Genomic DNA, 144,179 nt, shown 5'->3' on the forward strand with positions numbered 1-144,179 from the left:
TCTGCTCTCCTGTGCTTCATCATGCTCGCCGTTGTGTTTCCAAGCGGGAACTGAATTCAGGTGATCTATCTGTTTTTGAGGTTCCACACGGTATGTTATTGTTTTCAGAGAGATAAAGTGTTGCCGCCAGGCACAGTGTGCTACTGCCACATCTCTGCCAGCGTACGTATGTCCTGTCCAGCATCATGCCGTCCTCCAAGCAAAACACAGCCTTGTCCTTCTCCTCCCCTGGAAACTTCCTGACTGATAACGGGGTGATACATTTTAGATGGACCTACAATACAAACATGCAACCATCACACACTCAAAAGCACGAAGATACGACACCAACAGAGGCACAGACATACCTTGTTGATCATACCGTTTCCCTCTGAGCCGGTCGTTTTTGTCTGTGAACCAACTCGCTCTTCCTTTGTTTAACACAAGAGCATATTTAAGCTTTTCACAGAACAATGCTGGAGCTCAGCTATTAATTATTTTCTTTCTGCCAGGAGAGCCTGGTGGAGGCGGATAAGCCAAAACAACAGTACAGGAATGTGATTGCCTGAAGACACATGGAAGGAAAAAAGAACAGGGAAAATATCCTGACACGACGGGGAAAAAAAGAAGGAGGGTGCTGGGAATGCATCTTTGCAAGTGCGTGTGTGTGTTTCGATGGAGAGCAGTTTAAAGTCATCATTAAAGAAAAGCAACTTGCACTCTATTAGATTCACAGTTTATAAGATCTCAAATAAAGCACACAAAATACAAACTTTTCCAGTGATATACAGCCAGTCAGACAAAAATAATTGATCTCAATCTGAAATATTTACACGGTTACATTCAAAAGGTTTTCTCTGCTCTAAGAACAGCTCTGTGCTGCACAAGTAGTCATGGTTTCCTCAAAGATATTATATCAATTCTGATATGACCTCAGATGTAACTATGCCCTTCATAAGTCAAAAACTATTTCCCAACTCCAAGTTTACGATGGTGAAACAGTCACATATTTTACTGATAAAAACAAAGTGAAAATGTAAACAAAGTTGTGGCTACAGAGAATATCCCATTAGACAGTTTAGATATAACTTAAGTGCTCTACATAATAATATCTCATTTTTTATTTCTTGCCAAACTCCAGAAGAAAAACCAGCTAAGTTGATTGCTACAAAATGCCATCAGATTCCCTGCTGCGTGTTACAGCCCAGCACCTCCAGGCGGAGGGCGATGTCGTTGATCCAACCCCGCGGGTGGATGCGAATGTAGCGGCCGAACAGCGGGGGGTCAAAGACGGTGATGGCTTCATCATCTGCATCGTTGTTTCCTGTAAATATCTGAGGGTGACAACAGGAGAAAAGTAAAAAAGAAGCTTTGAATGATCCTTCAAAGATTGCAGGAATGTGTTTCTACTCCATGGCAACACTCCCTGGGACCTGATCTTACTGAAATAAAATGTGTTGATTTACTTTACCTTTTCTCCTTGGGAGTCCTCCTCCAGCACACTGCTCCACGAGTGCCCGTCATGACTGAAGGTGACTGAGAACTCTGTCACCATCATTTGGGTCAGGTAGGATGTGGCTCCCTGGGTGATGATCCCTGTGATGCGTTTGATGGTTCCCAGGTCGACCTGCAGCCACTCATTGGGGTTGTTGTTCTGAGGTGGGAAGGACAGAGAAAACATTTTTAGACATCTGACAGAGAATCATCTACACAGAGAAAGTAGGGCATTTTTTTGTTTGTTTTGTGTGATAATGAAGGAAAGATGGGAGGTTATCTACAGTAAGTGCATTTTCTCAAAAACAGTCCTATGATGGAGTCAGCATTCACACAGTTTAAAGTTTGAGGAGTATGAGTATGAGGAGCCTGGAACAGATCCATGCACTAACATCTGGCTATGATCATTGATGTTGCTACGGGAAACTATAAACTCACTTGTTACATTACTTTTTTATGTTTACTGACAGAAAGCAATAATTTGCAAAAGTGAAGGCATCAAATACACAAATGTTTAATTTAATCAGATACAGAAACAGGGGGTTTTCCCTGTAATGTGAAAGTGAACCCAAAGCAGAGAACAAATAATATGGAGTTGAGTAACAGGACACCACAACACTTTCCCAAACCTATTATAACATTCTGACTAATTGTCCAATAAATGATAAAAATGCATCTGGCAGTGCAGCTTTTTCCACTGCTCTCCTCTGGCAATGACACAGCAACACTTTTATGTGGGTACTAATTTCTATTTCGATTCCTTCATTCGTCGTTCTCAGAATATGTCGAGCGTTAACTAACATTGAAAGAGGAAACGCTGGAAGAAGTAAAATTTCAGCAGAAATGAAGACTATGGTAGAGCCAAACCCCACCTTTTTTTTCTCCTTTTTACAGGCTTTAAGTTTAAAAGTCATATATCCATTTGTGTTCTGAAGCACATTTGATGATTTTGTTGTTGATTTGACTGCAATACTATTTCAGAGTTAATGGATTACGGTAATTTTGTTTTTGATAACATGCGATTTGTAATACTTTAGTGGTAACTTCCAGTTTGTTTTGATGCAAACTCAAAGAAGAAGAAGAAAGAGGAAGCTGCGGGGACACTGTCTTCAAGGAACTTGCATGTTTTTCATTGTTAACTAAAAAAATGCTGCAGAGGAAGATTTTAGATTTATATCCTTCAAGGAAACCACTGCTCTCTGATTTGTTCTGTGTTTGACTAGAAGCAGTCATTCATGTCTGAGAATCAGTTTGTTTTATCAAGAGAAGATCAATTGATAACATCTTTGATAATATAGTAAATCCTTAAATGATCTATGAACCAATTAAATAGACATTTAGGTGCTCTGACTTCCTCCCACAATCCAGGCTGATTGGTGATTCTAAATTGCTGTTTGGTTGTTTGTCTCTGTGTGTCTCTGTGATAGGCTGGAGCCTCTTGTCCTGTCCAGGGACAGGACGGAGTGATCACAAATAAGGATGGATGAATAGTTGCAGCTTCTCAAATGGGACTGAATCATGTGTTTATCTTTGTTTTGTGAAATTATAAGAACAGGTCTTCAGTGTGGTTGGAGGAGAGGCACAAACCTCATGAATTTGACTCAAAAACCGCCTGCATTTTCATTCCTGAGAGCAAACTGAAACCAGATGCTGCCATGACAGTAAAATCTGTGACTGGTTTGAATTTGTTGTCCTTTCTGCTTCCGCACGCTATGAACACAATCCAGCTGTCTGATCGCACCAGCAGGTTACGATTATTTTTAATCCATTTGATTCAAATAACTTATTGAAACTAGTTCAGACTCCGTATGTATGTTCACGTTGACAAGTATGTCTTTACAAATACACTGCAAATACTCAGATGGTGCTGAACCAAGCCAAGTCAACTCTATCTTTAAAGTACTTTGAAAACATCAACCACTTTCCAAAGTGCTGAAACCTGTCAGAAAACTGAGTGTGGTTGGCTGAATATTTCGTACAGTCAACCCAGGCTGTACACAGATCAATTGATCTGATTTCATACTCTTTCGTGACTGTTCATCTGGGGGAGCAATTTAGCTCCTCCAGATGTTCCTTTTGGGTTTGACTCATCTACTGAGTCAAGTGCCTACTGATCTTGGTTGTTTTGATGTCTGCCAGGAGCTTTCGTGTCACCCAGAAGCACGTTATTGGCCAGTTGTTGGTTAAATGTGCCCCCTTTCTGGGATCCTTGGGAAACAGTAGCATCATGCCAGGTCCTGATACTGTCCAACTCCTCATGCTTGAGACACTTGGATGGCTGCTATTGTGATAGCCACCGGTTCTTGTTCTGGGAGATTACCCCATTAGGTAGGAGGCTCAGCCTCAGCCTTAAGTGGGTTTATTGTCATCTTATTAACCTGCCACTGAGAGTGCAATTTTGATAATTCGGTGGTGAAGATCCTGTTTATTCTATTAGCCTCCACCTCCATAGTATACCTTTTCAGCAGGGTAGCCAGACCTTTGGCAGTTCAAATGCAACAAACTACAAAAAGTCTTTCCCATGAAGACGAGGGCAGTAATCTAGGAGCACAGCTAGACTGAGAATAGGCATGGGACGATATGAAAATTTCATATCACGATATTAGTGGACAAAAATATCACGATTACGATATTATCACGATATTAGCGTGTCGGAAAGGAAAAAGGAAAAACACTAACCGTGGATCCACTGGTTCCTTCAGAACATTTATTCTCAAATCATTCTCAACACAGTGACACTTGAGGTAGAGAACAAATAGTGTACTGTAAATGTTATGCATTACAAAGTGTAAACTATAGTACCGGTACTTATTTGAACTTTCTTTTTTTGTAAGAAAATACTTCCCTGAGAGTCGAAAGAAATAAGCGACAAATAGAAATAAAGTGACAAAGTAGAGCCAAATGCACACTGATTGTATTACTCTCTGAAACTTTAACAGTGGCTGGCTGCCTGCTACTTAGTACGGCTCTCTGGAAAAATAATAAAATAAAGGCACTGCTCTGTAGTATACAAAACAAAAGCTGCATGGCCAACACAAAGATTGAGTGAAAATAAAGTGCCACAGTAGTCAAATGCACACGGATTGTACTACTCTCTGAAAAAATATTAAATAAATAATAATAATAAATAATATTAATAAAATACATGAAAAAAATAACACTGGCTTCTACCTGGCTGGTAGCCTTGTGTGACCAAAAAAAAAAAAAAAAAATTTGGCGATAATTACAGTACCCCACGATAACGTTATTGCGGCCGTTTTTTATCGCGATATACGATAATATCGTATATCGCCCCATGCCTAACTGAGAAACACGAGCGACATGCCCAGTTGAAAGTGCAATGAAGGAAGAAGTTCCAGAGAAATACATGGGCACTGCTCCATGTAAAAGCTGACCTGTGGTGGTTGACCTCTGTCCACCGCTCATGAGTGTAGTGTGCAGTCTTTAATATTAGCTCAACAGTCTTTCACCTAGTCGGCTCACACCTCCAAAGTTCAGTGCTTCAGTGAAGTGTGTAAATGATAAGCTAAAGAGGAGGAAAGAAGAAATCACAGCCAAGTATGATAACAGAGCAGAAAGAGAAGAGGGAAATGTTAAATATAAACACATATGTGTGTTTGTGTGTGTATGTTGTGTTTGAAAACATATATTAATGTGTATAACCAACCGAGTCAAATGTTAAAAAATACAACTCTGTCAATAACTTAAATTTGGACCCAGCCCCTAGAGGTAATTACAGGAACTACAGTTTTCCTTATCTCTTTATTAGCATCAACATGGAAGTTGAAACACTGGCGCTTAGCTTTGACTGACGGGATTCACTCAGTTAGAGTTTAGCTGCCTAAACTTGTCATACCTCCACCAGACAAAGCTAAATACTTGATCTCTTGATCAACTCTCAAAGAAAATCACCCAAATGATCATATCTCATTTAAAAACAAGCTAACCTGCGAGTGACCCCTGAACTGCCATTTTTGTCCAGTTCTTCTTTCAAAGTATATGTTTGAAAGCTAAGAACTAGTACGAAATGAGTCGATTGGAGAGTCAATTGGACTGCCCCTGTACAAGTAAAAATGTACTTCTCGTCCATAATGTTAGCTTAACTGCATAAACAGTTTATTTTCTGTGCATAAACACAAATGAACACACCTTTGGTCTCCAGGCATTGGTGCTGCCGCTCTGGTGCAGGCGGGCGAAGTGAGGGTTCCAGCTCCGCAGCAGATTTGAATAATATGAGGAGGCGCTGAAGCTGTCGTCAGGAACCAGTCTCCGCTGGAGTCCGAGAGGCAGTGAGCAGCCTGGTCCAACATACAGACATATTTGACATTCTTCTTGACTATTGCACAAACCATTCTGCAACAGCTTGAGACACTCACTGTTGAGATCGCATCCCAGCAGCTCCAGGCGGAGAGCCGGCTTCAGCACATAGCGAAAGGGGTGAATTCTGACGTAGCGGGCCACAAAGGGAGGAGAAAAGCTGTTTTCTTTCACCTTGGAGCTGTCCAGGTTACCATGAAAGACCTACAACAGAGCCACAGAATTAGGAGGGCTTTGACTTGAAGGATCAAGCTGATTATTATGGAAAAGAACACGTTTTTAATTTATACTACATCCAATTTGATGGTCTGGAAATGCCTGCTGCCACGGACAGAGGATCAGTCTCTGCTGCAGAACCAGTTTTAACTTTGAATCAACTTAGGCACCGAATGCTATCCCTTACTGTAACAGCTCACAGACATATGGACACACCTTTGTGTTCCTGGGGCTTTTTCCTCTGTAAGTGGTCCATGTATCTTGATCCAGACTGTAAGAGACAGTGAAGAATGTGATGTAATGGTCCCTTAGCCTTGATCTCACTCCCTGTGTTTGGACACCATGCAGCAGGGTGGGCTTCTGAAGATCAACCTGTAGAGACACACACAACCTTAGGCTCACAGTCTTCTGAGAGCTTGCATTAGCAAGACACAGCATGAGGGTTAAGAAAGTGGCATGTCTAACCTGTAGCCATGAATTAGTGTTCCTGCCCATCCAAGCATTGATGTAACCAGACTGCTCCAGTCTGGCCAGCCTCGGCTCCCACTTATCTGGACACAGAAATGTAAACACGGTCACAATATTGAAGTGTTTCAATCATATACTTCAATATATTTTAAACAAATTGAGTTTTTCCAGACTATATCAAGAGTCCTTCTGGTGTGTTTTCACCAACTGTAAACAAAACCACCAACATCTTACCTTTGTGATCCGATGCTGTGATTTGGGAGTCTTCGATCCTTTCTGATTTCAATCCCAAAGGTAAGATGCATCCTGTATGTAAGTATATCAAAATGAAAAAGTGTGTCAGAGCTTAAAGTATTCACAATTAACTTTCAAAATACAGTTCTGATCACATTTTAATAATTTTCTTTTCAATGTTTTGACATATCTACAATTCATGTCACCTTAAAGGAGACCTATTATGAAAAACAGGTTTTCTCTTGCTTTAACATATATAAAGTGGTCTCCCCTCAGCCTGCCAACTCAGAGAAGGAGGAAAGCAACCAAATTCTGCAGTGTCTGTACAGCCGCCCGGATGAGCCGTCCAGTGTGATGTGGCTTCTACGAGCCGTTCAGATTCTGCTCCCGTCGTTACGTAACGACGGGAACGATCTACATAGGTTGGCCTCCGATGCGTGAAACCACGCCCACAACTAACTCCGCCGGCCGGAGCTTCAGCCATTTTTTCGTAGCGGTGTATCGCGTCATTCAGGCAGTCAATCAACACAGTGCCTCATTATCATAGCCCCGCCCACTCAGAATCCCACATAGATAATGAGGTTAGAGAATGGGAAGATAAAGACATGGCTCAGAGGCTGAATATCTAATTTATTTACCAAAAACAATCAAAAGCTTGTTTTTAAGACATTCAAGGCCTGTTTAAAATATGTATTAGATGCCATAATAGTTCCCCTTTAAATATTTTACTTAGCAGTGTGGGAATAGCTGAAAATTCAATGCAGGGTGGACACTGTTGGATTGTCGGCCATAACCGACATGGGTCATCTGTTATTACACTAGTAGCCTTCAAAAGTACTTCTTACAGTAAGGCAACTACAAACGCATGGAGTGCTGCTGGGTGTAAAAAAGAGTATACTTCAGGTGCTCTTCGGCATGGGGATCCAAAAGATTCAAAAGCAAAGACGGTCTTTGCTATCTGCCTTGAGGAAGGCCTACATGGCCGAAACATGTTGGCATTTTAACTTTTTCTAGGCATTTTAACTTTTTCTAAGCCATGATTTAATAAAGGCCTTTTATATTTTTCTAACTTCTTGAGTACTTCTTACAGTCTTCTAACAGCAAAGCTGCATAACAACACAGGGTAATTTAAACCATTTTATCCTCTAAAGACGGTCTTCTGTGCCAAATTTGTGTAGCCTATTCATATGCATTCATTTGGACGTAAGTTAAGGTTCACTGGTTGAAGCTGAAATCGGGTCAAACAGTCCCCTCAAAGGACAAGGGGCCTAAGAAACGTTTTAATAAGCCAATAAAGTATGGCATAGATTTTCTAAACAAGACCTAAGATTCACAAAGTTTTTCAAAATTCAAAAAGCCACAATCTGGGAAAACGCAAACATCTTAAAATCTGAAGATGAAGAACCAAACCAATGAGGGTAAAATAAACGTAAACACAAAATGACGAGTAAGAAATGCCAAAGAGTCACAGAGACACAAAATCATATTTGATGTGTGAAACTACAGATGTTCAAAATATACAAAGAAGAAAAAGACTGCTATAAAATACACATAACTATGTCCTCAATGACAAGAAAGATAAAATGACCAGAAAGTAAGGGGACCAAAAGGGAAAAAAGAAAAATTAAATCCAATTAAATCCAACTGAATGCAAACACAGATAAAACCACCTTTAGGACAGAGAAAAGTACAACAACTAAACGCAACATGCCAAATAAATGGTGCAGGGAAACCCTTGGCAACAAAGATACCCAAGACAATGACATTGGCTACCAGCGCAACGAGACACCAACGGGCTGATCAAACACTTAAAAAAAATATTATTATAATTCATTATATGATAAGCAATATAATGTACGGTACTAACTTGGATTATAGACCAGAAGTTTAGCCCTCATGCCAGCCAGCTGGTAGTCTCCTATGGTGCACTCCACCAGCCACGTGCCCACGGTGGGGGGTCTCATCTCGATGGTCCCGTACACACCTGGAGAGGAGGAGGAGGAAGACAAGAATAAGCAAGCAGGGAACGTATGAATGCTATTAAATAAAATGTAGTTTATATGTTTTACCAGGTTTATTAGGTTAGGTTGATTAAAATCAAATCAACGACTTATTTTATATCAAAACATGCTGTCTAAACCTGTTTATATTTTATGTGTTCACATACAGTACAGACCAAAAGTTTGGACACACCTTCTCATTTAAACAAACTTTTGGTCTGTACTGTATTCAAACAGTTTGAAAATGGTTTAAAGAAATGTTTCATGTATAACAATATGTAAACGTGTGCACGGGTCTCGGTGTGTATTTACCCGGAAACAGGTTGAAGACACCCATACGGTGTTCTTGTTGAGTGTGGACAGTGAAAGGTAAGCCATGGAAGTGCACAGCGTGGTACTCTTTGTCACTTCCGACATTCAGAAGGTGCCACCTGACTGGCTGGTGCTGAGCAACCATCAACCCAGGAAGAGTCTCCGCCACGTAGCCATTTATTGCTGAGAAAGAAAACTGGTATTACTTGAGAGAAAAAGAAGAAAAGCCAAAGACAATAGCAGCAAACCTTACTACAGCGATCAAGCCACCTGCAAACTTGTTGTTGGTGTGGTACCAGGGGTCCTCAGTGTTGACCTGACAGGGTGGTGCGCAGTGTCGCTGCAGGTTCTCCTCCAGGTACCAGCTTTTAGTTTCATCAAAGGTGTGGAAGAGCAGAGAGAACTCCTGGATGTCCGGCTGCGTGTTCTGAGGAGTCTGCAGAGTACCGGCCTTACAGATCACCAGTGGACCAATCAGACCTGAGTGAAGGTCCTTCTCCTAGAATAAACAATCCCATATGAATTTAGTGAGAATTTTAAGTTAATACTGTGTATGGAGAATGTTTTTGTGCCTTGAATATAAACTGAATATGGAATGGAGCCTGGTGCAGACCTTATCCACAGTGGAGTAGTAAGCTCCAGTCTTGCAGGCGAATTCAGGGTCAGTGGGTCCTTGTTTCCTGCTTATTCTCCAGTTATAAGTGCGGGCCTCCCCTGGAGGTACAGGCTCTCCAGGAACTCCGGGCGGGGCAAAAGAGGAACTGGTTTCTCCGAACACAGCCCCGTGGCTTCGGTCATAGACTCCATGAAGGTGAAAAGAGTAAGGTCTGTTTGCATTGTTCTTAAATATCACCTAAGTTAGGACAGGAAGGGCAGACAAAGGTTATGAAAGAACAAGATTTTTGTTTCCCACACAGGCAAACAGTTTTGATCTTAACATCACCAGATTTCACATTTATTAAAACCTGAGGTAAACTGAAGGTTATCAGAAAGGAAAGAAACACTTACAGTGAGGAGGTCATTAATCTCGGTTCTGATAATGGGCCCCACAATTCCCAAGTGTTGTTGCAGCTCTCCTCTGCCTTCAGGCTGCAGGAAATCTTTATCCATGTAAGCTCGAAACACCACCTTTTTATATTCAGGCAGGAATTTCCTCATCCCCCGACGCATCTCTCTTGATGGAGGAATTAAGTCAACACTTGGCAAACTTGGTAACAACTAACTGCAGCACAGACTCAACACCCATCTCATGCTTGGTGTCAGACTTAGTTAGGGCTGGGTGATATGGACCAAAAGTCATATCTCGATATTTTCTAGCTGAATGGCGATACTCGATATATATCTCGATATTTTTTCTGTGCCTTAATTGGGGTTTCCCCCAAAGCATTATAGCATAGCATCTCTGTTAGCTTCATTTTTTTCTGAGGCAAACCCTTAAAAAAACAGTCAGTTTTAAGTCAAAGCCTCGTGCCAAATGTCACACAGGTACATTTATTAACAGAGGTCTGCACAATATCAAAATGTATAAAACAAATGAAATAAAAATAAACTGCCTGCATATATAGAATAAAAATGCTTCTTGAATAAAATAAAACAAATATCCCTTTCTGCATAACAATTAAATTAAAATACACTGTGCAATCAATACAATGTAGACAGTAACAGGCAGACTTTTCCACTGAGGTTGACAGTTGTGCAAATAACAAAACATTTGTGCAAATCTCAAATAAAACATTCAAGTCAATGTGTCACAAAATAAGCTATATCAAAATCATTAAAAAAAAAAATGTAAAAAAAAAATAATAATATATATATTTTTTTTTAATCGATATAAACGATATTGTCTCGTACCATATCGTGTTTGAAAATATATCGATATATATTAAAATCTCGATATATCGCCCAGCCCTAGACCTAGTTTTACATTTTCAAATTCATGGGTCTCGTAAATGCAGATAAATCCTAACGTAAAGAAAACTTAATACGACCCAGAGAGATATATCTGACAAAAACAGGTGAATGACAACCAAAATAAAACACAACCTGGCCTCAATCAGACATGGATTGACTACAGTAACGTAAATAATGAGTTGTACACTCCCCCCCCCCCAAAACAAAACAAAAGAATGTGACACTAAACAAGATAAAGGGTAAGTGTGACCATGCCTATAACTTCCTAACAGCAAGCTTGATTATTCCTACCTGGGTTTCATGAGTTGGAGTGGTGTTTTGATACCGTAGTCCCAGGTGATCTCCTCTGCAGCGATGTAGTAATGACGAGGTCGGACTTCTCCAGAGCGTACGTTTATGTAATCTGGACCCAATACACCTGGCGGGCTGTGTACCTGTACGTAAGGTTGAGTATTTATTCCAAAGAAAGGGCGTGTAGCATATGGATCTCTACATGGTGAGACATTCAATACACGGACAGAACTACCTCATTACTGTAGTCATCATACTCGAAGGAGAAATCCAGCTTCGTCGCGTTGCCGTCGTCTGTGAAGTTGTATTCCAGCATATCATCTAAAAGCTCTGCGGGTTCAGTAGGAATTAGCTTTTGTGGTAGTGGGTTTTGCTCTATGGTCTTTAAGGAGATCGATTCTTGAGCTGAGCCCTGCTCTTCACTGTTTAGTGAGACGTTGTTGAACTCTTCATGCTCTTCTGTCGCCCCGTTCTTCTCACTTAGCATCTCACGCCTTTCTTCAGTCTTTACGTCTACATCAATGTCCGTCATGTCTACATCTTCTTCAACTATTTCTATTGTTGCTTCTTCCTCTCCTAAGTCTTCAAAACCTGTGGCTTCCTCTGACCAGTTTCCATTTGCGTGTCTTCTTCGTCTGCTCCCCAGTTGAGTCTGATTCTGAGGAGCTGCCCAATTCCCATTTTGGTCTATTTCTTCCAGAATATCGTCTGGGATTCCTTCATCTGAGGTGGGTTTGGCCCTTTCCAGTGATGACATGGGTACTCTCCTTAAATGACATGCTACGCCAGCACTACCCCCTGTTTTGTCCATAGTGACATTTAGCCCAGTAGTGCTGTTAGCAATGAGTTTCTTGCACACCCGAACCAGCACTGTGCCGTTTCTAGGTCCTGCACCTCTCGGCCGAAGAGCTACATCGTCCAAATAGTCTGTGATATCTTCATCCACATCATGATCAACCAGTGAAAACTCTCCGTTGTTGCAGGGACGAACGGTGTAACGGATGCTCATGCCCCGGCTCTTGAGGCTACTATCAAAGGCGCTGATCTCCCACTCACCTACAAGACGAGAAAAATAGGATTCAACAAAACATCTGTTGGTTTCTACGAAAGCCAAATGAGGAGTCTTGTTATGTAAGAGGAATCCAGATGCCTTGATCTGTCTCATACTGCCACATCCCTACCTGTTTGTCTAAAAGCTTACTAACAACATAACATCAACCCAAAGTTTAGCTTGGAACAACATCCAAATGAAACGTTTGTGCCTCTTTAGCACCTTACATCACGCTCTTTGAGAATATGATGTATACGTTAATCTCACCAATCAGTTCAGTCTCCATGGGAACGGTTACGGCAGTCATGGGGAAAAGCGTGAGGACAGACTGATAGAGGCCTTGGTACTGAAACAGGTTTCCCGTGAAATAGATAGAGAGGAAGTCACTCTGGGTTCCCACGTTGCCCACATGCCAGAAAGGCACGTCAGTCTGACACATGACAAACTGACGCCCACCGAACATGATGCCATTTATACCTAGAGGAGGGGGACAGGAATTCAGTATGTTACTATGCTGAACGGCATGTTGATTCTATTAATTAGTCAATATTAAGATGTAACTCTGAGGTAAACTCACTGTAAATGACATTGGACTCATAAAACTGAGGGTCAGATGAATTGAAGGAGCTGTGGGTGGACTTCTGCATGTTCTCTTTGAAGTACCAACTTTTGTTCTCATCAAACACAGCAAATATCAGGTCCAGCTTCTCATCAGGACCCAACTGCATGGAACAACAGATTTGATGAGAAACAAATGATCAAATAAGAAGGCATTATATTCAAAGTGATTGAAAATGTAAAGAGTTATGTGCTAAAGGACCCAAATGGGGAAGATCGGAAGGCAGGAGAAATAAACAATGCTAATAATTGACATAAATTGCTGCACAGTGCAGGAGATCCAAAACTAAAAGAAACACTTGAGGAGCTGGTAGGAGACAGGATAATCCAACAGCGTTATATAGACACATTCACACACGGATGGCAACAGAAGAACAGAAAAACAGAAAAAAGGTAGAAACTAACTTAACAGAAAACAGATCGGCTAACCTAAAATCCATACACCGTTACAATTAAGATTCACATTCATCTCACCAGTCGTCCTCTGACATCGATGGCGTTGTACTTGCAGATGAGCAAGGTGCCCACCAGTCCAGATGCCAAGTCGGCCTCCGGAGAGATGGTACTCTGATATAGTTGGGTCAGACACTGGGGGTCTCCCTCCAAAGGCCCATCTTCTGTTGTTAGGTGCCAACGGTAGCTAAATGTCCCATTTGGGGGAACGCCCAATGACCGTAAGTCATTCTCTGCAGCTGTAATTACATCAGGGTGAATGTTTGGAGTCAGTGACGATACTGTATGTGCATTAATCAGAATAATAAATTACACACAGAGGCTATTAAGAGTGATGGAAATGCGCATGATAACAAAAATACAGCACAAATCCAAACATCATTTTTTACTCATAGGTTACACTATCACTAGATTCCACGCTACATTTCTGTATTTTTTTCCATTTTTACCTTCACAAAAGATATTAAAATTATAAACTTTGAAATGTTGCACAAGAACAGCAACGTTCAAACTCAGCTAGTTAGTCCTGTTTCACTGAGGGAAGCGCAACGATGTCCGAGATGTGACGTTTACGTGAACATGACTGTTTCACATTAGATGTGCTCTGAACCAGCGATTCTCAACAGGTGGGTTGTGCACCCGTTTCCAGTGGGTTGCAGGTCTTTTTGAAGTGTGTCTTAAATGTTGCACCTTTTTTTTTCTGAGGTTTAAAATTGTCCTCCATTTTTTACTAAGGAGTGATGGTGGGTCCCGCAGCCGGACCAGCAGAGAACAGCTGGTCCAAAGCACATCTGCAAACACCATACAAACATCCCTGCAGGGAGCTGCAGCATCATTAGTTTGTGTGACTGCAGCTTAAATGTGCTGTACTTCTTTTTTTTTTTTTTAAACTTTATTTTTCAATTGGTAACAAAATCAACAGACAGATACAAGAAAAACAACAAAAACAAAAACGGGTGGGGGGGGGGGGGGGGTCACTACTGTCTTACATATTGACACCATTTTGCCCATCTTACAACATATAGCTCTGTTTTGAGTCGTAAACTGTAGGTAATCTGTTCCATTAATCGTATTTCCTCAACAATATCACGCCATTGTCTCAGGTCAGGTGGGTCCATTTTCAGCCAATTTCTTGTAATGGCTTTCTTAGCCGCAAGAAATAGAATCTTAACGATGTATATGTCTTCTTTGCTTATTACATCCCCTGGTATCAGTCCAAGGTACATAACTCGTGGATCCTTAGGGATCTTATATCCCAAAGTTTTCTCCATGGCTGTTAGGATCCCATCCCAAAATGCTTGCATTTTTATACATGCCCAGAAAATGTGAGAGTGGTTGGCACTCAATTGCCCACACTGTCTCCAACAATATTGTCGTTCACCCAATTGTTTATTTTTAATTGTTGGAGTAATAAAAAATCGAATTAAATTTTTCCAACCAAATTCCCTCCATCCTTTGGAGCTTGTTGACGTGTGTTGGGTCTTATTCATGGAGTGCCAATCATCCTCTGACAATTCAATGTTTAATTCCTTTTCCCATTTTGCCTTTACATACATTGTATTTCTCCCCTGTTGCTTCATTAAACCTCTATACAGTTTGGAAACAATTCTTGAAGGAGTTTGCTTATAAGCTCCTGTCAACACCTCAATCACATCATTCCCTTCCAATGACATTTCTGTCTTAATTTCTGTGTCATAGAAGTGTCTTAATTGCAGATATCTGTATAAATCACGATCTTCTAATCCATATTCATCTTTAAGTTGTCTAAATGATTTAAAGTGTTGTTTTTCTGTAAGTGTAAACATAGCTGTTATCCCCTTATCTCTCCACTTTTCAAAGGTCCTATCTGAAATTCCTGGACTGAATCTAGATGTGTATGAAGGCCAAATCAACCGCTTACTCTCTCCAGTCAGCTTGTATTTCTTGATCACAACATACCATGTTTCAAATGTTTCTCTCATTATTGTATTTTCGTCCTTAAAATCCATATGTTCTTTTCCACCTAATCTAGACTGTGGGGGGACCCGGCTCATATTCTTTTCGATGTCCTTCCATCTGGCTTGATAACTCGGGGAGCACCAATATACTATGTATCGTAGCTGTGCAGCGTAATAGTATTCTCTAAGACTTGGCAACGCCAATCCTCCACTTTCTTTGTCCAGTTGAAGGGTTTTAAATCTTATCCTGGGTCTGCCTCCTGCCCCTATGAATCTTGATATCAGCCTGTCCCATGCTGAAAATTGTGAATCTGGTATTTTAACTGGGAGTGATAGGAAGAGATATAGCAACCTAGGCAAGAGATTCATCTTGATCACATCAATTCGTGAACTGAAGTCTAATACTAATGTTGACCACCTTGCTACATCTCTTTGTATTTTATCATTTATATGATTATAGTTTAGCTCGTAAATTTTGTCAAATTCCTTGGTTATTTGAACTCCTAGATATTTTATTGACTTAGTGTTCCAATTTAAGTTATATTGCTTCTTGATTTCATTACTTGGTTTATAATTAAATGTCAATACCTGAGTTTTTGATATATTCAATTTGTAGCCTGACATCAATCCGTATTCTTCCATAGTCTTTACTAATTTGATAAACGTCTTATTTGGGTCCAGAAGGAAGGTAATTATGTCGTCGGCAAACAAGCCTATCCTGTGTTCTTCTTTTGCCATCGTGATTCCCGTCAATTCTTCATCTTGTCTTATTATTTGAGCGAGCGGCTCTAAGAAAATCGCAAAGAGGGCGGGGCTAGCACAACAACCTTGGCGAGTCCCTCTGTACAATTTAAAGGCGTCTGTCAGATGTCCATTTATCTTAATTCTAGCTGATGGGTCAGTATACAATGCCTTTATGCATTTAATGAATTTATCATTGAATCCCATTCTCTCTAATACTTTATACAGGAAGGCCCAGCTGACCCTATCAAAAGCTTTTTCTGCATCAAAGCTGATCAGAGCAGCGCTTATATTGTGTTTATTTATATGTTCTGTAATATGGAGGGTTCGTCTGATATTGTCCTGCGTTTGTCGTCCTTTTATAAAGCCTGTCTGATCTTCATGTATCAAGTCAGGCAGGTAGCGTTCCAGTCGTTTTGTAATGATAGATGTAAATATTTTATAATCCACGTTCAAAACTGATATTGGGCGATATGACTCACAGTACTCTTTATTTTTCCCTTCTTTAGGGATAACCGATATCAACGCATCCCTCCAGGATGGGGGAGTTATAGCTTTTTCAAGCGTCCAGTTAAAAGACTCCAATAGTACCGGGGCGATCTCTTCTTTAAATATTTTGTACCATTCATTTGGGTAACCGTCGCTCCCGGGACTCTTATTAGACTTCAGTTTACCTATGGCTTTATCCAATTCATCTCTTGTAATAGGGGCGGTCAAATATGTATTTTGCTCTGTGCCTAGTGATGGGAGATCCAGTGACGACAGGAAATGTTCTATTTCGTCAACATCAACCCCCTCAGGTTGTGTATATAGGGTCTCATAGTAATTTTTAAAAATCCTATAAATTTCTTCTGGCTCATATTTTATTGTGTTTGTTGCTGTACTTCTTTTTAATATTGCTTCACTGCTTAGTCAGAACTCGACACATCAGAAAAAAAACCCCGCCACAACAAGTCAGCCACAATCTAAATAAATCATTTCAGTTGCTTAAAAGGGAATTAAGGATTTTCATATGTTTGACTGAAACGCAGCTTCATTAGTTTGTAGTTTGATGTCTGTATTCAAGCTTACCATTGGTGGATCTGTCGCGTGGAAAGATTTTGATGAGGCCATTGGGGTAGATATTGAAAGGCCGACTTGCCAGGTTTTTGAAGATAATCTGTACAGAATTAAAACCAATGGAAGGTCAGTAGAAAGCCACATAAAGTCCACTTCTGTCTTGCAGCCGGTGACCTTTCACATAGCTTAATTCAGACATTTTACTGACTCACATGGATCTCATCGTTGACTTTTCCTTTGAGTATTGGACCCAGCAGCGACATCTCCGGGTTTTTCCTCTGAGTGAAAGAGCCATCTGTGTACTCCACATATACAACCTTTTTGTACCTGTAACCAAGGTGATGGGGAGCTGCAGGCAAATGTCTGGACTGCAAGTCACTGACGTAGAAAACACAAAAGAAAACAGCTCACAACCTCACTATTCACTCTTCTTTTTCAAATCCCATCTCCTTTATCACTACCTGTCTGTGGGTTTGAGATGCGGAGCGTAATTCCAGGTGATCTCTTCGGCGGCGATGAAATGTCTCCATTTTTGGGACTTCTGGCCGCTGCTAGATCTGGCTTGCACCTGTGGCCTCTGGGGTTGAATGTTTATGGTGTTGAACATATAATCATAATCTTCATCGCCGCCATTGTGGTTGTCTTCCCTGCTGCCGTGTTTGGCGTTCCGTGTGTCAGGTTCAGGGCATTTCTCCACTGTGAACAAAGCATTCATGCCCTCTGTGGGAGGACGTTGAAATGTGAGCACTTAAAATAACTTCTCAGCTCAAGGAAATTACATTTATGTCATAAGTTAAAGTCATTACTGCAGAACTGGGAGACTGAGTGTATATTTCTTACGATGATGATGAGCATGTATCTGACAGCTGATACTGAAACGGCCGATAGTTGTGGGTTTCATTTCGGCAGTGATGAACGTCATCGGGGTAACTTCCACAGTGATCTTACGTTGGGTCAGAACCTGAAAAAACAATGTCCATTCATTGGATTGAAAAGATGATACTTCTAAATTTTAACAGAAAAACATTTTCCCCATAAAAAAAAATCCATTTGACATTATTTAGTCAGTGAAGTATTCTTTTTTCTTTTTGGTGAGTGCTGTGATCTTTTCCTGTTGTCCCCACTCAGTATGGAGCAGAAAAGAAAAAGCAACCAATTTTTTTTTGGTATTTTTTACTGTTTGACATTGAAAAAAATCTAACATTGTTTTTATCTTATCACTAGATTTAAAATCCATGACAATTGTATGAGGGGTTATATAATATAACTATAACATATGCACAATTAGGGGTATTTTTTGAATAACAGCTCCATTGCAGTCTGGTTTCATCGCCAGCTTTAATCATATTTTTTGCAAATTTAATCTGTGATGTGATTTAAGAGTGAGGGTAGCGAAACCACTCATGCTTTACAATAAAGTACAGCTTGTTGAGGCGGTAACTGTGGTAACAGATCATCACAAACAGGTCTGGGTTGGCCTCAAAGGGTTTGGGAGGGAGACCACCAATCGGAGCCGAGGTGGCAGTAATCCGCCTTCGACCTGTGCTGGGTGAGCCACCTTCACCCTCACACCGTTCAAGATATGTTATGGCTGCCTTGCTCCGTGTGGGGGCCAGGCTTGTTCGTCACCTCCTGCCAACATGGCATCCCTTTACACAGTGGTGCATAAGAAGTTTTTTCTTTTTTTGACATTGCATTTGGATGAAGCTCTCATGGGCAGCTCGCCACTGCTTTGCCACAAAGACACAATGAAAACAAACGTCCTCCTCCAAGCCTTAGATTACCTGTAAAGAGTGATCCTGGAACCGAATGGAGTGGATTTCTGGAGCTGTGCCCATCCCAATCAAATGCCAAAACACAGGATTACGGTCCTGACACACTTTCAAACCTAGAAACATACACACAGAGGTAAAAACGGGGGAAAGTGATAGACCTGTTTCAGCTATAGCAACACTTAACGTTACGACAGGCCTTTAGAGAGCAACCTCTCAGCCAGACTGTTTCTTTACCAGGTAAAGTAGAGTTGACGTATCCATTGATAGTGTGGAATTCCTTCCTTCCGGGGATCCACCTGACCTTCTCTCTGCTTGTCCTCTCTCCCACCGCTCCATACCAGCTTTTAGACTCATCAAACACTGCAAACAAGAGGACAAACGCTGGGAACCTCCTCTGGCCATCTTCCGTGAAGGCACCTGAGCGAACACAGAGAAAATACACTGGATGAAGGATGAGAAAACATTTTGCACATAATTGCGCCACTAAATGTTTCAGTTTCAGTTTCAGTCTTTGCATTGCTTGACTGCAACAGACCATACAAACAAACCAGTTTTAAACTAATCCATTCTGTCTTTCTCTGTCCGTGGGATGATACTGCTGTCAGGATTAGAGCTTCTGTGTGAGACGCAGAGGTCTGAACAAATGCGCTCACTTCCACATGAGTGTTATATTTACATCCCTACAGATCTGAGCAGGAGATTTCACACGCAGAATTCGCAGAATTTCCCAGAAGACCAAATCCAGATCTTATGGGATGTGAGGTTTTTTTCCCCCTTTTTTGTCCTAGAGTATAATATAACTTGATGGCTCTTGTAAAATACTAGAAGAAACAAATGCTGCTATCAATAACTTTTTTTGTCCTTTTTGTTTTCTATGGATGGTTTAGTATTTTCTAATGAAGTCGGTATAAGCCAACACTAACTTAAAGCAAACTAACTGATGAGAGTTTATCATCATATCATCAAAATCATCATTATTTCAATGCAATGAGAAGATGAGACAACAAACCACTGAGAACAAAAAAAATCAAAATTCTTGTATATTTTTTCTGTGTTTGTGAGATTTAAACAATTACAAAAAAAATGCAAAAATAATTGTGCTGCAGCTCACTCACTCGGTTTACAGATGAGGATGGCACCAATGAGTCCTGAGTTCATGTCTCGAACCGTGTCCACCTGGGAAGAGTATGAGTAGGTGAGGCAATCAGGGTCGTTGGCGGTGGGGCCGTCTTTAGGGCTGATGTCCCACACATACTCGTAATATCCTCCGGGAGAGACGGCGTCATCCTCCTTCTCCTGGCCCGCTGTGGAGTCATCGTATCCAGCTCCTGGAAAGTAAAAAATGCAGAATGACTCTTATTTTCCACTTAACTGTTCGGGCAGCCAAAGTGCTTCACAGAAGGGAAAACTGTCGTCACCGTGTGTAAAACAACTTAAAGTGTTTAGTTTCCTTCAATGCTTCTGAAAAAGTGAAAACGAAGTTTAAACAATGTCCTGTTCTCTTACAGGAAATAACTAATCTGTGGCGTGACTTATCATTCAGGGTGCTGTTTAATTTTCCACGGAAAGCACAATCTCACAATAGTATGTTGAAGTGGCTTTATATCAAACCTGCGCAAATACAGGTGCACAGAAGCTTTTCTTTACTCTGTATATCACTGTGATGTGATTAGATCTGCTTCATGACAGCTCGCTTCTGGACGTGACAAGAGCAGCTTTTCAGATTATGATAAACTGAGTTGCTGGAAACTCCACTGTGGCGGGAACACACGAGCCGCGTAAGGAAGTTGCTGCTTGAGATCCATAGCAGCATGAAACTATATGCCTATATGCTCTCTGTCGGAGGGATTAACCACCAAAGGCAGCACGTGTGAGATATTGTCCTTGGGCAGGGATGAGGGGAAAAGAGCTTTGAAAAATGACTGTTTGGCTTTGGCAGACTTCTGAATATCTGCAAGTACAAGATAATGATAACTGCTGCTCTCTTGAATTTCTACAGAAAGAGGGGTGAAATCTCTTGGAGATTTCTTAACAATGGAACACGTGTTTTTTTGGGGCAAATTAAAAATATAATGTCTAAAATGAGATCAGCTAATCAGGTATTTCTGATGAGCAATACAGTCAAATGACCTTTAACATCAGTTGGAGGTAAATTCACTCTAACCATGAGTAAATCTACACGAGAGTAGTGAGGGAATACTGATGCTTTTTAGGAGCTTATTTTTTCCATGCTTTCATCCACCGTGCAACGTTAAAACAGCACCATAAAGCTGCCCATGAGTCAACAACCTGAGTCAAGTTCTTGCTCATTATTTGACCAACGAGAGCAGAATGCAGCTGAGTAATTTTGAGTAATATGGCAGGGCGGATCAGAAGAAGCATGAAAAGCTCATTTTAAGTTGCATTCAGTGTCCCTTACTGTACCTTCAGACTGTTTCCAGTATGTGATCCCCACAGGGCTGATGCTGTAGGGCTGAGACGCTAAGTTCTTGAAGTGGACCACCACCTTGTCGCCAGCCTGGGCGACGATCACTGGGCCTTGAATACCTGCAACCACAGAAGATGATGTTTCTACAGGGCTTAAACATATGAGACACTAATTAGCTGTTTTTTGTGCTTTAAAAAAACAAACAAAAATGACCAACAAAAAAAAAACAAGAAATACTGTTTTGTCTACACCATATTGTGTAATGACTTAAATTAAATTTAAGAAGAGACCTACCTGTCCAGGCTGGTCTTTGTTTGGGGACAGTGTAGGTGGAGTCTGTATATTCCCTATAAATAGCTTTGATAAATTTCTGAGGAATAGCTTTGAATCTCCCCCTGGGAAGAAAAAAAGAATACTAGGATTTGACAGGTAAATTTATTTTTTTTCCATTTTGATTTAATTGCTTACAATCACTTGTTTTTCCGCTGGATTACATGGTCCATTAGTATGGAAGATTATTAGGGCCAGGCAGGAGAAAAATAAAAATAATATTTTAGAGGAGGAAGATTTTTTTTGCATTGCGAGAAAAAAGTCGAAATGTCGAGAAAAAAGTCGAAATGTCGAGAATAATGTTGAAGTACAATTTCAAGAAAAAAGTCGAAATGTCGAGATTAATGTTGAAGTACAATTTCGAGAAAAAAGTCGAAATGTCGAGAATAATGATGAAGTACAATTTCAAGAAAAAAGTCGAAATGTTGAGATTAATGTTGAAGTACAATTTCGAGAAAAAAGTTGAAATGTCGAGAAAAAATTCAAAATTTCGTCAATAAAGTTGAAATGTTGAGAAAAAATAGGAAATTTCGACTTTATTCTTGAAATTATATTTCAACATTATTCGACATTTCGACTTTTTTTCGACATTTCGACTTTTTTCTCGACATTTCGATTTTTTCTCGATATTTCGACTTTTTTCTCGAAGTGCCCAATAAAAACAAATCTTCCCCTCACAAATATTTTTCTCCTGCATGGCCCTGATACTCTTCCGTCCATTAGAGCCTGATCCCCTGAACGCTCACCTCTGATCGGACGCCGGGTCAGCATCCTCCACATGGACGTAGTCCCAGCCGATCTCCACGGCCGCGATGTAGTACTCCCTGACGGCGGCGGAGGGCTGCGCGGCCCCGCGGAGGAGACCGAGGGCCGGCTGCAGCAGCAGCAGCAGGAGCGGCAGGATGGTCGCTGGCATGGCTCTGCGCGCACCTGTCAACTCCACTTCAGGCTTTTAGGGGCTCGACTGCGTCCAGCCAGCCGTGCTCAGACTGTGGCGCTCCTCCTTCGCTCCACAACATTTAAAGGGAGGGTGTAGTAGAGGGAGGTCAAGCAAGTGGAGGGAAGAGTGTAAACACGTGGGACGAGACAGATGACAGCAGATTACATTTACACAGGGCGGGAAAGGGAATGTATTCTGGAGAGGAAATTCTTAAAACAACACTGATGTGGGGATTCAAAATATTCAAATACACTTTACAGGTGTTACAAACCCATTTATAAACGTGAGTTTCTAAAAAAATATATTTTCAAGTGGTTTCATGGTTCACTAACTAACTTCTCTTGATACATCTGCATTTGTATCAAATCCTATGCTCGCGTGTTTTCTGGCTCAAAAAAAGAAAGAAAAAAGAGGTGTAGGTATTTTATAGTAGAACCTACTCCCAGAATTTGAAATTGCTGATAGGTTTAGAAGGATAGAGCAGAATTACCTTATAAGGTCATGGTTTCCGGAGTCCTACAGGAATTTGATCAGGGTGCAAAGCTACAGGCACCAAACATGAAAATATCATTAAAATAATAGGCTTTTTTTTTTTAAGTGTAAGGTCTCTCACCATTAATAGACCATAGTCTACATTATAACGCAGTTTATTAATACTGCACCAATTCAAAACAAAAGTAATCTGAAGACATTTCACCAAGAAATAAACAAAGTCAGCGTAGCCCAATAAAATGGAGTTCGGTTTGATTCATTTAATAAAAGAAATTCTAATTATAAAAAATACATTAATACATTTTAACCCTAATTGTTGTAATCCAAATGGTTGATTTTTAAGGCTGACAATCTGAAATATAAAGTTATCAGCACTGATTAAAAATGGGAAAACCATTGGAACAAAGGTGTAAAATTTTCAATTTTTATCAAATAAGATATTGAAATAATAAATAAAAAACTGCAACATTCAATTCAGTCATTTAATGTCAAGATGTTAGCATTTTCCTGTGGTCGCGTACATATCTATGGTAAAACCAGGGGAAACATAACTTCTTGGACTCTGCTACTGTCTTGTGCAGCAGAACGTGTTCTTCCATCAGATGTAACAAAATGTAACCTGACTCAAAACTTGTTTTTAACGTGATCTTTTATACTAAACAAATCAAACAGCTTTACTCTCATAAAATAAGAAATTATGTTGCTTTTTAGATTATTAAATTGGTTAAAAGTAAAACGCAGAAACTTCTCAAATTTCCGTTTCAAATTTCCACATTCATCTGCGGATTTATGAGACTAGTAAGTTTTTATTCTTGAGTTTTACTCCCACCTGGTGGCAGGAAAATTGTACTGCAACATGTCAACAATTCATTTTGCATTTTTGTAAATTGAGAGGCAAAGCACAATAAATGGTTTTGGAATTTTATTAAAAACCAGAGGTCCTGTTCACAAGACAAATTAACAAAAAACAGAACAAATTAAACATTACAGTAGAGCAAACGTAAAGCAAACAAAAGCAATATTTCACAGCCTGGTAGAGATGAGTAGTTTCAGACAAAAAAGACTCACATTGGTCAAGCAGACAGGCTTACAATTAGGATGACAAAAAAACTCCTACTATATTTTGTTTAACAATAACGTTCTAATAGGGCACGAATAGCACCTAAAGAAATATATAACAATACAATAAAATTTAAGTATGAGGATGGCTGAATGCTTGAAAATCACTTGAAGACTATAAATAAAATTACAGTTGCTTTATTATGTGTATGCTTTTATCTCACACTGCATAACAACATTTCTCAAAATATGCAGTATTTGGGTATACTTTATTTACCTGGCATTTATATATTGAAACCATGATGAAACAAGTAGTTATCGTCATGTAGTTTAAGTCTACACTGACCCTACTGACCAACTACCACGCAACTGCAGTAGACGTAATATACATTTTTGTCTAATATTGTTATGTAGAGTATATCCAGAAGCACCACTGATAATGGAACCATTGCATGAGAATGACACGACTTTCCATGAGAGCACAAATTTTACTGTTTATTTAGACATAGTTTCATTAGCTTAAACTCTTCATGTACATGTAAACCTATAAAGAAAACAAAAAAAGACACATCTGTGGGATTTAGATTTTCATAATTTCATAGAGTTAACCTCTATGATCTGCTGCAGGATGTTGTCTATATCCGCCGTCTCCACACTGATGCCAGTCAGGTCCAACTGGGGCAGCAGAGATGTGAGAAGAACCACCACATTACTACGGATGTCACACAGAATCTGCTGTTCTGATCTGATGGAAAAAAAACCCAAAACATTATTATTAAAGCCACAATCCTTTCATGTTTTTTTTAAGAGACTTAAACGGAGTGCAGAAAAAAAAGCAAGTTCAACTTTGCAGCAACATATTTACAGCCTGGTTCAAAAACAGTTTTGGTGTCCATAGTTATATTTCACATGTATGAACACTCTATATACAGTATCTCAAAATGTAAAAAGATATAAAGCCGCAAATCTGTGCATCGTTTGATTGACAGCAGTCTGTGGTAGTACTGGCTGTCATCACTTTAGTTTCTTATCATTAGCAATTGCAAATAATAAAACTGACATTTGAGCCATAAATCAGCAGAAGAGCATAATCACATTTATTTTAAATGCATGGCTTGTGCTGTTAATTGTACAAATAAACTTTGAGTTTCCCCCAATAGTCTGGGGGCGGAGACCATTGAGTGGGTCATGACATGCTTGTGGTCTTTGTCCTTTAGGGCATTGCTTAGCTAAGCAGCTGGAAGCTGTGCCAAAGCCGTCAGCTAATGCCTCTTGCAGTGACCTTTGTATCGTATCCTTTCAGGACCATTCCAGGTTGACTAACCAGATCACTAACAAACCTTTGCTTGGTCACCGGGGGTGCTACCCATTGCTCTGTTCCTGAGGCTGCTAGATGACCTAACCAGCTCTGGTAGTAGTGGCTTTTGATGTCACTTTGGTAGTGACAACTGAAATGAGTAAGGATGGACCGATTTGTTCAGAAAGAGGTTAACTTGTGGTAACTGAGCTAAGGTGGGCATGTTCCAGCCTCGTTTGTTCCCCAATTTTAGATTAATTGTGATTGAGCAGAGTAAGCTGCAGCCAGTGTAGAGCCATGCAAAGAACGTTTTTTGTTTCCAACGGACTTTTTGGAAAACCTATGGGTGATGTCCAGTTCTTCTTTTGCAGTCTATGGTCATGTCTGGTAAGTTCTCCTTAAACATTTGGACTGATGTTCATTTCAGCTATTTTCTCACATGTATTTGTCAGGTGCAAATATGAACTCAAACAATAAAAACGAGTATTATTACTAGGGGTGGGTATTGGGAAGGACCTCACGATACGATATGCATCACGATACTTGAGCCACTATACGATACACATTGCGATATCCCGATTATGCAATATCCCGATTATTATACTCTACATAGTTCACCGAAAAATTTAAAAATGCATTACACATCTTAAAATCCAAGTTGTATATATGTACATCAGATGATAGTGATGGATCTTAAAATCCGAGTTGCACGTTCATCAGATTATAGTGACAATTCATGGGACAAACTGTGTCAAAACAATGTTTTATTATAACTATACAAGCTAAAGTTACAACATATTTGTATATGTTTTTCATATTATTTACATCATATGAAATTAACATTAAATTTAGTATGAGGTTGCTTTAATTATGTGGCAAATGATTATAAACACAAGAAAGATGGGTACTAAAACCAAGGACAGGCACAGTGATCAGTCAGTATAGATATAAATCCATAAATAAATAAACCTCTGTTCATTATTTTTCATTTTTTAAGGACAGGCAATTGTGTTATATAAAAAATAAATTATAAAATGAAATAAAACCTGAGCTCAGTGTAGGGCCCTCCCAGGGTTGGTAGAGAGTGGCAATGCCCAGGACTGTCACTTAGGTAGGAGCACTGGGTCGGGGAAAAATCGGGGATAAAAAAAAAAAAAAAAAAATCGATATTCAAATTTTGAATATCGATATTGAATCGGCTGGAAAAGTATTGCGATATATTGCCATATCGATATTTTTGCCCACCCCTAATTATTACTGCTATTACATATAAAAATAAAATCTCAATATGAAAGTGTGTTAATTCAAATAAAATACGGGCCAATACAAAGATCCACTGATGAAAAGTATGTGTTTGGTGTGTGTACATGACTCGATGTCCGTCTCGGGTACTCACTGGCTGTTGTCACAGAGCTCACCGTCGCTCACTCTCATCCTGCTCTGACCTGCAGTCCTCTCCCTCCTGGGTTTGTTCTGTTCACTCTGATCACTCTGATCCTGGACCAGCAGCCCCTGAAGCCCCCCAGCCTGAGACGGGGCAGAGGCTGAGGCGGAGCACTGATGGAAAAAAGAAGATCACTTAAAGTTTGTTTTAAGATCTTCATTTAAGATAAATGTTTCCAATGCAGCTTAGGTAATTTTTGTTTCCATTTATGTTTTAGTCATAGGACTAAAGCCCTAACATTGACCGTTAAATGAAATTGAGATAATTGCTGCGTACTGTGCTGACCTTATCCATGTCGGCCTGGCAGCTGACCTCTCTGCTTGCAGTGGATGACGTCACTCTTTCATTACTGCTGTCAGCAGTTGTCATCGTGCCTTGAGTTCTTTTTTTGACCTCAAGACCTAGACGAGCCCGTAGCCTTGTGACTTCTTCTTCTAATGCAGCCAGCCTCTGCACTGTAGCTTCCTGGTCCCTCCCTTCCATCCTGCTCACCGGGGATACCATCCCAGTCTGGGTTTCTGGGAGCACGTGGGTCCAGTTGTGGTTGGTGGCGGTTTGCTGCAAAGCATCTTGGATGCTGCTGACTGTTTTGGATGTATTTGCTTGCTTCCCAGGATGCAACTCCTCATCAATATTTCCTGAGGCAGGCTGCTTCTCCGCCAACATGTATTGCTTTTTCATCCTGGAGTAAAGAACTGTTTCAATCTTCCTTTTGAGGCTAAAAAAAACAAAGAATAGTCAGTTAAGTCATGGTCTTAAACGTCCATGCTGATGTTTTTACCTAATTGTAAAACTGTGAAATCTTGACTTCCAACCATTTCCCCGAGGCTTCCAGAGTCTGTTTAATGTTCCAGACTCAACCAGTTAAATGTGGGGTATATAATTCTACATAGTTTCTACCCCAAAACACTTTTTTTGTGACATCCACTGAATATCTCTTCACCATAGGCAAGCTGCCCATCCCCTGAGTGCACTGTTAAAAAAAAGAAAGAGAAACTGGAAAAAAAACAGGAGCTGTATTTCTATTATTAGGAGTGTACAGTAAGCCCTCGGAGGTTGGAACTGTAACAGGGACCACCCCAGTCTGGGTCCTTTCAATTTTCATGTCTCCATTGGACCTTAGGTGGACCTAATTAGATCCACTGACTTAAGAAAGAACCATTTCATCCCCCCTAGTGCTGAAAGTGCACCATCTCAGAAACTCACCTAGGGCATGGGCATGTGTTGGGAACCTCAAACAGGTTTATAAAAATGTTCCTTGCGGGCCTGTTCCTGATAATGAATGTGCATCAAGGATTTAGGCTTTGTAAAACTACCACTTGCCCCTGCTAACCCAGCCTGAGGAGAGCAGCCTGTCCACCAAACAATAAACAGCACTCAAGCCAATCACACGCAGAGGGAGGGGTTATGCTCTTGCTTATAAAGTGTGGGACGGACTTGGAAGAGTTAACGATGCAGCAATGTTTCGTGAGCATTAGAAGGAGGGGTAACGAGGAGCAATCATTATCTGTTTTGTTCAAATATCAACAGATGGGACGTGATCCAGAAATTGCTTACCCTACCTTTAACCCTCTTTGACTGGTCTCTGGTTTCAGCCACTGCACAATCCTACTTTGGTGTTTTTACACCGTGTTTATGGAGGAGGGGGTGATTCTTTATATGCTCTTTAAGTGGATGTTACTTGATAAGGTACAAGGAATGGTACACAGTAATCAACACAACCCACCTTAAAGTGTCTATGTGCTCCTTTGCATGCGTGTCTTTTTTTCTGTCACCATTAGTGTCCTGAAAGATTTGAACATTTTCCATGACTTTCCGTACTTGTATGGCTTCTTTCTTCTCTTTAATGACCGTGTCCCTTTGAAGACAATTGTATTGTGAGGCTGACTGCATCGTTGAGTGTGGTTCTGCATCTTCATGGTGATTTGTGTTCGTGTCAGAACATGCAAGAGTGTCTTCAATATAGCAGTCCATTGGTGAGTCTGGTTGATCCGGTGTGTCCATGGACTGGGAGGTGTCCTGTTGACATTCTGATGAAGAAGGAGACGAGTCTTGATGCCTTGTCCCTTTTTTCTGAAAGTGACACATCTGAAATACAAACACACACACACTCATAACATATTCCAGAATGTTTTAGAGCGTATACTGTGACACAAAACAACATTGAATACCTCTGAGGATTTTTGTCGTGTTCTGCTTCTTGATGGCTCACTGCAAGAAAAAAGAAGGCAGAGGTAAAGATAGAGGTGCAACTTTCATGAAGAAAATATTTGACAGATTTTAGCCTCTGTTGTGAAAAATGAGAGAACAAAAATACCATTTATCATTGAAATAATGATTCTTTCCAACCCCTGATCCAAACTGTTAGTGTGTCTACATGTAAATAATTTGGGGAAAATGTATGTGACAGTCAATAATGACCAGAGGTGGACAGAGTACTCGACCTCAGTACTTGAGTAAGAGTACAAATACTACTGGTCAAAATTTACTCCGTTACAAGTAAAAGTAGCTCAGTCAAAATATTACTTGAGTAAGAGTAGAAAAGTACTTGCTTTTAAAGGTACTTAAGTATCCAAAAGTAAATGCTTTTAAATTTACTTTAAGTAAAAGTAAGAGTAAGAGTAAATTTCTTATTTTCCACATCAGTAAATTACTATATTTTTTCTAAATTAATTGTTGCGGCTCTGTCTTGACAAACGTAGGCTACTTTGGCGGTATCGTTTTGAGGAGGCTTGACGTATTTCCGCTTTACGTACATCCCAGTGGAGAGCGTGCACTGTGATAGGTCTCCTCCTCTGACAAAAACAGCTTGTATCCAATAGGATTTTAGGGAAGAAAGAAAAAAGAGCAGACCTGAAAGTAACGAGTACTTTTCAGCCTTCCTAGAAATTTACTCGAGTAAAAGTAAAAATATTTGTCTTGGAAATGTATTCAAGTAAGAGTAATAAGTACCAAAGAAATCTAATACTCAAGTAAAGTACAAATCCTGTGGATATGTACTTAAGTACAGTACTCAAGTAAATTTACTCTGTTACTGTCCACCACTGATAATGACCCACTTTTCCAGCATCAGCTTTTCAGAATAAAGCAGCAGTTACTATGACGATGTAGTTGAGGAGCTGACATATTGAGCATGATTAACGAAATGGGATATTAATATGTTTATTTTCAGGTTGACATTAGTAAAATGTGAGAGAGAGAATAAGAAAAAAATAAGAGTACTAGTGCGTAATGGAAAATTCTAGCAAGACTGTATTCAAAGAGGCTGAAGGAATGTCATAACATAAAGTAAATAGGAAGCTTTATGAAAGTCTTACTGCTGAGTATGTACAGTCTATACATCTAGACACTCTTCATTTGCTCCGGGTTCATTATTGTTTTGATTTAAAAATGTTAATGCTTGTTCATAAAGCTCTTAAAGGCCTTGCTTTATCTTCTTTATCTGAGCTTTTAAATATCCGCCGCCCCAGCAGAGCTCTCCGGCGTCCCCAGGTCCCGGTGCAGGAAGCGGGGCGATCGATCATTTGGTGTTACAGCTCCTAAACTTTGGAACTCATTGCAGCCTGATTTGTGTATTAATGATCCGTCCATGTTTTAGTCCAACCTGAAGACTCACTTGCTTGGTTTAGCTTTTGACACCTGTTCGCACTTTTAGATTGTTATTCTCTGATTTATTCTTCTTATTGTTTTCATTCAAAGCGATTGATTGATTGATTGACTGATTGAACAGCTTTTTGTGAACACTGGACCAACAAATAGATTAATTCGGTAATTCAAGCTACTAAATTAGTTATTTATCAGATATTGAGAATCTGTGGAGATCCTGTTTTCATCACCGTCTATCTGAAACAAGTTGTTTTAACGCCTGATCTTTTACGGCTCACTTTTTGCGGGGGAAAGATTGTATGAAGGGTTTTTGTGGTTTATTTTTAGAACGTTTACAATTCTTCACTGCACAATCAAATCATAGCATAGTAGTGCGAGTAGTGCGGGTTCTCGCACAGCTGTGGGGCTGAATGACAAGATTATTTATGGCCAAATGCTGGGGCCCCAAGGCCAAATAAACAGTATTATGAAAACAATCAAACTGAGAAATTAGATAAGTCTGAAGCCTGAGCTTTTGATTTAAAAATAATACTTTTATTAACATTTACTGCTGTTTGTATGAAATTTTGGCTAATTTTTGCAACAAGAAAGATCACTAATTCAGTAATTTCTTAATTAAGACGGGCCTATTGTTTTGCTTTTTAACATTAATAACAAAAAAATGAGGGCCTTTATTGGTTGGGCAAATATTGCAAAACTTAGTTTTCTCTATCAGACATGTAAGCTGTCACGTGGACAACCACCGGAAATGAGAGTATGAGACAGAGAGAGAGAAACCACAGAATGGCATGTACACACACACACACACACACACACACACACACACACACACACACACACACACACACACACACACACACACACACACACACACACATACACACACACACACACACACACAAACGCTGCGTGAAACATCTGTCCACATACAACTGTTCACAAATGCAGAAAAAAAGTAAGAGTTAAAGAGAAAATGAAAATTACAGTTTCTTGTGGGTTTTTTGGTAGCTGGGTGTTAACTGCTCCCTGCTTTCCTCTGCATCTTCTGGTGTTGAGCAGCTTCTGCAAAGCCAGGTCAGATAAAACTTAAATTCAAAGCAATAGGTGATATAAACATGTGATTACTTATCTGCTTGCTTTATTGCTTGAAGTATTTTTAAGGATAACAGAGAGATGGGAGGCAGAAGAACAACAGAGAATGCTGTTGCTATTGCCGAGTGGCTTAACCTCTACGTCAAAGTGCATCCCCAAATAACTTCTGCATCAATACAATTAAACTTTTGCCTCTCATTATTCATGAAAATACCACCAAAATATTAAAATAATAAGAAATGGGCACCTGTAACGTGGATTGGGGTTCATGCTGCAGTTCCAGCTTTCAGGAGTGACTGTGTAATGATTCGCAGGGATATTTCGCCATTTTAGACAATCTTCACACTGTAACCACATGGGACCCCTAAAAATAGAGAGCAAATGGAAAAGAAAATAATTAAAGTAGATGCGCATATTTTTTAGCCTGCTGCTTCAGTGATGTCCTAAGCCAGTAGCAGAGGTTATAATAATGCCCACTGCTTCAGAAGCTGTCTCTTAATTGTTTTGTTTCAAGCTTTGAAGAAAGTTACACTATTTTCACTTCTTGTAGCGCTGACAAGCTGCTACATGTGAAAGCTGTCAGTGTGGACTTTTGTTTCCCTTTTTCCTTTGATTCAAACTTTCAAACTTAATTTGAACCCATTGGACCCGTTACTCAAACACCTTTCCTAACTTTTATTGTGATGGCTCTTTTACCAGTTATTAACAAAATCTTCACCAAGTATCTGTGTATAGGTTGTCACCTAGGTTACAGAGATACAACACTGTATAAGTCTTAAGTATCTTATAGCCAAGTATTTTCTGTAGTGAATCATGTATCATTATCCAAAACCGTATTATTTTATGACATTTCCAAAACACATGAGCGTGATCTGCATTCAGTGTGCCACAATCTCTCCAGCAGGCTACGTTCTTGCTTAGTTGTTTGCTCTTGACCTTAGGTGTGATAAAAAAATGTACCACATTTCTCCAGAACTCCCTCCAGATCCATAAACTAGTCGATATATGATGTATTTTCCACATATTTTGCCAATCTTCATCTGAGATATTAATGTTAAGTTCTGATTCCCACTTTCCTTTTAATAATAATACATTAATAATACATTTTATTTAACCCGTCTGGCCTTTCTTGGCACTCAAGGTTGCCGTACACAACACATAAAAAAATTTAAATAAAATAAAACCAGCAGAACACATTTAGGAACATCAGAAAACATTTAAAAACGGTGGTCGTGGCCTCGGCCAGCCACGTGGTAGGAATCCAGGTAAATGCGCGTCCACAGATTTAGTTAAAAGACCATGAGATCTATCAGAGTCACTGATTCTACGAGGATAAACTGCGTAATTCTCACCAACGGTGAGGGTTTTGCTCGGTGCTGCTGAACTTTGGGACAGTCGTCTGCACAGGTCACGCATCCCATTTTTCTTTTATGTATTAGTCTGTTTTTTTTTAATTATATTTTTATGTGATTCAAATATGGTTTTGATGTGATTTAAATAACTTTTTTTTAAACCGTCAAATACACATAAAAAAATAAACCTTTATTCTCTTTAGTAGCGCTTAACATTTGTAATTTGATTTTTTAATTTCTGATACTTTCTTATCTTCAGGAAAAATGTGACAGAATACTGTGCTGGTGACCCGTAGTTTGAAGGAGTTAGAATATCTAGTAGCAGTTATTTTAGTCATGTTGGATCACCAACTGTGCAACTTAAAGACAACAACATTCAGCACATGGATATAATGTAGTTAGGAAAAAAAAGTCGGGCATGGATCGCACCTCAAGAAAATACTTTGAATCTAGGCTTAGTACTGAATTTTGTGCTTTTATTTTGCATACCTTTACTCTCAAGGTTGAGCAAGTTGCGATTAGAGACAGCTGCCTCGAGCTCAAGCTCAAGGTCAGGACTGGAAAGTTACAAAGACGGGAGAGAGAGGAGGAATAAGGTAGGCAGACTACAGGACTTTTTTTTCAGGATGTTGCTGTTAAATTAGATGAAGAGATTCCAGCCTGTGCTCCAATGAAGGGAGAGCCAAGTCTTAACCACAGCCACTCCCCAGTTTTTAAACCAATTACTGTATCTTTTGCAAATGTGTATCATGCCGATACACACCTTAGCACACGGATAACTTTTCATCCACTTCTCTGAGGCTCAACAAATCAGAACTGGTCCTTGTCGGCCCAAAAGTTTGGTTTGCAACTCTAAATAAATCTCCTTAAATGAAATAAGTTGGTTCTCCACTTTAAAGCTTTATATTTTAGTCTAAGGTATTGTGTCTCTTCTCCTGATAAATGACAGATGCCATCCAAAACTCTTCTGAAGAGTCTATTAGAAGCCTGTATTTTTTTTAGATGATGCCATAATGGCAGGAACATCCATCCAAAACTATTAATCCACAAATGTAGAAATAAATAGAACAAATCAACCGGGCAACTGCCTGGAGCATACACCTAACCACAGTCACCACAAAGTAGTTTAGTACTTTAGACTGGCTTTGCTCATGATGTTCACAAGGGTTATCTTACAATCATTTTGATTGGAACTCTCCATTCATCCTCATTTCTGATGTCACTACTGAGACACTTCAAACCAATAGTGCAGCAGTTCTGACTGAGTTCTGCTGGCTCAACTAACCGACTGTGGCCCATGGGTCCCCGGGGCTCGGTCTGAGCTTAGTTGCAGGCAGCAGTGGCTAGTCTACCGTTGGCTAGCGGTCAGGTTAACCAGTCTGGAAGGATGTGGGCCAACGAGGGCGGTTCGGCTGGAGGAGCCAAACTCTGATGATCTACACAGGGAGGGCCAATAAACCTGGTCCTCGAGAGCCGCAGTTCTGCATATTTTAGATGTTCCCTTGCATCATTACACCTGATTCTAATTAATGGTCCTCATTAGCTCGTCATCAAGGTCTGGACAACTCTGTTGGTGACACAGCTATTTGTATCACGGTGAGCTGAAGCAGGGAAACATCTAAAGCATGCAGGACTGTGGCTCTCGAGGACCAGGCTTGGCCACCCCTGATCTAGAGGCCAAGGGTCGCGTTTAGCCGTAAGCAAACGTGCTTCTGCTTAGCCAAGCTTTGTCCTTGGACCAGAGGTTCACCGAAAGTGGACAGGTTCTCGGCTGGGGGGGTAGTCAAATGTAGAACCACCACTGTGGAGATTGTGGTGGATATACACACACAGGACAATTGTTAATTTTCAGAGTTATAATTCACGGCGACCTCGCCCATGTTACAATGCCTTGTTGTTTCCTTTTACTAGGGATATTCTTTCCTTTAATTATACGTGCTACTTTAAGAGTAGAGACACACCTCAGAGGTGCTGACGTTTTTACCTGCGCAACAGTTTTCGGATTGTGGTTTTTGGTTACTCACTGTGTTAATTGAATTAAATGGAGTGCTCTCCAAAGAGGAATTAATCTCCGTCGTTTCTCTGCCTACATCAACCGCACTCCTACAAGATCCTGTTTTAACCCACTTTTGGAGGAAGCCGGTTGTGGTCATTCAAGGAACTGCATGTATCGCCTGGCGACAGTTTGGTGACTCACATGGAGCCTCTTGAGCAACACTAAAGCCTCTGTCCTCCGTATATAACAGAACAGTTAGACAAACTATTATCCAAGTGCTGAATGCAGCAAGAAGTTTAGGCATGGAGACACGGACATACTCGAGAGTTTTAAGAGGAAAAAAGGACGATTTAATAATAATACTAAAAGGACAAGGTTGACACTCACGCATCGGCCTCCTGCTGGACTTGACTGTTGTCTTTGTCTAAAGGCTGGGACTCTCTCTCTTTCGCCTTCTTCTCCACCACTTTCCAGTAGTCATTGAGTTTTAAGCCCAAAGCACCAAGAGTGAGTCTTTGCAGTGAGAAAAGAAAACAGATGTTAGTATCTTTGCTGTTTCCTGTAAATGTATGATCACAAAGGCACAGGTGAAAATATAGTAGGTAAATGACTCAGTACTCAGTATGGATCAGCAGCATTTTGGTCAAATTAATGTTACGTGTCAGATTTGTTTGATGTGTCGTTTACCTGTATTCTTTAGTGTACTCAAAATCTTGCTTGTTATGAGCAGGTTTGAGAAAGTTGCACTCGATGACGCCAATTACCCCAATCCCTGCCCTCTGACCCGAGACCTGAAGGAAATCAGAGAATGAAAATATGAGTAGATATGCTACTCTACTCGTCACGTATGAGCATGGAGCTTCTGTATAACACTTTACTTTACCTTCAACTGGCAGCCCACTTTCTCATATGCCTTAATAAGTCGATTGTTGTGGTACATCATGATGCCATAGTTGTCCTTCTTTTTAGGGTTTAGACCAAAAGTCACTTTGAACTTCTCCTTCTAGTGGACACTGGTCAAGGATAAAGGCCCTAACAAGAGGCATGTTTCCGTACATTTCTTTGTTCTTTGAAATGTTAAAAGAACAAACCAGAATGGCGTTATCTAGTAATGAAAACTTTCAGACACATTTTTTTACAGGGTATATATGACAAATGTGAAAGGGTATGTGAGAGTATGCATCTTAAGTACTGTAGATATATGAAACCCAGATGAATTGGAGCTGCATTGCTTGTTTTCATTTTCTATTGTTCATTATCAGTTGCCTTTTAGATTCAAGCTAAAAGGAAAAAAACACAACAGCATACAGTACATGCAGGTAGTGTCAGGATACACTAAACTGAGGTTTGTACACATCATGTTCAATGTGAGCCAGCGTCTTTGACACCAACTTTGCCAGAATCTTCTTCCCCCTCAATATGACCTGTGTCCTTGGCTTTAGGTACAAGATGTTGACGTAGGCCTAAGATGAACAAAAACAAAGAGAAAATATAAAATGTGAAACATTTTACATCTTCAAGTGATCATTTAGTTTTCAGGTGGCCTGGCACCATCTGAAATTACTCTCTTTCAACCTGAGCGTCCATTGGAATCAGCTTTTACAACTAACACAACAGAAACATCATCTATAGCAGTGGTTCCCAACCTTTTCCAACTCAGGGCCCACTTTTATGTCTCAAAAATGTTCGCGGCCCACCTCCAAACTTTTTAATTCCCCCTAATGCTAGCCAGCTATCCATCTTTATACTCCAGTTTCAGGTATCAGCATCAAACGTAAATAAGTCAAGTGCATTGCAGTCCGGCTGCAAAGTGGTCCGACCGATAACAACAAAAGTCCCTATCGCTCATTTGCTTGTCACAAGTCTAATACTTGAAGGAAAACAAAACAAAATAATGAAAATAATATTTAAACATTTTTAATATCATTTTAAACATAAGCGAGTTTTAACATTTAAAACATTATTCTGTATATTTTTATATAATTATATTCCCCCCCACAAAAATCATAATTTTTTTGGAAATGATTTGGCGGCCCACTTGCAATACCTTCGCGGCCCACCAGGGGGCCGCGGCCCACAGGTTGGGAATCACTGTTAACACCTTAGCATGATCCTAACAAGTAGTTTTAAAGCAGATGTACCATTTACAAAACTGCAACATACTGCTTTAAAAGAGAAACGGGGACAGTGGTACTATAAAACCACTGATGTCATCAGTGGGGAAGAGGTTTGTACTTGAACCTAGAATTCAAAGGTTAAACTCGCCCCCCACATGCAGCACTCGCAGGGCTAGCCCACGCTTTAACCACAACCACTGCAGCTACATGTGAAATCGTTTTGTTTAAAAGATTTACGATTTACTTTGTCAATAAAGTAAAAAAAGACAACTTTTGACATTAATTCAAGGACTACTGTGTACTGTCTTGCAGAGTCTGGTCCAGTTCACTCCAGCGCAAGGATGAAGAATGTTAGGAAACAAACCAGGACTGATTACCTTTTTTGGGCAGTTTACAGCAAATTACTATCAAATAAGCCATTTTATGGGTTGTTTGAGCTAAAATACTTTTTTATAGTATTAAAAAAATAAACAAAAAAGACCAGACAAACAAATGCTTAAAACAGGCTTGTTACAAGGTAGTGCCTTATAATATGTTTTTGAGAAGCCCAAAACCATTGAGATGCAAAAAGAGGAAGTAATGGTGACTGCTTCTCATCACCTTCTAACTTCTCACGTAAGATAAAAACGACAGACGCAGCAATCAGCTTACTTCCCTTAGTTGCCGGTTTTTCTTTTGCAAATCCAACGTTAATTGCAAAGGTTTAGTTGTTTTGGCAAAAAAGAGTTAAAGATATTATACCATTTAAGACTAATACTAATTTAAATACTATCCTTACAGCTTTACGACTGACAGACTGACTGTGACCAGCTGCAGCAGGTGATAGGGGGGGTTATCTTTTTGATATTTTTAACATTTAGTGCATCCCCCTAGTTCCGGGAGCGACGATGCAAACGGCTCCAAAAGACATTATGAGTGGCATTGATACATTTACTGCTGTTGTTTCCTTTGCTAGTGTGTTTGTTTTACTAAGAACTGAATTAGTTTCAACCTATGTTGCACTCGCACACGGAGATCAAAAGATATTAATTTACAGGCTTGGCCTGCAGACATCCAGATATTCATTTGTTAGGTGGATATCTTATTCCCAGTTTGGGTTTTTGGGTTATTATAGCTTTTTTATTACAGCCCTCTGCAAAATTAAGCATTGTCACACAATGTTGGTCATAAACATCACCTTCAGTAATGTTCCACTTCTCCAGAGCTGTTAAATAGGAGTTGAAACACCAAAATAAACTGATATTTATAGTGTCTATTAGTAATCTAGATACAGCAGAAAAAGTCACAAAAGCAAGCATTGAGAATGCCTGAGAAAAATAACACAAATAAGTTTGTTCCTCTTTGTCTCGTATGTGCTATGTGCTTCACTATCATGCAAGTATGACTGAAACATGATTTCCCAAAGTATTATGTAAATGTGGGACATTTTTGTTGAAAATACAGCAAAGTAATAAGGGGCAAACACATAAAGCCCCGGTTCAACCCTTGTTGTAGTTGATAGATCTGACCTAGACCTTGAAAGATGTACCTGCAAAGCATAATTCCAATTTTCCAGCGGTATGTCTAGATTTCTAAGCAACCCTTTTTAACCAGTTCCTTACAAGTGTGTTCATAGCTGCTGATTTCAGGGGCTGGTTGAGGAGCCACTCCACTCCAGTTCTCCCTCCTCCTCTGACCCTTGCAGTGCCTGTTTTTGAAACGCTGTTACAGCTTTGCATTACCCATTACCAGGGTACAGTTAATACAGCTAGATGCAGGGTAATGCTACTCTAATCTGGGTCTGTGATGTCAAGGAAGCCTGTAGATCTGAATGGTTCCCCCTAATTGACAAGATTGCTCTATTTTGAAGTTGAAGCAACTTTCAACTTGGAGTTGAAGAAGTTGAAGTCATTTCAGACACCCAAATGTCTTCCATGAAGCACAGAATTTATAATTGTTTTAATCTAACTCCTTTAAACCTACATTTGTCCTGAAAAAGCATAAATGTACAAACAAGACCAAATATCTAAATACGTCTTTATTGTTACATTTCAGGACTTGAGCCAAATGGAAGAAGTAAAAGTGACAATAATGATGCTTACTTAACATGAACTTGGGAGTGTCACGGTTTTGGGTCTAGGCCTGTGTTGAAAAAAATCGATTTCCCAATTCTAAATCGATTCTCATATTCATTCCTAAAAATCGATTCATATGTCTAAAGATAAATTTTTTTAAAAATTTTTTTTTGTTTTATTTATTTATGTTTTTTTTTTCATCATTACATTACAACTTTTGGTTATTTTTTTGTTTATCCCCAAAAAAGGAATGTTTTGTTGGACACGAGAATAACTGGTGCCATGTTTTTGCCTTTAAATATGTTTAAAGGTATGAAAACATTAAAGTGTTAGGTTATAATTGCATAAATTGTCTATACTTCATTACTTTATATACTGTCTTGGGGTTACATTTGCAAAAAATGCTAAAACCAAATGCTCAAAAATTAAAAACCAAAATAGACAGAAAATGGAACAAATAAAAACGGAATGTGGGAAAAAATAAAACCGATTTCATCCGTCTCTGTTTGCTGCCCTGGATCTGTTTGGTAATTCTGACCCACATGATGTTTCTGAAAGCAGTTCTATCAGCATTCTGGGAGCTGATTGGTCCTTACAGCATCATTAGCTGCCAATACTTGCTGTTTAATCTCAATATGATACTAGTAGTAATATTTTGCATAACTACAGTCATTTAATTCATGCAACAACTCAAAAAACTGTTTTAATAACACTAACCCAAATCAATATCGGAATCGAATCAAATCGGATCGAATCCAATCTTGATAATCGATTCTGAATCTTAAGAAGCGGAATCGAATCGATTCTTGACATTTGAATCGATCCCCAGCCCTATTTGGGTCTATGTCATGGTTTCGAGTTTTTGTCACAGTTTTTTTTATCAACATCCTGTTTTATTTGTCATGGTGTTTCAGTTATGTCTTGACTTCCCTTCTTCCCATTTGCTCTGATCGTTTGCACATGTGTCTCTTCAAGCCCTCTGTGTATATCTTGTCCTGTCGTTGCCCCCTTATGGATCCGTACTGTTCTCACTACCTCGTCATTCATGTTTTTTTGGTTTTCCTCAAGTTTAGGCTTTTTTACTGTTTGGAATCCTGCTCTGCAGCGCTTTTGTTTTAATAAATCGTGTTTTTTGGAACGCCTGCTACCTCCTTCTCCTGCATCTGGGTCCTACTCATCCGAGCCTTGATATGGAGCAAAAGGCGCTGCCGAAGTAGGATAGTTAAACAACTTCAAAATTGGCATGCAAACACAGGGACATAAGTACACAGATCAGGAACCCAGGAAGAACAACAGATGCATGAAAAACAAACTTACAAGGGAAGGAGGAAAACACAAGACCATACAGTATATGCAAACACTCACAGGCAAACTGATGAGGCACAAGTGTAAACAATCGATATAGTGGACCAAAAAGGAAATGACACTTAAAATAAAAATAAAATAAGAAATCTGATGAGAGAGCCAGAAATAGAAAAACAACCAGTAAACCAAAACCAAGAAAACTTGGCAGAACTTAATCAACATCCCAAGTCAATGACAATTATAACATTTCTTTAACTTCTTGAATTAAAATGACCGTCTCAGATTTACTGAAAACACATCAAAAAAATCTGTCACCTTAATAGAAATTAGACAATATATATAGAATAGATATATATATTTTGGAAAAGATAATTTTTAGATAAAAATTGATTTTATAAATGTGCTCATACAAATATGAACAACCTGAATTTTACAACAACTGAGTAAACTCAGTTTGTTGGAAATACTAATAATAATTAAAAGCTTGACAAAAGTTTGTGACTATGGTTGAGATTGTATTCGACTGACTGACTCACCCTGAGGCTGTAATACATATCCGGGATGTTCTGCTCAGGTCTCAAGGACCCACTGTTCCTCAGACCCTTCTTCAGCTCCTCAGTCTGAATCTCGGGCAAACGAAAGTCACTCGGATCAGTCTCAAAGTCGATCTCTGTGTTACCATCTCTGGCTCTTCAACATAACACAAAATGGAAGAGCAGTCACAATGCATTGTCTTTCCTTGCATTGAAGATACTTTAAAGAAGTAAAAATCTGTCAAACTTTTATGTAAATAACCAAATACATTTTATCAGAACCAGCATTCAATCACAAAATATCAGTACCGTGCTATCAGTACTGGATGATGTTGATGTATGTGTTAAGCCTTGTAGTGTTTGATGTAAAGAAGAAGGGAAATTACAGACTATGAGAATCTGTAACAATTTGACACATTTTTCTAAAGAAATCTACAGGAGAAATAAAAAAAGAATAAAATAATAAAAAAATACTTCTAATGTTTCAGTGTTTCTACTCTTAAAGGGATTGTGACATGAAAAACAAATTTTTCTTGATTTTTTGTGTTTTGTTGGGTGTCTTGACATCAATTACACCCAAAAAACAACGAACTTTTAACATTCAGTGTATTGTGTGCTTTCTGGGATTTTCCGCATAACTGTGCAAAAACGGCGCATGTGGTTTGGTGGCGGGCCGTTACGTAACGGCCCGCTAAATCACCGCCCCCTCCACCCAGCTCCCTGCCTCCGCTCCTCTCCAGCGCACCATAAAGGCTGATTTATGGTTCCGCGTTACACCGACGCAGAGCCTATGGCGTAGGGTTACGCTGCGACGCGCATCATACGCTGAACCCTACGGCGTAGGCTCTGCGTCGTTTTAACGCGGAACCATAAATGAGGCTTAACACGGATCTGTTTAGAGCGTCTTTTGTTCTAATCACCGGAGGAAAACTGCTAAGAAGACCCGCGGCCACTGACTGGACTTAAGATAAGGGGACAGTGCTGCTTGCATGCCTTTATTTTTATGATTGTTTGCTGTGGTTCTCCCTGCTGCTCTTCCGTGCATGCTTCGCCTGTCGCTCCGACGCCGCTGTGAGCGTATGGTTGGGCTGGAGGAGGTTGGGAGGAGGAGCGGAGCAATGATTGACAGGAAAGGGGGGAAAGGAAGCATTTTCCACGGCGCAAAAAAACACTGTAATAAAAAGCCAGGAAAAGAGTACTAAGAGTGAAGTTTTTCTTGTTACACTCTTTTAGACACATTTGAGGGATGTTGGCCAAGACTTTTAATAGTGTTAAAAGCATGTTAAAAATGATGTCACAATACCTTTAATATGATGGCAAGAGTTTGTTATTAACTGTTTTTCCGAAGCAAAGCTTCAACAAATGTGAGTCTGTTCACACCTTTTTTTTTCTGTGGCATTTGTGCACGCAGGTTCTGTCTCCTCTGTGATGTATGTTACTCACACGCAGCATAAACACTCTTAGCACTAAGTTTGAAATTACTTCAAAGTAACTGATGAATCATCTCACAGACTACTCACATGAATCATCTCACAGACTAAAAAAGAAGAAAAAATGTTTTTAACCAGACTTGAGATGTGAAACATGCTGCAATAAAAATAACGCAGATTTGCAGCAAACTAACGTGAAATATTTGATCATTTAATGCACCTACCCGGCCTAATTACAACATGAGCAAACTTGTGTCTCTGACCTGCGGATATTCCAGATTAATATCTTGGTGCCTTTTTTGCAGGGAATGGAGTCAAAGTGGGTATGTATCTGCTCTTTAGAGTTGATGATGGAGTGTTTGAGGATGGCTGCCAGGCTGGCCTCTGAGTCTTCAGTCACAACCATTGACTGTGATGCTGAATTAAGGTCAGAACATAGGGAGACATGCAAATATCTCACCTTTTGTACATATGCTGAGTACAAACGTCCTGTCATGGCCTTAAACATGATCTTCTATTTGCATTTAAGTCCCTCACACTGGACATTCAAATGATTTGCTGTTTCACTACAGCAAATCATGGTTATGGTTATGGTGTTGCTTTGTCGTAGAACTCATCACTAAGGAGTCATGAAGAAATACAAATGCTGAACAGCAAATGCACACTACAGTTGGCCAAATATTCCTCTTCATTTTTGTTCCACCCATTTCTTTTCATTTGCAAAGGATATTGGTTTGTTGGTTGAAGGGCACTATGGGGACAATGACAGCCTGGGCTTTGATGACCTGCAGGTAGCTCTGAGACAGCATTCCCACACTCTGACAGCCGCCATTCTTGGTGAAGATGAGTGCATCGCGGCCGAGGCGCATGGAGCCAGACTTGAAGCCGTTGCCATACACGCCGATGGCCGGGTGACTCGACCTCCCTGAGCCCTTTTCTGTGAAGCCAAAACTGGGCAAAAAAGGTGAAGATGACAGAGATGATATATAGGTTCAAATAATTTCACAGTAAAAGGAACTGTTATCAGTAAGCAGCAGGGCATAATGTCTTTCAAAATAAAATACCAAATAAATAATAATTATTGGACCTGGCTGCATAAATTGTGACCCTGCAATCCAATCTTCATGAGATCTTTATTCAGCAACTTAAAACTTCCATAGTCTTGGAATGTGAAAGGGTGTCATTTAATAGGCTTTTAAAATTCTTTTTAAAGTTTTTGCAAAGTTGTCTATTGCTGGTAAGTGTGTCAAAACAAATGAAAAATTCCTGAATGTGACAAATGAATGCGCGGAGGAATGTCTCCCTCTCAGTGTAGTATTGACTCTTCAGAAAGAACAAATGTGACTATATCAAATACACCCTTTTATTTATTCTATAACAAAGGAAAACACTGTAGTGGCCGTTGTCTTCATAATATTAATTCTATATTAAATATTTTTCTTTGTGATGTATAATAATATAAAAAAAATAAAAATAATAACAAAACCAAATAGGCCCCACAGCAGTATGTATGTGTGGGTGTGTTCAAGAGTGATGTACTGTATGTTGTAACTGATATGCATTCATGTAATGCCTGAAGCTGAAACTCAGACCTCACTCGGCAACAAAAACATTCTGTTTTCTGATTGTATGTTGGTAACTCCGAGAGCTGGTCTGAGCTGTGGGCTAAATTTGACTTGTTTGTAAGATGGGCTGTTGGAATTACTGTGCGGTGAAGTTAATTTCTCAGCGTGAGAAATGCCACTTGTGGCGTGGGAGCGTGCAAACTTGAAATGCGTGAGTCTCACGCTCAATGCGTGAGACTTGAGAGCCGGGCCCTGGGTAATGGTTTTACAAAATGCAAGGCCTTGATGACACATCCAGGGAATACAATCTGCAAATTATAATAAGAAACAGACTTTCCTTATTTAGTGCGTTGTGTGAAGCAAGGATTGTTGGTGTGTAAATATCAAATAATTGCACGTTCTGAGGTGATGCTAACCTTGTGCGAATGGGGCATAAGACACAAAATAGCAGAAGTGGAAAAGAATGTTGCAAATGTTAGCTGAGCCAATGAAGAACTGCGCTTGAAGAAGAAACGGCCCGTCGAGGATCAATTTTCTTGGGAGGTTCTGAACAACGTACGATGGCCTGCATGCATTGCTTTTCTCGCTCTTCTTGCTTTTCATGTCTTAGAAATTATGTTATTACATTTTAAAAGTACAAATACAAAAAATTACGAATTTTGATAGGATTTATTATGCGTTTCTTTTTAAGAAAATCCCTCAAATACAAATTACAAAACATTATACTCTGTTTAATAAGCATATTTTAAAGAAGTGTCAATAAGTGCACATCCTTGATAATCAATAACAGCTCTTAAAAATATCAGGAAAATCTGGAAAAACTGAAAAAGTTTTCCAGCATTTCTGAGTTTGTTAGAGGGCGTGTCAGCAGAATGACCGCAAATGGTTTGTTTGCAGGACTACATGTGTTTTGGATGCAGCACGCTTGGAAAGTGTTTAGTTTTCTCGTTGATGTGAACTTCCTATCAGCCTGTCCGGGACTCACCTCAGCATCTTGTGCAGTTTGTTTGGCGTCATGCCACTGCCATTATCAGTAAAAGTCAGACAGAGCTGATCACCTTCTTCTACGACGTCTATCCAGATCTGTTTCGCAGACACGCCAGGGTCGGATGCGTTGTCTAGATTGTGGTGGACAAGAAAATGTGAATTTAGAAAAGAGACACAGAGACAATTTAAAAAAAAAGTGGATAGTGTTTCCTTCATGCAACCTTGCATTTAGCAAGCTCAACGTTAATATATCTGGTGCTAACCCCGTACAGACTCTGTCAAAGAAATAAGTTATTGCAACTGTGTTGTAGAAACTATTGAAAAACCTCTGATAAACACTACAGCTAGTGTCAGACTAAATTACATGTATACGGCACCTCCATTGCTATTCTTATATTTGATATAACTAGATAACCAACATTGTTATGACAGAAAGTACATTATACAGTATATTATATATTATATATATTTTGGAGTAGTCAATGTCACATGCACACTAATGTAAAGAGGACAGTTTTCTTTCTACTGTAAATGTTTAACCACTCTAATTAAAATGTCCTGGATGATTCTTATTGGCAGCAAATTTAGTTAGGAAATATGAAACATTAAACATGTTTAAAGGTCTTTAACTAGACTTTATGATGTTTTTGTACCTTCACACCAATCAACATCATTTCTCTTTCAACCTTCAGCTGACATAATGGAAAGTACAAGTTAACACAGTTAAGTGTTGAGACACATTAATGACCAAATATCAGTGTTTAACAGGAAATTACCACCAAAGTTAATACCCAGTCTGAATTTGCCACAGGGATATTATTAAAGTCTTGTCTTACTTACATTTCCAGGTTATTATTATTTTGACAGTTACTGTTCAAGCTATTCATAATATTAAATGATGACCAATAATGTGATGATGTAGGTGTGAAGACTGCAAAATGACTTATTTTAAGTGTCTTACTTTTAAAATGAAAGTTTGAAACAGAGAAGATCCATAATTGATAAACAATTCAACTTGTTATTTACTTGTCCTCGGTTCCAATGCGATGTGACTGCATTTGTGGAGACTGTAAACAGGGGTCACCAATCCTGGTCCTCGAGGGCCGATGTCCTGAATGTTTTAGAGTTTTCTCTGCTTTAACACACCTGATTCTAATTAATCATCGTCATCAGCTTGTCATTGAGGCACAATTCTCTTAACGACACAGTCACTTTTATCACGGTGCAATGAAGCAGGGAAACATGTAAAACATGCGGGACACCGGCCCTCGAGGACCAGGATTGGTGACCCCTGCAAGTGTAAAGTATGTCTCTTTCAATCTGTGAGACCTCAGGAGCACAATTCCAAATGATTTGAAATGCTCAGCTACTCAGTGACCAAAATACTCTCTTGAAATGGGTTTGGTAGCCCTCACAGCCAGTTCTGGGGATAGGGGATATCTGCTGTCCCTTGGCCTGGCATTTGTGGGACTAAGCTGATGGGTGGGCGAAGGTTGATACCAATTCCAATACCAATTGTAGTCATTTTAGCTCTGTCAGTCATTTCAGAAGAGGCTCAAATGTCCAAGTTGAAAGTTGTTCAACAGGAGGACCCAGCTGCTGCAAGACGTAGAATCCATCAAGCTAGAAACAGCCCAGACAATAGTTCTGAACCTGAACATTTCCATGCCTATTTTGAATTTTGTACCAGCAAATCATCTAAACTGAGTTTGGACAGTTGCATATAGTTAACTAGCTATAGTTTGGAAAGCAAATTATTCCCCTAATTCTTGATTGCCAAAATGATTCTCCTGATGTTTTCTGTGTTTGATAGTTTTGGACTGCAGGCAGGTCAGTTTAGTGTCCAGAATTGTCCTAATTTGTCCTAATAATCTATGCTATTTGGTACGACGGAGTATTAGGGCCAAACTAAGACAAAAAACATTGGAAATTACGAGAATAAAGTCATAATATAATGAGAATAAAGTCGTAAAATTACGAGAATAAAGTCGTAATGTTGCGAGAATAAAGTCATAATAGAATAAAGTCGTAATAACGAGAATAAAGTCGTAAAATTACGAGAATAAAGTCGTAACATTACGAGAATAAAGTCGTAATGTTGCGAGAATAAAGTCGTAATATTATGAGAATATAATTTATGAGAACTCTAACAGGAAGAGCTTCTTCTCCCTGTGTTAAAATGAGGAATATTGAGCATCTTGTGAAGTTATATTTATATATTTATAATATATTACGACTTTATTCTCGTAATTTTACGACTTTATTTTCGTAATATTATGACTTTATTCTCGTAATTTTACGACTTTATTCTCGTAATATTATGACTTTATTCTCGTAATTTTACGACTTTATTCTCATTACATTATGACTTTATTCTCGTAATTTCCTTTTTTTGTTTTTTTGTTTGGCCCTAATACTCCGTCGTAATTTGGCACCTGCGTTATTGTAAATTAGGTGGTGTAAAATGTAACCCCTCCCTAACAAACAGCAGTGACATTCAGCACAACAGCCAACTAAAGCATGGACCAATGACAGCGCACAGAGTGGAAGAATGACACCGCAGGCACAGACTTGTCACGTGGTGATTATAGACTGATTCAAATATGGTACAAATTGTTTCAACTTTTCTCTTTAAGCACAATATAAAAATTAAGAACATTAATGTGGACATAACGTCCCCACGTTTGCAGGATAATACAGAGGAAAATGTATTAGTAACAACACATGCATATGAAGGTCACATGTCGTTACTTTGTAATTACAGCCAAACCTAGGAGCAAAGTACGCCACATGTTTCAGGCTTATGGCAGTAAAGTCGTTGGTGAAAGAGGAAGTCCTTCGGTCAATTTTAGCACCAGCAAGAAAAGTCTGTTGCAGCTCAGTGCGTGTGCGACAGCGGAAGGGCGCACGAAATGAAACCATGAAAAAAGCTGCAACAGATCAGGGCAGCAGTGCAGGTGCACTATGCAAAGTTAAAGTTTGTCCGCCTACCTATCAACTCCGCCACCGCGCTGAACGGCCAGGTGTGACTCGTGGAGTTGCTGTTCAAGAAGGAAGGACTCATCTGCAAAGAAATAAGAAACCATTGAGTGCGCTGCAGCTTAATCAATTCTTCCCCTGCAGTTTGCCATTCAGCAATGTAATTATTTTTTTTAAACTTACAGAACTCAAGCGAATCCCATGCTCACTTAACCTCGCCATGTTTTTGTCAGAGAATGTTTTGCCTCCCGTTGCGCCTGCTCTCTGTGACTGCAGGTACGTCACTTAAAGCCTCAATTATGGTTCCGCGTTAAATCGACGCAGAACCTACGCCGTAGGGTTACGGCGTAACCCTATGGCGTAGGGTCTGCGTTGGTGTAACGCAGGACCATAAATCAGCCTCTAGTCGGCAGTGGGTGCGTCCTGCGGGTCACAGCGGAGGAAGTCCGCTCTGATCCACGATGACGACACAACAAGAAATGCACGAGATCGTAAAAGCTGCTGACAAGTGAACATACTCCCCCCCAAACTCACATCTGCAATCCGCTTCACATCTGTTGTCATTGGATTAGTTTTGGATACATTTTCTCATATTTTATATATATATATATATATATATATATATATATATATATATATATATATATATATATATATATATATATATACATGTATATATATATATATATATATATATATATATATATATATATATATATATATATATATATATATATATATATATATATATATATATATATATATATATATATATATATATTCAGAATCAGAATCAGAATCAGAAAAAAGCAATATGTACGAGATAAAATGAAATGAAATGTATAAACAATAAAAAGTATAAACAGTAAAATAAAATGTAGACCGGAGATGTACAAAATTAGGTTTTAAAGTGCCGGGTGAGTCTGTACAAAAGTGACTTAGGAATTTAGGATAGGTAAAAAGTACAGACAGAAATGTACAATGAGGTTTGTAAAGTGCCGGATGAGTCTGTGCAAAAGTTACAGGATTGGAATATATATATATATATATACTGCTGTGCATTTACAGTTTACAAAAATAAATAAAATAAGAAATAAGTATATTTACATGCAAGAAAAATTGGTATTTAATGTCTGTTTCACAGCAGTGTGGCAGATGGGGGGGATGACTTAGTTGAGTCCATACCTCAACCCAACTGAACTGCTGTGGTGAGACCTTGAAAGTTTTGCATAAGCAAATGTCTAAATCTCAATGAACTGAAACAATGTTGCAAAGATGAATGGTGAGAAATTCCTCCACAACAAAATGAGTCACTGATGAAGTCATAGAGGAAGCAGCCGCCAAAGACGAGGAACGCACCTTTGCCCCAAATTTTTTTTGGCTTTATTTTTGCATAAAAAAAATAATGGCACGGTGAAACAAGTCACATGTTGTTGTCTGATGTTGTGCTGTATTTGCCTAGTACCAACAGCCACAGCAATGAATCTTTGTTATGTTTTACCAAAAGAGACCGCAAAAGAGCTGAAAAAGAGAGGTTACTACCTTTTTTTTGTTTTTACATAATTGTGGATAAAACAATAGAGATTGATCATAACCAATTAGTTTACTTTTCTTTTTATAATGGTAAAGGTAGTAGATCCTTTCTGACAGGAAAAAAAAGAAAGCTTTAAAAAGGCATCAGAGCAAATTCCATTTGTTTTAAGCATTGCTCTGTATTAGTTGAAGTCCAGAAAAATAAGAAAACCTGCCAAGAGTACAGCATGATGAAATCCGAGCGGGTTTGAGAGCTGTAATTAGGAAGGTACGGATACTAGACAGACGCAAAAACATTCCAGGTGACAAAAAGTTTGTTTGTCCAAATATTTGTGAAGGGTGTGAATAATTGTGTCTGTACCGCATTTTACTGTCCTACAATAACACATTATACAAAACTAGTTGATTTGAATTTATTCTGAGGACATTCAAATTTCTGTTTAACAATAAGGGGTGCGGATGACATATAGTTTAGTTTTGTAAATGTTTTCTTTGGTAGTGATCCCAATATTAATTAATTTTGTCCAACTGAAACTTGGCTGCAGCCTGAATAATACATCTAAAAGTCTGCAATCCCTCATGTTAACTATTATTCCTAAAGCACAGGCAGAGGAAGAGGAGCAGCGATCCATTTCAGTTTATGAATCACCTTTATCCTGAAACACGTAATTCCTTCGTAGGTCTTACTTTTTCCAACAAGACGCAAATGGCTTCTCTTTAAACCTTCTTCATAAGCTACAACGTTTCACTTTATACATCACATCTTCGTTCTTGTTCGGTGATGCCTTTGCTGTTCTTTCCCCAGGAAATATGCTCAGATCTCATAGCATAATTTTACTGAATGTGGAGATGGTGCTATGCAGATAGCTCCATCATTACATCGAAGCCAGATGAAACAGGTCATTACTTGATTACTTTTGACTAATCTAACTAATTTGTCTAAAGAGAAAGCACCGTCAGCAATTTTTATAATAACATAAATTAACTTTGAAAACATGATAAATTTGAGGTTATGTTTTTGAACTCCAGAAATGCGGAGCCGAACTATACAGTTACCCTGGATAGCATAACTTTGGTATACAGTACAGCTATGAGAAACCTTGGAGTTATGATAGGATGGAATACACTCTTTAATTTACACAAACAAAAGCGCAACAGTGTTAGAATGGTACAAAATGTAAATAGAGTTCAACTAAATCTGAATTCCTTTATTCATTTCCTTCAGTTAAAACCACAAATATTTAATTTTAGTCAGCTAACTGTGCTAACAGCAGTGACACACAGTAATGTATTTGTGTTCCTGCTAAAGTACCTGATAAATTGCCTTAATAGCAAATGTGGCAGAATTGTTACTTCAAAATTAGTGTGGCAGGTCTGCGAGGTCACGTCTCTTCTTGGTTAAGAATGAAACGATCATTTATTCAATTTATGAGTGAGAGACCAAACACTTGGATTCTGAGGAATGACGCTATTTTGTAATCCCTCACCATCTGTTTGATGTGGACTAGTAGTTGCTACCCTGAGATGAACACATCAAAGCCCGGCGATGCTTGGTCATGCTGATGGCTTTCAGCACCCAGCAACCTTAAATAATAATCAAAAAGATTGTGTCGTACACAATGAAATGCTGATTTAACCCATTTTAACTTGTGCCTGTTGAGCATTTCCTGGACATTCAGTTGCTCAGTATCTTACATCTTTAGTTAATAGCAGTGACCCATACATTGATGGTCCATCAGACTGGAAACCAGCGCCATCACTGGCAAAACACGGACTGATTACGCATCATACCCTGATTATACTTTAATTTGATGTAGAAGGTAAGGAAGTGGAGCAAAGTCAGTGACTCAATAAATCAAATCAACATTAGTCTTCAGAAACTACTGCAAAGCTGAGAACAATGAACTCAGTACAGATGTTTTCCTCATCATAATTTCCCCCTTTCATTACAAACAGTGCATTTCATTGTCACTCAAACATACATAGTTCCTTGTCAAAAGAAGAGGAGTGTCATGGTTCCCATGGGTAAATAATGTCACAGACTCACAGAGACGAGATCTTTATCTATACATTTTGCCACGTCTCCAAATGAAACAGGACCTTATACATTTTGCCACGTCTCCAAATGAAACAGGACATGTCATGCTGGTTAGCCTGCTTGACTAGTATGACATGTCATTATGCTGACAACATCGTTTACATGTGCATAGGAAGTGACAGTGGCGGCTTGTGGGCGTAGCCTAAAAAGACTAGCTTTAGTGGAAGTACAAGACAAGCAAGTTTTGAACATTGTGTTTTGCTTACAAACTATGCTGTACATTGACATAAAATTAAAGGACACATATTTTCTAATTAAATAACTCAGAAGTAACTCAGCTTAGACTCAAAAGATTAGATCTTTGCAGTAGTATTCTTTAAATCTGGTTTTAAATTTTAAAGATGTCATATGTAGGAATTACACTGTTGCACCAATACATATATTGCACCAATTTATGATACAAAATGAGTGTACAAGTAGTCAACATGTCACATAGATGAAAACATTTCATCGAAGCTGTGCTAAGATGAGAATGGACATTGTTCAACATTCTGGTATAACTTGCAAGAGGACCTTTTGTTGACTTGTTGACAGACCATCACCAACTACAGAGGCTGTGCTGTGACATCCGGAGACTCATGCGGCCTTGGCAGAGGAGCTGAACAGCTTCTTTGCCCGCTGCAGGTCCAGAGATGGAGTACCTGGGAAGGTGCTCAAGGCATGTGCCAACCAGCTAACTCAGGTCTTCACTGACATTTTCAACCGGTCTCTGGCCCAAGCTGTCATCCTACCCTGCTTGAAATCAGCTACAATCATCCCGGGCCCCAAAAAGTCACCCACTGCAACTCTCAATGACTTCCGCCCTGTAGCACTCACCCCAGTCATCACCAAGTGCTTTGAGAAACTGGTCTTAAAGCACATCAAAGCCTGTCCCCCCCCCCCCCTGGACGCGCACCAGTTTGCATACCGGGCAAACAGATCAACTGAAGACGCCATAACCATCACACTCCACTCGGCGCTGAGTCACCTGGAGAAACAGGGGGGCTACGTCAGGATGCTCTTCGTCGACTTCAGTTCAGCCTTTAATACAATAATACCGGCCTTTCTAATCCCCAAGCTATCCAACCTGGGGCTCCCACCATCCACCTGCTCCTGGATTAAAGAATTTTTGGTGAACCGACCCCAGCGTGTAAAACTTGGTCCTCACCTCTCCTCCTCCTGCACTCTCAGCACTGGCTCTCCTCAGGGCTGTGTGCTGGGCCCACTACTGTACTCGCTCTACACATCGGACTGCAGCCCCGCCCACCCAGAGAACATCATTGTCAAGTTTGCTGATGACACAACGGTGGTGGGGCTGAATACAGGGGGAAACGAGAGATGAGGTCCTTAAACTTGGTGAGTGGTGCGCACTGAACAACCTGGCACTGAACATCACCAAAACCAAGAAACTCATCTTGGATTTCAGGCGGAACAGAGCCGCCCCCGCCCCCGTGTACATCAACGGTGAACGTGTAGAGCAAGTGCAGTCCTCCAAGTTCCTGGGCGTCCACATCACTGCAGACCTCTCCTGGTCTGTCAACACCACTGCACTGGTCAAGAAGGCTCAGCAGCGGCTACACTTCCTGAGGGTGCTCAGGAAGGAGCGCCTGAACACACAGCTGCTGGTGACCTTCTACCGCTCCACCATCGAGAGCCTGCTGACCTACAGTATGCTGTGACAGTGTGGCACTCCAGCTGCACGGAAGCAGACAGGAAGAGGCTGCAGAGGGTGGCCAACACAGCACAGAAGATCATTGGCTGCCCTCTGCCCTCCCTGCCCTCCCTGTCTGATATCTACAGCTCCCGCTGCCTCAACAGGGCAAGGAACATTTTAAAGGACAACACCCACCCCGGTTTCCAATTCTTTGACCTGTTGCCCTCTGGCAGGCACTTCAGGTCCATACGGACACGGACAAACAGACTCAGAGACAGCTTCTTTCCCAAAGCTGTGAACTTTCTGAACCAATAAGCTCCTCATACTGTGCAATATTCTTCATCCATTATGTGCAATATTCTTTCACTCATTCATGTGCATTATTATTCTCTCATTCACTCATTTTCATAGTGAATATATATTTATGTTTCCTGTTTCTTATTTTGTTGTTTACACAGTCTTTGTTTACATAATCTTTGCATGTGTGCACTTTTACGGAGCTGCTGCCTAATCTCATTGTACCATTATAATGATAATAAAGGCTTAGATTGATTGGCAGTTGGGAGTGTTGTGATGTGTTCTGATCTGTGCCACAAAGTCATGACGTTCCTTTAACCATACAGACCTGCTCAAGCTTTGGTGTAAGCAGGGGTGTAGAATTAGCATGGACAGTGGGGTCATGCCCCCACCTTTAGCCAGTAGTTCATAAATTGTCCTCGCAATGTTGTTGACTCCTCCTCTTACTAAAAAAAAAACAAAAACGCGTCAACGTGTCGTTAATCCAGATGTACACAAAGGGTTAAATCAGGTTCTCTACTAGATTTCCAAAACTGCGCAAGAAGGGAAAGGATTTTTCCAAATAATGACAAATATTTTTAGGTGAAGTGTTGGTGTCTGTCATGATCCTTTCCTGGCTTTCCTTTCCTACTGCCAGTTTCATCAGTGCAACCACAATGACCTGTGTTCCCTCACCATATACACACCCACTCCTTCCACTCACTCTTTGCCTGGTTATCTTATCTTATATTGTTCTTATCTTATCTCCATGCAAAGCCTTCTAGCAGTTTTCTCTGGATTGTCTTGTTGGTTTCAACCCTCCCTGTTCCGGACTACTTTGCCTGCTCGTCACTTGTCTGGTTCTTGCTTTGCACGGATTCCCTGCCTGAATGTTTCTGCGTCTAAAAAGGACTGATTTCTGGCCTGTTCAGGTTGTGGACTACCACGTTCAGCTTTGACTTGTACCACCTTATTTTTGGCTAATAAATTGAACTGTTTCACCGGCCTCGATCTGTGCTCTTCTTGGGTTCAACCTCACGCCCATCACAGGTGTCAAAAGGGAGCGAGGATGGCAACAAAAAAACTGAAGGAGCTACTTTTTAAAGAAAATTGTACGTCACTTTCTGAGTTATGTCTACTGATGAATGAGTCCATGATAATGGTTTGCTAATTTTTAAGGTGCTTTGACATGGACTAAAATAGGTTGTACACATGAACATGGTCTTTAACTTCACTGTAGGAAAACAGTGTCAGAGAGTGTTCATTTATCTGGAGAAGAGACTCAATACCTCAGACTAAAATATAAAGATTTAAAAGAAGACGAACAACTTCTCATCTAAGGAGATTTATTTGGAGTTTAAAACCAACCTTGTGGGCCTACAAGGACCAGTTCTGATTGGGTGAGCCTCACAAGTGGATGAAACATGATCTGTGCTTAAAGGATTTAGAACATGATACACATTTGCATATGATAAAATGATCAGTTCAAAAAGATGGGGCGTGGAATCTCTTCACCTTTTCTCCTTTGTCCAATCTCTGAATACAATATCCTGACAGAAAGCTCACCTAATCTGCCTCTCTTATTCCTCCTCCGACTCCCTTCTTTTTAAGATCCTACAGTTTGACCTTGAGATGTTGTGGTCTAATCACAACTTCTATAAATCTTGGATGTACAGGGTGTGTGTGTCTTCCAAAACAGGATATTAGACTAAGCGTTTTCTAAAACTCTTTATCAGAACAAGACGTGTGTGTGTGTGTAAGCATGTAGCAGAAAACAGATATTCTGACTTCTTTTCTTTGTATCAGCTCTCGTAATCACAGAACTAAGGGTTTCTAACCGTCTCATCTTTTCACAGGCCATCACCATTCTTTTTAGAACACAATGCAATATGTTATGGAATTATGATCCCCGTCAGTTCCAACAAAGTCCCTCGGAGCAGCATGTTGTAAAAAAAAAAAGATCAGCCTGCAGAGTCTTTATATTTACATGTGAATCATTTTGGTGCCATACAGGAACTTTTCATTCTGATACCATCGTCAGTCATTGTTTTTACTTAATATTACATATTTTCATGAATTAACATTATTATATTCAGAATTAAATAAAAACACTCAGAAGAGTTTGCTACTAATGTAAACTAATTTTATGTGAATCCCCTATAAGATGATAAAGGACATCCCTTTATCATGTTATAGGGGATTCATACACGTTCCCACCAAATATACGCCCTTGGGCGTAAGTGCAATTTGTCCTGCTAAGAGTTGATCTATGCCCTAAATTAACATTATTTAAGATTCGTAAGTTCCATTGTGTTGCTTTAAATATTGAAATATGATGTGAAATCAGCAATGTTTCTTCCACACTGGTAAGTAGGTTCAACTAATTTTGCTAGTTATGCAAGTATTTATGCTAAACCTATATTACTAGATTGTAATGGAGGGCTTCATTACATAAGTGTGTGTTATTTATAAAGGGGAAATCATGTGTTGTGGGATATAATAGCACAAGCACAGAGGAAGTTGTAAATTTTATTATCGACATGTATTGCAGTGTTTGCCTATCAGCTGGTACTGAGGGCACATAAGTGAAGCATACCTGGTAAATGACTGAGGAGGTGAAGCTACAGTTGCTCATTTGTGTCATTGATTGTGTCAGGCCTTGCAATGTCTTACCTTTGTGTTGTATATCTTCCTGGGATTTAGGCTAAAAGAGTCCCTGGAGCACCTGAACCCAATTTAAAGTTTCTGGGACATACAATGTGGTATTTCAGAAAAATTTGACTGACGACAATTTCAAACACATCTTTAAAAACTAAATGTTCTGTACAAAAAACATTTTTTTGACAAACATTGATAATTAAATTAAACAAAAGAAGTGATGCATTTATGCATTTTGTGAGTTTAAATCCACTGTTTTTCATTGTTTTTATAAACTCACAAAACTGTTTGACTTTCATCAAAGATAAGAATACATAAATAAATGCCAAACAATATATTTCTCCTTTTATTATCTCCTCCACTCTTTGTGAAATTCCTCATTTCTTTGTTGCATGAAAGAGTCCCCATCGCTGGTCTCCACTGTTGGAACGTTCATGTTTTTCTTTCCAGCCATTAACTATTGCAAAATAGTCCTTGTCCGAAAATTCCTGCAGGAAACAGACGAGCATGTTGATTAGACTTTCAAAGATTTAATTTGTAGTTTGTCTGTATTACTATCATGATCATCTGTCTTGGTGTGAATGCATAAGTATTTCTCTATACTAACCTCAATGAATGTATCTTTAATGGCCTCTGCTCTCTGTAGCTCTGTTTTGATCACTTGGATGAACTGGGCTGTCCGATCTTCTGCACGAACATTGCAGAAACCAGCTTCCTGAATGAACTGCATTGACAGAGGAAGAGGGGATGAGGAAGAGCAAGAACAACACCACCCTCTGCTGGGTTTTAGTGAGACATCAGCAACAAATTCACAGAGCCCAGAAGGCCTCGGCATTCTTTTAACAACTGCAAAGCATTAAATCTTTAACATGGCTTTCTAGCATTCCTCAAAATACGTTTTTTTTTTTATTTTTTTTTTAATGTTGATGCACATCTGAACGTGAGTGCTTTTTTAAAAGCACTCACGTTCTTCTGCCCAGAGCGATGCTTTGTGCCCTCCCCTGCTACGCGTCATTCAGGCAGCCAGTCAGCATAGTGCCTCATTATCATAGCCTCCCGCCCACTCAGAATCCCTCATAGAGAAGGAAGTTAGAGAATGGGATGATAAAGACATTCCTCAGAGGCTGAATTTCTAATTTATTTAGCAAAAACAATCAAAAGCGTGTTTTTAAGACATTTAAGGCCTGTTTAAAATAGATATTACATGCCATAATAGGTCCCCTTTAATCATGCATGTATAACAAATAAAACAGTCATCTGTGTTGCTCCTCTTTATGAGACCAGTAACACCAGTGTTTGTATAGATACTGTAGGTCCCAAGATATCACGTCTTTGGTGTCACATTTTGTTTTTTCAGTGACATGAATTTAAATTCATTTTTTAAAATCCTTTAGCAATTTTTTTTATTTGCTGATTGGTACTTACTTACACTAAACACTAAACACATTTTTGAGCTAGTTTCAAATTCTTTGAATATTGATATAATGGTGCACTTTTATTAAAAATATAAATAATCTGTCCTTTCTTCATTTCCACCTTCTTTTACTCAGCCTTTCACCAAATATTCAGTATATAAGATAAACTGATTTTTTAAATTTTTTATGAAACACTAGTAAATACATGCAAATTGTACTTTTAAGCAGAATGGTAAGAAGAGACGCTGAAGTAGACAGGGATCAGGATCTGGTGATGATGATCAGAACTGAACTCTCTATAAGTCAGTGTTGTTCACTCAGAAACTAATAAGCTCTGTTGTAAGCCTACCTTTCCATACTCTGATGGTGTATAGAGAACGTATCCCCGCTGTTTGACATAGGCCTCAAACACTGTCGTCCAGGGCTTCTCCCCACAGCAGTAGTCACTGATGAGCAGCTGACCGCCAGGCTTTAACCATGACTGGATGCAAAGAAACACACGTAGGCTGGTGATCAAGCACATAAAGAAATCTAGACCTGACATAAACAAATTCATAAGTCTGGAAGAAATTTAAAACATACACTCAATACTACAATCCAAAATTAGATGAATCTGCTTACATGGAAGCGTTTGAAGAGGGACAGTTTATCATCGATGTGCAGGATCGTGTCTCTGCTGTAGATCACATCAAATGAACCTTCAGGAAACGTCCTCTTGGTGGCATCAGCCACTTCAAACTGCACCTGAAATAAAGTACATATCATTATGGATATGTTTTAAAAACTAGTGGACAAATGTATGCATAAAAACTTAAAGTTTAGTATGAAAACCAACAGGATGAGCGAGAACACTGAACAATACACGCACTGTTGGAAGTTTCTCAGTTGTCGCTCTCTCGATGGCAATCCCCACCATGTTGTCTGACAGATCCAGGCCAAGCACCTCCACTCCAAATGTCTGAAATATATCATTTTTGCTGTTATTTAGTGTTTTTATTCATGGTTATTGTTACTTAATTTGAGTGCTTTTTGCCTTTAATTTGGTACCAACTGTGTGCCTCTTACCTTTGCCATGTAGAAGTCTCCTCCACCAATGCCACATCCAACATCCAGAACCTTCTGTCCAGGCTTTAGGTTCAGTAGGTCAACAAACTCCTGTTCACAAACACCCCCCCAAAAAAAAAAATAAATATTTTTTTACTTTAATATTTACATTTGTAAAGTAGATTAAAACTTAAAACCTTTTGTTCCCTGAAATATTCATATTCTAAATTATTGAAGTAATTGTGTTGTAGGTTTAATGTAACATCAATAAAATAGGTAATTGGCCCTATCATGCATATTGAAAGCTGCCATTGCAAATTTACTGAAATTAAAAGTAAATTGAGATCAGTAACATCTTGCAAATTATTTGACAAGTCTTTGTGCACATGCAGGCTTGAGTACTTGGTATAGAGTCATTTTCCATCAGACTGAACCTGAAGAGTCTGAAAACTGCCCAATTTAAGTTCTGTAAGCGTTCTGCCTGGTTAGGATTACCTGTAGATAGCCAGAAACCTACTCCAGATTTGTCTTGACTCTTGCTCTAGGTAACTATTATGTGAAATATTTCCTCTCTCAGGCTGATATACTAGTACTCTACAGCAGAGTTTCCTCTTTGTGTTTGGTTTTATTCATCACTATGACACTGCTACTGAGAAGTCATAGGATGCTCCACCAAACTTCCCAAACTGCTGAAGCCAGGGGTCGAGTATGAAGGAGCTGAAGGAGGCAGAGGCATGCAGAGACACAAGGCCCCTACCAAACCTTGCTGTGAGGCAACATTGGTAACCACCAAGCCTCCACGCTGTTTATTTTTGGATGCAATCTGCTGGGTTTCTTAGCAAAGCAATAATTATTGTGGTTATTTTATTGGCTTTGTATTAATTGGAATACTTTGGAGCGAGTTGTACTGTCTTGTTGAAATGCCTTGAGATGACAGTTGTCATGATTTGGCACTATATAAACTAAGCTGAATTGAATGGAACTGAATTGTTTCTCAAGATGACAGAGTTGTTTTTCTTGTGCGATGAGTATTTTTTTTTCCTGTCAACAAAGTGAACCTCTGCTGAGCTAGATGTCACCTGTTTGACCGATATTTTCATGGCTCACTAAGCCAGTTTGGCTGGACAGCCAACCCGAAGAAGAGATACTTTCAAACTCTGAATTTTCATTGACAATGCTGTTATATTCTTGTGTCTATGCCAGTTTCCAATAACATCCTCTAGGCAGCGATTGTTGGTTTTTTTGGGGACTGACTTGCTGTTTGTACTGTGGGAGTTCATATGAAGAGTTGTTCTCTTTGTAAGCCCAAAGATGAACATTTTTCCATAAGAAGACTCCAGCCCGGATCAGCACCCTTCTATCTATAAGGAGAACCACAAGAAAATATCTGGATACTTTTTAAACTTACAGTTGTGTATTTTTCAATTCTACCCCAATAAAATAAAATAAAATAAAATATTATAATGAAATATCTGGGATTACAGTATACGGGCCTATTCATTCTATTTAATTTCAACTCACATCTGTCTTTTGTGATATCTTGGTAGAAAAGATTTAGACATCTAGGATTTTCTTCTATTATCATTTCTTTTGTTGATACCGTGTGTGTTTCCAATCATGTAAATGTTTTATTATCATTTCAAATATATTTATCTGAGGTTTAAAGTCTACTTAATTCAGGCATATTTGTGTTGCATAGGGATAAAGTAACTCAGAGGAAACCTAAATAACAAACAAGGTATTAGCAGCTTGGACAGAGAAAACAGGAAGCAGGAAATATGAAATGTTTTCCTTGGTCAAGCTGCCAAGAAACGCCCACCCTGCTGTTGTTACTAATGTAAAGTTGTTACTCTTCATTTTATTAACAAAGACAGATAGTGAATCAAAATCTGATGTAATGTCATTACTTTTGCTGGCATTTTCTCATAAACTGTAGAACATGTAATCAAAATCCATCAATCTGCTCAGAAACAGAAACTTCTAGATCTGAAGGATTTGTTTTATTTATTCCAATCATTTTCTTCTTCATCTGGATTATCCTGTGTCGTTCTCACCTTGGTGGTTGTGGGTCCCCCTGTGCTGACGTAACCTGGCCCAAACATCTTCTCGTAGCGTAGGATGCCTCGCCGCGTGTACTGCTGGTTGTCTAAAAACTGCTGGAAGGTGCTGAATCCAGTCTGGCTGCCCGAGGAACGGACAGTCTTCTGCAGCAGCCAGCAGATTTGATTTGGATTATTTTTCATCTGAAACAAGAGGAGGATGAGGCAGTAACAAAGGGGATCAAAGACTGCAAGGCACTTCTTTAATAACTCATTTAACATTTGCTGAGATGTTAATTATTTTACAGTACCTCAACATAAGTCTGAACCTTCTTTTTCAACACAATTTCAAAACCAAACGTTTGGCCTGCATCTGGGGCGTCCACCTGCACTGACGATGCCAGATGACTGTACTGGGCCTCGCTGCGGTACAAAGTGGGGTTGAAGTCCCTTTTGCTGTCACCTTTAGAGAAAGCAATGGTGAGTCATTTTTCATGCCTAATTTATGTAAAAGATACACTAACAACTTTTGCTGAAAAAGTATGAGAAACGCAACACAAAAACAAGATGTCAAAAGACTAAATGAAGACAGTTTAGGACTGTCCTAATCCAAGATGGGTCCAAAGGTAAAGAGGAATCACAACTAACAGCCAAATGCTTGAAGATGTCACTGGAATTGGTGAACATCTCTGTTAATGAGTCGAGCATAAAGTCCTTGAACAGGCACGATGTCCATAGCAGAACATCATGATCTCAGGAAAAAGAAGATGAAAACAGGCTGTGGGCATTAAGTTTAACAATTTTTAGTCTGATGAAATGTATGGCACAAAACACCACAACCAAAATCCGGGTGGAGGGAGCATTATCATTTGGGCTTCCTTGTTTGCCTGAGGGCCTGGATGACTTGCAATAGCCACGGAGTAAATGAACTCCCAAGTTTACCAAAAGTACCTGATATGATCATCTCTGAGTGGTTGTCCAGCAGCTAAAGGTTATTAAAAGTTGTGTGATGCAAGAAGAAATGTTCCTTTATGAGTGATCCGGTTAGAACCAGGACCCCAGCCCTATAGAGATGCTCTGGAACGACCTAAAGAGAGCTCTTCACACAAACTAGCTGAAAGCAGTTCTCCAAAGAGCGTTCAAAAACCTGCAGGTCTTGCTTGTTAGAAGTTATCTCTGCCAAAGTAGATTTGAGCAGCTATTAACTAAAATGGTTCATTTAGGTTTTCATCGTAAACAGCACTGTGTGAATGTTTGATGGGTAAAGAAAGATTGAGTCTAATAATCAAATTATTATTATATTGTGGCTTAGAAAGATCGTGTTTGGAGATATAAATCTTTCATTTAACATTCCTAAATCAGTTTGAGCTAGGACAACATTTTTAAGCGCTGAAAACAGAAACAGGAAGAAGTTTGATTGCTACCTGAACGGTGGTTGCAGGACTCCCTGAAAAAAAGAAAGCCACCAGGCTTGAGCCAGTGAAGCATTTTCTCCATACAGGATTTCAGCTCGCCGTCACTCAGGTACATCAGCAACCAATTAGAGAAGATGAAGTCGACACTGTGGAGAAAGTTAAATAACTACCATGACATGTGAGAGCCGTCTTTGTGAAACAGATTGTGTAACAGCAACATTTGGGGAATCTTCTTAATGTCACTACATTTAAAAATGTCCTGACTGACCCACAGAGCTGCACTGCCCTTCCAAAAACCACAGTGCTTTTCTTTAGTATGACAGGATGTTTCAGAGGTCTTTACACACACCTGTGTTGGGGGATATCCATCTTAGTGACATCAGCTTGGAGAAAGGTAACGTTGCTATGGTGACCATTTTGCTGCCTGTTTTTCTCCACGAAGCTTTCCATGAAGTCCACAGCCGTCACGTGGGCGGCTTTGGTCAGCAGGTGGCTAGTGTAGCGCCTGTAATCGCACATGACAGGATTCTATATGAGTAATGTGCTCCTCAGTTAAAAAGATTTCTTCTGAGGTTACGAATTGCATCAGAAAATGACCAGAAATCACTTTTTCACACAGGGCCATGTAGGTTTGGATTTTTCTTTCCCCTTAATAAAAAAACCCCTTCATTTAAAAACTGCATTTTGTGTTTACGTGTGTTATCTTTGTCTAATATTTAAAGTTGTTTGATGATCTGAAACATTTAAGTGTAACAAACATGTAAAAAATAAGAAATCAGGAAGGGGTCAAACACTTTTTCACACAACTGTGTATATATATATATATATATATATGTATATAAATAAAAGGGAAACACAGAGAAAGGACTAATGCAGCTATGCGCTCACCCGATCCCTGCCCCCAGTTCCAGCACCCGGTGCCCAGCCAGAGCCGGCAGCATGGAGAGGATCTCTGGCAGCTCCTGCTCAGTCAGCTCCTTGGCACGAGAATCCAGCATCATCTCCTCCACTGTGGCGTCTTTGGAGTGTTCCTTCCAAAACGCTGTCATATCGCAACGAACTGCAGAGTACACAAGTGTATGGAGGAAGTTTGTAAAAGATTAGCATTTGTGAATGTTAACAATCTGAATGCAGAGCTAATCTGCAGAGTATGATGAAAAGAAACATGAGCTTGTAGGCTAGAACAACAAAAAGGAAAGATCAGTGTTAGTACCAATATGTTTATAGAAAATAAAAGAAATGTAAATAACAGTGCTGTGTGCTCTTGAATGATGCAGTAACGACAAATTTAGAATCAAAAATAAGTTATTCTGCAGTTTTAACTGCTGAGGTACAAGCACACCTGCTTGTGAAACATCAATCATGACACATAAAAAAGTATTTGTTAAAATTATCTCTAAAATATTATCAACTGCTTTTATTGCCCCTCCATTCCTAAACTTTTCCCCAGAAGAGCTGGAATCTGTATGCCAGATTAACCATTAGTCAAACCTGATGAAGCAATCTTGCAGAAATCTGGTCATATGACGCATGAAGGGTTGCCAAAAATCTCCTTCACTGCATTCTCCCTTCAGAGACCGGGAATTCTTACAAGCTTTGGTAAGTATACATTTAATTTCCTCACCAAGGTTTAATTTGCTTTCTTTAAAAGGGTAGACTGAACATTCAAACGGCTTGTAAAATGTAGCAAATAACATGACACCCTCTACTCCGTCATATCTTATCAGCAACAATAGAAACATTTATCTAAAATGTGTCAGTAAACAAGAACAAAACTGCAACATTTGCCAAATAATAGTAGGAAAATCTTTTTTTTCCTCTATATTTTTCGGGAAACTCCATCAAATAAAAGTTACATAGTAGACTCAGAACAAATTAAAGGTGTAACCTGGAAAGAGAGGGTGTCGGCTATTCATGGCCCGTTGCCTGGTTACATACAGCGGATAATGCAAGGATACCAGGATAACTGCAGGTTAACAGAGACCTGACAAAGCCACTGGTCCTCTGACAGCTCCGGTCCCTCACTGACACATTCCAGCCCAGTGCTCACAGCAGGATTACTTCCAACAGCTGAGTGAACAATTACAACAAAACAACACGAGGCAGCTCCAACAAAACCCTCAAAACCTACAGTAACTTTGGAGTCCCCATGTGCACCAGCCTTACAATAATCCACACGATCAAAGTTTCACATTATGAAGAGAATCCTTGTTTATTGTTATCATTACTATCATCATAAGTCTGCTCATACCTTTTTCCATGGTCTTTTGTTGATTTCCCTGCAGTTGCTTAAAATAAATTGACTATGTTCAGTCTGGTAGTTATTGATTACTTTTAATAATTCGTTACTCCTCCCTGTAGAAAAGAGGGTTAGACCTCATGGGCGCTCTTTAAATAACATTTGGTGCGGTGTCGTGCAGAGGAGGTGGGCGCCAGGTAGTAAACTGGCCATTAGGACTCGACCTGTGCAGTGGCAGGGGAGGGAGGCGCATGAATAATCATCCATCAAGCCTGAATTATGGTTCCGCGTTAACCAACGCAGAGCATTTGGCGTAGGGTACGCGGCGACGCGCACCGTACGGTGCACGCCGCCGCGTACCCTACGGCGTATGCTCTGCGTTGGTGTAACGCGGAACCATAAATCAGCCTTCATTCAGGAGTGAGGCTCCGTAGATCAGCAGACGACAGCGTGCGGCGGTCCTTGTAACTAAGTGTTCATACTTCTTCTCATGAACTAGTTCAAAGTTCAGTTCACATAGTTTACAAATGAATAGTTCACGTTCAGTTCATCATTTTCACTTTGAACTAGTTCAAATTCAGTTCATTTCAATATTTTTAGGTGAGAAATAAGAATAAAACACCACCCTATCCTAAAACTGTTCACTGTATACAATCATCAGAGGTGGACAGGGTACTCGACCCCAGTACTTGAGAAAGAGTAAAAATACTACTGGTCAAAATTTACTCCGTTACAAGTAAAAGTAGCTCAGTCAAAATATTACTCGAGTAAGAGTAGAAAAGTACTTGCTTTTAAAGGTACTTAAGTATCCAAAAGTAAATGCTTTTAAATGTACTTTAAGTAAAAGTAAGAGTACGAGTAAATTTCTTATTTTCCACATCAGTAAATTACTATATTTTTTTCTAAATTAATTTAAGGATCTCTTAACTATTGTTTCTGAGAATTAACTCTTTGAAACCAGCTGCACTGATGTGCTGCTTTTAGAACCACAATGTTATATAAAACCTGCAGAAACACCAAAAACAAATCAAATGAATGGGATCATAAGAGGACAGCAGATGATGCAGAGTTTATTAACAATCATGAACTGAAACCAAATGAACCTGCACCATCCAACCAAGTCTGGATCCCCCTCAAAGACCACTGCTTTACAAAAAACTACATCTCTGCTTTCAATAACTCAATGTTGAAGTCACTTAACTTTACAGGAAGGACATGTACCAGTACAATATAGCAATATAGAGCATAACAAACTGTCTCCCCATGTCTGTCTTGTCTGTCTCCATGCCTGTCTCCCAATATCCGTCTCCCAATGTCTGTCTTGTTCGTCCCTGTGCCTGTCTCCCAATATCCCAATATTCTTCTCCTGACGCAGGCGTAGCCATTGTTGCGGCTCTGTTTTGACAAACACAGGCTACTTTGGCGGTATCGTTTTGAGGAGGCTTGACGTATTTCCGCTTTACGTACATCCCAGTGGAGAGCGTGCACTGTGATAGGTCTCCTCCTTTGACAAAAACAGCTTGTGTCCAATAGGATTTTAGGGAAGAAGAAAAAAGAGCAGTGATGACGTCGTTGTCTCGTCGAGTATTTTAAATGTGCCCGCTGGTGAAATGTATTCCGTAATAATTGGACCTAAACAGTGAAGCTGAAACTCACATAATCCGGACAGTTCAAATTCCAGTTCATGATCTGCAGATCTGAACACGTTCACTTTCAAGTTCTTTATGTTGCGTTCATTTCAACGTCCTCACAGAAATGAACGTGTTAAATGAACGTGTTCATTTGAACATGCACAACACTGGTCCTTACACGCCTCTGACAGCTGTCAATCATCCATTAGAGACTTTCTGCACACTTACAAGTTTATGCAGCTCGGTCGGTCAGAGAGATGCTTCCCTGCGTCGGTCTGCCTCACCGGTTTGGGCCCATCTCACCTCTGTTGGGCTGACACGTCGCAAAATGTCTCGTGTTGTGCACATATGATGTATTGAATTTTTTTTTAATAGAAGTTTTATTTCAAACATGTATATAAAATGAAAGTGAAAAAATAGTAATAAAAAGATAAACATTTACATCTTCATATAAACATATGTTCGAAAAAAAGGAGTAGGAAGAAGTGTACGCTTTTATGTAACGTTGCCTTTGTTTCTTGTGGAAATGATCTGAGCGCTGTTGCACCCGTAGGAACTGAAACAAGCCAGTTGGCACCTTTTCTCAGGGGTCCCTCGGAGTTTGGGGTTTTTACAGTGGGCTTTATTAATAGAATCACTTATAGATAACAGTTATGCGATACAGTGTATAATAAGATCTTTTTATAGGGACCATATTTTAGTTTTCAATAAAGGCAAACTTTGGGCTGCCAGCCTTAAGTCAATGAGTCATTCACCGCCAGGAAAAGCCAATGGCTTAACTCATTAAATGTTTTTTTTTTATTTTATTTTTTTTTATCCTTGAACACAATTTTTTAAACAAGAGAAACACACTTTATAAAAACTGCTAGTAGAGGAAATATAATATAAGAAAAAGAACAATTGGGAGGTATCATGAACAAGAGGTACCGGTAAACAAAAATTAAGATAGACAAGTAAAGTTAAAACAAAGGAACAGTAAGGCATTTTAAAGCAAATAGCATCAACATTTCAGAAAGAGACTTAAGATAAAAGATACTTTGATATATCGGTTAATAATTTTTTTGCAGTTATTAATTTGACTTTATTTTTTAAAGAAACAAAAAAACTTTTGAAATCATTTATAAAAAATTGGAAAGAGGGCTTCATTTTTCTCCACTTACAACAATGTATGTGATATTAAGCCGGTAAGAGAATGACATTAACCAAGGACACTGATTTGTCAATTGTATCTATATAAAAAATAATGTTACTAACTCATTAAATGTGTTGTTGCCACAATGTTGGTTAATGTGAATAATTACCCCAAACCGATGGTTTGCATTACTTACATTATTAGTGGTTGTAATCATTATTGTCACTCAGTTCATGCTCCATGTTCAGTTTACTTGCTAGTGGGGGCCATTTACATGGCAAAGCAAAGGTCAGATTGAGGTCACACCTGCATTCAGTTGCAAAGTCGTAAGGTGACATTTCCAAAACTTGGATTAACACTTGTCACCGCTATTGCATTCAGTCGTGCATATACTGTGAATGATGTAGCAGCACGTGCGCTGTAAATAGTGAATACTACTATTGCTGCATTCAATTTATACGAAACTGGGGAACAAAGCGACCTTGCGAAAGTGGAATTAAACACCCACTGAAAATTGGTAATGTAGACTAGTCAGATTAACTGAAGTTACAGCAGCATTACAGTGCAGATTAAAATCTAATTTAGCATTATAAATATCCAACTTGATCAATAAAAATACATTGATTAAAGTGACTGGGCCTGTCTTTATTGGTCGCCATCAATTTCTTAATCTCTTAAGGAATTTATGGAGTTGGAAAAGCATAATTTTTGATATATAACAAAAAAAATAAAGACATATAAATCATGGAACTACATAAAACAGAAGACTGTCCAGGAGAGCGTTAGTCCAACACAGTGCTTATTACCCTCAGGTTGTGTATTTTGTGTCAGCTCTTACAGGCATGAATGCCTATGTTTATCACACTGACTATAAAACACATCCTCGGTGTGTGTTTTCACCATACTGTTGTTGGGTCATTGGCTGTAAATGTTTAATATTTGGGCTACTAGTTTTTTCTTCTTGTCCGCCTCTTTTGAACTTTGACCTGGTGTAATTGAGCTTGTGAGTTACGTCATCACTGTTTTTCTGACCATTTTTAACAAGAACAGGTCACATGAAAAAAAGCACCAAGCAGAGAACCATTCACTTTCTTTTGTAGCTACTGATTTAATTAAACGTTGAATGAAATACATGTTCTACAAATCACATTTGGTCAAAGTGAAAAACTGAATGAAAAGTTTGTGATTAAAAAAAATTGCCACCTTTAAGGTGAAAAAAAGAGGGCAAAGTACACTGACTTCTACATAACAGGTTATACAGAACTTGTTGTGATAACCGTAGGCCATGGAGTAGGTCCCTGTGAGCCTCTCTCGCAGGCTTTGAATAACAGAAATGTTTTACTGTGAATAATTGAAAAGTTCCCTGTCAACACCAGGACGTGAGACATGCCTGTTTACTTCAATAAAGGATTTATTTATCACACACCCACGTGTATTACAGTCGACTCAAAGATGCCTGAGCCACAGAAAGAAGGCGTAAAGCCCCGGGCTGTAGTCTTGGTGTGTGATCTACCCAGGTTGGTGAGTTTGACTTTTAACACAGATGCAGCACATAGAGACACAGCCAAAGTTCATTGTGACCAGACCAAACAGACCAAGCAGCAGGGACTTTCTGTTACAATTAGAAGCAAAAAAAAAGCTTTATTTCAGCATATCTGTTCAGAGTTTGATACTTTGGATGTTTGACACAACTACTTCAGGTGAGATTGAACTATTGGCTCATTATTGAACTACCCGATTTTGAATACATGTGAGGTTAGTTTAGTGTGTATTAGAGCAGTTAAAAGTATTTGTACTCACTATCCATTTGACTCTCTATGCATATGCCTTTTCCCTGTTAGTCAAAGCTCAAATGTTTATGTTCAAAATTCAGCTGTGTGCTTGCATATGCAGCCTCACCACAGATTCAGTAGTATTTCAAGATGTGTTCAAGAAGAAGAATGAAAACATAAACACTTAAAGCTCCATGACAACCAAGCAAGCTGAAGCAGGTGATGATTTAGATGAAGAGGACAGAACTCTTGTACACTCTTATCAAAGGTATATGTACCATTGATAAGAGAGTGATAGATATTATATATTATGTATCTTAATTTCACATGAGTTGTGCTCAGCGAACCAGAGGAGAAGCAAAGTGAAGTCCGGCAGAGTCCCCCAAAAATGTGAAGGCATTCTTAAAAAGGCACACATTAAAAATATGTGTAAATAAATTATTACAGTAATGCATCTTTCAGTCTCAGTTGATAAGACTCATTAAACATGCCTGAGCTTCAAGGCCTTCTGAATTGGCAGGTGTTGAAATTCTGCAGATTCACCAGCACCACTACAGTAACGGTATAGCTGAAAGAAGATGAATGTGATTTTCAACAGTTTGGGGGAAAAAAATTAATAAATAAAGTCCTAAACCTGTAATAACATCAAGATGACAACACAATATCAGAATCAGAAAAGCTTTATTGCCAGGTCAGACATAAATCAGACGAGAGAACTTGACTCCGGTTTACACCGATGGCACCATTAATACGGACGCAATATGAAAAATACATGGCTGGATGCAAATTAGCTGGTGATCACAAGCTCTCATACGTAGTGCAGTATCTTCTGAATGCTAGAAGAAAGGTTATAGAAATTTATAAATACAACAGACAAAATAATAAAATATGACAACATCCTTCTGTCTTTTTTCCTTGGAAATATGCATTCCTCTCATTAAAAACTACCTTGAAATAAAACCCAGTCATATTTATACTCACACTTTTTGTTGCGTGATGTGTGACATCACAAATATTTAATTTTTTTAACAAATCAACAAGAAAAAAAAATTGCACAAGGTTTTAGGAGGTTAAAGGTCATATTCTCAATCATGAATCCATTGACCTGTATGTGTGTTCATGTTTAACCACAGTCACTTTGTTTTTTCTACAGCAGACAATGTACTGAGTTGCCAAAATCAGCTCATAACTTTCAGACACAAAAGGAACTTTTCCATAATCGACACATGTTGTGGTGTATGAAACATGCACCTTTTTGAAAGTCAAAAGTCACAAACTGTCATCTCAACAACAACTTGAAAGATTTTATGTAAAAAAAAAAGTGTTCCAGTTTTTGATATGAACCTCCTAAGACCTAACGTCAGATATTTTGTTGTCTACTGTATGTCATAATATTGAATGTCTTAACGGCTGCCCAAAGCAACAAGAAAAAAAAATTGCACCAGGTTTTAGGAGGTTATTTATGATTATTATTATGATGCTTTATGATGCATTTATAAGGAAATGTAGCTTATAAATGTAAAGGTACATTTATTGGCATAAACTGAAAACTGCAACCAGCTAAATGACCTGCACACCCAAACTGTGGTGGCCTTGAGCAGAAACTGTTTGTTCTGCGGCCAGTGTTTGGCTTGTCCATTTTTGGTTACTGTATAAGCATACAAGTGCAGCGAGGCACCAGGAAAAAGAGAAGGAATCTCAATATTTTTCAGTCTACAGAAGTCAAAGCTCAAAAATGTTCTCAGCAATGGATTGTGGGTTTGCAAAGTGGCAGTGCTGAGTGTGAGATGAGTGTATTTCATTTTCCTTCTGGCTTCATGTTTTATAGTGTGCTGAAGTTTAAACACAATCACACAGCAGTTATGGAAAAAAAAAAAAGGGGGGGGGGCATGATTGAGGGGGGCCCCTAATGGTGATGAAATGTTAATACAGACAAAAATAATTGCACTAAGTTATTAACTAAAATATAATCACAAATGTTTTATTTTCAATGTCCTGGTAACAATAACTATTTGTTTTGGAAACATCAGCGCCTGCAGCCCCCCCTCTAATTATGTACAATGGTCTGACTGGATCAGCCGCACGCAGCGCACCGGCAGTTTGTCACAGACAGTATTCAGAGTTCTCCGTTCTTCATGTCAACCGCCATGTCATTTTTCTCTCATAAATATGGCAATGATAGTCAAAAATACCATTCAATTGTGTGTAAAATAACACCAAAAAAATGTGCCGCTGTGTCGGGGGGCTCTGTTCAATTCAATTCAATTCAATTTTATTTACAGTATATAGCGTCTTCTACAACAGAAATTGTCTCTAGGCACTTTCCAGAGACCCAGAACACGTAAATATTATTTTCATGGTGCCCAAAATCCCTAGCGGCCCCCTGAATGGTGTCTGCAGGTAAATGCAGCTTTGACCTGTTTCTATTTCCAGAATTGATGGTCTCGTGCTCGTCTCCTATGAAGGGCAGCATATAGATACGTGTAAATAAACAAAAGTGGCTGTCTTAACAGGAAACCATAGCAACAAAACATATTTTTACTCAGGGAGATGGCAACTTCAATGGTAGCGCCATACTGAGTTGAAACTGATTTTTACAGAAACCAATAACATCCACATCCTGTAATGAACCCAACTCTATATTTTACAGTTTTAATCAAATGTATCTCATGCAACTTTAATGGATATGGAGTATATTGCCTTTGCACATATTTCAACTCTCCAGGGCAGAACACTCTGCTCTGGTGGAATCAACATTACATGACTTTTGTCCACTAGATGTCAGTAAATGTCCAACAATTCGGTTATGATCCGATTGGGGTGAGGTTGGAGTTTTAACACTTTTATAACGTTGAATGTGCGAATGAGAGAGGAAAATGCAGATACTTGTTGTTATGTTATTATTCAGAAAAAAACTAATGCTACCATTTATGATATTTTGATATTTTGTAGGTTAATTGATGATTTTAAATTGCCCGTAGGTGTGAGTGTGAGTATGCCAGGTTGTTTACCTGCGATAGACTGGTGACCTGTCCAGGGTGTACCTGCCTCTCGCCTGTAACGAGCTGGGACAGGCTCCAGCAGACCCCCGGGACCCTGGATAAAGTGGGTATAGAAAACTGATGGATGGATGGATGGAATTTAGGTCAAATTTGGCACTTATGGCTCAGTTACACCCTGGGAAGTGCCATTTAGATGTGTCCCAAAGTCCATGAACTGGATCAAACTTGGGTTTCGATGTATCTTGTTCGGTGTATGAGTCAGATGCACCACGGATTTCATATGTTGGTTCTGATATGACATTTGGTAGGCATTGTGAAGGCAGAAGAAACGGGCCATTTCTGGTAGATTTGTGGTTGACTTTAGGCAGCCACACTCACACGAAGTCATATGTTGTCAGTCAAAAACAAAATGTGGGCTAAAGAAAACTACAGAAAGTGGACAAGCTTGGGGTGAACAGTCTTTGCTATCGGGGAGGGATGTACATTTGACGGTGATCATTTTACACTGCGCAAAGGAAGCTGGCTAGTTTACACACTCAAGCAGGTGTTGATTAACAAAACACACACATGTAGCAGTCAGTAATAAAAACCAAGTGTGACGCAAGGGCAAGAAGAAAAACTACCCAGCAAGCACAAGGGGACAATTTTCAAAATTTTACACACATGTCCACAATTCCTTTATCTTAGGTGACAAAAGAATAATTTAAGTGCCTACTTAACCAGCAAAACAAATTACTGACACATTAAGGATAGGATTAAGGGGATTTTTTTTCCCATTTTGAACTGCTCGTATGGTTACATTTCTTACGTGATGTAAAGCCAGATGATAATAAACCTACTTTTACCACGTGTAAATATTCATGAGACCTTTCATGTTGTAACGGTTTGTTTTGATTTGTGTACGGAGCTCTAAAATTAGCCTCATCTCCTGGGACAGAAGAGCATCTTTGTCTGTTTTACAAACATCTTCTCCTAACAGAGGAAGACAGGTACTGGTCTTATAGATTAGGTGTTGAACAAAAAACACATTTGCCTTCCTCAGATTCATACGGGAAATTACCAGAGACATATTTCATGTGCTGGCTCCCTGGGAGAAAATAAAGAAAATTGCTCTTCACTTGAACTTGAGTGCAGATGAGTCGTCGCCGGAGGGGAAAAAGCATCTTTGCACATGAAAGATTCATTTAAAATCTCACAAACCTCAACAAGTGGTTCCAGGTTTCTAAACTCCTGCGAGAAGAGGTTGAAGGATGCATCAGTGATTATGCTATACAGTGCGTAAAATATTTATTTATTTATCTTACTTCTGGGATGCATGTCGAAATCATAGAAAACCACGTGTGCTTGTTAATACTTGCCCGCTGTATACACTACATCTCCATATGTTCACTCATAGGTCTATTTCAATCCCACTCACGACTGAGCTGATATTAACCAGTCTGTGTCTGGATATAATGATCTGCTTCTTGAAAACATTCAAATCCCTCAGTTGTTAAGGTCCAAAACACAGACTCATAGGACTTGTCAGGAGAACATCCTCTCAGTACATTGTAATGATGAATCATGATTTGGTTTGTCTTTCCAGTTCACTTTTAGCATCTGGAAAGTACTAAACCAAATTTTATTTATTTAAATTTATTTAAATCTCACTTTGAATGGTCCATGTCAGTCGTGAAGAATGATGAGGGGAAACCAGAAACACATTGGCTTCTTCATGCACATGGGAGCTGATTTCACTGGGATGCAGACAGAGAATCCTGAACCCTGAATCATCATTCTCCTTGACTTTGAAGCAAGTGTGTTTTGTTTTCTTAAGCAAACGCCATATCCATGTCACATCTGCTGCTGACGGCCAAAAAGCCTTCAGCTGGAGTCTTGACAGAATGTTTTATCAGCCAGGAGAAACGCTTGACTCCTGTTAACTTATATCCGCACAAACATAACCACATGCATCTCAATATAAACTTTAAAGGTGAGCTAAAGCGAGGCTGCAGACGGTTCCCACGAATGTAGTTGTTGACAAACTCTTACTGAGCTCTGACACTGTAGACCACTTTAGTTCTCTTAAAAACACCATCAGATGATCCGGGTCTGGGAGTTTGGTCCCTGATGCTTCTGCTCTGAACATGAGTGGGGGGGTTCTTGGAAAACAAGTAATGATAATGTTGCAATCACGACATCTTTTATTGTTTAACTTGATGTCACAGAGCCTGACAATATGTGATGGTCTGTATAAACATCAAACACATTCATTAAGAGTGGGAGAGGAAAACTAAAAGCTCAAATACCCCATAAGTGTAGAAGCAGAAAACAATTTGCATAAACTGAAATGTCATTAGGTAGCAGAATGATGTGTTGACATTTTCTGATTAAAAAAAGGTACAAAGCTTTTATTTGTTCTCTGGCATGAGGTTTAATAAGTACGTTTGGAATTTCCAATTCATAGCAGTCTGCGTTCAATAAGGAAGCCCAGACTCCTGAAAACATATAAAGTAAAAATACTGTTAAAAGATGTTCAGAACATTTTTTAAATTGGCTATCTGAGTCTGCTGAAATCTTGTTAGAGCTTCAGCTGAACTTTGTGACGTCCTGCTGAACAGAACAATGACTTCAGATTCTGTCCCTCACCTCTGACCCAGCAGTCCTGCTGGAAACAATCAATAGATCTTTCAACCTACCAATGAGTGTGTGAGCATTGTTGTAAGAAGAGCTTAAAAATGAGTTTCCTTTCTGTTTGTAGTTTTTAACCGTGCGTTTGTGCTGGTGACAACTGAAATATGAACGCGCCGGCCACCCGGGAGGTCTCGTCAGAGAGTAATGTCTGGAAGGAATTGAAATGACAGGAGGCATGTGTTTGCCAGCTGAATAAACTCACAGGACTCTGTAGCGTCCTGCAGGAAGCCAAAATGCTTTGTGAGCACGATTTGAGGCATGGAATAGGTGTACCTGTTGAGGCAAAACTGCAATCCGTTGGTGAAAGGCTTGAAATGGAGCGAGTGTGTAGCCATCGGAATATTGTTTGTGAAAATAAGGAACAGTAGATCAGAAAAGCCTTTCGATAACAAAAACTATTAAATAACTCAAGAACAATTCCAAAATAGTAAATATGCTAATGACACAAGGACCATAGACGGATACATCTTAGAAGTAATACCATTTTAAAAGAGGTTAAAATTAGATGTATTGTCCATAAATCAATGTCATATGATGATCCTGTGTATTAGGTGATTTATGCTTCTTTGTTGAGTCAGTACGTATGCCATAGCTATGGATCCTGCACAGCAACCTACACCATAGCCTGATGTTCACCTCCCCAGAAATGTAAGTATGTGTGGGGTCAACGTGAAACATTACAAATGTGATTGGTTCACCTGCTTGCTTTGATTTTCTACATATTGTTTCCTCTTGATTATCTTCAACTCAGGCTGCTGTCTGTAAAAATGACTGTTTTTCAGTTCAAGCTCACCTAAGATCTTCTCCATTTGCACTGTTTCTATGTCTGAGCAACATAAAGGAAGTAAACAAGAGGAACTGCAGCACTGCAAGCATAGTAGGGAAAGGTTTGCAGGGTCAACTAGTGTTTGACGGCAATATGAGATAAATGCAACAAAAACAAACATTACCAGTGGATCACACATAGGCGTTTGAGGCATACATTGACTTTGAACGAGGAGATAAAGAGTTGCTGAACTGAATTGTGGGTGTGTTGCATCACAATGAGTGGCAGCATGGAGGATAAACATATCACTGCTGTATGCAATTGACCCACATTAAATGACCATGACTTTGTGCTTATGTCATACAGTAACTGCAGTAAAGCCTGAGGAGAAGTGGCAAATATGTTGGAATGCATGTGTGCTGTTATATCTTTGAGATGGACTGCCTTATCTATATTGAAATGCACTAGCCTTTCTCGATATCAGATGCAAAGCATCCAAGCAAGGCCCTCTTACAAGCCTGTGACATTCTGCCTGACTGCATTTCTGACAAACAGAATGCACCCAAAAGTGATGAATGGCTTGCCTAACCAGCACCAATATAGGGAAACTGACATCCATTGTCATAGAAGGACTGTGTCAGAGCTGTGTGAAACATAAGAAACACCTGGCTTTCTTTTGCACGAAATCGAAAGCTATGTTTTTTAATTTATGTGGACAGTGTGAGCAAGAGACAACCCAAAGTGTTAGACATACCCACAGTCCAGCAATGCCACAATACATGTGAGCCGTAAATGTCAACAATGACGTAGCTCCTGCACATGTGTAGCTGCTTCTACATGGCAGCTTACGGTAAGTAATTATACAGGATTTGTGTCCAATAACGCTTTGAATTCAGGAAATGCACTCATCATTCATACTGCCCATTTCATGTGTATGCTGCGAAGAAAAATAAAGGCCTTCACAGAAAACCTTGTCTCCTTTAAGCTAGAAATCAAAAGGATATCATCGCTGTTTTTTTTTCCCCTTTTTTTTTAAAGCAATAAATGTATTGATGAGTAGACAAACCAGGGTTAAATCTGCTGAATGTGGTGAGTAATAGCTTTGACTCTATCGCCTCTGCCTGACCTGAGGAGCTGTAGTCTGGCTGTGAGTCACGATACATGTAAGTGAAAACACATTGTGATTAGATGACAAGTTAAACAATAAAAGATGTTGTGATTGCAACGTTATCATGTTGTGATTTTCCAAGAACCACCCGGTTCATCTTCAGAGTAGAAGCAACAGGGATCAAACACCCAGACCCGGATAGATCTGATTATGTTTTTAAGATAACTAAAATGGTCTACAGTGTCAGATCTCAGTAAGATTTTGTCAACAACTACAGGTGTTTATATTAGAGTCAAAAATCTGTTAGCTTCTGTTCCTGACAGGTGCCTACTTGACCAGAGAGTACAGTAAAAATTGTAAATATAAATAGCTTTATTGGAATCTAGTTATACCAAAATACAGTTTATGTGAGTAGATATACTAGGAGAAAAGCAATCTGAAGATAAAATAGCAAAAAGGTATTTTATTCATCTTTGAATATAGGTTTTAAGTTTAATTGAAAGAATATTTACTTACTTTAATGAAGGATCCATCAGCTACAGCGATCTATCTTCCATCCCTACTGCAAAAACAGGCAAAAGTAACTTTCTGCTCTAAAGAACTAGTCCTAATGTCGATTGTAACAGCAAACACAGTACATGGTAAATATACGGTAATAGATATCACTATTATGTCTAAAAATATAGGGGTATCATTTCTTGGCCTGATCACCCAGCCCTAATTTCATTTTTCTCATTTTATTGAGTTAGATAAATCAAATTCCAGTTGTGACGATTTAAATTTGCACTCTCATTTTTCTTTGTGAGCATTAGCCTGTTGGCAGTGCTACCTGCTTAAACAAAGGAGACACCTGCATGAGCTGTTTTTCATACCTTTCGAACAAGGCTCATTTGAAAAGAGAATTTTACCCTGAAATTAAAATAATTTAGCTCAAGAGAGATATGATTGTTAAAATAGGAGCCAGAGTTCTAACCTAACATAAAATGTATATCAAAAGATGGGACATAAATGTAATAATTATAATAAATCCATAGAGTCAGACTCTTGATTAGGTGACAGCAAAATAAGACCCCCCCCCCCGCCCGAAAGCAGAATGTGTCTGAAACAAATGATCTGATTAGAAGATTAGAAAAGAGCATGTTATTTAGAAATGTCACATAGAATTTCGACCATCGCCCATGTCGTCCAACACCTGAGCGATGTTACATTTATAAGCAAAATGTACCACAGCATAGGTGCTGTTTTGATTTTTTCTGTGCACATTTTTAGGCCTGAAATTAGGGCTTTATAAGAAATATTCCCAAAGAGGACACAAATGACCTTTGCCTGCTGTCCTTTAATAAAAGAAACCAGCGCGAGCACAGCAGGGGTTTCAGTGTGTGGGCCGCTGATGTCTGGTGACTCAAAAAACTGAGGAAGACGGTGTGTCATGCTAATTTAAGCTAGTTGGCAACTACAGTATTTCTCTGCAAAATTCATGTTTAATAAAAAAAAAAAAAGCAGTAATCCGATCTATATGTGTCATATAATTATTTTTCTGACATCATCTTCATCTTGTAACTGCCTTAAAACTCTTAACTATTTCTTTACAAATGTCTAAAAAAAAGTGTCATGTCACTTATTGTATGTTCAGTGCAAAAGAAGTCTTGACTCAAACTAGCTGCTGAGTTGTCATTTTTTACTTATTTACTTGCATGGAATATACGCACAGAAGTATATCATGCCCAAAACAGTTGTTTTTTATTAATTTATTTTTTTGTTGTACTCATTTGTCACTTTTTCTCTGGACTCGATTAGGTGCAAACTAAGCTTCAATTTGTTTTTGAATTGCATCTCATCATTAAAAAAAAAAGCAAAAACAAAACCCATTTCTGGATCAGTAATAACCAAGCTTAAGACCTGGAAATCTAATCTTCAGGCCAAGGCCACCCGGGTAGGAGTAATTACACAATCTGCTCAGGTGTTTTCAGCACATAAATTCTGTGGTCGCTGAAACATGAAGGAGACCTTGAGGAGCGGAAGTTTTATGTCTGTTTGTGCAGCTCACCAGTCTCGGCAAGCTGCTGTCTGTCAAGGTGTGGAAATGAATAATATCTGACAACTTACTAAAGCGTCTCTTATTCACTTAGGAAACGCTTAAGAGAGAAAATCACCAACAGGAAACACACTTTAAGACTGTAGGTTAGATGGTACTTACTTATTATAGCTAATCATAGAATGACCACAACTAACACACACTAAAACTATATTGATTATTACTAAGAATTGCAGTGGTAAACTGCAGGACAGGGATTTGTAGATGTTGGTAGATGGGAGTTAGGAGTTGGTTGACGTGCTCAAAAGAAATGATAAAAATAGTGATGATAAAAATGGATGTGAACTGAAAACATTAAATTGCCCTGATTTGATGCATTTTAAATACAGTAACTGGATTAAAACAGTAGGGATGTTATAAAAGAAACTTTTTGATGTTGGAAATTATCATTTCAAGCAGAAAAAGTAATAAAAAGTGATATAAAAATGGAAGTGATGGCAATGCTTACAAAAAAAAACAAGTGGAGAAAGTTCTGTCTCCCATATTGGCTTGCTCCCTCTAAGTCGGGGGTCACCACAGTGGGTCAGTGCAGTCGGCACATTGATCTGTCACAGTTACTACCACGGATGCCCTTTCTGGCAAACCTCCATGAGAACAGGGACACACAAACATGGACAATTTAGAATCACCAATTAACCTGCATACATGTTTTTGGACTGTTGTTGGAAGCAGGAGGACTCACAAATAACCCACATAAGCTCAAGGTTAACATGCAAACTCCACACAGAAAGACCCCAGGAGCCCTCTTGCTGTGACGCAACAATGCTAACCACGAAGCCACCCTTTGCACCAGTCTGGTGTTCTTCAAAGCTTGTCATTTTCTGTCTTGTGCTGTAAAAAGCTGACCAACCGATTCTTAGTTTACCCCACTGGGATTTGAGGACTCAAAAGCCATAATCACAAAGTTTCCGTCCAGACTCCAAGCCACCCAGCAGTTCCCTGTCAGTGTTTGCTTTTATACCATGTTCCATTTTCTTATTCCAGCACCATGCTGGTGGCAGCCCGTCTCAGTGACTGTGGTCATGTTGTTTTTCTTTGCAACATCTTGGGATTTGCTACGAAGCTTTTTTCCTTTAAAACTCTGATTTTGGAAACATTTTCCTACACTAGTGTTTGATGCCGTGCAGCTTAAAGGATATCAACTTGGCAACATGAAGTTGCAAATTTAAAATTCATGCATAAATATTCTTGTAAGTGCAAATAAAAGTGCTGGCAAACTGGATGCTGAAAATGGCTTTTTTTTTATATGAAAATCAATTTTCAGATAAAAGTGTATGGAAAGCTTTAATAAGTTATTGCATGGCATTTTTTAATCACATTGTCTCCCAACAGGCCTTTTGATTTACCAGGGTTTATTAAAATGCATATGCCTAGCTATTAAGAAACTTCTAATCCTACCAGCAGGAAGTGGTGTAGATTAATGCAGGCATGCTGACCCCAGAGTTCACTTTGAACATGAAATTTAAAACCTTAACAAAATGCTTGCTCTAAAGTTACACAACTGAACAGCAGCTGTAGACTTGATGGAACCAGACAATAGTAAACAGTAAAACCTTACATTTTACTAATCATGTGTGAGCAGTTAAACTGCAATGCCCCAAAAGGTGAATTTGAACTAATTTCAATGTTAAAATGTGTATTTAAGCATTGCCCTACTGTAGATGTTATACACATAAATAGTGACCTGCTAAGATGATCTAAGTCAAAGATAACGACCTTGACAGACTGAACAGACTTCATACTGTTTTATCTGTTTACCCCACTGCTTTTAGTTTTGTAAACTTACCTGAGAAGAATAAAATAAGAAACACTGTGCATAATTTAAGAAGGACAAACCCTCTATACATGTCAACAGCAGCTTAGAAATATATATACACAGAGATGCCTGGCTGGACATGGAGGTCTGAGCCTTAAAAAAATTAAAATTGCAGGTTTTCAGGACCTGGTAGGCAGCTTCACCCCCTATTCTCCTCTGTGACACCACATACTGTAGCAGAGCTCTTCCTCATGCTTACACTGACACCTGCAGACTTGGGCCGGGGGATAATGGTGCATTGAATCAGACAGCGAAGCAGTGTAAAAGCATAGCCTCAAGTCTGCATGATAGCATAAATCAAAAAACCCTGGGAAGTATGTTTATTCCTTCATCAGCTCAGGGATCAGTACCCTTTAGCTGCCTGCCACTGTTCCACCTCTCCCATCGCCATCATTCTAGCATCTGTCTTGCCCTGACTATTCAAATAACTCCTGCCAGCAAAGGGCTTTCCAAAGACACTATGGGTGACAGAGTCTGCATGTGAATATGTATGTATAGAAAATGTAGGATGATTTTTCCCTAGAGAAACCAAATTGTTTGAAAAAGAGCAACACCATTTAAATAACATTTTGGTGAGAATATGGATGAGTGTGTGCGTTTCTAAGCCCCTGTTGACATGTATAAAGGGTTTGTCCGTCCTAAATTATGCACAGTGTTTTTTATATTTTATTCTTCTCAGGCAAGTTTACAAAACTAAAAGCAGTAGGTTAAAAAATAAATCAGTATGAAGTCTGTCAAGGTCGTTATCTTTGACTCAGATCAGGTTTGCATGTCACTAAAAAGGATGGATGGACTGGGAATGGTCAATGGAAAAGATGCGTTTACAAGTTTTATGGCTACTCAGGGGATAGACTTACTCTGACTTCACTTGAGTTTTATCTGGAGCCAAAGCTGAGGTTATTTGGAGCTTTGCTCATAAACACAACATTCCTGTAAGGCCAGGGGAGTCTAAATGGCCTCCTTTAAAAATCATGACTGGACTGGACCATAAAATGACTCATTGTTTTGCTACAGACACACAATTTATGCAAAAGTTATGCATGATAAAGTGATTTTTTTTCCAATGTATTTTATGAAGCTAAAGTTAAATCTTAAAAACCCAGTTAAATCTTAAAATATATGACAAAAAAATAAGAAAAAAAAAGTGTTGTGTGAAATGGCGAAATGGAACATGTTTATTAGCTGCATAATTTCTAGGTTTTAGTATTAAAATAAGATGTTCAGCCAGTTGATGATCAATACATTAATCACAAATTCTAAAAAGGAAAAATTAATTAAAATAAACAAACAAAACATTGTAAGAAACAATTATTGCACATCTTTACATAAACCTGTAGCCTGAGTCATGCAGAAGTTATTTTCAACATCAGTGATCATGTATAATTTAAAAGCCCGACCACAACAAAACTTGGTTCTGTAAATAGTTTGTAAATTTTAATTGTTTTCCCACCTTTTGGTAAAAATAAAATGCAAAAACCTAAATCTGTAATTTTTCATTTTGTTTGAATCTTTATTTGATAGACATAAGTACAAATAAAACAATTTTCAGTGTCTATGCTTAATAAACAAAGTTACACACTCCAAAGGGAGCGGAAGAGAGATGCTACCAATAATGCTGTTCATCCTTTTTGATATAGACTTTTCATTTGGGAACTGAATTGTTGTGGTTTTACTTGAGGGATTGGAGTTAATTCTTGCTGAGTACAAAAGAAGCAAAAGGTGCTCATGGTTATTTCAAGCTCTCTTTGTGATGCACCACACATTTTTAAATGGTGACTGATCTGGGGTGTGTTTCCTGCACAACAATGGAAGTTAGCATAATTGCATTGTACGATTCATTGTTAAACTGACATATGTTTATATATTTGTATACAAACGTATGTTTGAACTATGAACTATGAACTATGAACTATGGTGGCAACAACATAAACACACAATCATTTACATTCCTATTTACAGTAACTGTATGACATTCAACTTTGAAGAGTTTTTTTATTTAAATTTTTCGTTAGATGAGTGATAAGTTTCTAAGAACAGTGGTAATCAGACATATTTAAGCAATAACAATATCAAACATTATCTGCAATGATGTCTGACATCACGGTTATTCCTTCATTTTCTCTCTATATTTTTTATGTATATTGACATACATGTGAACTTACTTTGCCGCGTTGCAACCTGCCACCGATGACATCTACTGTCATCGATGCTGCTGAAGCAGGATCTAAGCCTTTAACCACAGCTTGAGCTCTGCCCTTCCTGTGACACAACTTAATGACAGTGCTTGCATTTAGGAAATGCCTATGTTTAACAATGCAACAATTTAAGGATTGCTTAATACTACTACTACTGTCATTTAGCAGACGCTTTTATCCAAAGCAACTTACATCTGTGAAAACAACACAAGCAAGAAATCCCATAGGAGGGTCCAGTACAGCTGGATAAGTGCTGGTCAGACTGCTGTTGGACACAGGTGCTGCCATGCTAGTGCTAGAATATGTATTTATTTTTTGTTAATGCTAACTATTTAAGTTACTAAAATTGTTATCGTCATCATTCAAACTTTGGTTTCAGAGAGCACTTTCTTCACACGTGTAGTTCCAATTATGTCAGTTGCTATGATGGTTTTGGGAAACACACCCCTGGGCTGCAGGGATGCCAGTCAAGCACATACACTGGATTTAAAGCCACAGTCTTGTGAATAATGCAAAATAAAGTCATTCTCCTGAAATAACCATGTATCTATGAGAAAAATAAGCTGCAGTCACGACTCCAAAATGTCAGTACAATACACTGGTGTATTCAATCACCCAAGCCTTGTTGATGCCCCCCCCCCCCCCTCCTCTCCTTAATGATAAGAGCTTGCTTTGACACCTTTCATATCTAACAGTCTGGATGGTTTTTCTTTGGCACATCGAATCAAATATCTGTTTTTCTTTCAAAAGCCAAGGAGGAGGATTAAACCCAGAGCGGCTTCTCTACGGTGTCGCCTGAGGACTAAATCATTCAGAGGATAAGTGAACCAAACAATGTGACCTTTCAACCCATCATCTGAGTGCATTAACTCCCTATGGCACAGAGTAAACACAACTTAATTAGCTTAATATGCAAGCATGCCATTACAAGCAGTCAGAATTGATGATAAAGACCAAAAGCATGAGAAAACTGCAGAATAAGCATGCATTTTACTGGCACAATACACTACGATAAAGTATTGAAGAAAATTATTACATTGTGTAAATTATTCCAAAACTGACTGACTTTCTTTCTTTTTAAAAAATGTATTATTATTTAAGACATGCACTAAAACTCACATAATGCTTGTAGTATGTGAGTGGCAGCAGTCAGAAATAGGGTTATTATTATTTTTTTTATTTGATCAATATCAGATTTTCCTTATTCCTTTTTTGTCACACTTTTGTTGAGACTCTATGATCTGGTTTTATTTTTTTATTTCTTTAAAAGCAATCATGCCATCTGACGTCTGTTCATGGCTAACGCCATAGACACATCGAAGAAGAAAGTAAAAAGCCCGAGGATACATGGATACACAGCTCAGACACACATGCAAACGCACGTTAATACACATGCTGTGAAGTAGTTTGTGCAAGGAAAGCTTCGGTTGTGATCACATAAATTATGCAAATAACCAATAAATGCTCAAAACAACGTGAAGTATTTCTAGCTTGTGACTCGGCAAGATAACAATTTGACCATGTGATAAAAAATCTTTATTAAAATGAAAGCAAATGAGAGCAGATTTGTTTGCTTCAACAAACAAATCACTGACTTTCCAATTCTTTCAGTCATGCTTGAAGACATGTTCAAGTTTTTCAATAAATGAGTATTTGAGGCCTTTGGAACAAAGTAAACAATTATTCTCTAAGCTGATGTTTCATGGCGTCTGTGTTTTCCAGTCTCATTTATCAGTTGGTTCATTGAAAACATTTTCTTTTTTTTGTATCTTGTCAACAGTTGAGATCAAGAGAGTGGCACATACAGTCACGGGAAAAAGAGAGTACCCGTTTTTAACTTTGATAGTTTTACATATCAGGACAAACAGGAATCACATCACTAATATGCAGAAACAGTGAGAAACATAAAGAGTTCATGGCTGATTTACTGCGAGGTCCCTCCACCACTGTGCTTGACAGCTGCTAGGGGTGTTTGTGCTCGTCTGCTACATTTGTTTTTTGACAGATTTAGCCTTGTGCGTTACACTGAAAAAGATACACTTCGGTTTTGTCTGTCTAAAGAACATTTTTCCAAAAGCAAAACCCAAGCTGTCCTTGGGGAAGTGGGTTTTTCCAAACAAGCCATGTATTTGTGCAGTCACTGAGTCAATGTGGCATGATAAACTGTAACATGTAACCAAAGCCTGGAGAGACTTTTATGGTTTAGGGGTTCTGATGTTATGGTTTACATTTTCTGGTTATGCCAGTTTGGTCTCAAGTTTCCTAATGTTCACTGCCTTTTCGACCTCCTGTTCTGTTTACTCAGCATTGGTCTCCTTTATTTATATTTTTATATAGTTCTTTTCTTCTGCACCTGTTTGTATTGCTTTAGAAAATACTTTGAAGTTACAGGTCATTGAAACAAAAATGCTGGACTTTTTTTGAGTTGAGAAATTAACACTGCTGAAGTCGGTAAAAAATGATGGCTATTATTTTTGCAGACACAAATGTAAATGGAGTCTGACAACACAGTACAGAGGTCTTTTCTGACTGGAGGTAAAAGTCATTTATGTTTGAACTGTGCAGCCCCAGGGAGCAAGAAACAAAACCCTAACACAGCAGGTGAGTGTATCGCCTAAGCTAGACATATTGTGAACCATGTTTTCACATTATTTGTCTGTAAATCTTTTCGCAACGCCTCGTGTTTGCACTTACACATGTTTGAGTGTGATTCATTGCAAGCTTTAGCAACCATGAAGGACATTCCTGGGTATAAACGAAACACAGAGCTCTAAAAAGCACTGAAGCATCACACGTCATCAGGACGTTAGACTCTATCATCCCTGTTACTCTGACTACTCAATCTGCACATCCTGATTTATGGCTTTACGCCTTCAGAGTGTCAGGCTTTCTGTTGAGGTGCTAGAATATCCGGCACTCTGCATCTTCGCTGGCGTTTAGTGTACCAGTGTTGCATCATTTCACAAAGATTATCATTAGCGTATAGACAGCGACTCTCTTGTGGCATCCAAAAAAAAGTGCCACGTATTTAATTACACCAGGACAGACGTAAGCACCATCCATCTTTCTGGGGATTATTGGAAGTTTCCGGAAGGCTTTAGCTATTTATCAAAGTCATTTCACTGATGAGACATGGCCAGTCACTGGACCTGGTCAGCCTCCTGAGTTTTTAGTGGACATAATGCTCTTTTTAACATAACTTTAAGGGTATTATAAGTTGTTACTCTGTGTCTGTAAGTGGTATATCAGTTAGAACAATTTGCTTATGATCAAGTTATACCAGACACAAAGAAAACCATAGGAGGAAGTGGATCGGCACTTGACACCCAAACATGTAACTCTCATGAATCCAACCAAGAGGCTGCTCAATTAGACTTTCCCCCATTAGTCCTGTATTTATTATTTATTTTCTTTGCACTACACCCATATTCCTCTGCTACACATTAAAATGGTTTGATTAAGGTTCATGAAACATAATTAGGCATTTAAATGCACAATGATGTTTGGTTACATTTTCCATGTTGCCATGGTGACATAGACTGATGACCACAGTGTGACACCCTTTTACTGTGTTAGGAACCTTCATATTCATTTTTGCCCCCAAATACTTGAATATTAATTTCAAATATATCTATTAATTTGCATTAATATTTCTTATTAGGATGTTTTCTCTTATTACCAATGCCCAAACTTTTATTGAACTTTTATTTTATTTATTGACTTCTATTGAATAATCCTGCATAGTTTGAGTTATCTAGGTCACCACAGAGCTTCAATCTACTCACCTAAAAACTACCAGAAATCTGGTTGTAGTGATGGACTCAGACCTAAATTTGGAAAAACACATTAAAGCAATAAAGTCAACCTACTATCACCTTAAGATTATATCAAGGATAAAAGATCTGATGTCTCAGCGGGACATGGAAAAACTAGCCCTGTCATTCATCTTTAGTAGGCTTGATTATTGTAACAGCCTCTTTACAGGTTCACATAAAAGTCAGTTAAACAACTGCAGCTCATTCAGAACTTTGCTGCCCGAGTCCTCAAGAAGACCAAAAAACTGGACCACATCAGTCCAGCTCTGAGGTCTTTACACTGGCGGCCTGTCCGTCAGAAGATACACTTTAAAGTTCTGATGCTGGTTAATAAAGCTCTGAATACATCGGTGACCTCTTGACCCAATATGAACCTTCCAGACTCCTTTGGTCATCTGGATCTGTTTTTTTTTTTATCAGATCCCAGAGTCAGAACCAGACATGGAGAAGCTGCATTCAGCTTCTATGCTCCACACATCTGGAACAAACTCCCAGGTTGTGAATACCGCCCAAAAAAATCATTGGCTGCCTTCTCCCCTCACTGGAGGCATAGGCGGCCTTACCTATGTTTCAACCGTTTCAGTTGAAACGGGCCCCGGCCACCAGGGGGCCCCCAACAGACTGCCAAAAAAATAAATGCGCAAGGAAGACACAATAATAAATCACTACCCGCCATTAAACTAACCAGCTAACATCCAAGAAAAATGAAACGAACATACCAGAGTGGTGCTGAAAAGCGAAAATTAGCAGATATAAAAAAGAAACTGTGAGTAGTGTTAGCGGCCAGCCCGGTCCCCTTTAAGGCGGTGTCTGTGTTCGGGTGAGTGTGTGTGAGACGTAGTGGGTGCAGCGGAGGAGAGAGAGGGAGATGCAGGTGCGCGTGTGGAAGACCGGTACACGTGTTCAGTTACTTTTCAGTGTGTCCTCCGTTAGTTTCAGTCGTCTGCCCTCACGTGTTTTGTTTGCTCTTTACAAGTTTGTAATAAATGTGCGACGTTGCATGGACAGTATTTTTCCTCCGTCCTTTTTTCCTTCACTTTCCCCGGACTCCTAGACAACCGCCGGTTACCAGCAACGAGCCAGAAACTGTATTTAAATACCAGCTCTCCCAACTGCGGTTCGGAGATAGGACTGGTCTGTCGCAGCACCCTGGGGTGTCGTCTGACTGCTTCAGGGGTGTCGTCAAAAAATTACCTATTCTGACATTTCATATATAGCCTAGCCTAAATACGCGACCATACGGGCGCCGTGTGGAAAGGCACCCTCGGTTTTGTGTCATTTCTGTATTTAAAACACGGCGCACCGACCGTAAAGGCGCCGTCTAAAAACACACACATACACACACACGCGCGCGCGTAGCCTCTGCGTCGATTTAACGCAGAACCATAAATCAGGCTTCACTTTGAACGGCCGGCGTGAAGCCGGCTGGAAAAGTCTCTTTAGGCAGTCTTTCTTTTAAAAATCACCATAGTTTCTGTCCGTCAGCGTGGCAACCAAGCTTCTACTCTGGTGCAGTTATCGTGTTCAAGTTATTGATACAAAATAAACAGGACTTATGCATTTACAGTCAGAGCGATGCAGTGCGGTTTTTAATTATATTTTACTCTGGGGTGTCGTGAGATTTTATTCACTTTTGAAAGGTGTCATGACTGAAAAAAGGTTGAGAAAGGCTGTTTTAGACAGATTATTAATAGGAAAGCAGTGAGAATGCACTTTTTTCCTTAAAATGCTCTCCTACACTACGGATTTTGTGCCCGCCCTAATAAGCCTCGTGCCCCCTCTGAATATTTGCTCTGGCGCCGACCCTGGGACTGGAAATTAAGAAAGGTAACAGTAGTCTTTCGAAAGTGACCTCTTTCTTTGGTCCAGCATCTGCACCGACTACAGCAGCGGCTGCCGCCCACTCTAATAACACCAACGCAGTAAACGCATCCATGCGTCACGCATGGATGCGTTTACTGCGTTCTTTCAGCTTATAATGCGTCACGGACGCAGGACACATAGCTGGCATATATAGTAATAAATAGGGCCCCATATTAAATATTGAAACGGGCCCCCTGATGCCAAAGGCCGCCACTGACTGGAGGACTTACACAGCGACCGCTGTCTAAAAAAAGCAAATCATACAGTATATCAACTGACAGTTATGTGTTTTATTTTTGTATGTAAATGTGTTACAAACTATAGTATTTATTTATTTACTTTTTTAGCACTGACTGATGGTACTTTTAATTTCATTGTTATAGAACAATGACAATACAGATCTGATCTAATCTAATCTAATCTAATCTAATCTAGAAAGCCTCAGATCAGCTGAAACACTGTATTTAAGTCCAGGTTGAAGACCTATTTTCAGCTGCCTTTAAATAAAGCTCCAAATCTTTCTTTCCAAAACTTGATCATATTTGAACTACTTTATCAGATTTTTATCTATTGTTCTTATTTATTTCTGTTTTGTTTAAATTTTAAATCCTGCTTTTCATTTATGTTTTAATGTCTTTGTAAAACACTTTGAATCTCCTCGTTGTTGAATTGTGCTTTAGAAATAAACTTGCCTTTTCTTGCCTGATGTTTTTAGCTTAAGGAGCGGACTAGGGATTCATTTGTATCAAAACGTAGGGAAACCTTATATGTTATATATTTGTTGTTATGTCAATTTATTAACCTACAGTGACTAAAGTACAGCCAGTATCTTTGGGAAAAGACTCATACAGTACAGTTGATTACAAACAAGGAGAAACACCTGAATATATAAATTCACCCACTAATGAACCTGACCTACCTTTGTTTAGGCCCTGAATTGAAAATGGTCTCATCAAGGCTTTACACACAACACTGGCAAACAAATGATATGCCATCACAAAAGCTGTGCTCAGGAGCTACATCATATAACTTTAATGCAATCATTTTTACATGGAAGCTGTGTTTCTTAAGGTCGAAACGTAAAAGGTAATGAACTTGCTTTTATCCTGGCTTCTCTTGAAGTACCTTTTTACATAGCCTGCTGTGGAAACAGACCCGCGGGCATGCAGAAAGATGCACAGACGCTGTTTTGCTCAGCTGAGTAGAAACGCATACAATTTGCATTACGTATTGTGAAATTGGGAGTCTGCCGTGCTGAAGAGATGGCTCCTGCATTGTCATTGTCACTTCTTCTTAAAGAATGCATACATGAAATCTCCACTCATGTGCACATGAATTAAGGGATGGGAGCATGAACACACATATCCCTACTGGCAAGCTGATTCATGCTCGTATCATCTACTGAGTCAGGTAGTCAGTCTGTGACACCATTAGGTTTAAAATTACGCTGTTTAAGTTTTCATTTCATTTCATTTCATTTCAATTTTGTTTATTCCGTATCATGGAAATGGTAGTTCACATACATGCTCCATTCCATGATCGAAAAGGGGCAAGAAGAAGAAAGCCTTATATAACAAGCCCCTTTCTCAAAAAAATAAAACAATACATATGAAGATGGTCTGTCCGTCTGTTCAACAGATGCTGCTTATATAATACCAAAAAAAAATAATGAAAAAAACTAAACAAAACAAAACAAAAAATAAGAAAACATACACAATAACTCACCAACACCAAAAACAAAAAAACAACAAAAGATATTTTACCCGTTAAATTCATATTGTCTGATTATGTTGTCTTTATACAATTTCTTGAACTGGTGAATATTTTTACAATCCTTTAAATCAATTGTTAAGGAGTTCCATAATTTTACACCACAGACTGAAATACACATTTGTTTTAAAGTAGTTCGTGCAAACGGATGTTTAAAATCAAATTTCCTCCTATGGTCCTTATTTTCTGAACTAAACACAAAAAAACGTTGTATATTTTCAGGCAATATTCTGCCTTTTGCCTTGAACATAACTAATATAGTCTGTAACTCAACAATATCTTTAAGATTAATTAATCCTGCATTGATAAAGAGTCCATTGGTGTGTTCTCTTGCCTCCATGTATGATCCGTACTGCTCTCTTCTGTAAAATAAACAAAGGCTTGATATTTGTTGTGTATGTATTATATTGTATATGTATTTTAACTTACTTGAAATTACTTTTGGGTGATTTTTGTTTTTTGTTGAAACAGCTGACATCACCACAATTTATAAAATCTACTTATAGTCAGACAGAGTAAATTAAATAAACTTCTGGCCTATAGGGAGACCCAAAGAGCTCAAAATGGCAAATGTTCCTTTTTTGCTGCTATAAGAGGTTTTCAATTCCTATGACGTTCACTTTTGTTGATATAATATTTACAGTTGGTGTCCACCACATGCTTGCATTGCACATATGCCATATATTTCGATGGAAAGTGGAGGAAGACATATTGACACACATGCGAAGCATCTCAGGAAAGCAGCGTGTCCAAAGCAAAGCATCAGAAAATTGAGCATCACTAAACTTTATGCAAATGTGATGGGACAATTCTTCCTTTGTGCAGTGCTTCAGCGGAGGTATCGTAGCAGAGTATGGAAAACTTTAATTCCACGTTAAAGACCATGAAGGAGAAGATGATGGTGACTGTGGCAGGTTTTATACTTTATCATCTCTTCCTGTCAGTCTATGATCCACGGAGACGAGCAATGAGGTATGGAGGAATGTACTAGAGGTTTAGCACATTGTTACTTTCATTTTATTGGGTTATCTGGTGAAATGTATAGATTATAACATTAACCAAAAACGAAAAGTTTAAATAAACCCCACGTGTTGCTCTAGCATAACATTTTTAACCTCCTGAAACTTGATATATGAAACAATAAACAGAAAATGATATATTTTTTTATTGTATATTGAAATTTAAAACATTCTCAGTTCTGTCTTTATTAGTTTTCTAATTATTATTTTATACCTTTACAATACCATACAATTTATTTTTAATTGAATCTATTTTTTTTATTGTATAAATGTTCTTTTTTTATTGTTTTTGGGTGGTGCAGATGTCTCAGACAGGTATGTATCAAATATACAACATCAGGGATCAATAGGTAAAGTGCACACCAGCATTTTTTCTTTGTTTCTTTGGCCTCAGAGGCGCCGCAATGGTGCAGGCAACCCAGGCAATTACCCCGAGCTGAAGGGGGCATCGAGGGACGGCTGACGTCAACAACAAAATAATGGCGCTGCTTTAGACACTGCAACGACAAATAATCAGAAATGCACAGGGTCCTTTTCAAGTTGTCACTGGCTAGTTGACAGTAGTGGGCCCCAACAGACAGCTGATAGCGCTCCATATCAGCGACACAACTTGAAACCCCCGTAGACACTGCAATGTCAATCAGGAATCTCCCTAATGGGGCCCCCTTACTAGCCAGCATCAATGTGCGGCAATAATGATTCACACTTTGAAAAAATGAAGCAAACATATCCCTCTGTGCACAGGAAAAGAAAATAAAGAAGAAGAGGATGAAAAGAAAAAAGGTCAGTGATAAGTGGGAATGTGTAAGCTGTGTGTGTAACATTATAAAAAGTAGTGCTGCTAGCCCCTTCATCCCAAACTCCCAGTCATCCACCAAGCAAGTTTACTGCACATTAAAGTCAGTCTAAAGTGGATTCAGCCATTTTCTCCTAAACACATTCATAGAAACATAATAAGTTAGTGTGTATGTAAAGTCTGCATTACGATAGTGATGTTATTTATTATTTATTCTATATGTTAATTGTTTAATAAAATAGTTCATTACTGATCTGTGGCCCTGAACTTCATTCATCATGATTCTGGGGGGCCCATGGTCTCTCCTGCAATCTGGAAATTACTTACTGATTATGCTGTGCTTTATGGACATCTGCTATTTTAATTTTAATCAGACTGCTTCCAGTCATACTTGTGACTGCTGTTCATATTAATAAAGCATTGAAATTTGCATCCTCTGGCTTTTTGTAACAATGGCTTCATAATTATAACAAGTTGATGAGAATCTATAAAAATGAGCAGCTCTTATATGGTGCCAGCATAAAATGTGAAAAATGGTTGAAACTTAAGCTTTATTTCTTTATGGGATCAGTTTATCCTCTTCACTTACATTTATTTATGTGCATAGCTGCATCTGTCCAGCTAAAAGGAGAAGAGTCTTTCTTTACATTGATGCATATTATAGAGAGTTCTGTATCTGTGCAGCATCTTCTCTGTTAGCTGCTGTGGACCAAAATGTAAATCGATCGTCTACAGAAAAACATGCAATAAACTAAGATGGATTGTAAGACCGTCACAGCAATACTGAGCATAGAGGGTGAAGGTCTGACAATGCAAGCTAAAATTGTTGCAAAAATGATCAAATATAGCTGAGTTTAAACACGCCGGAGCCGGATAAGCAAAACCAAATGCTCTAGAAATCCTTGGTGTGAGAATCCGATGTGTTTGCAGATCAATACTTCACTTCAAAGTTAAAAATGTTGAGTTTTCATCATGCAGAAAACGGCAGTTACAAAAGCACACCTGGTTAGTCAGGGTTTTAGTCATGCCTGTGTAATATATGGGCTGCACATGATTAATCCTTTTTTCCCCTGAAATGTCACAAGTTTAACACTGGAAATACTCAAGAAATAAGGATTTTTTTTTTTACTTTTTTCCACCCAAGAAAACAGTTTTTCATCTACTGCTTGCACTCCATTTTGAACACGTTATTTTCAGGGTTTATATTAAGTAAAAACCCTAACATGTTTATGCATCTTAATATATGTCAGTCTGTACAACGTACACTTCTTCACTGAACCAGAAAGCTCTTTGATTTATTAACTGCCAATCTTTTCCCTTCATTTTTGCTGCAGTAATCATACCCTGCGGAGAATAAATCGAACAGTAGCACAGTTCTGCCAGACCATGAGCTATATTAGATGCATGACACAGTTGCTTGCCTCGCATGGTGACATTTAATTTTTGGCGTTTGTGAAATGTCAGCCTGCTAAGGAAAGTGGCCATTTTTACAGCCTGTGAATGTGATTGCAAGTGCAGAGGAGAGCAGATTTAAAGCCAGCTTAACCACGTTATCTGTTGACCCTCTACGTCGAGTGTGCATTGTTATATGATATGATATCATGTTGATGTTGCTTTGTGTGAAGCCGCAGGAATGACTGTACTCCAAGGAGAAATGTCAGTTCAGCTCTGTTTATTCCAGTCAACAGTGGTCATGAAAACATCCTCAACAAGAGGTTCATTATCACAGTGAAAGGTTTAGCTATTTATAGAACATCAAAGGTAGATGGAAGATATCGATGTGCAGCTGTGAGGAGCGATGCAGCCTGAGGATAACAATATCATCTCCTCTCCCCGAGATCATGTCGAAAAAGAGAGGAAGGCTGAACAAAAAAGCGAGGGGGGATCCAGGAATCTTAATCCAAACAAGAATCAGGTTTTATAAGTGTTTCTCTATCTATGTGATCTCTGATCCACATCCTAATATAACATTAGCCGCGCTGGTGGACTGAATCCCCATACTGTATAAAAAGAGGCAGCAGGTTAAAGATTTGTGATACGAGCAGAAACAAACCGGCATTTTCAATTCTGCTTGTAGAATGCTGTCAAACATACAGATACAGATAATACTCAATTCTCAAAAAAATGTGGAAGTCAACTCTCTCTTTTGTTACATATTTGTAACTTACTTATTACATATTTTGCAACATGATGTAAAAAAAAAAAGTAGTAATACGTTGAAGACCCTAACATCACAATTAAACACAGCTAATCAACGTGTTACTTGTATCTTTGGATTGGTTTTTCAGTTGAGACTACAGTGTAATGTTTTAACATTTGGATTTTCCCAGAGCGAATAAATAATAATATACTATCTATTATACCAGCATAAAAATGGCTTAATGCCAAACATTTGTGGGAGCTTGCAGCTGCAAAAAATTCAGATGTACTCTTCCTACTTTTATTTTGGTGATTAATTCTTGAAATCTGGCTGTTTTTTGTTATTTTTACATTTGTGTTGGAAGTGCCACTAAATGCTGGATAAGGTTCACAACTAAATAGTTGTTCGACTTTTTTTTAGAGAAATCTAATTAATGATATTCAGGAATCTTTTACTTGAACTTTTTTACACTTTTACATACGTCTCTGAGTACATAAGGTCATGAACTCTTCTGGACTGCAAGTTTAACCTAAAGAAGTTGTAGTATGTAGTATCTTCCTAGTTGTAAGTTTCAACTGGAACACCCCTGGAGCCAGAATTCCAAGTCAGAAACCTCATCCACCCCAGCGTGGTCCAATATGGTTGCTATAGCATCAACAAAGTCAACACTCAGCTATTTTTTCTGTTTACAACACTTAACTTTTCTTTTATTCACATTAAGTCACACATGCGCCCGCCAGAGTGGACTTGTTGCTACTTTGTTTTGCATGCGCTAAATATTGTATAAAACCGTTGATATGGATTGGTGTTGCCAACAACAGTTGGCATTGGCAACACTCGCTATCACTCAGTTGTCAGTTATTGTGGTCAGTCATTGTGGTGCATTGCAATGATAATCTTACAAAGCAACAAGATCTTAAAGGTTTCCTCCTTTTTTCTTGTTCTAATTAAGCTAATGTTGATTTAAAAATGATAATTAACAACAATTTAATGCAGTAAAAAAACTTGACCGAGAACTCCACCTTTATATCTGCCCAATTCCTGATGAGATAGGCATAACACATAACACAAGCCCTACATTAGTAAAAACCTTTTAATTTGAACTTACCTGGAATTAAGTGATGTACAGTATTTGCAAGCATTTTTAGTGATTATTTCAATCTCGTCCTTCCACTGTTGTCACTATCATTTGGCAGGGGCAGCTGGTGGGCACTAAAATCAGAGTTTGTAACCATGAAAGTTGTTTCTGCTAATATGTCACCCAGCATCACAACAGGAAGATGAGTATCCTATTATCCTGTCTTTATCCTGTTTACCTTTGTTCTGCCTCACGTAAGTATTGTGACATTGTCATGACAACAGCGATTAAAGGATCTATAACATCTTTAAATCAAAAAAGTACATGAAAACTCCACAAAGGCTAAATGTATTGTTTCAAATGAAAACTATGTGAGAGAATAGTTTTTAAATGTTCCTTGAGGAACAAGATCCTTATTATATCATCAATGTTATTACAGTAAAATATTAGAATGTATGCGCCTACTTCCAAATTCAAGGATCGTCATCATCATTATCATCTTAGCTCTCCCTGAACATCCCCATTAGTGAACATCTCACACCCAGACAAGGGAACAAAGGGCAGAGCTAGGTATCATGACCTGTATCCAATTCGGTCAACATGTCAAGCTGAAAGCATCAGCCACTAATAGGCTTCCCTCAGGATGAAAGATGTCTCAGTAAATGCAATGAAAATGTTTCAGATGAAGAGAGAAGGAAGGACATGCAGTCTGATATTCACAATAACTGGGAGCTACATTTTAATGGTGAAAGCTTGTTGGTGTCTTTATCAGACACGCATGCATCAAAGTGTCATCATGGTTCACTAAACTAAATAATAAAGGTTCTTTTACCACCTCCCCCCAGAGTAAGAGCCATCAATCAGCTGTCATATATGCTGCTGTTTATGTTCTTGTAGGGCCTACAAGCCCTAAAAAAGAGACTTCTTTTTATTGCCTCCAGTTAACCTCTTAAAAAAGAAGCTTCAGCAAAGTTACAAATGTGTTGATGTCAGTCCATAGTCTCCGGTGGCTCATGGTGAAGATTATTCTACAGAAAGTTGTTGTTCGCACCTGCCTGTCAGCTGCTGCCTTGTACTTGAACGGAGATTTTCACAGATCCCATCTGTGTCCATCTACAGTACAGTAATACACAGGGACATATGCATGAATAATAACTTGAGCACTTTCTTTGTCCTCAGCCATCCATTTTAAGATGCTCTGTACACTACAACCCCAGGCTCTGCTGTGAAACAGCCCTGAGTGTATTTTCTGTTTTCATTAACACGTGAAAGTGATTGTAGGGGATGATGAAGCACTCTCTCCTGTGACTAAAGCAAAAACCTCTTTTGGATTGTGTCATCCAAATAGAAGCACTCAATCATAAGGACAGTTTCATCAAAACACTGCACTCTCACCGCAAGCCCCCGTCACCAATGGGTGTTTCAGAAAAAGGTTACCAAAAAGATACAGTAACAAACACATTCTTAAAGTAAATGATCCCATGAAGACATCTAATACATACAATACAAAAACATTTATGTTATGTTGCATAAGAAATACTCTAGAGAAAATATGAAGGAAAAACTGATCAATTTACTGACCATTTGCCAAATCTTGTCCAAGGAATTTAAGTCCAGGATTTACTGACACATCAGTAACTAAATGTTTTAGAAACATTGTTTTTGCCAGGAATGATTGATTTTGTTGCTTTTTTGTGGTTTATTGACTAACTTGTAAATTAAAAATGCTTTCTCTGTCTGACTCCTTCAAATGTAATAAAAGCTTCCCTACAATCCAGGTCCTTGCATTAATTGAAATGACCAGAATTTCACAAGTGCCCCACAAGAATAATCTCATCATAATTAAATAAATAAATAAATGAATGTAACTTTTATTTGAACACCATTTCATAATTTACTATGTAGGGCATATCATTCTTCAAAGTAGGGCCTGATGCTTCTGCTGCTTACCTGCAGCCCACCCTGAGCAAGGATACAGCCTTTTTTTCTGCATCAACAAAAGTACTGTAGAAAACAGACCCTTTCAACACTCCTCAAGCAGGCAGCTCGAAAGACCCTTGAGAGCTTGCGTTTGCGAGGGTTAACATTTTCTTTGGAAGTATTTTTTGCACTTATAGTAACATCATCAATTGTCATCAGTTAGAATAACTAATCTTCACTTAAACTCCTAAAATTGCCTTTACTTGATGTGTCTTTTTTGTCATTACAGGTAAAAAGAGACATAGTGAAGTACCCACAGTGGTGCCGTATACTGTAGCTTAGAGTGGAACGAAGAGGAGACATACAAAATGAACGGAAATCAAGAAGTGAACACAAAACCCAATGCAGTCTCATGAATGATCAGGAACTTGTCATGGAAGAAATGCTTACAAGCTTTAGCGGTCAAGTTCTAACAGTCACGTATCTGTCAGCAGATAAAAAAAACACGACTCTTGTCCTGGATAAAGAAGTTTCTTTCAGCCCGGTCCAGAGCTATTGCTCAGTGTTCTTCTTGAGTCACTCTGCTCCGTCCTCTAACCAGATAACGTTTCAAATTGACATATGACAAATTAATAGGTGAACTCTATTCAGTCATATACAGCCTCTGGATGCAAGGATTCATCAGCACAAATGCAATAATTCATGTCTCATGCCTATTTTCACATTTTACCATCAGACTGCTTTGGATAATATAAACCTTTGGCACACAGCAACTATAATAATATATTGTTACGAACCAATGTTAGAATATCTAGACAACACCTCAAGTCTATTATTTAAACCCAGTTCTGTCAAGTTAGCCCTGCAGCTACAAGTTAAAGGGATTTGCTTGGTTTGTGAAACTTTGACTATTTAAATGTGTTTACTTTGATACTGCCACTGGTCATAACTTCAGATTTCACTTATTATATATCATACAGTATAAAAAAACAACAACACATGGTTAGGATCTTTTACATGTTGAAAGCTATGATTTTCACTGGGCATGCAACAAACATTATAAATTCAATATTAAAGCTTCAAGCAGCGATGAACGGGCCCTCATGCAATTTTCACCCATAAAGATCAATGACTCAAAACTAAGTCCGATGACGCCACGCCACCCATGACTCTTGATGTCAAACCATTCAAAAAATATGGCAGAAAATGGGAACTATCAAATATCGACCAATCAGAAGACAGGGCGGGGCTAATTTGCACCAATTATGTTCAAGGACTCAAAACCGAGTCCGATGACACCACCCACGACTCTGTATGTCAAACCATTCAAAAGTTATGGCAGAAAGTAGGAACTATCAAATATGGACCAATCAGATGAAGGGGGGGCGCGCTTTTTGGCATCTATCGTCGCCACGGTAACGCTTTTGACTGAGAAAAGTAATGCGCGTTGTCGCAGGATGGAGACGCACATTTTGATGTATAACACACCTGGGTGCACGTTACGGTTCGGGGCGGGCGAAGAAGTGGCCGAAAAAATTGCATAAATTGCGCCAAATTACACGATTAATTCAAAATAGCCGACTTCCTGTTCGGTTTCGGCCAGGGCACCAAGAGACTTTTCTTTAAGTTGCGACATGATACAGGTGTGTACTGATTTTTGTGCATGTACGTCAAAACGTATTGTGGGGCTTGAGGCACGAAGTTTTCTAGGGGGCGCTGTTGAGCCATTAGGCCACGCCCATTAATGCAAACCATTAAATATCACATTTTTCGCCAGGCCTGGCTTGCGTGCAACATTTGGTGACTTATGGGGCACATTTAGGGGGGCAAAAAGGCCCTCATTTCGTCGGAAGAAGGAAAAAAAAAGATTCCTACAGAAACAATAGGGCCCAGTGCTCGGGCCCTAATTATGCCAATGTCCCAGAAATAAGCAGTAATGCAGAGTTGACTATATCGACTAGTTAACTTCTGCCAAATACTTTTTGAAAAGCTTTTTGTTCATCTATTGCTATGTGCTGTTAGGAAATGTTGGTAGCTTTGTATTTGGTTCTGTACTTGACTTGAAGAGGGAAACTTCATGCTGCTCTGTTCAACGTTTCGGTTCTGTTTGACTTTTGTGGCGACATGAAAAGTTATATAATGGTGACGGCAGCTCACAGTTTGTTACCACTGTTTCCTCACAGCAAGCAGGTTTCTGGTTCAGGTCCCATCAGGGGTCTTTCTGTGTGCAGTTGCATCTTCTCCCTGGTCTTGTGAGGGGTTTCTCCAGCTACTTTGGCTTCCTTTCCCAGTCCAAAAACATGTATGTTAGGTTAATTGATTATTCTAATTTACCCACACGAGTGAGTGTGTGTGATTGTTTGCCTATATGTGGACCTGCAACGGACGAATGAGCTGTCCAGGCTGTAGCCCTGGATTACACCTGAGGAGAGCTGGGGAGGATCCAGCAGATCTCCCATGAGCCTGTAAATAGATAACGGATGTTTGGTAATTATGGTTAGATACTGGTGTGTGGCCAAGTGCAGCTGTGCTTCCCATAGCTGCCTGGTGCTTGTAAATATAAACTTTTTAAGAAACACTGCACCTCCACCCTGTTCTTTTACCTGGTTAACTTGAAGTCCTCACACATTTCAGTGTTATTTGTAGGTTACCAATCTGCATTACGGCACTACTATTCACTTTTGCTCTTTGTTTACTGTTTGATTTATTCCTACTTCGTATGCAAATTTATGATGTCAAGCTGTTAACAAGACTCTGAAAGCGTGTGCCAGATACATACACAAATGAAGACACTTTGACCTCATTGTCAGGTTTTAACGAAGCAGGCGGACACAAGCGCGTATGTGACCAAAGTAGGGTTAAATAAAGAAAACCCTGCGCGTAAAGACGGACCCAGAGACACGGGTAAGTCGAACCGCACAAGCAATGTGGAACAGACAATACTACACGATGACTCTGGAGTGTGCGGGGTCTCAGTTGGCAGGAAGACACGTGAAACGGAAGAGGGTGACGAGGCCACAGGAGCAGTCCATGATGAGGACAGCTGAGGCATGCTGGGAGTTGTAGTGTCAGGACCTGTGCTCAGAAGGCTGCTGATGCTAACCATGATAGCGTGGGAGGAACGGGCATGACACTCATGTTTGAATGACCATGCTAAAAGAGCTCTCTGGCTTGAAGATTTAATCCGTTTGTAAACTGCAGATGTGACTTCGGGGGGTTTGTAACAGTATATGTACTCTGTACATTAGGGATGGGCGGTATGGACTAAAACATTTATCACGATAATTTCTGGCATTTATCCAGATAACGATAAAAATGACGATAAAAAAATACCAATTCAACTCCACCTTTGTAACTATAAATCTATCACCACATTCAGTTTTTGGAGCTCCCCAAAACACTGCTCTAAAAGAATAGTAAATGCTACTAAACTACACCAATTAAATTGAATTAATTAAATTAAATGAGTCCACAGTACTGCAAAACTGGAATGACTCAGATCCACCATGTTTGTTACACAAACACGTATCAACAATTTTTGACGGTATATCGTGAACGGTAAAATATCACCCATTCCTAGTGTACATACACCCAGCAGTTATTCTATTCAAATACATGTACTTAATGTATCAGGTTAGGGCAATAAAAGACAACAAAAATGAACCAATTTTCCAACTCACATTATTCTTCGATTATCTCTTAAAACTGTTTGTCAATATATTAGTGCCTGTTACAATATCACTAAGAAACTGCCACCCTGTCATCTTCTCAAAGGAAGATAGGGAGGTAGATATTTCTGCTCAGAGCTCTCTAATACACCAGGACATATCATTTTCTTTCAGCAGACTCATCAAGCCTGTACAACCTTCTGAGATGCCAGGCGGTATGATGATTGATACCACCTAGAGATTAATCTGGATTTTGACTCTTTGTTGGAGTCTGTGCTAGACAGGTTGTGTCTGATAAAGACAGAGACAGCGAGCTCAGTGAACCACAACCTGTTTAGAATCTCATTTCCGAGAGTTCATACCTCCCTTCCATCAGGCTGCAGGCAGGGAGCCAAGATTTCACTCTTTGCTCCCTGGTGGGCAAATTCATACTCAGTTATAAGGTAAAATACGTCTCTGTCTGTTCTCAACAGGTCTGAAAGCAACACTTTTTAATCACTTATTTAGAACTGACTTCTACTTGTCAGCGCGTTGATTTATGTACTATGCTTTTTATCTTCATATGCTTCATACCCTTGATATAGAGGTAAAAAGGGGCCCCAGTCTGTGAAAAATGTCTTGAAGCAAAAGGTTAAATAGTTGAAAATTAAGCAGAGAAAAGAAAACAGAACAACATCTCAGGATTTGGCCCACTTGTACTCCTACTCAGGGTGTCAAACTCCCTCATTTGAGAGTGGCCCCCAGGTCAGCCAGATTTAAATAAAGTGGCTGCCTCTCTCTTTAACAGATGGTAATGAAATAATCGCTTTTTATGTGAGGGTATTGCTGCACACTGGGCAGGTTGGGGTGTGCAGCTGGAGCAGTTATGTGATGGTGAAACTCTGCCAGGGGGCTTGATGTACAATTGTGCTTTATTTCATCCAGCTGTGCATTTGTAGCTGTGACAGTGGCTGAAGTGATATCACACATCGCCGATGCACAGATGGTCGTTCACAACGGATGACAACTCTGTCTGGATTCCCCGCCCCCAAGAGATAGGGATTAAGAGGAAAGCTAATGGCACATTTCAATATTGGAAATAGAGTGCTGGCTTGTTGCAAAGAGTGCCGGGGCCAATTTGACTTAAGTCCCGCTGGAGGAATTTTCATCAAAAGGTTGAGACAGTGATACGACATGCTAATGGCAACCCCAAGTCTCTAGCTGCCCATTGTCTCTCCTAAGTATAATTTGCACAGTTTATTTGGTTATTAGTAGAAATGCTGTTAAGCATAATATTGCAGAAATGGCAGACTGATGTATTCGATTGGCTTCAGTGTGTGTGTTTTATTTAAAATATATCTGTGTTTATTGCGCCCCCAAGTTCACTGTTTTAAACCAGCTATACCTGAAAAAGGTCCACAAAGATAACTATTACTTCCAAGTGATTTATTTGTGATTTATTAATAAAATTCTAAAATTGATTTCACCTGGTAGTTGATGGTGCATATACAACTTTTCTTTTGAAATCATGATCATAAGACAATCAATCTCTTCAGGTTTAAGCTGTTTGTGGCTGAAGTGCAACGATCATTGGAGTTTGCATAGACACAGTTAGGTTTTATGTAATTCCACACAAAACAAAGAAGCATCTCTTATTTGCTGCTTATCATCACAGTATCATTCTAGCAAAGCAGGCGCTCTACTGTAAATCACACTGTGAGGTTGTAAATCTTAAGCAGTAACTCAGCTAAAACATTATATATTTACCCTTTGGCTTGACTCATCAGGGTGTATTGTTGTTTTTCTTGCACATGTTATCTGTATTTTCACCTATGGAGTCACCAGTAGATTTCACTGAGTGTTTTCAGATCTGTTACGCAATACTTTATCACTGCTCAGCAGATTTCTCCTCAATTTCCTTTCCTTCTAATAAAATCCAAATCGAGTCCAGGAGTTAGATTTGACGGTGCACTTTAAACTGGAGACATATTGTGCTTGTTTTTACCTTTACCACTGTCAAAGTTGGATGTGTACAACGGTTTCATTCTCTTGGTGGGGCCTCTGGTGGTTGCGTCAGTTGGTACGGTTGCTGTTGGGATGGTGTGTGCACTCTGCTCACTCAGCATGGTGATGGTGCAGACCCACCGGTCATGCTAATGCTGATGGAAAACTCACATTACAATATTTCCATTGAGCACTTTGGATCAGTGGGTTGAGTTGGATCCAGCAGGTCAGCAAATGAATCCCATACCCTGACACATGTGCAAAAAAGTGCAAAAATCAAAATGCTGCTGTACATAGAGTGGATAGAAGTGTTTATTAATCTGGGTGTCTTTGTGATAGTGTAAATGAGAAACACATTGTACAATGTGGAATTTGGATAATGTTTAAAGGGCACTATGTAAGTGCAAAACCAAATTATGGTTAATTTATTTGATTCTGGTGTCTTTTTTTTACTAATGTAACAGCATCTCTGAAGTAAGAATCAGACTTATATTGTTATTAGTGCATCTTTATAATCATATGGTTTAATATAATACATCAGATTTGTCCAGGAGTAATGGCAAACATGGAAATATATGGACTTGTAGCTAAATTCTTGTCTGTTGAGAATGTGTGTTGTGGAAAACCTAATAAACGCTTTTTAATAGCATTAAAATATCTTACTTGCTAAAAATACGTGTACCTCAAACTTTCTTTGTTCTTTGAGGGGAGTAATAATTTACCTTGTTGTATTTCAGCCGGGTTGCCAAGTAATAATCATAACAATAATACCTTATTATTATCATTATTATTTTTAGTAGTATCATTATTATTATTAGTGAAGTGAAGTGCTCCTCACCAGACTTTTCCGTTTTCGGTTTTTGTAATGAGAGTTATTGTAAGCCACATTAGAGGCTTTGGTGACAAACGACTAAATGAGCTGCATGGGGAGTCCTAATTAGGCTGCAATTAGAAAAGTAATTACGGTTTGCTTCAACAGCTTGAATGTTGGCTGGCTTGCAGCGTAAAGAAGCAGATGAATAAGTGAATATCTTTACTCAACTCTGCATCTTTTTACTGCCGATAATCCGTCACACATGAAAAGGTAGACGGCTCCATCACTCATCCACTGAACTGCATGAAGTGAATCTACTCAAGCTTGTAATCTTTTTTTTATTGGTTTAAAGGAAGAGCAGAGCACTATTTTGTCATTAAGGTCATATTTTGCATATCCACTAACCTTTTTATCATATCCAGTTTGGTTAGTTATATGGGCACGCAGTGGCTGATTTTCCTTCACTTAACTACTTTATTTTACCCCAAATAACTACAATCTAAATCAACATTTTATTCATTGTTAAAATCTCAAAGACTAAATTCTGTCAGCTGTAAATGAGTTTTAGGTGTTTATTGTCATGTGTTTAACGTTTAAGTTTAAGTTTTTATCTCAAATACTTATGATTGTAAACACCAAATGTCTTTCTTTTTGCTTTCAAGTAAGAAAAAAAATTCCTAAAACAGGTCAGATGATGGAAACTCCTGCTGTGTGTTCCCGGTGCTCACGTGAGTAAACAGCAGCGAGCACTGCAGCTGTGTTAGTGCAAAAGGAAATAGTTAGCGTTTCTATTTTCTCCCTCACGTGTCTGTTACGCAGGTGAAGTACGACGCAATCACATTTCATAATGAATCTCGACAGATGCTAGCGAGGTTGAGGGTGGAAGTCAGCTTCACTTGGACTGTGGCCATTTGAAAAATGGGTCTTTAGTTAATATGTGACTTCACTGTGCAGCGTGAACCGGCCACGGTATCAGAGCTATTAAAGGCTTGAGTGGAATCCCATCAGCAGCTGTGTTTTTGAGAGGTCCCCTCTGTCTGCTGCAGTTTGCTCTGCTCAGTCTGACAGTCAGAATGCTACATCAGATGTATTACACCATCATATTACAGTATAGTGGCTCTGTTCATCTTTCTTGTCATCACATCCTAATTTTGATGACCATCCCGAGTCATCCAAGTGCCCGCAGGACGAGTCCCGCTCCTCAATGGAAACTAAATGAAGGGAGCACATTGCTCCTCTTTTCAGTGAGTCAGTGTGAGTGTGTCCAATGCTTGCAGGCTGCGACACATGCCATTGATAGCAGATGACGGCTAAGCAGGCGTACTCCCTCTAACGCCACCCTGAGCTCTGGCTGACCTAGCAGAGTCTGGAAACCTGTCTAAGCCATCAAGCCCTCCAGCTCAGCCCATAACCCTCTCTGTGCTTTGCATTGTATTTTAAATTATGTATGAGAGCAATCTGAATGGTAAAAAGCCCTGTTTATGTATGACATACCTCTTAACAAAGAAGAAGAATTGTGGATCTACATGTTTTCCAGAGTAAGTTGATGTGTTTAGGACCATTACAATATCTTACTATGAAAAGAATAATTCAACACTTTCACAGTATAGACAAGTGCATTATCTTTATTATATGTGTATGACGTATGGCACATATGAAATCTCCTTTGTATCCTTCTTTATGATTCACTGTGAACCAACGTCCTTGTAATGTTTTCTGCAAATGAGATAAAAACAAAACTCAGGAAGAAGTTTAACGTCAACACCTTTTTGCATGAGACTTTTTATTGGACTTCACATAAATAACATTGGTTCATATATATTTTGTTTATTATACAACTTTATATAATATATATTTCCCCCTATGATTTACATTCCTCTCTGGCTAAAAGTATCTCTGTTATATTTATGGAAACACGAAGCATTGCATGGAGGCAAAACTGCTCTTTTTGCGCTGTTTCTCGAGGTCCCAGTGCTAAAAAGGAGAGAGAGGAGCACTTTTCTCTTCAGTTGTAAAAAAAAGGAAAAGGAGAAGAAAAGAAAAACAATTCCCGAAGTTACACAAACAGAAAAGCAAAAGGAAGAATCTATTGCATTGTCTCTAGGGTATTAACACTGCACTACAAGGAGTGGGAAGCTACTGAAAATCATTCACTGTATATATTTTACAGAATTGATCTGTGGCAAAAAAACAAAAAAATAAGCACAGCAAACAATCTGATATGCATGGCAATGATGATATTGTCACATTGTTAGAATAATATAAAAAAAATTAAAAAAAAACAGAGAAGGAGAAAGTGTGTTGGCTTCACAAGAAACCTCATCAGGAAGATAAGGAAAGAGTTATGAACCTGCAGCAAGGCGGTGCCATCATGCAGTGACCCGGCCGAGCGCACTCCATCAAACGAGTTGAGCTTGTCAGTCCAGATCACAAATCAACACACGGTCATTCAGAGCCTGTGACCGACACTATTCAGCAAGACGAATGGGATATCTGGACGTCTGGTGACATTCAGTAAAATACCTGGCAGGAACAAAGCTCCCACTGTGTTATTGTTGACCTGTGGATAAACTTGAGCCATCAATACTTGCACCGTTTCTCTTAAAGGTCAGGAAGGAGATCTTTTTTTGAAGTTGATTTTTTTTTTGCTAAAATTAATTGAAATTCTTTGTACAGACTGAAAACAATGAGCAAATACTTTCATGTCAAAACAAAAAATAAGAATTACCCAGCATAACAAAACCGTTGGATTGTTTGCTGGTCTGCTTAACTCTTTTTCTTCCGTCAACAAGCATCACACTCACTTGCTTAGGAGGTGTTGCTTTGAAGGATAATCTGCTTAAATTTTTTTTTTAATTAAAAAAAAAAACTGCACTAAGTGGGACTGGATCTTTCTGGACCCCCTACCCAACCTTTAACATGTGCTGCAAGTTAAGAGCAAATACTGTGAGAGGATTTTCACTGGCAAACTCCTAGCTGGGAGTTTCACACTGATGGCCTGCTGCCACCTGGAAAAGGACCAATACGTTCACCTGCATGTGAACTAGCAAATGATTTAAATTGTGATTTAAAGTCAGTGTGTGCTCGGAGCATTCTGTCTTTGCTCTTTAACGCCAAAAAATGACATTTTATGTTAAGCACATAAATGAGTAAAATGGTCAGGAGTGATGCTTTCTTGATCAAAAGTCTATATTTTCTTTAAATGTAGTGTCAGTTAAATATAATTTCAACCTTTCCTAAGCAACGTCTTAATCTTCATAAACTACAGTATAATACACAATTGATTGTCTGAATCAGCGCCGCTACCTGAAGGTCAAACCACAGAGACTCTCATCCACGCTAGGCCTTAAAATCCAAACATAAAGCCAAAACAAACAAACAAAAAAAAAGAAAATCTGTAGTTACAGGTCTTATTTGGATAGCGATGGAGGATGGAATAATAGAGCTCCAGCCAAATAAATCAATAGAAGTCAACCAAATTAAGAAACAACATTTGACAAACTTAAAAGAATAAATTACCCAGTGAACCCTGGGATCCTAAAATGTATCATGCATTTTTTAACAACCTAACAGAACGTGACGTGTGTGTGTGCGTGTGTGTGTGTCCGTGTCTTAAAAAATCACAGACGAAAACACAATCATGCCATGACATTGCAACAGACATCAAATTTAAGCTATAATCCTCTTTGTCCCTGAAAAGTCAACAGCAGGGTGAACATCAGTTTATCATCACTTCATCAAGGTTACATATCCCATAAACATCCTCAGAATTAAAAATATCACTGTGTGATATTGAAAAAGTAACAGGGAGGAAAAGTATGTGGTTTCATTCAAATCAAAGCTCAAATGAAATAGAAAATTAAATTTTACAGCAGGGATTTTCATCTGTTGCAAAGTGCTTTGAGTAACCAGATTAAGGTGTCAATAAAGCTTTCAGTGTTTTTATTGCAAAGATTTTTTTATATTATGGGTACTATGGTAAACACATGTTATAAATATGAGTAGGAAAAGCTCAATGGGTTAAAACACAACCAGCAGTAGTGTTTCGATGTCACTTTCCCTCCCCATTACAACCCCGCCTCTCAGTTCCATCTGATTCACAACACATCAAGGGAAAATAGTGCGACTTAAAAAGTGCATCATGAATATGCTGAGATTAATAATAAAAGTAAACTTTCTTTTTTGACATAAATAACACCTTTTCCCCTCCTGTATTCAATAAATCTTATTATACAAATTGAGTAGTCATATCATCTGCCCCCCATGATTTTATTAATACAATATTTGGGAATGACATTGACCCCTCCTGGAACCTGGAAGATGTGACCCACAAATTCAAACAGAGATAATGGGCCAAATCTAGGAAGAAGATCAAGGAAAAGACTTCAGCAACGACCATCGACAGATACCAAGGATACAACACATGAACAGTGACAACTGGATATTTACAAGTCCACTCAGTACTACAGTAGCAGCTGATAAATCAAGTTTGTATCATCTGGTAAAAGCAATAAAGTGGACTTAAAGAAGACACGTTTGTGTTAAGAAAGGAAAACATTTCATTTTAAATTTTTGTAATATAAGAAAACCATGCCTTTCGCAAGTTCACAAGTGCCCTAACTGGAACATATGCAGTAATCTGCCACACTGCTCTGAGCAAATTTAGGGATTTATTTGCTTACATTTACTAAACAGCTGGCTTTTAGATTGTGACATGTAAAATCATAGAAGATAAAATCTTTTATCCTCTTGTATGCATGACTGCAAGGATATGGCTATTTTCTGGAGGGCTACTGTTCTGATAGAAATCTGCTCTGTCATGTGGGGGCCAGCACCAGTCAACTGTTCTGACTGTTGTGGGATTTTATAAGCCAACCAACTCAAAAGCTTAGCAATAAAAATATTTGACAACCAACTGACAAATTTAAAAAGAAAAAACTGGAAAAAACATTAGTATTTCTGTTGTCAAGCTAACCGTGCAAATGGTGTTGGCCATTTAATCGTAGTAAGAAATGCTATTAGTGACAGTAGCTCCTTCTCCACTTTGATCTAACCTTTCTGAAAAAAAATGTTTTATATTTATGAGTTTCATTTACCTTGAGAAATAGAGGTTAGAACTGGGAACTCAAAGTTGCACGTTTGAGTTGGAATACTGGGAAATAAATCTTTCCTAAAGTCAAATTAGCTGTTGGTGCTGCTAGCCATTGTTAGCAATATCATGTCAATGCTGTATTTGCTGCAGTAAAGTTAATGCTGTCATCCTATTTAGCACATATAGCAGCATCACAACATGCCCACTGATCAAATGTAAACACTACTATGTGTATGTCTAAATAAGCTAATGAGAATAAAAATAGACAGAGTGTTCATAAACAGTAGAACGAGCTAAGTGTTTACTTTGCAGCCACGAGTAGCGGCCATGCTGGATCCTGAAGTCAGGGAAGTTTCTCTGACTTAGACATCTGACTTTTCCTTCCAGTTGAAACGTCTGACAAGGAAACAGAAAATTCTGACTTCCAAGCACAGATATATTGCACCATTACTGTTCATATGTTGCAGCTATAAGCCTAACATGGTTGACATGAAAATGTTCACTTTTGGTCTTCTGCCTAGGGGTCAAATCAAGAGGAAAATAAAACAAAAAAGGAAGACCTCCAATGGTCCTGAAACCAGGAATCTAGCCTGATCTAATGAAAGACCCGGGCTCTGTTTGTTACTCAATGGCATCAAAAGAATTTAACATACAATTAAGTTTTCAGGTAAATAACTTGTTCCCATTCACTGATGGATATGTGAAACACAGAATAGCTACAAACTAATAAGACTAACATCATTCCAGGCTGGTGTGCATATTTCCAACACTTTCTAAGACAGTAACTCATACACTCAAGAGATTACAGCAGAACTCAGTCCCACTGTTGTCATCTGTCAGCTCCCAATCAACCTCTCAGTCAGTGGCAGGCTTTCATCCCCGTCAAGTATGGCGATTCTTGTCGGCACAGGCCCATTTGTTGCTGTTGCTGCTCTTGAAGATCTGAGCCCACTCCGTCAACAAAATCTGGGACAGGTAGCCCTGAGAGAATCATGACGGACTTGTTCCAGATCATAAAAGAGGGTACAACAGGCAGGAGGAAGGAGATTTCGAAGGTGTGAATGTGATGGGAATTCATGGCGTCGTAAAAGGACAGTGAATTGTTGTCGTAGTCCAGCAGGACCCCGAGCCGCCGCAGCTGCAGGCTGGCCTCCACCAGCATCTCCTTACCATCGTGGCGAACCATAAAATTGTTGTTGCAGCGTGAGAACACCCATGAGGATGAGTTCTTGCCGCTCCATTCGTTTTTGGGGGCTGATTTGTAAGCCACGCCGATGGCATACCTGAAGGAAGGGAACATTTTGGAACAAATTAGTTATTTGAAACAAGTCCCCCCTGTAATAACTTTACCAGAACTGTCAAACTACCAAATGCTTAGGATGCACAAGACTGGCATAAGGCCCTTTGGGTGTTTCTAGTATGAGGGGGTCTAATCCCAGCTAATTAGTGAGAAAAGGAAAAGACTATACTCTGTCTGGGCCAACTGAGTTCTGTTGTGTATGTGAGAGTGGAGTTTGCATAACAGCCTAAATTTAAACTCCCAAAAGACAGATATTTCAGTTTACCAAGCCTCCTTGCAGGCTTATATAACACACTCACGCGCAGGAATGTTTCTTACCACGTGGACGCTCCCAGCAACACCTCCCAGTAGTGGCAACCACTGTCAATGAAGACATTACCGGCAGCTCCATAGGAGCCCGTGCCGCTGAAACGCTCAGGTGTGTGGCTCTTCTTCAGAGAGCTCTCGTCCTTCTCCATGGTCAGGCAGTCATTGGACAGGCGCAGCTTCTTGTGGGCTGTCTTCGGGTCCAACTTGAAGGGCTGACCTGGAGAGGAAGACATACACGTGTGGGGAGGAGTTCTTGGACCACTGAGGCTTTTCACTGAACATTTAGCGATTCTTTTTCATATTCATCATTGTTATTTAAGATACCAAAATCTAACATTTTCTAAGTAAAAAAAATGCACCATGTAATTTAGATTTTATGGTTTGGATTTCATCATATTCAATTTAAAAGCTTAATTTAAATCAATTCATTAAGCAGCTTGTAACATAAATCAATATTTGTGTGTGTGTGTGTGTGTGTGTGTGTGTGTGTGTGTGTGTGTGTGTGTGTGCGCACTTAGGTTTTTTCTCTGGATAGAAAATGGCTGCAATGCTGCAGAGATTTCATTCCAGCATCTCATAAAAGAAAGTGTTTTCACCCATGTGGGGGTCGAGTAATCACCAGCAATATTAATATTTAGTGCTCTTTCCCACATCAGGGCTTTCCTGTGTATCAAATGTGTATAACTTGAGGCAGATAAACACGATGAGAACCTCTAGTTTATTGATTATAAAGAAAGCCTTTTTTGCTCACATAGCTACTACCAAAAAGCACCAAGAGCAGCTCGTCTCTGGACGGCAGCATCCGTGTAGGGAACCATTAGATGAAAAGATGCTGATGCTCAGCACGTCTGGCTCAGAGAGCACTGGAAGCGGGCAGAGAATGAAGTGAAGTCTTACTTATATTTTGACAGAGTTCATCCTCAATAAATTAAATATCCCAATTACTCCAGAGACCTTCTGATGGTTCCTCAAGGTCCCCTGTGGGGTCAAGGGACTTCGAAAGCCACTGCCTTGAATAATTTATTTTTCTTTCATTTGATAAAATAGTGTTATTATTACTAAGTCTGTTTAAAATAGAAGTTATTCACCCCTTCCTGAAACACAAAAACACAAAAACAAGAGTATGATGTAACACAGATGCAAAAAGGGATTGCACAATATCAGCGGTACAATTGGGCAAACAGTGTTTAACTGCCTGTATTAGAAGTTATATGTTCCCCGTCTGCCTATGTGGACTTTCTATGCCTTCTTCTCACAGTCCAAAACGCCTGTGAAGTGAGTGTGAGGGGATTTTACACTGATGTCCGAGCGTGTCTGGTTATTGGTGTGTGCGGTCCTGTGAAAGAGCCCTTGCCTGATGACGTGTTAGGTGATCTGGATCACCTCATGACCATAAAAAGGAACTAGAGAGTATAGAAAACAGATAGATATACAAAGTACCTTTAAAAGAAGAAACTGAAATCAAAGTAAATTACTTTAAACTTTAAAAAATTCCATTTAGTACACAAAAGTCCCGGAGTACCGTATTTTCCGCACTATAAGGCTCACTTAAAATCCCTAAATTCTTTCAAACATCGGCAGTGCACCGTATAACCAGGTGCACCTTATGTATGAATTTTGTTGTGCTTACTGATCTCAAACCAATTTTATGTGGTACACTGCACTCAAAAATCTGTAAAAAATGTTTTAGTGACAAAGCAGCTCCGCTGTCGTCCAAGTCGGACCTTGTTTGACTAAGTTATTATTTAGTGCTGGCAAGCAACCATCATCCAACATCTACTCAATTAGCCTACTACAATTCTAGACTACTACAACTACAACGTCAAGCCAATGTTAGGTTTTTAGCGTACACCCAATTTTCAAATCTATATCATAATCAAATTATAATCAAATATTGAAATACAACATTGTTCCAACCTCACACTAACTTGAGGTGTCCACTATCGCCGGCAACGACGAACCAATCAGAGAACAGTTATTGTGAATGAGTTTAATAAAGTTCAACTTACCAGACTACTTTCTTTTGCTTTAATATGTTTTATCATGCACCTTATAACCCCTATAAGGCCTTATGTATGAAAATAGACTGTTGATTGATATGTTTTTTCATATTCTCCTCATGAATTTCTATTCATAATAAAATAATTCACAGCAATAAGGGGAATCACTAAATGCCGTAGTTGTAACATGCTTTAACTTCTAACTTTTTTTTTCAGACTATCACTGCTCAAGTTATCTAGATGCTTTCACTGAACAAAGGCAGATGTGGGCTACAGAGCTCAATATTAGAGTTCATAACCATTATTTTAGTAATTTACAACAAGGTTTCGTATATAGGAGTGTAATCAATATGCACAAGTCAAGGTGAAGTGAAGTTGCTGGTTGCTTTATATTTTGCTGCATTTTCTACAAAGGGAAATTAGTTCAGCAGTGGTCACCAGTCAGCTGCTAACTATGCGTGTCAGTTTAAAATTACTGAAATTGTCAAGTGGGGGGAAAGGAAAAAAACCTCAAGAAGATCAAAAGGAGGATGAGCTGAGGATAAGATTAAAAATCAGAGGAAGATTTCAAGCTAGAGCAGCAGCAAAAGATGAGGATAAATAGGAGTGGGGTGAGAAGTGCTTGTAGAGAACTCACAAGTAGAAACAAAAGAGTAGACTTAAGAGGCAGGAGTCTAAACTTCAAAGCTTCACGATGCCTTTGGTGAAAAAGGAAGTCACCCAGCATTTTCCTCTGTTTCTCCAATCACACAAATGTGGAAACTAGGTGAAGGAAAAGATCTTTCGCTTCCCCTGCAGCAGGTAGTGGTGTGGTCCATCCGATGGAAACGCTTCTGTCTGACTACAACAATTCAGTTTGCAATAACACCAGTAATTTGGATGTAATGGGTGGAAAATTGAGAGGGCAAGACTAGGTAAGCGAAAGAGAGAAAGAGACTAAGAAGTGAGGAGGAGAGGAAAAGTTGAAGGGATAATATGAGAGTGTAGAATTGGCAGAGGATCTGCACTCTACCTCTCAACGTCCGTGTGTGTGTTGTGTGTGTGGCTTCTCAAAAGTCAGCTACATCCCTTCCAGACCTGACATTTAACTCTGACACCTCTCATCTCATCTCTCTGAGTGTCCCATGGCTTAATGAGCAACACAATGAGGACCCCGACTCCTCCTCTCCTCCATCTATCTGCCCTTCCCTTCATCTCTCTTCACCCATTCTTTCATTTTCAACCACTACATCCTCCCTCACCTCTCACACAGTCCTCTCCAATAATCTGCGTGGTGAATGTGTGCTACCGCGTGTGGATATGAGACGATGAGGCAAATGTGCTGCTGGCAGCCAATTACATTAATGCTCTCTCTTCTTTGAACTGCTTATCGCTGCCAGCGCAGCCATTTCCAAACACTGGGGCTCTGTCATGCCTTTCCAGGGGATGACTCCTGAGAGCCGGGGCCGGGTCTGAGGGTGGGGGAGGGGAGCTGCACGTGACACTGGAGGACATGCAGACACACACATACGCACAGCATCAACTACAGCTTACACAAACAGAGGCGTACAGTACAGTAAATTGGCAAGTGGAAATGTAAAGTGGTGGCGGATTCTTGAAAATGGAGAAAGTCAAGCATAACAAGCTCGCGCTGCAAATGGAACAGGTTAAATGCCAAACGTAGTGCTAAAAGAACGTTGAAAAAGACAGTTGCATTTGACAATTTCCTTCTGGTTTTGGCAGGTTGCCAAGTCTAATTGTTCCACATTTTCCCCGACTGAGGACTTCTGGACGTGCACTAGTTACAGTATTTAGAAACACTGCAGTTGTTGCAACCTACACTTTGTACACGTTTATCCTTAACGACTATAGTAGTGAAACTGGAGGGACAACCAGCCAGTTTTCAGCCGGAAAGAAGAAGATAGATCATTGCACCAGTAAGGATGTCAGAATTTTATCAACTAGCTGGATTACAGCTGCCTTAATTTCCCATTTTCCAGTGTGGTGCTGTTACTTGTCACATGCATGAGGTTGGGATTAGTAGAGAACGACATCCTAGCAAAATGTACACACTAGCCCTTCAGAGTGTGCACACTTGCCAAATTTTTTCTAATTTCATAATGCAATCCTTGTTTCTGATTTTTTTTCTTTTAAGACTCAAAACATGTATTAACATCCCAATTTTTCTATTTTTTTATTTGGATCTGAAGCAGAGAACGAACAAAACAAACAAACCAACCCCAATGATATATTGTATGGAGTTCTTGTGCACTTCCCACTTCTCACATGCTCTCCGGCCAATCATCCAGTTTTGTAAAGTGAAGAACAAATTCACAGCTGCTAGATGCCGTGGGATAAAAAGGAGGAGACTGACACCGCCACAGTTGCCAGCTTGATGGTCTTGTAGCCAGAGTGAGCCAGTTTTTCACATTCCCTCAGCAGTCCTTTCTGAGAAATAACTAGTATTCACAATTTCATGGACTTCTAGGACAACTATCCACCGCAGTGACCTGCAAGAGCTTGTCTCTTCAGTATGAACTCATCTCTTTGCCTTTATTTCACTTTTCCTTTACAGCTTGCACTTGCTCGCTCTGTCCTTTTGCTGTGACAAGATGCTTTTGAAAGTGTTAGAAAATGTCTGAATAATTTTTGTTTTCTACTCCCATATGACTAAAACTGTCAGATGAGATGAAAATCTGAATTTTATCTGAGTGGAGCTACAATGTTGATGCTTTGTTGACACAAAGTTGCTGCATTTGAGTCAGAATGTTCAACCTGTTTACCTGTTTTACAAAAGAGGCCTACACATATGTGAATGGGAGAAGCTTTGTAGGGAGTCTGGCTGTTTAAATATGTAGTACATAAGGGCACGGGGAGCAGAAGTGAAGTAAACAGATGTAAAGGGCTGGTGCAAAGCAGAATGCATAATGTGACTTAAGAACCCTACGGATGTATCTTAAATAAGACACTGTGCTGGTCATCTCAGTCCTCATTTCTACCTCATGTTTCCTCCCAGAATGAGTCAGATACTCATGGGTACTAGGCAACCTAAGATGTTTCCACAACGACTACCGTACACATACATTTTTAGGTACTCTACTTTGGTGTTTTCATGTTATGAGGTCCTTCTGCATGACTTTTGATATTTCTGTGCCTACAGTTGAACCTAGAACTTCCTTGTAATGAAGTCTGTTTATTTGTGGTATTTCTATTTAAGTGAGGGTTCCGGGTTTGTGGTCTGCCACTGAGCCTCCTTCTCGTTGGAGTGTAACCAGATGAACACATCTAAAGTCACTGTTTGCTGGCAGCGGCGGATGAACATGCCACGTCTGATTTCTTTTGGTGCGCTACACTAATGGCCTGAAGGCATAAATGAAGCTACGTGTGAAGTTGCACAACGTTGTCGGAAGAAATCAATTCAAAATGAGGTTCTAAATTAAATTGTGAGCCCATTTTTGAGAAAAAACATCACAGACATTTAATTTATTCTTTAGCCGAAACTGTGGTGGCAATGATTGCTGCTAAAAAAAAAAAAAAAAAAATCACAATCAGATTTTGAAGAAAACAACAATAAAGACGGGATGGGATTGGAGGCAACATATCCTGCAGAATGGATTTTTTTTAGCAGTCTCTGTGATTAGTGTGCGTCCCCTCTGCAGTATTACAGTAGTAATTAGAAGTATCTCTAGCTTTCTGCAGCGATGATAACGGCTCTCCGCTAGACTGCCTCTGAGCTGTTCATTGTTACAAACTTGAAAGTCTTAAATGGAAACTTGTAAAACACAAAAAGAAACAGCATCGGGATAAAAGGGGACAGGAGAAATAAAAGGGGCCACTGCTGGAGAAACATCTATTAAACATAATTTCAACTCATGCTTCATTTTGTTTCGACGGGACATCTGAATAACTGTCTGGATTTAAACGGTGTCAATTTTCTGCCACGCAGGGTACATGAAGATGCCTCTAAGATAGAAAAAAAGATCCATTTTGATACACAATTACTACAGGACAGACAGGACACATAGACAGGAGTGTAACAGTAGGTGCTCTCTTTACGTACCAGAAGTCTAAAAACAACCTCACACAGGTTTCAGGTTACATCCCTGCTGAGCTTACAAATCCTTCCTTAATTAAAATGTATGGGGGCCTGCCACTTGGCTGCTACATTTATGTGTAATACAGCATGTAATCCAACAGAGATGACTACTTTCATTTGGCTGAAATACAGACTTACAGCGTGAGATTAAGGATACATCAGTTATGTAAGGACCACCAGCGGGGCAGTGTTAGGTGATTAGCCAAACATCCCGGGACTGTGAGTTTAGATGCCTCCTCATTGTTTGACAAAGGATTTTTGACTCTTTCTGCAAACCTTCTAAAAACAAAGTGATGTGTGGTGAAAGCACAGACAGTTTCAGCCTTTAATGATGCAGCCAATGTCTTCAGAGAGCAGCGCTGGAGAAACAATTTTCAGTTTTCACTGTGATACGGAAGGCGTTTTTGGGCCGAGAGTTTCTGTGATGGTTTATGAAAGGATGTGATTGTTTTTTATTCAGTAAGAGATACTGTTAGTTGTGTATGTAAAAAGTAACTACTTATTAATGTGAAATCATGGTAGTAGTGCATGTACTGCACAGCGGCAATGCATATAAAATACTGCATGTTAAATGGGATTTAAACGCATTTCTGAGTAATATCAAGTTTTATTTTGTGACATACTGTACATGCAGCCTGTGGACTTGGAATAAAAAATACTCTTGCTGACTGTCATTTCAACCACCTCTCCTGTCAGTTTTCTGGCATCTTCATCTGCTGAGTGAATGAGAACGAAAACATGCAAACAATTTGGTTGACCCTAAAATGCAAATGACAAAATAGAAATGCTATCTGTAGGATGATTTATGTTAAAAGCATCAAAATGAGCAACAGCTGCCTTCATTGTCTGTTAGTGAACAACGCCCTACCCAAAAAGAAACCAACAAACAAATGTGACACCTAATCTGATCTGAAATCAGACGAGACAACTCTAAGAAAGAATAATATTCTTGTTAAAGTCAGTGCCAAAGACAAAGACACGTAACACATCCCACAAATGGAACACAGTTATCTATTTTATTCTCTGGATTTGTGCAGATGTGAAAAAATGATATGAAAAATTTAAATTTCAAGCTTCAAAAGGATGAGACCAAAGCTGATAATAAAACAGCTGTCTCACTTACTGTAAGTGTCGTATTCCTCAACTGTCTTTGATTTCAGAGCAAATCGCACTTTCTTAAGGGATGATTTTTTTTTTTTAAATGAGGCTCAAATATGTAATTTTCATTTTTAAAACTTCCATAATCTGTCCACTTTAGCAAACATAACTCATACTGGAGGAAAAAAAAGAAACACTTGTGTGGGCTGTTTAAACTGTTGCTTAATACACACTTGGACTTGTGAGTCATCTGTGTCTCTGTAACCGCAGGCTCAGTTAATGCTGGGGCTGAGAGCTTAATTGATTTTTAATCAAAATAAGGTCACAATTGTTTATGCAGCTCAAAACTGATTATTCTGGAGCACTTCACTTCAGAGTAAAAAATGTGCCAACATCTGTAAAAAATGTCTAGGACATTTTTTGGTCAAAGCTCCACAAATGTAGACTACAAAAACACTGTTTTCCACCATGTTTATGCATCCCTGTTCACGGCAGCCGGTTTCAGGTGGTACAGAGTAGAGTAGTTGCATTAGTGACTCTAATCTACTCATCTCTTCTGCCTGTTTTGAAATTGTGTTGCAACTTTGAATTGCCCACTTTAGATGTACAGACAAGACATGTCTTAAAATGTATTTGGCTGCAAAGAAAGAGATGAGGTTGTGTCGTCTCAAAGTTTTTTAGTTGGTCGTTAATTCAGTTGAATGCAAGTTCTTAAGCAAATGTTATTCTTATATAATATGTCCCCTGTAATGGTATCAGGCTTCTGTGGGGTTCATTTTACTGGCTGTTGTTCTCTTGTTTCTGAAAACAGTGTCCAATAACATGAGATCTTCCAACATCGTATTTTCCTGATTTTGTTACCTGTGCTTTGAGCTTCGGGCAATCCTGAGTCCTCGATATCACGCAGACGTCAGGCTGGATGTCCAAATGTCCATCGGCTGCCTGTACGTCTTTTAGCTTACGAGTTCAGTAACAGTCTCATACAGTTTAGGAGGAGCAGTTTCGGAGAAGCATCTCTGAACTGAACTGTGACTCCAAATTTTAAATGAAGTAGTTAAATTGGACATTTTCAGCGACTGACAGGGGCTGTCACCATTATTCTCCATTACTACAGTGGCTTTCTGGTTCTGTTGGGGGTGTCATTTCTCCCAGTAGCCTGATTGAGGTTGCTTTGTCTTCTCCTTTCACTTAATAAACTCTTCCTACCGTTTTCCTGATGGATTCTTATATGTACAATATTGCCACTTGTTTTACTTTTAACTTTTGTGTCCCCCGGAGACCACAGCTTTGCATATACAGTAACAAGCATTCCAGTGTAAAGTAATAGCGTCAACATAAATGCTAAATAGTTAGCTCGGCCCAACAACCCATGTCTCACCGCTGCTCCTTCTGCCGACTTAACGAAGCTGCAAGGCAGCATCGTGCTGGCTTTCAGAGCAATGAATGAAGAAGAATTGAAGTTCCGTATGTAAGGATTATGTGGTATAATAGACACAAATACTTACAGATCCAAATATACTAATATTTGGAAGACTCAGTAAGGGTTTGGGTTTTAAAAGTGGATTACAATCTACATAATTGAATCGCTTGAGACTTAAAGAGTTCCGTAAAATTAAAAAACTTTGTAAAATATCAAGATCACATTTGCCTACATATTAAATTCAAAAGCAGGATCCAACAGCTTTTCTCCTCCTGCATCTGTTTGCCTTAAGACATTTTTGGCTTTTCTTGAGAACATCAAATCAATCTTGTGGCATTTTAAACGCCGCATGCATCATCCTTTTCCGGATGCTATCATTAGCTTCACCTCCATCCTTTGGTCTTAATACACCTCTTCTCACATCTCCAACTGTTTACTTTAGCCCCTGCGTAAAGGCTTGAGGCCTGTCATCAGAGATGCACACTGGGTAAATATTATTGCCGGTCCTTTAACAGGAAGAAGGAAGTGTACCCCTGGGGCACCTTGGCATGTGATATTTTCAGCCTGGATTTCAGCTGCTTTCCTAACACAGCGACTAGGCTCTGACAAAATCCATCCATGCTGTAAATACACACATATCCACGCTCTCTGGGGGGTTTGCACCGTCCTTGTTTTGTGCACACATTCTGGATGCCAAATGACGAACATCGCAAAGTCAACAAAACAGTTAGTGCTTTACCGTCGGCAAAGTAGCTGTCAGAAGAAAGGCTTTGGTTTACATACAAACAAATATACACACTCAAAATAGGGACTTGTTTTTACTCGAAAACAATAGAGGCGCTAAAAGAAGACATGTTTAAGCCCAGATTTATGTGGTCTGTAGTCTTTCTTTGCACCATCCTGCAGAAGGACAAAAGAGCCTTCCCAGTGAGGGGAGGGAGATACGTCAAACCAAAGAAACCAAACGAGCAGCTTATCACTCTATCAGAAAATGAGAATAATACTGGAAACTATACACACACATGTAGAGAGAACTACATTAGACTTGGGTCTTTTCATACTTTCCTTCACATCAGACCACATTTATGTAGTGACAGTGTTCAAAGAAACCTTAAAATCATCCTGTAAAAATGCTTTTTGGGTTGGATTTGTAGCTCAGGGAATATCACATCTCATAACTGACTTCCAGCTTTGCTGGCAATTAAGTCAGACAATGGAAAGCGCAGGCTGACCACACCTGACAGTGGCTGCAATGCAGGGGAAGCACAACCCCGATGAAGACACTGAACAATAATACTGCAGTTCTGTGTACCATCTCACCTCACTCTAATTTTAGATACCCAAACTACTCTCATCTTTGACAGGAACTATGTTTCCTGTTAGTATGAATTAATCACCTAGACGGATAACCAATTACGAGCACAGACGGGGCACGAATTAACAAGAGCTGCCTTCAATAATCTGAGCTGGATCTCTAATAAGTTCTGACCAAACTCATTTGCAAGTTTAATTTAATTTATGCTAATTAAATAAAAAACAAACAAACAGAAAGAAAATGTGTTAACGTCACTGTAAATCTGACTGTGTCAGACAGGTGATGTGCTTTGGCTTTTTATACATTTTTGGAGGCTAACTACAAACTGATGGTTAATGTTTTAAAATAACAAAAGATTTAAAGTCAGAAGTTACATTCAACAGTCCTATGTGGGGTAAATCAGAGAAAAAAAATAGGCTAAAAAACTAAAATCTTTACTCTGTATTTTGATACTAATTATGTTTTACTTGTTTAAAGTCAGTATCTTCCAACATGACAAATTCCTCGACAGTTTGCATGCCTAAAAAGCAGTGCACTCATGGTGCTGATTCATGCTGACACACCCTGCAAAGAGCAAACCGGTGTCTTTTATTCACACAGACACTCTCCTCTCACTTTAAATCTGTCACTTTACTTCCAACCCTTTTCCCTCTATGAGCCTCTTTCCAGGTTCCTCCTTTCATCTCTGAAGACAGTCACATTGAAACGTGGTTGCAGTTCACTCTGAGGTAAATGCAGAGGTTCTTACAAGGTGATAAAAGGTCACGCACAAGCACACATACTACGAGCTTCTTCACCATGCTTAATTCATATGTTTTTTGAAGAAGTTGCGAGTTACTTTACATGTTAGCTGCGACCATCTAACAGCACGGTGGTGATTCCATGAAGCACGGCATTAGTGTTGCTGCTCACTTTCAGCCACTCTGGGTTAAAAGAGCAGTTGCATTAGAGTGACCTTAAAAGCTGGAGAAAGCACCAAGACATGATTTTAAATGTGGTCAGAGTCAAAGCAGCTGGATTGCACATGATGGGTCGTGAAGCCATTAAACGATTCAACGTTTCGCTCACGAAACAAAAAGGATCTAGGTGGCAGACCCAGTGAGATACTTTCCTTGTAAAAACCTAATGCATAACAGCCACAATAATTCAATTCTGAGGTTTCACTGTGTTACGGTTAAAACTGCGGATCCCTGACTTAAAAACAAAGATGAGGAGTAGGCTTCTGTATGCATGTCCAACACCTCCAAACCAAGTTAGAAAAACATCATAGAAGAAGAATTCTTAAAATGTTATATAACACAATAAAACATCATGTTTCTAGTGCAGATATATTGCACATGCAGACTTTATGTCTATTTCAGATGACACATGTAAAAGTAAGTAGTTTGCTCATGCAAGCCCCAGTAAAATGCTAAAAGATTACAGCTTTCGGTAAAAATGTATGACAACATTTTATAGCCTTTGACTTCTTGCTGCATCCACATGCCAAAGATCTCAAACCCCGCTGCAGCTGTCAGCAGTGCAGACTCTAAACTCTGGAAAATGGCTCGGCCACGTTCACACAGAGAGCTGCTAGTCTGATTGACGTTTCACTGGACAAAAACAAATCACATGGTTGTGGGGATTTAAGCCAATCACATCAAATTTTGACAGTGTATAATGGTATGTAAGTCAGAATGTATTCTGCTGAACCAGCTGAGTGAAAGACTATTACTTTTTTTTAGTTTAACAAGGAGGCTGTACAGGTTCTGGGTTATACAGCTCCTGACAGTTAATGAATGAACCAGCTGCCATTCACAGATATTTCTCACTGTCCCGCTAATTGGTCTAAAATTATATACTTGTATACATAGTTTTTTACCCTGCAACATCACCAGTCATAAATCTGTTTTGCACCGTGTGAGATAACAGACGTGGGCGAACTACAGGAGTCGTATGCTGAGTGTGTAGCACTTGGCAGTCCCGCTTTAAGTCCTCAGCTTTTAGGCCGACTCAAGAGACATCACTTCAGGCAACTGATCAGCTTTCACGCAGCTTGAGAGGTTTTACACACTTTTTACATGAATATGCAATAAACCTGTAAATAAGCTCTCATGTGTAAAGTTAGTGCAGTTCTCCTTTTAATGCTCCGGGACAGCATGTTGTAGCACATCTTCATTGTATGCGTGCATTGTTTTTATCTTAAATAGTGCATGCTTTTACAGCATGTTTTTACATGTCTTTTGAGAAGGAGGACACTTTTTTAACGTTTAAGGTTGCCGAGGTTAAAATAGCTATCTGCTGGTGAAGGTTTCAGCATGTCAAATCAATTGTCAGAGGGCAGAGATACACATATTTAGTTAACATAAAATGACACATGATGAAGAGAGAAGCCATCAAATATCCCATCCAAAGGTAAGGAAGAATCCTAAAGAAGAGTCTGAGAAAAGGAGGAGGAGTTTTATATATGGGAATGATTGAACTTTGGGGCTTTTCACACAAACGCCAACAATCTGACAAACATGTTACTTGACGGATCACAGAGGGCCGACTCCAAAAGTAAGTAACTCTCCCATGTTAAAATGTTCAGAAAAAAACATGTTTACAGCCTGGTTCAAAAAATAGTTTTGGTCTCCATTACTAGATTTCACAATTTGGCAACTGTACATGCAGTGTTTTTTTTTTGTTTTGTTTTTTTATTTGCACCACATCAGGTGAATGTATATAATGCAATAAATGTATAAATAGCTTTTGATTGGCAGTCCTCTGAGCCAATCATCACTTCCTCATCAGTCATGGTAATGCTACAAAGCTTGGCGAGGCGATCTGCAGTTTGTACTAACCAAGCGCCAGCAAAAAAGCAGCGGTGGTCCTTTCTGATTTGACCACTGAACGGATATTTGAAACATTTAGATAGTCTGCTGCAAACATTCACTTGCAGACTGTCAGCTGACGGAGCTGGTAGCCAGGCCTATCTTTTCAGATTCAGATTCAGAAAAACTTTATTTATCCCTGAGGGGCAATTGCAAAAACAACTAAGCAACATGACGTTGAAAGTACAGAATAAAACAATAAAATAAAATGAATGCAGATAAATAAGGCATGTATCATATTATCCCACGAGTGCACAGAAGCAAGAATAAGTTAGGTTTAATACTTCAGACACTTGACTCCTCCTGCTTCCTTCACATGGGTAAAAAGTGATGCCAGCTTTAAAAAGTGATTATTTTAAAAACCCTGTTCTGATTGCTTCAATTTCACCTGCAGATGAGACTCTATGTATTACATGTTGAGCTGCAATAACTTTGCATTTTACAGCCAGAAAATGTTTGCCAGCGTATCACTGCTAATGTTTATGACTCACACTAACACAGTTTTATCTTCTACAAACATATACTTGGGAGCAACTCTTTTTAAAAGACAGCCCTGTGATGATGCATGGCTTCCTAGGATGTAGAGCTTAATGTTATAAAATTCTTTGCTTTGCAGTCCTCTACCTGAAATATGACGAGCTTAAGCTAAAAGCTTCTTGGGCTTCTCATCTTCACTGAAATTTGTATTTTTTTAAATGAAACAGTTAATCCTTCCAATCTAGTCACAGACAGAAGAGCTTCAAGTACGAGGAAGGAAAAAAAAAACAGCTTTCAGCTCAAAATCTTGCCATTACAGCAGAGCCTGCACAGCAGCAAAGAGCCAAAGAGAAGCCTAATGAGACTGTCAGAATGAGAGATTTGTGATCAGTTCTGTTGTGACCCATTTTAATCCAAACGGCACACGCCTTCTTGAGATCACATGTGTCAGGCTCTTTAATCTGAATAGCAAAAATCAGCGTCAAGAAAGTACGAGACACGAGAAAGTCTTGTAGGAAAATATCTATTGTGTGGCAAAATATTACCCGCCATTTTATGCAGTGTTCACTATAGTAATCTGTGTATCCAATGTCCTGTGCTGACAAAGAGATGCAATAAAGACAGAAAACTGAACTTGTATTTTTGGTGCCTTTGATATTTTGTTTAAGCTGCTCTACTTTCTTAAACACTTTAAACCCAAACTGCAGCTGTGTGTTTGTATTATTTCTCTATCTTTCCTTCACTGTCAAATCTTGACAGCTTTTGAATCCTTCTTTATAAGGTCTTTGCTTTAATTAATGCGCAAAAGACATGAGTTGGGTTTTCCACTCATTTTTTCAGAGTGTGGTTTCATTTCCACCGCAAAAGACGTGTGAAGAGACACAGAGACAACCAAGGTGCAGATGCTGTAAAAAAAAAAAAAAGAAAACCTTGTGGATAGAAAAATGGAATGTTTTCTTGGTATTTTGAGCATCACAGCAGGGGAAAAACCTGTTTGCCAATCAGCAACTCAGAATCTGGACCAGTGTTGCATGTGGGTGGACAAGCTTTTCCCCGTCACAGCACCAGCTGCAAGACGAAAGGGGGAGACAGTGGGAATTATCTGCACAACTCTCCACTATTACACATATTAAATAATGCCTTTTGCCACACAGTGTGTTCTATATTTTCTTCTCAATTAAGAATTCTGTCTGCTTCTTTTGCAGAAAGTCTCTCAAACCCCTCAGCTATTGAAAATGTATGCTATTAATATTTTTCTTCTGCTCACATGCACATACATCCATATCTCTTTAATGCTGATATGCACAGAGGCTCAGACATGAGTTTGTCGGTATGGACTAATGGGACTCAGACCTGAGAAGATTGATATTGCACGCTGTACCTTGACTTTCTAAATGTCCACACAGACCACCATGTTTATTTCCTTTTTTCACCATATTTTTTTCCAGTTTTTGTAGTGATAACCAGTTTCTTTCTTATCATCTTTTTTTTTGGTACATCTTTAGCCAAAAAAATGCACTGAACTATTATATCCTGTCAAGGTTGTGGTTGAGAAGGACCCAGATGCAGGAGGCGAGGAGGCAGGAGTTCTAAAAAACTGTGATTTATCAACTTAAAAAATTGCTCAGAAAGCTTGATCTATACAAAAGGCTTGACGAGACACCGGTGCAAACAATCAGGGCATTTGGGAACAAGGGCAGTCAAGACAGAACTGAAACACAAGGACAGGGGGTTTTAAAATAAAACCGGAACCTAAATACCAAAACTGTGAAAAACCATGACATATATTTCAAATTAGCCAGATGTTTAGGAAAAGTATTGTACTACTTATTTGCTCTTTTTTTAAATGTTTCTAGACATTAGATACATATTACATGTACATATACTGGCCTGGCCAGCCATACACATTCACTTCACTCTGGTTCCCTCACATTCACAGATTTTTCACCAGTACAGAACGTACCGATACAAGCCCTAATAACCAAAAACCAAGAGCCACTAATGGAAGCAATCAAGATGCCAGTAAAAGATCTAATAACACCGTGGATCAACAAGTTTTTACCGCAAAACAGAAAACGTCATTCGCCAGCATTCCCACTGCACGTCATTCTGGATGTGTTTAGTTGATACTCGCATGGCTGTTGCTCCACTTACATCCCATGGTTTATTTCTCTGATTGGTTGTGTGCCTATCCAATGACATCTACAGGAAGTTTCTTTTTGAGTCTGTTGGTGCAGGCCCTTGCAAATCCCAGTGACACCCAGAGGAACCAGAGGAATTATTTATATTGAAGAGGAAAATCATTAGGATCAGTATCTGACTCCATTCTGACTTTGTTACTATCTATAAAAAAAAAAAAAAAAAAATCAGGTAATTTCTGCATTACGTGGTAATATTTTTCATCCCCCTCAGAGATGGGCAGTGGCTGCTGGCCGTGGCATTTCATTCAGGGGGCAGTCTGAGCTGCACGTTACTTTGAAAACAAGACGCTGGAGATAGTTTGAGTAACTTTATACATAGTTTTATTTGGAGGTACATGGACCATTGTATGGATCATCAGATGATAGGGGGAGAAAGTGAAGAAGAAGAAGAAGAAACAAAGTTCTGGTGAAGAAATCTGTTTTTAGCTTTTAACCTTTGGTTACCTCACTGCTTTTTTGAAAACGTACATATATTTACTTAGTAATTTAAGTAATTAGTAATTAAAGCTGCAAAAACTGAGAAATACCTAATTTAAACACAACTCTACTTAAATGCAGTACTAAGCTGAGCGGAAAAAGCGTTAGCAAAATGGAGCGTAAAAGAGAAGAAGATGACAGGGAAAGGAGCAGAGCACACACCAGAAGAGAAGCAAAGTGCAAGATAGGTGCAGCAGTCATCTATTTAAAAGGGGCTTATTGATGCCCAAGTGCCATATTAACTTAGAACACCAAGTTCCTGCTGCACATTATTGAGGGATAGATCATTCACCTCAGCAACTCCCCTTGTCTGACAAACTCTCTTAAAGGCGAATGTCTGAGTCAGACTGGGACAAAAGTCGTGTACTTGATCGCGTTCACTAAAGTAGGAAAGTTGAGTTCTCCAGCAGACTTTCCCACGCTACCCAGCCATGCAGCTTTGCTTACACGATGAGATGTGCAGGCCTGTTCTTAAACACCTGCAAAAAGTGTCTTCGTACTTAAGGAGAGCTGGAGAAGCCGCAGGTTTTAAACACAAAATTACAGCAGCATTTAAGCTGAAATGGCTGTCTTTTAACTCAATAATTATCCACACAACCATCAGTGAAAGGCAGGTTTATCATTAGTCAGGAGCGTTGTACTCCTGAGGGATGTACTCCACAATCTAGCCTGTGACCGACATTGGAAAGATGGCAGAGATTTGTTTCTGGTTTTATCACAGCAAACAACTGTTATTGCAGACGGATTTGTGTTATGGCTTCAGTATGTTGACTGCAGCTTCAGTTACCAACACGCAGGTCTCTTCTGCAAATATCTGAGCCATCACTAGAGTCTGGAGTCGGCGTGGCGATACTTTCTCTCCTGCTGCATCTGTTGGATCAATTGTTATGTAAGTTTACAGCAGCTGGTGCATAGTTGTAGTTTTTCTGCTTGTTCTGCCTTTACGCTTCAGGTCAGAGCTGTGCAGTAGCTGACGCAACACGAGCAGCAACACACAAGACTTTTTAAAGTGGATAACACAATAACAGATTCAGATTTGGAATGGGTTAAAGGTGAGGGTGTGTTTGAGTGGGAAGAAAGGAAATCCCCATAGCTTTGTCTGATCAAAGTGTTTCCAGCTCCTTAAACTCTAAACTTAAACCCTTAAACTGAACTCTCAGTGAGGAGGATCAAGTGACATTTGTGCTTATCTTGTGCCATAGCTGAGCTTTGGTAATAATTCCACAAAATACACTGTGAGGGATCTTGTGGACATATTTTAAAAAGGTACATTGCAATGTCTTATCCTTGATGTGAACCAGGTTATATGTCTATGATGGATTTATGGTGGATTTTCCTGCAGACTCTAACCTAACTGGTTCCACCGACAGCATGTTTATGTATCGTCTCAGTTTCTTAATCTTTGCTTCTTTTATTTTGTTTTTCTATATTTCTGAAGGGAAGCCCTATCAAAAGATACAACATTCAACACTGGGACGTAGTTCTGCAGCTGAGAATCCAGCTTCAGTGGGATGATGAGAAAAAAGAAAATAACATATTCACCTTGGTAAGAAAACAACTCTCCTACTGCGTATGTGCCAAAAAACAGTTTCCCTTCCTTAGAGATTTACTACAAAGGTTAAGAAAGCGTCAGTGACAAAAAAAAGAAGGTGGCAAACATCCAGCAGTTCTGTAAAAAAGAAGAGCGATGGGGGTGCTGGTGTTGGTGCTACTGCAGGTCTGAGCCTTGCAACACGTAGTGCAGCAATGACTCTAAAAGTGAAGCTACTGCACAAGTCACAGTAAGCTGACAGGTGAGTAGGAGTGGAAAAATAAGAAAAGCACTCTTGTGCAATGTTTACCGGATCCTTCTACTAACACCTCTTAAATTAACCACGGAAGCAAACCCCAGATAAGTTGAGAAAACTCCTGTAAACTGCTATCTTTCTCCCTCTTCCAGCTGCAGCTTTCCTGCTGCCGCTCTGACAAGACATAGCTGAAAATCCAGGTGCCCCTGAGAGCTGCTCCTGGCTTCTGGATAAGGATGTACATGTAGAGGAATGTGGACTTATTTTTGCTATCATAGCTGACAGTGAGGAGGGTCTATAAATATCAAAAAGAGGTTTAAAAGCTGTACAGACTGAGAGGGTGAACTTACAAAAGCAGACATGATAAATCCATACAAAGAATTTGGCAAATAGCAACAGGTGAGCTGGAGTGATTACCTCATACTCCGTTTAAAAACACATTTCATGCGAATGTGATTTATTTTTCTTTAGTGAGCATTTATGATAATCTGAGTTAAAATAAGAAGAAATCTGTTCTTTGGCTATGTTTGGGTTTGTCCCCCATCACTCCCAACATACAAAGATAGTTAACATGTTCAGATGGAACTATAAAAGTGTGACATGTAAGAATGAACATAGCTCAATCTACTTCTATAAAATCTGCACCTACAGGGGGGGCTGGGGAAAAATTAGGATTTTAAGTTGAGAGACTTCACAGGTCATGTGAACATCCTGCTCCTTAAGAAAAAGGACAGGGAGAAACTGGAATAAATCAATGAAAAAGTTTGACTGCGAGCAGAATGTGTAACTCGCATTGTCTGTCTGATCTAGCTACTAGGAGTCACTTCATAAATGTTAGAAATATGTCCAATTGGTGGTGAACTGGATGACTTTTACTCCTGGAAACATCTACAGTTGGTGAAAAAGGGCAAACGCGAGGGAAGTTCACACCCACAGGGCACAAGACCGACATATTGCCAGCAATGCAACCAAACTCCCACTCCACTTGTACGGTCTCCGAATGACCCGTGACAAAAGCAGCTCAGCAAAAGCAAAACAAAAGCAGAGAAAATACGGCTCTCGTAGAACACGATGGGCCATTCCTGAGCTGCAGGACTTTCCTTCTTTTATGTGCACCATCGCCACGTCTGTAACAATCACATAACACTCCTAAAGTAGTAAAGCATTAAAGAGCAGCGAATCTGAACTAAATCATATCTGCCACCCTTTTATGAATCCGTCAACTCTCTTTGAAATGTCTCTGAGCATCAATAAAGATCGTGCACTAATGACTGACACAGAAGAAAAGTTTTACTTGTGTTTTAAGGCTTTTAAATATTCATGGAAAATCCGTCAGAAGTGTCACATATGCTTTCACTTACTGTTGGTTTTAAGGCGGGCGGGCTCGCTGTTGCGGCTTCCTGCCTGGTTGATAGCCTTGACGAAAAAGATGTAGCGGGTACCACTCTGCAAGCCGTGCACTGTGTAGTGGTTCTGCTTAATGTTCGGTACGATCATCCAGCTGTCTGCAGAGTTGTACAAGCCTGGAAGACACACACAGCATTAGCATCAAGGTTCTGTTGACGCTTTGAGGTTGTACAGAGGCACCAAGTCCTGCTGAGAATCCTTTTTTCATTGATATTAAAGGAACAAAGACTTTCAAAGGGTGTTACTTTTCCCTCAAACCTCAAGCGGGTCGTCTCACAGTAAGAGACCAGACGGCTCTCGATGATATGCAACATTTATGTGGACGTACAGATTCTATTAACCCTCCACCAGCTTTATCATGATCAAGCACCGTGGGGCAATTCTGCAATATCAATAAAATGAAACTGTAAGTCACTATGAACAAAGTGATGACAAGTAAGCACTTTAAGACAAAAGGGTACGCTGGCCTTTAATATTAAAATGTCTTGAAATGTGAGCGATACCAGCATCACCAGAGCTGCTGGGGAACCTGATTCAAAGGAGAAGCTGGGCTAGTCTGCAGTAAACTGTCTCCAATGTGAAACGCTGAGGTCAGTGAAGGAGGATAAAGTAAACCCAGCTCAGGGTAGAGGAAGGACCGACTCCAAAGGGATGTGAAGGCTTATTTTCTTGTGAGGAATAATTGAAATGAACTTAAACATTAACATCCTTGCTATTTTGGGATTACTGGAGCTCTGCTGTTTCATAATGTCCATTTTAAAGAAGTACCTTTTTCAGATCTTCAAGTGAGTGGTGTTCATTACAAACTGGAGACATCTAGCTGAAAGTTGTAGAAATTACTGTAATTTACCTGAAACACTTGTTATAAAACTTCCTGATTGTGCCATAAATGCATTTTTTGTTAAATGCATAAAAAGTGCAAGCATATCACATGGAAGTGCATCAGTGTACAACAGGTGAAAAATGCAGAAAACTGTTGAATAACAATGCAGTTATCATAAAAATGATAGCTAAACCTAAAACTTGATGAAAATAATGAATAAAACACTGCCAGGAACTAGAAACCTTTCATAAGTAGCCAGGGATGGCTGCAAAAGAAGCCATTTTTATGTGTGAGTTGCATGGCAGCTATGCACGTAGCCTACATGGGGGCCTGTGTCATAGTTTTATACTTTGTGCTGCTCTGTAATTACAGCACCAAGTGCAAGGCGGTGGTGCTGGATTTCTTCTGGAACAGTGTAACTTGCAGTAATGAGCTTCCTTTTGTCTATATTTTTTATCTCGGACATAGCAAATGAGCAAATAAAGCATATCTTATGTTGCTATGATAATGTGTCCGTCTATCCTTTTATCCAGCTTGAAAACAGTGAAGAAGAAGTATCAGAAAAGAAATACAATTGTTACCAAGAGACCAATTACCTAGCTCAGCGTCAACCTGACATGTAGTTGCATTTCTGTGCTTTGTAGTTGTATTTTTGTCCCTGGGAATAGGCTATATGTTTTGATGCATGAAATAATTACCAACTCAAAAAAAACCCCAAAACAATCTAGATGGCTTTTCTCATCATTATCTCACGCAGGTCCACCCACTTTCCCATAATGTGTAATAGCTGTGAAGTGTGTTGTGCAGGGCAGTAACAGCAATTTGAAAAAGCCCCCCTCTGCAGAAGAAGGGAGTAGAGTTGGGAGCAGCGTCCTACTCCACCCCCTAAATAAAGCTGCTATGAACCGAGCTGCAAAGATGTGGTTTTAAAAGGGAGCTTTGGTCTTTATTCCTTTGGTGTTTTGGCAAAAGGTTTTATTGATGTCCGTGACATGTCAGGAAATTGTGTCAATTTAAAAATAAATAAATAAATGAACTAATGAATTAAAAAAATGGAAAGTCAGATGTGTCAATCAATACTTTCAATTTAAAAAATGGACAAAACAACCAAAGCATGTGTTTTAGCAGCTCTACAGCGAGAACTGAAATTAGAGCAAGCATCTTTCTGATTGTCTCTTCTTTTCTTACCCCCAGCAATTCGAGGGAATTGAAACCCAGAGAAACAGAGCGCTCTCATGGCTTACCTTGTCCCTTTTGTTGAGGCTGCACGGTGAATTATTGAGCAAGATGGAAACTGCATGCATAAGTAATAGCAAAGAGTGTGCTTGTAAATATAAATACTTCACAGGACGTAAACAAGGCCTTTAAAAGAGAGGTGGCTTTAAGAATGAATGAGAGGAGGGGACTTTTAAAGATGGAGTGAAAGCTACATTTTGACCTGAGCTTTTCTCTAAAAACTCTCATCTTTGTAAAAAAAAAAGGACATGAGGACTTCATTTCAGCCTGGTCATATACATGCCCTCTCAACAATGAAGTCCCCCCCCCACACGGAGTACGACTGTTGTTCTACAGTGACGGCTGTCTTTTCTTCTTCAAATTGATGCCACCCTCTTGTCATTTTATCAGCTTCTTGTAGAATTTAAGGAGGCTACAATGCTACGTGGGCTTTCAGGAGATACAGGGACTTCATGCTGCTTTCTGCTGTTCAAGCTTTTGATCTCAATAGCGCCTCTCAGTTTTTGTTAAATTAGGTCAGAACACAGCAATATGCTATTGCTATATTTTGCAGCTGAGAAAAGTGTTTTTCTGACAAAAGATGTGCCTTTTTTTTGAGAAAACTGACTTCAAAGTAACATGAGGAAGTAATTTAACACGTAAATGGAAGTGAAAAGAAAGCATAAGAAGAGCAAATTGTATCCATGTATCGAGTGTATGCATATGAACGGTATATTTGTGTATCCGTTGGAAAGGAGCTGCAGCAACAAAGTATCCCGGGAATGGAAGTGGGCTTGCTTTGATGATGCAACACAGAGCTAACAGTGACGGTGTGTTTGCTTGTGTGCCTGCATAGGTGTGCTTCAGTGTCACTCCTCTCAAACAGAGTGCAGAAGTGTGTGTTTGCCAGGGTTTGTAAGCAGTTGTGCAAAAGCATCTATTTTCTAAATTTGACTACATATCGCCGGAGCTGCATCCACCTCAAAGACTGTTCGCCCTAAAGCTGTAACAGAATCCCTGTTGACAAGTGCATTAAAAGCATTTTTACCAACCTCTGAGCTACCACAGCCTCACTGATTTCTTTCCTGTGATAATCACGTTAATACTTCAACACATCCAGGGTCCGACTGAACACATGCAAGACGGATGGCAGGGGGAGACAGCGGGCTGATATTGGTAACGCGGTGAACATAACGACAGCCCGGGGAAAAAGAAAAACCCACACACATTCTGATTCATGATTGGAGGTAGAGGTTGATTTCATCATGTTTTTACCAAATTTCATGTTTATTTCACATATGTTCAACCTTCAAAGTGTTCAACCTGTTGTGTTGGTTAAATAATACCACAACTACTCTGAATAATCTATTTGGGAAATCTACATGGGAAATTGAACTGAAAAGAAGAAAAGAAGAACAGAAAAACCGACATGTGTGAAACTAGTGATATTATTTCCCAACTAAACTAAACTTGCTAAGTCAAGTATCCTACTTCCTAACGAGGCTCTGACTGAAAAGAAACATGAAAAACAACTGATTCTGAAGAGGCAAGTGTATAATTTGATAATCCAGGATGTCGACTGGCAGATAAATAGACGAGTCAGCCAGACACGAGTCTTTTTTCACACAGCTGTTACGCTATCATACACTTCATGCTCGCCGTGCTTTCACACAGCAAGTGTGTTCAAGTGTCAGTGTGTGGAGTGGGGCTCTTCCACAGTCCCTCACACACACATCTCTGTGACTATTTCCAGGCCAATTTCTGGATCCATGGCTCACAAAAAGAGCCAATGATGCTTGAACTTTTCACGAGCCACAGCTGGAAGTTACAGAGCTGGTACGAGAAACTTGAAGTCATGTTTGGTATTAGACCGCTGCTTACATTTGTGTGCGGTATTTGGTCTCACTTGCTGACTTTATTTTCCACTGCCATGCTTGGATGATCGTGGAAAAAAGCATGGTTCAAAAGACCCCATGACCCCACTTCTACTCCCTATGTGAAGGCTGAGGCCGAGGATGAATCCAAGAGTAAAAGAGAGAGACAGGATAGCTCTCAACTGGGAGCATTTAGCCACTTGGAAAGTTTGATACTGTGGTAGAAACTCAAGTGGCATGGCGGGCTAAATGGGTTTCTCTCTTTCTCAGTTTCTCCTATGAATCTCTGAGGACTCTGTGGCAGCACGCAGCAGAATATCTGAGTTACTCAGACGATCACACAGATGAAATGTATCCTGATGTTTCAAATGACTGGGGCACTTGAGTTGCATAGATAGATGGAGAAATGTCAGGCTGCACAGCAGAGAAGAGGAGATGATGAAAGGATCAAAGAGCAAAGAGGCACAGGTGTATATGTGTGTGTGTGTGTGTGTGTGTGTGTGTGTGTGTGTGTGTGTGTGTGTGTGTGTGTGTGTGTGTGTGTGTGGGAGGAGGCCCAAGCTTGAATGTGCTCAATTATGTACATTAATCACACCCTCCTCAAATCAGTAAGTGGTGATTTCCCCCCTCCCATACACCATTATCTTGTCTATTTGTCACTCATTCAAATGCATATATAGATATATATTTATCCTTTCCAAATTTCTACCGCAGCAAAAATCTATTCAATCATGGAGGTGGGCTTGGCTGAAGTCTTGTTATGATTTCATCCTTGTGTATGAATGCTTGCATAGACATCTGCATGAAACCGATGTCACATCTGAAAAGCGTTTGTAGGACTGACCTATTTATTTCTACAGACTGGAACGTGATTGCATCTCTTTGCGGTTTACCTCAAATTAAAGCAAAAAAAAGCACTGAATTAGACACTTTCATCATGGCAGCATTTTGCCAGATTACAACTGACAGATGCTGACAGGCTTTGTTGTTCCAAAAGATAAAAAAGAAAAAGAAGGCTTGCAAAATATTTCAAATATAAATCATTTCATTTCTAAACCCCTGATAATTCAGACAAAGTCTCTGAATAAGTGCAGGCCTTAAAGAACAGAAGCTGTGATAATTCTCATTTACAGAGTTTTTGCACATCTACTATCTACTATATAAGAGTTCTCCTGATAAAGGTCTATGTCATAAAGTCAAACATTATGGACAACAAATACTAAAAATGGACGGAAATCTAGGTTGTACAAGAAGGTATACATTTAAAAAAAAAAATCACATTATTTTGTAGTGCATACGTATGACTGTGTGGAGGCACATATACATCTGTCTTGATGGTAAAAGCTGGGGAAATTTACAACAACATGAGTCAAAAGAACCCAATTTAAAATGACTTAAAGGAGTCATTCATTGCTAATGTTTGTTAAACAGAGTGTTAATACCCGAGAGAAAAGGTAATATGTTATTTTATTGATGTAGCAATTCAATTTAGTTGGATTTAGTATAATCCCTGTTGTCTCTGAGAATTTTCCAGATGATAGAGAATGCATGACTTCTTACACTTGTTTATTTTGACATAAATATCTAAGTACTGATCCAGTTCTATGGAGGCAGGGACCATGAACCCTGGTCCTTTTGCATCTATTGAACATTTGGGGGACATGGGTAGACGTTTTGAGTGTATCAAAGATGTCAGTGACTGGAAGGAGATGTCAGGTTTGACGTAGCGTGATTGCCCCAGGTGCTAACATTAATTTTTCTGCAACATATTTTCCGTTCTTACTAACAAAAGAAAACATAAAAGGTTGTTTTTGGTTGTTTGTGATTGTGGGATTGCGAAACTCTTTACTTCATCGTAATGTGAAATTCAGGACCTTGTCCAGAGAAAATCTGAAATGTAAACTGAGGAAATCAGGATCGAACGAGCTTCCATCAGAAAGTTAAATGCTTTACCGCCCGCGCTAGACCTGCACCGGCTCAAATTGCATAAAAAGAAAAAACATCAAAAATAACAGCTTACTTAACCAATTCTGCCTGGCTCTCTATTCTTACATCAAATTAAACTAGAATATGAAAACATGGGTCACTCAGTGTTTGTATATGTGTTTGTGTATATTTGACTCACTGATGAAGTTGGTCTGGCCCGTGTAGATGGTGTACTGCAGCTCATAGGAGGTGACGCTGAACTCGTCCTCTGACGTCCAGTGAACAGTGATGGTGTCATGGGAGGCGGTGCACAGCTCATCTCTGATGGATGGTGGGTTAGGGGCTACACAGGAAAAAAAAAACAAAAAAACAAACAAACACAGCATGATTGTATGAAATAAAAGTATAAAAGGTCCTAAAGGACAAAATTTAGATGCATGAAGCATTTCTTCAAACACAGGGGCAGGAAATGCCTCTGCCTCTGAAGAGTACATGTTTACTTTTCAAGGTCTGATAATGTTCTGTGTGATCATCTCACTCGGCTTTCTAATATCAATGTATTGGAAACATTGTGACCAGCAAGAGAAATCTATCTTTAAAAAGCATACGGTTATTTGAAGGGTTTGCTACCCAACAATGGCCTTTAACTTGATCAAACTTAAAAAGAAAGAAAGAAAGAAAGACATTAAAGACAGTCTACTTCATGGTGGAAAGATGAGATCAGCTTGAGTTACCTGTTAGGTAATCCAGTCCCTCAAGAATCTTCTTTTCTCGGGAGAAGTCGAGAGCAAAGTTGTCAAACGCCTCGTTCAAGTTGACATCAGGGATGAGTACTTGGGAGGAAGCTGTTGCCATGGCAACCCTGGAGGGCGAACAGGATATGGGATTGCGAACGCGAGAAGTCAGCAGAAGTGTGGCGACGGAGGAGATAGCCGACGTCAGGTGATGAATGGAGAAGAGGGGAGGAGGAAAAGACAGAAAGGGGGGGTGGGAAGAGAGATAAAATAAACAATGTTAGGGTTTGACAACTGTAGGTGTAAATAGGGAATCTGCACCCAACCCCATACTGAATACCACCAACTCTGTGTTGTCAGAGACACCAAGTGCACACTGAAAACACTTACTCTGCTGTCTCTATAGCTTCATGGAAAGTTGGGTGGACTCCTGCTGGTGGCAGGAGCCAGTCTGAACCACAGCTTTGGCAGCGTTTCACGGAAGAGGAAAGAGTGAAGCACACAGCAGTACCGACACTTTAGACCCTGGCTCCTCAACCAAGTAAAACGAGTTGGTCAACAGAGCCAGGTGCTCAGAGGGAAAATGTGGAGCCAAATAAAAGATGCTTTAATTTCTCATTTACATCTTTGTCTGTAAAAAAAAACAGTGCAAAAGAAGTTTTGCCTCAAAGCAGGGGGTGGGATGAAGAAAACAAAGACGGTAAGAAGGAAAACTGGAACTGCAGGGCTGGCCCTTCGGTGATAGATGATTTTTAACAGAGGCCTGACATTGATCGCAGGAGCTGGATATGCCTGATGCAAAGCTGATTTCACCGGCGGCCTTTCAACTGGATTACAGAGGTAAAAATCTAATAGACCAAAACCCATTCTAGGGAGAAGATCTGATTTAAAACTTCAAACAAAGTCATGTTGTCAGATAGATTAAATGTAAGTCTATTTGTGTATCGTGAAACAAGGCGAGACGACTAGATACACTGCAGAGAATAAATCAAATTAAACCAAACCACTCTGTTGTTGGTGCAGGCGAGTACAAGTTATACTGTTATTAATACAAAAACTGCTATAGGATGGGGGTTGAAAACACAAGAACTCAGCATTACAAGTGAAGCAACTCAATAGTATAAAAGCTTCTTCTTTATTATTAAACGAGTAAAGAAGTGATACAGAAATGATATTTTTGTCTTTGTACAAACCGAATCCTTTTCAACCCATATTGAATTGAATACACTACAAAGACAACATATTTAATTCTCAAACTCATAAACTTTATTTTATTTTTCAAATAATAATTGACTTGCTGTTGTAACACGTGCAGAATGTGGATTGGCATTGTCTTGCTGAAATAAGCAGCGGCGTCCATGAAAAAGACGTCGCTTGGATGGCAGCATATGTTGCTCCAAAATCTGTATGTACTTTTCAGCATTTATGTTCCTTCACAGAAATGTAAGTCACCCATGCCATGGGAACTAATGCACCCCCATACCATCACAGATGCTGACTTTTGAACTTTGCGTTGATAACAGTCCGGATGGTTCCGCTTCCTCTTTGGACCGGAGGACACGACGTCCAGTTTCCAAAAACAATTTGAAAAGTGGACTCATCAGACCACAAAACACTTTTCCATTGTGCATCAGTCCATTTTACATGAGCTCGGGCCCAGATAACCCGGCAGCGTTTCTGGATGTTGTTCATACATGGGTTTTGCTTTGCATGGTAGAGTTTTAACCCGCACTTACTGATGTAGTGACGAACTGTACTTACTGACAGTGGTTTTCTGAAGTTTTCCTGAGCCCATTTGGGGATATCCTTTACACACTCATGTCGGTTTTTAAGGCAGTGCCGTCTGATGGATCGAAGGTCACGGCCATTCAGTCTTGGTTTCACCAGATTCTCTGAACCTTTTGATGATATTATGGACCGTAGATGTTGAAATCCCTAAATTCTTTGCAATTTTGCTTTGAGAAATGTTGTTCTTAAACTGTTCAACTATTTTCTCACGCAGTTGTGGACAAAGTGGTGACCCTCGCCCCATCCTTGCTTGTGAATGACTGAGCGTGTTTGGGGAGGCTCCTTTTATACCCAATCATGGTACCCACCTGTTCCCAATTAGCCTGATCACATGTGGGATGTTCCAAATAGGTGTTTGATGAGCTTTTCTCAGCTTTCTCAGTATTTTTTGCCACCTTTCCCAACTTCTACTGGACGTGTTGCAGCCAATTCTAAGTGAATTATTATTTGGCAAAAAACAATTAAGTTTATCAGTTTGAACATTAAATATGTTGTCTTTGTAGTGTGTTCAATTGAATATAGGTTGAGAAGGATTTTCAAATCGTTGTATTTTGTTTTTATTACATTTTACGCAATTTCCCAACTCCAACCGAATCCGGTCTGTACATCACCCACCTTTCTGCCACGTTCCTGGCAGACTGCAGGAAGCGAGCGTGGTCATTCTCCTTCAGGCTCTGTTCAGCCTGCGTGATGAGGGCACTGGAGCGCTCCAGACACTGGCGACAGTTGGCGATCTGCTGAGCCAACTTACGCAGTTTCATCACCTGGAACAAACACAGCACACAATACTGTGTTGCGACGGAGATATCATTGATATTCATTCGCCTGAAACTAGCCTTGACAGAATACATTACTGTCATGACAGCAAGTCTGAAGAGAAGAAAACAAAAAACACTCCATATTACTATATTAGGGGCTGAAGTTTTAAAAGATCAACAGAGCATTAATGTGGCAGCAATATGAAACACAAAACAGATGGTTCTGGACAAAACATTCAACTTCATCAAAAATGATTATTCTGTACTCAACCTCTCAAGGTTCACACACACACACACACACACACACACACACACACACACACACACACACACACACACACACACACACACACACACACACACACACACACACACACACACACACACACACACACACACACACACACACCGTTTCACATTCGGCCCCGTTTAACTGTAATTTATCAGTGGGCGTGCAGTAATGTCATTTCCGACAGAGCATAAGGAAGCCACTCTTTGCTGATTTAAAATTAAAGTAATCTGTTTATCTTCAGTGGTCTTCATATCCTGATTGTGGTATGAAATAAACAAGTTTCAAAAAAACTCAATCAATGACAGCGGCTGTTTGTAAGCGCTGAGAGTGCCAACAAAAGGTAAGCGACAGAGCAACCACAGTCCCAACGTTCTGGCCTGTTCCCTTCGCATACATCTTTGATTAGACTTAATCAAGGGGAAATTAAAAGCTCATGCAGCCAATGAGACCGTTTCCTGCACACACTGGACTTGTAACAGGGAAGCGTGAACCAAGGTCAATGACACAGTACATAGGTAATCAAAACTGGCAATTTGTGTCACATGTGATGCGACATCAGTGAGAATATACCCAATTGAACGAAAACTTACAGACAATTGAATTGCATATTTGTTCTGTAGGTGAGTGGTATATGACAACTGTTCTGTGTGTATTTGCATGTTAATAAAACTGATAGTAACTAAAATGACGTTCTCCCAGAGTTTGCTAGTTTCTCCTGGTTGCAGACTTAAAGGAGCTGTATGTAAGAGCAATAATAAAACAAATCATAAAATGACCCCGATATGTCAACAGACATTTAAAAATCATGTTCATTTCAAATACTTATGTCACTGACAACAGCACTCAAGCTAGGATGTTCCAGTTTAAAAAGAGGAGTTGCAGCCCTCAACTGATGTTTATGTTGTAATTTTTTGTTTTGGCCTGAAGCTCCACCCTCCACCTATCTCCCAATCACCAAGTCAGTTTTGTTTCTGAAGCTCCACCCTCCACCTATCTCCCAATCACCAAGTCAGTATTGTTTCTGAAGCTCCACCCTCCACCTATCTCCCAATCACCAAGTCAGTATTGTTTCGGCATCCGGGTTGCCAGCTCGGCTCTAATTATCGCAGCCATGGCAGCCTACGTTCCTGCTGCATTCTGCAGCCTACCTGGCAACCTCTGGTCGGGGGGAGGAGGGGGAGGGTACACGCCGCTCAACAATATTTTGAAAGTGACTGCAGTACCAGTTTTGGCCATTTCTTACAGACGGCTCCTTTAAGGGTGTTTCAAACTGACGTCTCAGCCATATCATGTCGTCATCAGAAACAACATCTGAGCTTGTCATTGGCTGTAAACAGAGGTGACGCAAGATGCCTCAAATGGGAAGGCTATTATTTGGAAGCATAAGCCACAAACGGCAATCGTAGAGATGAATAACAGAAAATATGGCACAGATTTGTGTGTTAATGTTTGAGATGATTTTCCCATTTGAGAAGATGAAGCTGAGAAAAATAAAGCGTAAAAAGTAAAACACAAACGCATCAATGAAGGAATACACAAATACAACATATATGTGTTAATTCAGCAAGACCATGCTTAGAACAATGTAAAGGAACTGTAAAACTACATATTTTCCTGCCATCATAATGTCAGCATCACATTATACATGTGTTGCAGACATTCTAGTGTTAAAAAAAATAAATAATAGCCAGAATAATGAGACAGGAAGAGAAGACACTTGGAAGGCAAGCGGTCACATGATTTAAAAAATAGAAAACAAACACAAACATACGCACATCAGGCCGTGGGAATGTGTGTACGTTGTTTTGGAAGGAAGAGACTGAGAAGGACTGCCAAGAATCCCTCATGAGATACGGAGCTCATTAAGGGGAGGTATGAGAGAGGATGGGACCACCTTTCACAAGATTGTCCTCAACAGGAAACTGGATCAGTACTTGGTTCATAATACATTCAATGATCCTTGTGTTGCTGACAATGAGCCTGCATAACGTATCAACTTTGAGCTTTCAACTCAACTTCCTTGATCCTTCAAATGACCCTCTCGTGTTTTGAATGTAGTTTGTTTTTACTTCTGTCCCCTGCATTTCCCTGCCAGACAGCCTTTTATAGGCCTAGACTCTCAGGAGAACAAGCCTTGCTCTGTGTCGGTGCACACACTGACACATTTCCCCTCTCTTACGCTCATACAGTACACACATACACACACACACACACACACACTGAAACACACACACACAGGCTAAGACATAAAGCTAGTTCAGTCTCTCAACTATGAGCTTCTGTTGCATCAAAGGATCCTCTATAAGCACCTTAGACATCACCTCAGGGAAAGTCTTTGCTTCAACTCCAGCGTGCTGAGACTGAACAAACACCCATATACATATGAGTATGTACACACACACACACACACACACACACACACACACACACACACACACACACACACACACACACACACACACACACACACACACACACACACACACACACACACCTATGTCCATGATTGTCTTTCAATTCAGAGATTTTACTCATCAGGATGTGTTAAAAACAAACAAACTGGTCCTTATCCAGTATAAAAATCACAAAACTTAACCTCAAATGAACAACAACACATACCATATAGCACTGTCATGATTTATTCAACAAAAAAAACTGAGACACTTATTTCTTCCATTCAGGTGAGGCGAAATAAACACTTTTGATTTACTGGTCATCCACCCGTGTCCTGCCATCCTTTAAAGGCTGACGTTTATACAGTTTGCTCAGTTTGTTGGTATGGAGCATTCAGGTGTGTCTTAACATAATGTCAAACAGAACAGACATCAGCAATGATCTTAGAGAAGCATGCGTTGCTCTTTATCGGTCTGGAATGGATTATAATGTTTTTATCAACAATTCGGAGTTCATCATTCTGCAGTAAGAAAGATGACCCGCAAGTTTAAATCATTTAAGACAGTTTCCGATCTTCCCAGGAAACGACAGGATGTCCTGGTAGGTTCATTTCACACACGCCCATCAGCATAGAAATAAATAAAGAAAACTTCTGATAGAGCCCAAATATGACTACAGGCCTAATGCATACTAAATCAAATGAAATCAAATCAAATCACTTTTAATTTCACATCACGTACACGGTAGAGTACATGTGAGTGAAATCCTTGTGTATCCTTGTGTCGGTAGGAACCGTGCATCAGTCTGCTGGCTCTGGTCTGGATGCCTGATGAGAGCAGCCTAAACAGTTTATGGTGGGGGTGACGAGAGTCCACGGTAATCTCCTCTGCGTTCCTCAGGCACCACTTGCTATAGCTGTCCAATTATCCTTTTGGAACACGGCATTACCCTCTGCACAGCTTTCTGGCTGTAGGAGATCCTGCCGGCGTACCAGCTGGTGATGCATCCAGTGAGGATGATCTCAGTGGCACAGTTGTAAAAAGTCCAGAGGATCTAAAGGAAAAAGAAGAGGTGCTTCTCTTCTTTCTTCAATGTTTTGTTCAAGTTAAGTGTTGATTTATTAAGTGCATTAACTGGTAAAGTTAATGACACTTGAATCAGAAAAGGATTGGTATGGCTTGTAAGGGATATCAGGGTGGTGACTTGATGAGGCTGAGGTTGAATTATTCGTATAAGATGAATTCATACATTCATCAGGATCACTTAATGTAACTTTTATTCTTCTCAGTTGTATCTAAAAAGTCCTGGAAATATCTTACCTTTGACTCTTTGATCTTTACTGCAATGATCTGCTTCCTCTGGCGGATGATATCCACAAGCTCATCACACTCCTCCACCAGCTTAGCTTCATGCATGGCTGTGTTAACCTGGGGGTAAGAAAACAAATAATGAAAATAATATAAATATACTTCACAGTAATTATCATTTACTCACTTACTAATTCTTTTTAGTGAAAATAAAAGCAGTGTTTGCTTTTGTACTTTTCTATAAAAGTACAAAAGTATTTCTAGATTTGCAGCAATCTATACAGCCACATAAGAGCAGTTCATTAGCTTCCATCTGCGCTTATCTGCACACCTGGAAAAGAGGCCTCGAGCACCATGCACATCTGAATTAGAAATACTTTGTGAAGAATGCAGCAGTCAAGTGATTTCAAGCTCATGTACCATGTCGGTGTAAAAAACCTTAACTCTTTACTCACTGGTCCCGGGGGAGAGAAGAACTTACATACATTCAGAGCTGGTTAACTGATCAGGTGAAAAAGACAAGTCACTGTACAATACGAACTCAGCTGTAACAATGCTCGGTTAATTGCTGGAGGGAAAGTCTAACAGCTCATTAAATGGGCACAGCGCTGTTGGATCTGGACCACAACTTGCTCTTGTGACCTGAAGAACTCATTATACAGAAAGGAACGATGACATTTGGAGATATTTACTTTTCTCTATGAAGAAACACGCTAATGGTCATTAGGGACTGCTGAAACCTTCATTAAGAAAGAACAAATCCCCAGGAAAGGCCATCTGCATTTCATTTAAAGAATATGCTGACATCATGACCATTTAACAGACTTTGTGACTATATTAGGTCCAAATTTGCCATGGTAGCTCACAATAAGTTCATTTCAGGCCAATGGGACTGTGGTGCTGGTGTACATTCTCGGTTATGTAGGTCACAATATTCCTGAGAAGCATGAGAAGAGGGCAGATGGAGTTTTTCTCTTGCTTGTTGAAGATTTTCCACCTCTCATCTGAAAGGCTTCTTCAGTTGTAACTGATTGATGGGGAATTTCATGATGAAGGCTTTAATAATATTTTGGCTCTTTATTCTTCCGGGTCATTTAAGTCGGGTGTGTATCACAGACCCACACCTCACTCCTGTGGACATTTCGTCTCAACTGTCAACTGCCAAGTTCAAGCAAAAAATCAGCTTCAGCGCTGAGAAATGGAAGAGAGCAGCAAACCTGAACTGCAAGATGTGCAACGGCTCAATTTGGGATGGATAGTTTACCACCAAGTTGATGGGGAATGGGCTTTTAGCTGGAAATGTAGTGGAGAGGTGCACAATTGGTATGAATTTGACAGCCGTGGTCCTCTGAATGGGTGGGGTGGGGGGTGCATCTGTCTGGACACAGCATATCTGTGCAGAAAATTGAAGTTGTGAAAGTTTTGTCACCTCAGATAAAGCAGCTACAAAACTGTTCTGAGCTGCACTTGTACTGAGCCCTGTGCTGGGATGACGGGACTTTTTCTTTTGTTTGAGGAGACCAGTTAACGCTATGAGAGAAGGGACAGTCTCTTATGGCACTTTTATACTAGTACCTACTCGCCACGCCTCGACTCGCCTCGTCCTCATTTGTTTTTAGACACCCAGATGAGAAGAGGGAGGGTTGGAGTGAAGCTGCTGTGACGTATTTGATTGTGTGATTAAAACGGAGAAGGCAACAACACTAAAGATGTAGAACCTGGAGGAGATGATATATGTGCTGCTGGGTCTGTGACTTGTGTTCGATATCAAGTTAAAAAATGAGAGTGAAAGAAGCTTCAAGCGGCAACGCTTTTTTTTTTATTTGTTTGTCTCGGCGCTGATGAAAAGTCAGCTGGAGCCGCGAGCGGCTGAGAAGTGACCGCCTGGTAGATCTGGTCGTTCCTTATCGTCCTTCTAGATCCCTTTTTAATTCTCTCCTCAGCCACCAGGTTTATGAACATCTGCACCTCAGTGTTGGATCACCAAACT

At 39.4% G+C, this 144,179-nt stretch overlaps 4 protein-coding genes across 8 annotated transcripts in view; all 4 read right to left on the reverse strand.

Annotated features, from left to right (window-relative positions):
- Window positions 1-703: 703 nt before the first annotated feature.
- On the reverse strand, window positions 704-22,592 carry f8 (coagulation factor VIII, procoagulant component). Of its 2 annotated transcripts, XM_061725442.1 has the most exons (27): window positions 22,361-22,592; window positions 21,579-21,679; window positions 21,281-21,403; window positions 19,972-20,184; window positions 19,091-19,273; window positions 18,866-18,969; window positions 17,922-18,042; window positions 17,543-17,801; window positions 17,294-17,459; window positions 17,094-17,181; window positions 13,366-13,583; window positions 12,851-12,995; window positions 12,541-12,750; window positions 11,458-12,278; window positions 11,223-11,365; window positions 10,029-10,194; window positions 9,634-9,873; window positions 9,291-9,519; window positions 9,021-9,203; window positions 8,576-8,692; window positions 6,709-6,780; window positions 6,472-6,557; window positions 6,223-6,378; window positions 5,850-5,994; window positions 5,623-5,771; window positions 1,451-1,633; window positions 704-1,313 (listed from the first exon to the last, which is right to left on the reverse strand). In XM_061725442.1, the coding sequence occupies exons 1-27, from the start codon at window positions 22,528-22,530 to the stop codon at window positions 1,158-1,160; spliced, it is 4,947 nt and encodes a 1,648-aa protein (XP_061581426.1). In that variant the 5' UTR covers window positions 22,531-22,592; the 3' UTR covers window positions 704-1,157. The 2 variants fall into 2 exon arrangements, with proteins under 2 accessions (XP_061581426.1, XP_061581427.1); XM_061725443.1 differs by lacking the exons at window positions 21,281-21,403; window positions 21,579-21,679; window positions 22,361-22,592 and having other exon boundaries at window positions 19,972-20,032; window positions 20,112-20,179.
- Window positions 22,593-23,832: 1,240 nt separating this feature from the next.
- On the reverse strand, window positions 23,833-48,165 carry zgc:152774 (uncharacterized protein LOC553526 homolog). The gene is made up of 17 exons (XM_061725444.1): window positions 48,046-48,165; window positions 47,875-47,947; window positions 44,882-45,014; window positions 43,062-43,282; window positions 42,595-42,742; window positions 40,905-41,058; window positions 36,227-36,355; window positions 35,776-35,895; window positions 35,580-35,683; window positions 35,280-35,405; window positions 31,792-31,908; window positions 31,437-31,514; window positions 29,018-29,057; window positions 28,573-28,934; window positions 27,132-27,564; window positions 26,799-26,959; window positions 23,833-24,850 (listed from the first exon to the last, which is right to left on the reverse strand). Exons 1-17 carry the CDS (start codon window positions 48,082-48,084, stop codon window positions 24,694-24,696), a joined length of 2,595 nt encoding a protein of 864 aa, XP_061581428.1. The 5' UTR covers window positions 48,085-48,165; the 3' UTR covers window positions 23,833-24,693.
- A 7,752-nt stretch (window positions 48,166-55,917) lies between these two features.
- Window positions 55,918-64,384, reverse strand: pmt (phosphoethanolamine methyltransferase). 2 transcript variants are annotated; one of them, XM_061726314.1, is made up of 12 exons: window positions 64,225-64,384; window positions 62,862-63,033; window positions 62,323-62,478; window positions 61,983-62,119; window positions 60,870-61,021; window positions 60,574-60,762; window positions 58,541-58,630; window positions 58,344-58,433; window positions 58,097-58,219; window positions 57,825-57,956; window positions 56,668-56,784; window positions 55,918-56,548 (listed from the first exon to the last, which is right to left on the reverse strand). In XM_061726314.1, the coding sequence occupies exons 1-12, from the start codon at window positions 64,232-64,234 to the stop codon at window positions 56,438-56,440; spliced, it is 1,479 nt and encodes a 492-aa protein (XP_061582298.1). In that variant the 5' UTR covers window positions 64,235-64,384; the 3' UTR covers window positions 55,918-56,437. The 2 variants fall into 2 exon arrangements, with proteins under 2 accessions (XP_061582298.1, XP_061582296.1); XM_061726312.1 differs by lacking the exon at window positions 64,225-64,384 and adding an exon at window positions 63,862-63,988.
- A 40,657-nt stretch (window positions 64,385-105,041) lies between these two features.
- The window catches only part of mid2 (midline 2), a 117,610-nt gene continuing 78,472 nt past the window's right edge, over window positions 105,042-144,179 (reverse strand). For 2 of the 3 annotated variants that reach the window (XM_061725447.1, XM_061725445.1), the window contains 7 exons: window positions 142,202-142,309; window positions 138,054-138,202; window positions 135,651-135,778; window positions 135,116-135,259; window positions 129,033-129,194; window positions 109,979-110,186; window positions 105,042-109,643 (listed from right to left, as the gene is read on the reverse strand). In XM_061725447.1, coding sequence (XP_061581431.1) covers window positions 109,220-109,643; window positions 109,979-110,186; window positions 129,033-129,194; window positions 135,116-135,259; window positions 135,651-135,778; window positions 138,054-138,202; window positions 142,202-142,309 — 1,323 coding nt within the window. In that variant the 3' untranslated portion in view covers window positions 105,042-109,219. Of the gene's footprint in view, window positions 109,644-109,978; window positions 110,187-129,032; window positions 129,195-135,115; window positions 135,260-135,650; window positions 135,779-138,053; window positions 138,227-142,201; window positions 142,310-144,179 lie in introns of all 3 variants that reach the window. The other variant, XM_061725446.1, reaches the window with a different exon arrangement.

The sequence above is a fragment of the Cololabis saira genome, chromosome 7 (genome assembly GCF_033807715.1).
Source record: "Cololabis saira isolate AMF1-May2022 chromosome 7, fColSai1.1, whole genome shotgun sequence".
In the NCBI taxonomy this organism is placed as follows: Eukaryota; Metazoa; Chordata; class Actinopteri; order Beloniformes; family Belonidae; genus Cololabis; species Cololabis saira.

What these genes read in the sequence shown, in the direction of transcription:
- pmt (XM_061726312.1), bottom strand. Translation starts at nt 63,889, where the DNA reads ATGAATAGCCGACACCCTCTCTTTCCAG. An exon ending in AGGTTCAGACTTATGTTGAG is followed by an intron (nt 60,763 to 60,869) that starts GTACTGTAAAAT and finishes CTCTTGTTTCAG; the next exon opens with ATGAAAAATAATCCAAATCA. An exon ending in CCCTCTTCAAACGCTTCCAT is followed by an intron (nt 57,957 to 58,096) that starts GTAAGCAGATTC and finishes CTTTGCATCCAG; the next exon opens with TCATGGTTAAAGCCTGGCGG.
- f8 (XM_061725442.1), bottom strand. Translation starts at nt 22,530, where the DNA reads ATGCCAGCGACCATCCTGCCGCTCCTGCTGCTGCTGCTGCAGCCGGCC. An exon ending in ACTTCTGGTCTATAATCCAA is followed by an intron (nt 6,781 to 8,575) that starts GTTAGTACCGTA and finishes ACTTACATACAG; the next exon opens with GATGCATCTTACCTTTGGGA. An exon ending in CCAATGCCTGGAGACCAAAG is followed by an intron (nt 1,634 to 5,622) that starts GTGTGTTCATTT and finishes TTCCCACCTCAG; the next exon opens with AACAACAACCCCAATGAGTG.
- zgc:152774 (XM_061725444.1), bottom strand. Translation starts at nt 48,084, where the DNA reads ATGGCGAGGTTAAGTGAGCATGGGATTCGCTTGAGTTCT. An exon ending in ATGGGATTCGCTTGAGTTCT is followed by an intron (nt 47,948 to 48,045) that starts GTAAGTTTAAAA and finishes ATTTCTTTGCAG; the next exon opens with ATGAGTCCTTCCTTCTTGAA. An exon ending in CAAAAAACCCACAAGAAACT is followed by an intron (nt 29,058 to 31,436) that starts GTAATTTTCATT and finishes TTTTTCTTGCAG; the next exon opens with TGAGCCATCAAGAAGCAGAA.